The following is a 144,179-nucleotide window of genomic DNA, read 5'->3' as shown; positions in this document are numbered from 1 at the left end:
TTGTATGGTTTGCTGTTGGCGACTGTAAAATCGGCCATAATTGAAGTACGAGCAATCAGATTTTCATGAATATCAAACTTGGACATATATATATATTGATGGTACAACTATCGTATATTCTTATACACCATATATGATTAAAATGCATACTTCTTTCACAAATTTATTATCCGGAAACAAAAATGGGTCATAATCATGATAATGGTCAGACTTTCATGACTATCAAAGTTAACCTGCACATTGATGAATGTACCTACATGTATGTATTAAATATGATTCAAATGTGTCAATTCTCAAAAGTTATTATGCATAAACAAAATGTGTGACATATGGGACGGACATGGCAGACACTTCATATAAGAACATACAAGAAAGTTATTAATCCATACACATGTATATCATCTGATCTTATTCAAATTCAAAGTAATATTAATGAATTTAACTATAAACTAGCTAGATCACCAGTAATACACAAGTGAGAACATGTATTCTGAAATACGGTAGCTTATATTGATAACATATGATAAGTTATTGTAAGCTAGTATTTTTAAGCTACATACCCTCCAGCAGATTCTTCTGAAGAAGTTTAAGAAGCAAGCAGAGGTAAGCTTGATGGGTACTGAATCAAATTCAAAGCAGCTGGCGTTGAGGTATATGATGGACCTGGAATTGGACCAGGTGTTGATTGAGAAGAAGGACCTGGATGTATGCTTGGTGTTGAGGGCAACTGAATTGTAACTAGTGTTGCTGTGCTTGTTTGTGGCAGGGCATCAACTTCAACTTCTTGAACTTCATTTTGTTTGTAGCAACTATGACATCAATGGATTATAATTAATTCTATTTCCAGGCAATTCAATAAAGCATACATTCTGTATAATACATATATACTGGTAAATGTATAAATTTAAGCAGAAATATTTCTGTTTTTATATAAATTCAATGGCATTTGCATAAAAATAAACATAAAAACTATCGGCAATGTTGCCCCCTTCGGGGCCCCATTGTTTAACGTTATTCCCTCATCATACACTATAAAATGTAGTTATGAGATATTCAACTGTAGATATCATGCTTGAAGTCCGGACGAGTTATCCTATCTTGACGGTCCTCACCAGCCCCCGGACCTGCTCAGACGGATGAAATTTGTAAAATCTGTTTTCAGTAACAGTTATATATACCAATCCGCCCTGTAGTGGATGAGATGTGTAAAATATATTTCTTTAGCAGTTATATATACCATTGTGGTCTGTAGTGGATGAGATTTGTAATATTTATACTTTCAGTAACAGTTATATATACCAGTCTGCCCTGTTGTGGATGATATGTGTAAAATACACTATTAGTAACAGTTATATATATCAATCTGCCCTGTAGCGGATGAGATGTGTGAAACTTATTTCCTGTAGCAGTTATATATATTAATATGCCCTGTAGTAGATGAGATGTGTAAAATCTGTTTTCAGTAACAGTTATATATACCAATCTGCCCTGTAGTGGATGAGATGATAAAGCTGTTGCCTTTGAATAAAATCAAGATTTCGTCATATTTGGAAATAAAATAATCATGAACTACTTCAATTATGTTCATTGCTTACAAGTATACTTATACGGCTGTATTTTCACACATTACTCGTACTGATTGAATGAATACATTGATATGTTTCAGATTAAGAAGGCGACAGACAGTCACAACATCAGCTAAGTCTTCATCCTTTGTTAATCTATTTGAGTAAGTATATATAATGCATACAATATAAATATAATCTAATTATGCTGAATTTGAATAACTCAAAATAGAGGATATCTAATTGGCAGCACATTTGTATTAATGGCAATCCACCAAATTCAGTAGTTTTTCAGAACTATGATAAATCAAAATTGCATGCATAGGATGTATGATTACATATAAATATAGTACATTTCACCCAAGCATAGAAGTGTGTTTTTTTCCAAATTACTAAACTGTCCATGTTGTTTACAATGTTGCATGTGTTGTTGGGGAAACTATTTTGTCACTTATTTTGTTTGCAAACTATCACAGGTCAGTATCTCTTTTCTTTAAAATCAGTGTAACCATAGATATTACTGAAGATTTGGATGATGAAGGATATGATGCTAGTTTTAACCTCACAATTGGGTTTATCTATTAGTCAAAATACTTCATTTTCATTACAAGTGCTTAATTTTCTTATTGTAATCTGTTCCTTTGCAAAAAGACAAATATTTTTGTAAACAAGTAATTTTTCTTTTGCAATACTGTTGAATATTTCACCGATATTGTGACAATTTTGGAATAATAGTATATGAATTAAAACCAAACTGTTTTCAGTGTGAGATAATTTAAACAAAATGATCAGTTTCTAGAAAGATGTCTTTTCCAATTTTGAGGTGGTTGATTTACCCTTTTACCATTTGTCCTCAGACCAAATGATGTTATTGACATGGATGATGTTGCGGCAGCAGACATAGTATTTGATGAGTCTGAAAGTGATGATATCGATTACGAGGAGAATTCTGATGAAGATGAAACTGGAGGTTCTGGCATGAGAAAAATATTGAATGTCACACCATCTATTTAATGATGAATCTGCGCTCGTCTATGTTGAACAATTACAGCTATTTGCCAGAAAAAGAGTAGAAAGTTCATGTAAAGTGAAAGGATGTGGCAAGCCTGTTGACATAGATACATCATTCATTGGGTCTGCAATGTATTTGAAGTGGGTATGTACAAAATCTTTTAACAATATTCATGTACTTATTCATCTATTTACTCTCAAAATCTTCAGATTATCTCTGTAAGTTGTCATGTATCTCTCATATTGCAACATTTATAACCAAAGTAATAAAAATTGTATAAGGTAAGTTGTTTAGTGAGACAGTACATATATTTATTTAGTAAGACATTGCAGCTGGAAAAATAGTTTATTTTTTGGTGATAAACACGTTTTCACAAGGTTATGGCAAACAGGTTTGGTGTGAAGACCTATTCTAGGTCTCGTTTAAAATAAATAATGAACACCAAAAAGTATATAAATCTTAGCAGAATTAATTAAATAACTATTTTTTTATTTGCATTACAACTATGTCCTGGTGGTCACATGGCCTTTCATTGGTGTTCGCAACCAGTTCTAAACAAAAGACTAAATGGAGGTGACCTCATGATTGCGTCTGCCATTCTGTTATCAAGAAACCAATACAGTAAAGTGAAATTAATTGCAACTTTTCTGAATCTACATTTTATTGACAACACATTCACCAGAATTCAGAGGATCTATCTCACGCCCTGTGTTGATGGACTATGGAAGGAACAGCAAGCAACATTGATAAATGAATTCCGAGATAAGGATGTCATTCTATTAGGTAATGAAAATGGTTATCTAATTCTTTACTTATTTTATTTAGATTTACAAACTCTCTTTGGACAGGTAAATAATTCTTCTTGTGTTATATGCACTGCAGATATATATTGAATATCCTTTGAAATTGGTGTGACTGTGAGTTTTTGCGTAAATTATTGTCATATATCATGTCTTCTTAGCACTAGTATTATAGTTTTGTTTGCTTATTTTCTTAAGGTGATGGAAGAATGGACAGTCCAGGCCATTGTGCACAGTATTGTACATATACAATGCTGGAAAATGATACCAAAAAAAGTTCCATTTCCATATAGATTGTGTCTGCATATACAAGACAGATATAACACTTTGACAGTTCCTTTCTTTTCATAGATCATTGTGAACAGGAAAAACTTTATTTTTACTATTACTTCCACAGAGAAACAGTTTCCCAATATAAACCATTCACACGATATATGGCATGCTGCAAAGAACCTTGGCAAGAGGATAATTGCTGTTAGCGTTCATAGTAAGAGATTATTGATTACAAATTTAAATGTAGTGTTGACATGCAAGTAATTTGGACTAATCCTACTTTAGCTTTGCTTTGTCATGAAACATGTACATTTGTCTGAAAATTTTCTTGTAACCACTACTATAATCAGTAAGTATTATGCTCATATGAAATGTAAATAATACAACTGTGTTCTTTACAGGACTGTGCAGTACTTTTACAGTACATTTTTATCTTAACACCTTTTGCTTTTGTAATGAAAATCTTACTGTAATTTATAGTGCTACTACACTTATTATCCTGCTTCAAGAAAGACATATGTATGATACTGCTTCAAATATGATTCAACATTGTCACTTCAAGCTGGAAAAATACACATCATTGCAGAAATTGAGTCAAGATATTACTAACCACTTTTGGCACAGCTGTAAAATGGCAAGCACTTATGAGGAATTCCTGGTAATTAAAAACTTTCGTCATTGCCCTTTATAACAATCCCCTAGAACAAAGCTCATGTTCTTTATATACAGATTGATATCACCTAGACAAAATTCATGAATGGTCTTTATAATTAGTCACTTGAACATTAAAAAAATGTGCTTTATATGGAAGCCGTTTCAGAAAAAAATTATTTACATGGGTAATGAGTATATTACCTTTATATTATTTCAGAAAATATGGGGTAGAGTGCTACACCATGTCATAGATGAACATCAGTACGAAATGTCATATAATGCTATTGCTTTTGGTGAATGTTCCCATGGTAACCTTAATGATGCCAGAGACGACAAAGAATGGTTGGAAGCAGGAGGTCCAGCGGATACAGCCCTAAGAAAACTTGTCCTTAACAAAAGACTTCTGAACTGTGTACCTTACTACCTAATTTTTTGGTAGGAACTAATCGCATATTTTTTAACTTTTCCATACACTTTTGCAGCTTATCATTTTAATTCACAGTATTGTCATATTATAAACTGTTGTAACTACTAGATGCGGGTGTGTTAAAAATGCGTTGAAGTTTCATAGTTTAATAGATTTCATAAATAAATGTGAGTTTGTTGTTAAATTGATTGCCAGCATAATGTCATCTTTTATATAGTTCATTTATAATACATAAATGTGTTTTGCTTTGCCTGAGGAATGAGTATAACATTGAATAGCACTGAAATTCACCATTTGTTTCCCCTATCACAAGCACACATTGTTAGTCTATTTTGACCAAATTTCAAAGGTGCACTTTTTAAAACAAATCCTGTTCATTGTACAACATAAACTTTCCACATTTTCAAATGCTTCTCCAAAAATATTCTTGTAAACAGAAAGTGACAGATCTTACAAGTTTCATTTTAAGCATTCTGATGCTGAACTACATATTTGAGATTGTTTCATTTGTGACCATTGGGCCATCAATAGAGCCATTCTATGGGAACAAAGTTTATAAGGCTATTGATTATTTGTTGATGATTTCATATTTATTCTTGAGAATTGAAAGTGACAAGGCTTTATTTTATCTTCAACAATAGGAGCACTGCTGAACTGGAAAATTTCCAAAATCACATACTGATGTATGCTGCCAACATGCAGAAGGATATCGATTTTGTTTTGTGAAGATAACCAAGTTCACAATTTCTTGTACATATTATTGAAGTTGTTAAAATGTTTACTGTTGAATATGACATCAGATTTACAACATACATTTTTGAACAGATACAGAAGAACATACAATAAAAAATATGGCAGGTGGATTAATCTATACCTTACTCTTAACTAAAAATGAATGCTAAAACAATCACATTTAACTATTCTATGGACAAACAGGTTCCTATAACAAGTTTTACGCCAACAGACTGGCATAACATACAAATTAAAAATATTGAAATAATGCAACAACACTTACATCTTAGCTAACTATGTAGCGGGTTGGAAGTTGTCGAAAATAAGACAAAGCCGCTGGGTTTGGTTCTATCGCATTTTAATGCTTATAAATAGAAACGTTAACACGTATCGTGCATTAACGTCACAAGGCAGAAAACGCATGACCTAATGACTAAACCGTCGTCGTCTCACATAATGAATATGTACGAACGAAAATAGACCTGTTAATATCAAATTGAATCTTCCGACCTGTTCTCCTTTCAAATCAATTTCAAAAAGTGACCGGAAGTCAAAACAAACCTCCACGAATACAAACTTTCGACCAACCAAATAACTTCGTCAAAGTTCGTCAAGTCCATCACGTGTCTTACCTGTCACTGACCACAACTCACAAACCAAACGCCACAATACATACATATATACGTACACACAAAGCGCCGCGCCTGCACGAATATATACCGCTCGGAGCGTAAAGATAAGACGTTACGTCTTGCGTCGTGAATTATATAAACACGGACATTATTACAAATATGCCATTCATGAATTAATATGTATGACTAAATATACTATATAGTATGATTACAACATATTACAAACAATACATTCATACATATCTTGTATTATATGAATACTTTTAATTAAGCTAATAAATCGACCCCGTTACAACTACATAGGAGAACAACAATATTCATATGATCATGGGGAAGAATAGTATTTGTTTAAACATTTGTAACAACAATGTTGAAGAATAATGTTCCTGTAATCATTGGGAACAACAATGTTGAAGAAGAATAATGTCACTGTAATAATGGGGAACAACAATGTTCCTGAAATAATGGAGAACACTGTTGAAGATTAAAGTTCCTTTAATAATAGGGAACAACAATGTTCCTGTAATAATGGGGAACACTGTTTAAGAACAAAGTTACTGTTATCATTGGGAACAATGTTTAAGAACAAAGTTACTGTAATAATGTGGAACAAAAATGTTCCTAAAATCATATGGAACAACAATGGTTCTGTAATGATGGGGAACAACAATGTTACTGTAATAAGGGTAACAACAAAGTTACTTTAATCATGGGGAACAACAATGATCTGTAATAATCGGTAACAACAATTTTTCTGTAATCATGTAAATTATAGTTATGATAAAACCAAGCACCAACTGTCATTCAACCAAGGTGCCTACAGACTGGCATTACATCTAAAGCTAATTACATTCGGGAAAAACATAAATAATGCTACACGTTTCAATAAACCTTTTCAAATGTGAGTAATACATAAAACTGATTTCACGAACAACCTTTACCATGATAGTTTCATTATTTAAATTAAAACACATACTGGTGCACTGCTTGGTATACAATAAATATGAATTTTTAAGTACTGAATGTGAAAGGTATGTTTTTTCAGGGAAAATATCAGGGCTTTTAAAACAAGTCCAGATTGAAATCAAAAGTTTATTGCTCTTCTACTCAAGTCTGGATGAAACAAACCCAACATACTGTCCATACTGATCTGGGTTCTTGTCCCATATAGCCCAGACACAACAACTCGGAATAACAGACCGAACACCGGCCCCAAGACGTCCATGTCACCACAATACAAACTGTCTATAGGCTGCATGTCTGTTACCCCTGTTGTAGTCATTGTCATTAGGAATGGCTAAAACATCCTGTCTGTATAGCCTTGCTACTGCCAACACAATTCCATGGAGTACTATCACTCTGAAGTTCTGGAAAAAAAGTTAACGAGTATAAGACGTATGCATGTAATGTTTACATGAAAATAATTTAGTTAAAATATTTCCGTTGGTTTTGTGTATTCTGAAGGAATCTGAATGTCATTATAAAGTTGACGTGAGAGATATTTTTAGACATAGACTTTGTCTTCCTATGCATTATATTTACATTTGCATGGCATTGTCACTATATAGCCTCTTTGAAAGCTGTGTCGTTGATGGGACTTTAATTACCATGCAACACGAGACACAATTCTTAATACAACATTGAGCGGAATACAATATCCAATGTAATTAAACATGACGGCTGCTGAAGTATCGCTAGGCATTGTGAGACTTGACAAAGCCATTGTAAATTTATGTGCAAAATAAAAAATAAAATAAAAAGTACTTTTATTACAACAAAAACAAGACCTTGGTCTGCAATATCCTACAAAATGCACATCGGTTGCAATTACCAATGCCGGCAATGGAAACAATTTTAACACTCATGCAATTTATCAGAAAAATCGTCTGTTACACTGCACTGATCAACAGGTGTTCGTTACAAATGTCTGAAATACACATATTCTATAGACCTACTGACACATATGTTACAGACCTACTGATATGAGTCACAGCACACATAAACACTTCAGACATTTGTAACGAACCTCTGTGCTCCGTCGCAAGATCACTCACTTCAAACGATATCAGTTTCACGCGTCTCGCAGCCACGGTTTCCCCCAGTTTCTGATCATGACATGTCAAATAACGAGGCTGTTATAGAATACCGACTGTAGTTAGATTCCCCCATACAATCAACAAATAAATTCACGTCTGGATTCTTCACAAAATGAGCAAAGAGAAACTTTCGAATTAACTTTAAAAAAATAACTCCCCCGTGGAGGTAAAGGTCGGAATCACGTTGTTCACTGTATTTATCCATGCGCGAAATTTGTTCCGGGGAAAAATCGGAACAATTCAAGATCTAACTTTCAGCTCAGATTTCTATTGATAAACTTAAATCACCCTATAGACACATCATACACAATTGTATTGATACTGAATTGTGGAATAAAATAAAAATCAGCACGCGACAATACGCTGTTCAAATTATTGAACGAAATTGTTTGGACTGTCGATAAGGCGGGCATTTTAAATATAAACTATAAGTTGAAAAAGAACATCAGAGAAGGAGAAAACGTAATAGCGCGCATTATGTTGTTTGCTTGCAAAGCTGTGTCGTTCAAACAAATCATAAATACCATACAAAAACAGTTCAATGCTTAAATATATGACTGGTGAATAACATAAAAATGCATAAAATCCATATGCATGACATGGCACATTAACTTGTAACTGTTATAACTTTCAACGGTAAATTTGTTTTCAAAAACAAAATATTGTGTTGTAGCTAGATCATGATTTTGGGTTAAAGTGGGTTTTTTTAGATTTTTTTTTTTTTAGATATTTTATTTATTATAGTCCATCACATGTTGTAAGTTTGTGTTCTACAGTATAAAACCTCGGAGGAATTGTAATTAAAAACTGAGTATATTAACCTTTCATCGTTGACATTGATAAGTTATGAGCGTCATATTCACAACATTGACATTTGTCATTATTTATGACACAGATTTGATATTAAGATGTTATATTATGTATGAATATTACAGTACGTTTAAACTGGAGAACATTTTGGTTACTCACGGGCAGTAATGTAGTACATAGTTCTGATTAACGCCCACAACAGCGCCTCTCTACTTCTGTTGGCATATCACGGCAATTGCCACAGGAACACCTGTTTGGTGCTACACTACCTAGTGGGGGATGATGACCTCTCATGCCCGCGACGTCGTTTATATCAAAATGATGCTGGGAAACTTTACCGCAGTTTCAATGAGCAAATGTTGGGCTTCTGTTTCGCTCATCTGGTTGACTCTCATCTACAATTGACAAAAAAAGCTATAAATATTGTTATTTAAAATGTTCCATAATATACAAATTCAAATTGGAGAAAGTCAACAGTAAGATGTTACCGTAGAAGGCTGTCATGTATTGGATTTTTACAAAAATCTATAGTATTGAGAAATATGAATTTTTGCATGAGGTTTAACTTATACTTATTTGTATAAAACATACAAATCTTTAAAATATAAACATGCATGTACCTCAAATGACCTTCTTCGTTCTTCTTGTTCTTGCCTAGCCAACTCTGCACTGGTTGGTGCTGGGGCTCTATGTTGTCCTCGACCACGCCCCGACCACGCCCCCGACCTCGAACTCCACGTCCAGGACCTCGTCGCCTTGATGGCCTCCCCTCTTGCCCGTGTATCCCTAACCCGCCCCATTGGTCTTGAGCTCTCATCACTCTCTTCAAAATCACCAACATCATCGTTGTTACTAGACTAATATAAAAAGAAAATTTTATCATCATAAAATATAAATATGCGCAATACATATACAAGTTCATCGATAATTTGAAAAGGAGAAAGAAGATCATATTTCTTATAGTACCATATTGACCTTTTTTAACTTTTGTGGTACATTTTACAATGTTGCAGAACTAGCTACAACTTAGTACAAGGCCAAAACACAGTAATAATGCTTTAAAGTCAGCATTACATAAATATTTTGTAGTTTGAATGACTTGGCAAGATTAATAGTGTAGCACAAGACAATTGACATTCAAAAACACAACAGTGACTGGTTGGCTTCACCATCTGCAAAAAAATGGACAATATATATCTTTAAAAGGTTTTAGTGATCATAATCATGATCTGCCTGCTTACAGAATTTCAAATTTGTCAGACAGATATATATATATATATATATATATTATAAAAAGACAAAACAACGAGTCTTTAGTACTTTCATCTCTTCTATGGGATTCTTCAGACTATATACCAGATGGTGCTGCCTTACTGATATATCAATCCAAAGACGCCTAGAAGTGATACACCAATCTGTCATATTATACTGACACTGAGTCGAGCAGCCCTTGTACTAACCAGCTAATTCTGAGCACCTGGCAGGAAAGCCACATAATCAATCCTTATTCTGTACATACAATGTACATGTACATGTATTTTCAAAACATTACCGCAAATATCATGATTTACTTGTAATTCAATCGAGAAATAAAAATGGTAATGGAAGATTGAAATATTCGAAACAATAGTTAGATGATTTATTTTTTACTTGAATCAGTCTGGGTGTGTTTTCCTTACTAGTTGGCAGAATCTATTTATATTTATGTGCATGATTTTCTTCGGCAATGACAACATGTCTTGGTTTGCAAACTGGGTTTTTTTCATTTACCACAACATCTTCAAAATCAGGTAATTTGCAAAACATATATCGGTATATACATATTTCTAAATTGTCTTATATAAAGATCATGTTGTTTACAAAAAGAAAACTTCCTAATGATCAGCTCAGTTTTGACCAAATTGGAAAATGATGATCATCTAAGTCACGTACTTCCATTATTACGTAGTTCTCATATTGCATACTTCCTTATTACTAGATAGGTGCTTTAGTATTTTTTCTTATTTTGTTGATGCATTTTTTCCAATGGAAATATCGTCGTAATTGATCAAATCCACCGACTTCAATAATCCCTTTCGGGGGCCCCCCGTTTTTCAACGATTACGACTGAAGTGTCTCCACTAACAAGTTAGGCTTGCAACAGGCACATTTTCTATTCAAAATGCATACCCACATATAAATGCATTGTAACATGCTAAACAAGTCGTCAGGAATAACATAAACATGCTTAAATACCGATTTTAAAATCGTAAACAAAACCACATGTGTCTATGGTGGCTGATATATGACATTTCGTCTTTTCGCTTTGTCGCCCGCGAAATAACGCCAAGCGAAATAACGAAATAACAAAATAACGCCAAAGAGCCAAAGCGAAAAGACGAAATAACGCCAAACCGCCAAAGCTAAATAATGAAAAGACGAAAACCCGCCAAAGCGAAATAACGAAATAACGCCAAAAGGAGGGAGAAAAGACTGCATTTTATCTCTTCGCTTTGACGTTATTTTCACTTCGGTTTGGCGTTACTTCGTTATTTAGCTTTGGCGCTTTGGCGTTATTTCGTCTTTTCGCTTTGGCGCTTTGGCGTTATTTCGTTAATTCGTTATTTCGCTTGGCGTTATTTCGCGGGCGACAAAGCGAAAAGACGAAATGTCATATATCAGCCACCATGTATATCAGCCACCATATGTTTCTTACCCCGCTATCCATTTTTGCTGTGTTCCGAATTATCACTTGACTCGTTTTCGGAAACTTCTGTTGAATATTCAAATTTACATTTATTATGAGGACATATTTCTATGGTTTGGTGGCAAGACGATTCGACAACCTTGGTTGGATATTCTAATTATATATTGATTTAAAGGTATATCAATTTTTCTGTCAATCTGTGAAAGATGTAAAAGAGCGTTTCGGGCGTCATGTGTCTCTTTAATTGAGGAAATACGTAGAACTCCGACTTATAAGAATGGTTATATATGCCGCATAGTCTATAACTATTACTGTTAGCGTGTACGGTCCTGAGCGGGAACATCATGCTCAGGAAATCTGATTGTGATTTATTTCCGTAGATGTTTAATGAATAAATCAAGTTTGCAAAGTTCACGGTCAAGAGGTGCCCTTATTATTTTCAAATTGAAAATAAATTACATCAATGATGAAATACTTTATACATAATTCTTACAGCATACACGGTCTTGGGCTCTTGCTCATGAAATAACACATATTTTTCCATTTAAGCATTGAACTGGGTTTCTATGGTATTTATGATCTATTTGAATGAGCACTAGCGCTAACGCATTATGATTTGTTTGCTTGCAAAGCTGTGTCATTCAAATAGATCATAAATACCATACAAAACATTTCAATACTTATATTTACGTTTTCTCTGCCTCTTATGTTCTTTTTAACTTATAATTTATATTTAAAAATAAAAATGTCCGCCTTATCGACAATCCACACAATTTCGTTCAATAGTTTGAAAAGAGTATTGTCGGGTGCTGATTGGCAAACAAAGTAGTACTTTGAAATTTTAACAAACACTTCAATTTTATTCCACAATTCAGGATCAATACAATTGCGTATGAAATGTCTATAGGGTGATTTAAGTTTATCAATTGAACTCTGCGCTGAAAGTTACTTTTGAAATTGTTTCGATTTTTCCCCGGAACAAATTTCGCGCATGGACAAATACAGTGAACACCGTAAATCCGACCTTGCCCTCCACGAGGGAGTTATTTTTGGAAGTTAATTCGAACTTTTCTATTTGCTCATTTTGTGAAGAATCCAGGCGGGAATGTATATATTGATTGTATGGGAACCTGAAAACAGTCGGTAGATTCTATAACAGACTCGTTATTTGACATGTCGTGATCAGAAACTGAGGAATGGTGGATACGAGACGCGTGAAACTGATACAGTAGCGTTTGAAGTGAGTGATCTTGCGACGTAGCACAGGTTCGTTACAAATGTCTGAAATGTTTATGTGTAATGTGACTCATAGCAGTAGGTCTGTAACATATGTGTCAGTAGGTCTATAGAATATGTGTATTTCAGACATTTGTAACGAACCCCTGTTGATCAGTGCAGTGTAACAGACGATATTTTTGATAACTGATGTACATTTTGTACGATATTGCAGACATTGGTCTTGTTTTCGTTTAAAAAAGTGTTTTTTTTTATTTTATTTTTTATTTTGCACATACATTTACAATGGTATTGTAAAATCTCACAATGCCCAGCGATATTTCAGCAGCCATCATGTTTATTCATATTGGATATTGTAGTTCCAGTCAGTGTTGTATAAATACGCTAAGAATTGTGTCTCGTGATGCATGGTAATTAAAGTCCCATCAACGACACAGCTTTCAAAGAGGCTATATAGTGATAATGCCATGCAAATGTAAATATAAATATATGTTTCCATTTATAATGTCAATGTAGATAGCAATGTGTATATGGTCATTAGAGTTGTATCAATAGGGGAAACATAATCCCGACATATAAGAAGGGGTATATGCCGTAAAATCTTTTAATATAGCTGTTAGCGTATACGATCCTGAGTGAGGACATCCTGATCAGGAAATCAATTGCTCATCATATTCGTATATATTGATCAAATACATTCAGGTGACATTGCGTACAGTCGAGAGAGGAATAGAGGAAAAGTTCACGGACAAGAGAGGTCTCCTAATAATTTTGAATAGGAAAATACATTACATCAACGATAAAATACTTTATACATACTTCTGATATATGTCCTGCATAAGAATTGAGATCAGAATGGTTTTGCAATTGCAGTTTACAACAATGAATCTTATTTTGATAATGCCTGTAGTTCCTTTAACTCCAAAGAACATCAGAGTACTTACTAACTCCCAAGTTCAACTATTTAATGTTTATTTAGGATAGTCCAATACTTTATTAGTTTACTCCAGTGTGTAGTCATTCAAGGGAATTGGACTAATATCAAGTCATCAGATAAAATACTGTCCAGTTTCTGGTTATAAGGGTGATTAACGCCCCTGCGGTGCAGCTAATGGCCCTGCTGAGATTGTGATTTTATTACAAATCTTATCCACATTGGCCAGTCTTCAGAATCAGACATCCAAGTGATTAAAATTGTTTAAGTCTAATTTCTACATAATTAAATACTGGGGAACTAGTCTAAACATCAGATATAAAAATGATCAAAGGGCCTGTTTCCAGTAATGTTAATTTTCCATAGGAGCCTGCCCCCGTATAATTTATTATCTAGCTCAACTACTGTTTTTTTCTTTTCCGAAGAATAATTTTACACCTTTCCGACACCCAGATTTCATAATTTCAGTGAAAATGTATTTTTATAAAGTTGTCAACTTCAGGATCAAAGACATAAGTTCGTAAATAACAGGTTATCCCGAAATTGTAATTCGCAACATAGTATAAATTTCTTTTGATAAATATTTCCAAAACATCGTGTTTATACATAAAACATAAAAAAAAAATTATCGGATGAAAATGCACTTGCAGAGACACAATAATGAAGAAAAATACCATAAAATTGCAATTTTCTCCCGTTATATAGTTTTGGATGCAAATTTCCATCAGAAAATCGGATAGAGCTTTACTTGTTTCATATGTGTACCAAAAATCAGCTAATTCCATGTGGTGGAACGTTCTCATATCGCCGCCTGAATGTGGTTGTAAATTGAAAGAAAAGGGGAAATGAGTAACAACCTTGTCTGAAACCCTATTATATAGCTTATTATATACAAACTTTTATATTGAATATCAGAGCGGATATTTTCATGACAGTTTTATGATGTGTAACGACTAAATAAACAGTATCGATATAAAGATTTACACTGAGGACACCCTGATACATGAATACTGTTCTATCTCAAGTTGTCCTCTTCTGAATTTTCTGATCGTGTGGCCTTGTACATTTATCCGTATCTTCTTGTCTTTGTCTATACGTTTACGGAATCATTGACTCGACGCTAGCTATTCTTGTCTCACTTTCCTTGTTTTATTGTCCCATCTCCAAAGCGTTGTGGCTCTGTCAGGGTTGGGACCCTGACTTGTCTCACTTTCTTTGTGCCTGCCGACCACGCCACATCGAATAGATAGATTATCCATATGAAATACTTTATTTTGTTCTAAGTAATCAATCAATTCTGCGCTTCTTGGAGGTATTGAATGTGATTTATTATATTGTCTTGTTATTTTGTGTAATTAGTTGTTCGTTATTTATCACACATTTTCGCATAATTGTACCAAACTACTAAGTATTAGCTGTTTACAGCAATCATCGGTGGCTTGCTATTTTGTTACTTTATCGACGCTTCATAAACCAATCGTTATTGTTTCAAGATGGAGGGTAAATGTGTTGGAGAAGGGTGTCAAGTATACTTCAAGAAACGTAGTGGCAATAAGAACAGAAGTGCACGCAATGTAAATAGTCCACAATATAAATGGCTCCTAGATACGCTGGTGCAACAAGGATTGATGTCAGCAAAGGAACAAGCACTTATTTGCCAGAAGTGCTACATGAAGTATCTTCGGAACAAAAATCAGCCTGAACCTGAACCCGAGCAGAACCAGGAAATAGAGGAAGAAGACGACTCCCCGTCCCATATCCTGCCGTTGCTGACCCTTCATGATCTTTTGAATGGATCATCTTCACACAAAAAATGCTGTCTCTGTCTTGTTACCTTTGCAAGAAATGGAACAAAATCATCAGTCTTACCAAAACGTGCAAGACATCACCTGATCTATTCACACAAACTGTGGTGTCCCACCTCATCCCGCGTCTGCTCCATTCACCTTATTGGTAACGACTTAGATCCGTCTACAGAGGTTGTCCTTGATGGTAGAGGTTCCTTGGAATCTCAGTTACCATCAAAATCGTCCGAAATCATTAATGACCTCCTAGAGGTGTCGCACGTCCTTTCACAGAACCAGTCTGCGTTTACAATAAGCTTTTCTTCTCTTGATGACTCGGCATGCATGGCCTGGACAGGTTGGTCCAAAGATCAGTTCCTCGAAATCCACTCGCACTGTTCCCCATATCTTTCATCTGGTATATATACCAAGACTACACACGATGCTCTATTACTGTTCTGGGTAAAACTGAAAACCGACATTTCCTGGAGTCAGTGTTCTTCTCTTTTTGGAATTTCCAAGTCAAGTGTGTCCAAAACTTTCCACTCCATAGTACAGGCATTAGACACATCGATAGTCCCACAATTTCTAGGTCCGGATCACTTGACAAGAGAACAGTTGCTCGGGCACAATACTGTCTTTTCAGAAGCATTTTTTGGAGATAAAGCCACTGCCATATTAGATGGCACCTATATTTATATCCAGAAAAGCTCCGACCACAAGCTCCAGAGAATGTCCTACTGTGGCCAGAAGAAGAGAAACTATCTCAAATTCATGAGCATCGCCTTACCAGATGGCTACATTCTGGACACAGTAGGACCATTCACTGGCAGCGAAAATGATGCTACAATTACAAAAAAAGTCATGGACAAGCTAGTTACTTGGCTACAACCAGACGACAACGTTGTCGTTGACCGAGGTTTTAGAGATGTCCTACCAGTTCTCGAAGCCTCTGGCCTCAATGCTAGCATGCCGTCATACCTGAAACCCGGTCAAAGTCAACATTCTGACGTCCAAGCAAATCTTGACAGAACTATCACCAAATCGAGGTGGATTGTGGAATCCTATCATGGTCGTCTGAAACACTGGACGTTCTTCCGAACGCAATTGGTGTCTAACAGCTTTATCAATGTCATCGAGGCTTTGCTTCGAACCGTCACAGCCTGTCTGAATGGTATTAGAGGACCGATCTACCAGAGATCTCCAGAGAGAGATGCCAAAGATAGGCTAATGGCTGAACGTATGAAGGACCGTTTGACAACACCGAATGGTTTAGCTCAGAGAGTCAAGACAGATCCGGATCTATCTAGACGGGCAAGGTCCGAGTTTGTCAAGATGGATGCATCTTCCGTACTGTTTCCCCGTCTCGATCTTGATTACTTGAGAACCATTACGTGTGGAACGTATCAGATATCTCTGGCTCCTGGTTACATCGCCGAACATTTAAGTGATGACGGAGACTATGAGGTGTGGCTTTACCAGCACTCCCCAGACCTTCTCCGATGTCAAATACATTCTCGACACAAAAGCCAAACGAAATATAACGTTTGGATACGGTTCACCGTTTCACCCGATGTTGAGGCCCCAATAAAGGACTACTACTGCCAGTGCCCAGTTGGAGAGAGAACGATGGGAATGTGTGCGCACATCTCCAGTATCTTGTACTACCTTGGGTATTACAGGACGCTGGAAAACCCTCGACCATTACAACCACAGGTAAAGAAATTCCGACAAAACTTGAAATAGTTTTCCATGCGGCAACGGAGTGCATATGTCGAAAGTATGTTTGGGGCTCGATATGAAAGATCCCCGTTACCATGTGACTAACCAAACTTATAAATATAGGTATTATACAATCGCCCGTAGCTATGAACACTCCCGTAAATGCGAAAACCAACCAAAATCATAAGGAACACGTTTTGTTTGTTGTTCTGTCTATTTGTCAGCCAATGTCTTCAACCACGGGGACTTGTGAAGTAGCCATCTTGGATTTTTTTTATGAAAAAGTGTTTCTCTCACTTTTTTTCATATCTGTGTACATATTCTCAACATACCGAGCAAATACTCTCGTTTTTTTGTTAATTATCTAAAGAAAGTCGAAAATCGGCAATTCAACCATAGGCTAATTCAACCCAACATTTGAAAATGTTCCACCACTTACATTTTGATGATTTTTCCTCTCATCAATAGCATATTACGTACTGTTTAATAGGATAAAAATTGGTTTGCATCCAACGCCCATAAAAGGGTGTATTCTCTAAAAAACACAGTTTTTGTGTCTAAAATGTTATCATCGAAAATGGCATTTTTGAGATTGTTTCTTCCATAAAACAGCCAAATGGCGCGATGGAAACATGATTTTTTGTCACAATCATGCCATGAATGTATTCTTTACGGTGACCATCATTTGATTAGATTTTCATTAATATTTTACATAACATGCACATTTTATCAACACTTAGACAGCTTCTGAAAGGTACAACTTTGAGGAGCCATAAAAAACAAACCAAGTGACCTAAATCTTTATACTTTATAGATTTGTGACCACAACGGCATGGGCAATGCACCACCAACAGGAAATTTGAATCAGAGAAGGGGCCGTTTTGGGAACCGGCCCTTTGTAAGAGACTCATTCCTGAAGAGTTAAATATTCTAGAGACGGGGCCAGTCTACTTAAAAAACATGTAATGTTATGTAACTTCCAAAAATGATTTTATAGTGAAGGGATTTTGAATTTTGTTTCCGAAGATGCACGTAGATGACTTGCTCGTGTGGGTGGATATTGCTAAAATCTTACAAAATGTGTTGAATAATGTATACACTTCCGTTTAATCCTGAAGCCATACTGTAAATGTGAGAGAGAGAAAACGAAAACAATTATTTTTCGGAAAGATTGAAATAATACGTTGATAGGATTATGGTTATATTATGGTCAGAAAGTGAATGCTTCAAATCAATTTTACAGATTTAGGAGGTGTTGTTTTTTTAAGATTCGAACAAGTCTTAAAATACTCAGAATATAATTATTATTGTTCTTCAAAGGCATCACATGCACTGTTTATGTAAAATCCCACACGCGCAGTAGTGTTATTGTCTTTACTTATTTTCCCCATCAGTTTCCATAGGAATCGCGTACTATAGAATCGGTAATATTCCTTCTGGAGATGCTAACATACATATCTCTTGTAAAGATGTGTAAGATAATTCGAGGGTAAAATATCAAAATATTCCAAATGTCTGATAATTGTGTACTTATATCATTGTTATGCATTTAGTAGCTGTTTAATTGCTCAATGTGTACAAATGATTAGCTATGCATTGTATAAGCCTTAGCTCTTGGTCAGTGTCAGAGTTCTACTTGAAGATAAAGTCTAGGTTGGTGGGTGGGTGGGGGTCTAGCCTGTGACGTAATGTGTTTGCCTCCGCAGCCGGCTGATGCTGACCGTGGGATCAAATTTAGCAGGATTTATGACAGTTTAACATAGTCGTGTAGGGGTCAATTTAGCAGAATTTTTATATTTTATAACTTATGAACATTTTTAACGTAACAGGACAAATAATAAGGTAATTAAGAGTCGGAGTTGAAGAGTTTCCCAAAGAGAGAAGGACCGAGTTGAGAGGTCTTGAGACATAGATGAGAGTTAGAAAGTTGGAGAATTATGAAGTTAGTAAGACTAGTAGTTTTAGCTGTAGATTTAGGTCTGCGTAGTTTTACAGATGATAGTAGGAGATTAGCTTGGAGTGGAGAGATTGCGTTCACAATGGTGAACACTTGTAAATCTATGACGGATTAAAACAATTGTGTTGTAAATAAAGTGTAAATATCAATGTACTTATTGTTTTGTTCAATAAGTTAAACTGGTGGTAGCGGCGGAATTATTACAAAACGCAACACTGGCGGCAGTGTGGGGATTACATAGAAACGTAACACTGGCGGCAGTGTGGGGATTACATAGAAACGTAACACTGGCGGCAGTGTGGGGATTACACAGAAACGTAACATCATTTAACAAAAGAACTGAAATTGTAAATTTGCATGGAACTTTACTTTTGCTAGGCTTTATGTGCTGTGCTGTGATAAAATAATGGATTACAGAATTATGGGAAAGAAATGTACTTAGGTATCAGTATAATCCTTACGAATTTCTCCAAAATCATCATATTTTTTTCCAAAACCATTCCACTGAGACTATTTTAAAAGTTTTGACATCTAAAACTATTACTCGCAGCAAATTATTTTGCTAATACTCCTCCTGATAACACTTAATTCATACATCATACAAGTATTGGAGCTGACAGTACTGTTTGCTTTCTCGACTATGAAGAATAGAGCGCCGCGTGTATAAATACACTACGTTTACTGTAAATCCAAGCTTCAGTGCAGCACTGAGGCAAGATACTGTATCAATATAATTTTATCATTACATGTCACTGGTGTCAACAGTTTAATTGGCTATTTCATGCCTTTACTATTTCCCTTGTTATTTATGTGCTTCTACCTTATCTTGAAGATACTTTAGGTGGAGTTTTAATCATGACTGGAACATTTAATGGTCAATAAATCCTAGAGGCGTTTTATTGTAACGTATGTGTGGTGTCAAGTAGAATATGAATTAATGAATAAGGCACTGAGTGTGCCCTACTTACTATTTACCTGTAATTATTGTTTAAAAAATATATTTTTCATGTTAAATAGATGTTTTTTTCAGAAACACATAACTACCTGAATTAAGTCAAATCTAAATACTTTATTTTATGGAAAAAATATTTTTATAATCTTAGCAAGGAAACATTCTAACTAATTTCAATTACTTATCACAATGAGGAACATATGTTTACGTATGAAATACAGAAGAAATAAAACGACGTTTAGCATTATGTCATAAAGCGTTTTATTAACATCTTATACATTTTAGTTTTCCAAAACGTACATTTGCTTAAATGTATTAAAAGGTAGGATCAACGCTTATGGAGATTTAACATTAGCGTCGGCCCCTGCTTGGAATTTCAAAACAAGATAAATTCAAAAAGGTATGGGTATAGGAAGCTTAAATCAGGGACAGTTAGTTTCAGAAATCATTTTATGATAAATAGGAACTCTTTGACTTACACCTGTGTGGGTGTTAAAGGTGCGGTAATACAATTCTTACTAGATCATTTAAATGACACAATTATTATAAATCGTGTGCAACATATTCCAACTGTTATTTTGATACCAAATATTACATTATGTCAAGAATAAAATGTTCATTTTATTGAAGATTTAAGTAAATAAGTCATTACTAATGAGAAAATTTCCATTTTTGACACGTTGATTTACATAGTTCTAAAATGAGTCTATTTTTCATACTTGCTTAAAAGTTGGCTGCTAACAATATCTTTCAACATCAGTAATTTCAAAAACATTGGCAACCAGTAAATTTGTCATATAACACTTTCGATAAAAAAAAAAGGAAACCACTTTCTTTCCACTTTTCCTTCAACTTTTGTTTCTTCATGACCAAATATCCTTGGGTCTTGATATTTGGTAATTAGGTTGTTCATGTGAATTGATTTAAGTTTAAGGTCACAAAAATCAAATTTGCTAAAACATGTTCGTATGTGGAGTCAAGGATATCTTTCCTTGCTTTATTTTTTAAGAGTTAACGATATAAAATAATGTAGTATTCCTTCATATTTTATTTAATAAATAGGCAATAGGCAAAATAAAATGATAACTAGAACTGTTCGCCAAAGGTTATCTTATCCCGCCCGCTCCTATATAAACCAGAACTGTAAGCTAAAGGCTAACTAAGGCAAATCATTGCAAAGCATCTCCCATCAATAATAACTTAAATAAATAGGTCACTGACATAATTCCTGTACTACCTCCCCATACCAAAACATTCTTGCATACCGATTCTTGTCAGCCCAGATGAACAAGTTTTCCTGAAATCGTCCTAGTAGTAAAGAAAGAGTTGTCAAGACAAAGATTTTTAACAAAGGGCCATAACTCTTTAAAAATGGTTGAAATGAAAACATACTACTCTGATGCACGACATCAGGGGGTAATTACCATATCTGTAAACTTTCATTGAAATCTGCCCAGTAGTTTATGAGGAAGACAAAGATTTTTTAACAAAGGGCCGTAACTACAACTTGGATGCACAATGTCAGGTGGCAGTTACCATATCCGTTGAAATTGGCGCCATAGTTTTGGAGGAGTTGTCTGAACAAACATTTGTCAACAAAGGGCAATTTCTCTGTAAAAAAAAAAAGGTCAGATTGAAAACAAAATACCTGGATGCACAACACTGAGTAGTAGTTATTATATCTGAAAACTTAAGTTGAAACTTACCCGCTTAGTTTTGGAGGACATGTCCGGACAATGATTTTTCAACAAAGGGCCATAACTTTGTAAAATAAGGGTCAGAACGAAAAAAATATACCTGGATACACAATTTCATGTGGTAGCTATCATGCCTGGCAACTTTCGTTGAAATTGGTTCATTACTTTAGAAAGAGTTGTCCGGAAAATTTCCGACACCCTCCATAAATGTCAACCCCAAGCACTGATCCCCTCCCCATGTGTTGATAATGTCGATGATATATCAAATTTTTTGTTGTTAGAAGGAACGTCAGACATTAACAATCTGCTTGTCTTAGCATTTAAAAATTGTAGATGAGTGACGCAATTTACTGAGCTCGACTATGAAAGGAAGGTCATTCAGTAGGGCATGATGTAATTGTACTAAAAGTGTGGACCACTGTGAGGCTCTGATTAAATTTGGTTCTTCGTTTTTGGACAAGGGTGCACGATTTTGCGTAACTTTACTGGAACCATTAATGCCGACAACTCAAGAGAAAGATGATAAAAGTTCGTGTTCCGAGTATCAGACTTGTATCAGTATTGTGACAAACCTATATTAATTCGTCTTTATGTTATATAAAATGTCAATCAAGTAGTTATTTCTGTTTTTCTTTTCATCATATTAACGACAACATCACCAGAAGAGGAAGTCTCTCTTATTTCAAAGCAAAATCCACAAATTGTACAAACATTGTCTTGTAGATAGACACGGCGTGGTCATTTGACACCTCTCGGTCTTTTATCATAGCAAGTGTGTTCCGAAATCATTACATCATCTCTTACAGAAAAGCGTAAGCTCTCATCTGATTGGTTAATGCAAAGGTCGCCTGAACATGACCCTCTACGGGATGTTGTTAGATCTTCAACGCGACATATCAGTAAACGGGAGCGATGTGAAGATATAATTTTAATTAGATTGAATAACAACATATATATTTACCATTTGAATTCCTGATCAGGATGTCCCCGCTCAGGACCGTGTATGTTATACGATGTGTGTATATAGTATTTCGTCGTTTATGTTACCTATTATGCATTTAAAAATCATAAGGACACATCGTTTGACTGTATTAATTACTAAATATACTTATGTGATGAATAACAACAGATGTATTAACCATGTGATCTCCTTATCAGGATGTCCCCGCTCAGGACCGTGTATGCTAACAGATGTATAAAAATGTTGTTGTTTTTATCCTTGATATAATGTATATATCCATTTAGAAAACGTTATGATGCATCATTTGATCATGTTCAGTACTAGATTTACTTATGTGATGAATTACAACGCATAAACTTAACATTTGATTTCCTGATCAGGTCGTCCCCGCTCAGGACCGTGAAGGTGTTATAAGATGTATATAGTGTTTCGTCATTCATGTTACCTATTTTGCATCTTAATTTATTAGGACACATCTTTTGACTGTATTCAATGTTCACTTTTCCTTTATGACGAAAAAGAACGGATACATTTATCATTTTAATTCCTGATCATGATGTTCCCGTGTCATACTAGGTACTAGGTGTTATACTCTTCAGTAGATTTACCATTTGGAATTCAATATGACACCTCCCTTGATCTTTCACATTCATTAGTGTATGTATTAGATAAAAATGACTAACCGGAATAACTTCCATTTGATTTCCAGATTAGGATGTCCCCGCTCAGGACTGTATACTAGTCCGAATTATTCTGACGTTTTATCGACTTTTTTCATATCGATCTGTCGTCGATTAACGTCAGAACTCCGTCCCTCTATAATATGCGGGAAATATGCGACCCGCGCCCGGAGCGCACTTCAAACTGATATTTTAGAAACAAATCGTCACTTTCACACACATGTCGCACATGGATCACAAGTCAATACAACAACCTTAAAACAAAGACATTTTAGAAAATACATAAAATATGAAAAAGAACGGATATGTGGCAATGGCATGAAGACATCACAAAATCACCCAAGAAGCTTAAGGCTTTAACCAAAATAACAGGATATGGGGTAAATGTTCATAACACAAACCACTTATATTTATCTTCATGCGAATAGTACATAATAGAATGTCCAGACGCTTCAACTGCCATTTCACATGAAGGTTGATATGATTATTTTATTTCATAAATCCCAAAAGAAGTCAAAATAATCTTATTCCGTCATTGCAGTGCTTTCTGGAAGTGCGTAAAAGCATATTTTCTTTTTCTTATTTCAGATATCAGAGTTAGAGGCTAGACTTTTTGAGAAGAAAACAGTAGGCCAAGCTGACATTAAGAAATGGTTTGAGGCAAGACGATGGCGGTTAACTGCCTCCAGATTTGGGGAAGTCTGTAGGATTACACCAAAGAGAAATATTCAGGAGTTATGACAGTCTTTAGTCAATCACAAGCAGGTCAACACCCAATTCAACATGGGAAAATGTATGAACGGAAAGCAATTGCTGTTTGAGAAGCTTTTTAATTTTAAAACGGAGCAATGTGGGCTATTCGTTTTGCCAAGTAGATCTTATGCTGGGGCATCTCCTGATGCCATTGTTAACACCACTGGCATAGATCACACCAAGCGAACACTTCCGGTTTTTGGAATTAGATGAGTGCCATAACATGATTTTGAAGAAGACAAGCTGTTATTACGACCAGGTTCAGTGACAACTTTATATTGCACAGAAAGAATGTTGTTACTTTGTTGTTTACACATTTGTTGACTTATTTGTTTAGAAAATTGACAGAGAGTACTGTGAAACTTGTATTTTTCCTTAGATCGAATTGTTTTAATCTAAGCATTTAAGGCCATATATCAGTTCTTTATTGTAAGACAAATGTGCAAACAGTAACACTCCTGGAATTCTTGATAGTCTCAACCAAATTCAAATTCATTGATACAGAACTTTATAGCTTTTAGAAAATCTAAGAATGTCATTCCATGAAAAATAAAATGAGGAAACGATGTTATGTACAAAAACAAGAAAATGAAGCTATATAAAACGGCAGAATAAGTTTATTGTGGTAAACAGTTTAAATTTTTTAATGCAGCTTAAATCATTTAATTTCTTTAATCCTGGAGTTTTTTGATATACCTGGTATCATGCCGATTTTTTACAAAATGCTGTAATGTGATGTATTTGCCACGAAATAACTCTTAGGTTGAGCTATTGGATTAGATTAGATATTTTGCCATTCATTTTTGTGTTGGTGCTTGGGTAATGATATTTAGTTGTCTGTTCATGATTCGCCAACAGCCAATACCACTTTTGATTGCTAATCAGTTTTGTTAGAAAGACATCGTATGGCAAATAAAGCATTTGTTAGAGTTTACTGTATATTCAGAATTTTTTGTGAGGATTTATTATTTTGATTTTGCCATGACCAGCTGACAGACCGAAATAGCAATTATTTTTTGGGATATTAGTAAAAGCCGTATTTGCGGCCGTATAATGGTATGGCGATGTCGTCGTCGTCGTCGTCTAAAGACATTTGGTTTCCAGACAATAACTTGAGTATAAGTGTATGGATCTCTACGAAATTGTACCACAAGGTTATATACAATAAAATAAGGTTGGGATTGATTTTGGGGGTTATGGCCCTGATCGTTTAGGAGTAAGGGGCCAAAAAACAAGGATTTTCTTGTTTCCGGACAATAACTTGAGTATAAGTCTATGGATCCCTATGAAATTGTACCACAATGTTCCATACCAAAAAAGGTATGTTGGGATTGATTTTCGGGGTTATGGCCCTTATCGTTTAGGGGGCCAAAAAGGCCCCACACCCCCACCCCTCCATTTTATGACGGGGGCATAAAAAAACTAAAATACACATCTGCTATACATACGCGTGCTGTAGCACATATAAATATGTGTATTGTTCACGTACGATTATCCGTGTTTTCAAACACGTTTCCAAGAGAGTAACATATCGGCTGTCATAAGGAACCGTCGATATACCCTCTCTTTTAGTGTTGTTTTTCTACATAAATATTTCGCCTGTTGGAATTTTGTTTAACCGAATTTTCCCGGTTTTTAACCGATTTTTTTTCTGCAAAAATTCATGATGGCGATGGCGAAGTGTTGATTCGTCCAACATTTTCACCGGACATTTGCTTCACCAGTCGAATACATGCGTTTGTCATATGTTGCTTCAGTGTTGGTTAGGCCACCTTGAAAGGGGTTTTTTAACGCGTTTCATGAGTCATGACATCATATTCTACACCTGATTCATCAGTTTTAAATTCAAAAGACTCCCTTGAAAGTTGATGATGGCACTCTAATCCACGTGTTACAAAGTGCATGGCGATGTTGTACCACACCCATTGCCTTAAAATGAAAGGGGAGAATTGTGCCTGCTCGAAATACGCTGATATTTTTGACAGGTCACCAAGTTCAATGATTTCTTTGTGTTTAGTTGATTTTGATTGCCCTGTTGCCATCCTTTCTTTCAACATGCCGTCGAGCAGCTTATTAGTTTTTCTAAATTATCCTGAATTCACAATATCAATATTGCGGGCAAGGTCCTGCAGGTGTCTGTTTGTCGCAGCTTGTATGTTTTTAAGAGTGTTTTTGTCGACTGTCTGGTTGGAGTTTGGATTTTGTTTTGGTCGAGCCTCACAATAGAAACGTTCCAATTTCTTGCTCAGTTCCTCAGCTTTTACAGTCTTCCTGTCCATTTGGGAATGATAATTTTCAACAAGCCATTCTGTAAGAGGAAAGTGTACTATTAGTTATAATGTATCTCCAATAAAAAAAGATCACTATTAATTACTACATGTAGCTGTAACAGCGTCCCCAGGCACTGCATAGGCTCCATATTTTTAGGTAATATAATTATATTTGAGTCTTTTGTGTGATTATGACCTATTCTGACATCTTGAAATTTGTGTTTGTATTTGCCCAAAATCAGTTTTAAAAATTGAATCTATGGTATCGTACCCAAAAGTAGATAACAGTGTTACTTCCTTTTAGTTTGATATTGTTTCATGTTTCAATAATTGGTAATTACCTTGATAGATCTTCATCCCCCACTTTGTGTTGTTTTTGTGGACTGGGATTGATTTAATGCCTCGAACTTTTCCAGTTTCTCTTCGGACACCCTTTTGAATATTTCAGATCCGCTAGATGATGAAGGCAATTCTGGTTGCCCAATATCGTCTAGTCATATGTTTCCGCGCGTTATGTATTTCCGCGCAGCCATTTTATCAAGCTTTATCTCGTAACTACGTGACCTGCTGGACACAACACAAGAATATTTTAGACGTTTAGCCATCGTCTGTAAACTGACGCAAAAATTACCGGAAGTTCGTCCGGAAAGCAGTTTTGCTTAATACACCTTTTAGCTTGCTCAAAATGAACCCATACCTGAAAAAACGGTGATATATATCATTCATGAACCGGTCTTTTTTGTAGTCTGACAAACGTACGAAAATGTCGTATGCAAATGAGGTCACATCTCCTCTCCGATTCTTTTCCACTTCCGAAGAGCGAAAGAGACATTCTTATATCGATAAACAGTGTTTGCAATGAAATGTAAACCTTGTAATGCAATGAACTTCCAATTTTCACCAATTTTTAACAGAACAAAATAAGAAATAACTTACCATCAACCAAAACCGATATAAGACTATGTAAAAAAAATACAGAATATATCATAACTAAATAAATAAAATTTATAAAATTACATGAATTCGTGCAAGTTGACATATTGAAAAATCAAAAAAAATGTGAAATTTTCAAAAAATTGTTTTGATAATTAATTTGACGATCAAACTTGCAGGTCACTGTCGAGAATTTCCTTTTAGTGTATTCCAGTTATCTTTCTTTGAACACTAAATGAAAATAGACACACGGAAAATTATGACGGCTACTTTCGACGGGAGAAATTTGTTAAATAATGCTTGTTCTGGGGGTTTTTAAATACTGTTTTATGTTGCTAGTTTTTTGTTTCTATTAGTAGATTGTGTATATGTTTATGACAGTCATCCGTAATTTCAACAGTTTTCTGCCGATATGAGTACGAAATCGCGGCTGCTTAATAGTGCGCGGAAACCGGTAACACGAGGATACCATCCAGAGCTGCCATCGACAGCTCACTTTCTATTTTGTCTGGGAAAGGTGGGTCTTTGTTAATGATGCCATTTGGTCACTGATTATTCCCCTGACTTTTTCTTCTTCTGTTACGCTTACATGTTCAACTTCAAGAAGCATGTCCAGGAGTAGTTCTGTGTCAGAATAACTAAGAGGGTTGTCACTTTCTTGAGACTTTGGGACTATTCGACAGTGAACTGGCCATATTTGTTTGCCATGGTTGCAGCAGACGACAGCATTCACAAGATCTCGTGTTGATGTGAAAATATACTTGAATGACTAAAAATGACCATAATGCTACAAAAAAATATATATATATATATTTGAAATATTATGTACATTATTTCCCTTGGTTTTTTTTCGAAATAATATAAATCTCATACCAGTGGTATCTTCTTTCTGTACAAGTTGTGCTAAAAAAATGTCAATAGTTATCTCCCTTTGCATAATCTCAAAATATGTATTCCTACGCACAGGCAATGTTAATCTGGTGAAATTCATGGGCAAATGAAACAGGTAACATTTGGTAGTTGCATTGAGTCGAAATATTGCCAAATAAAATTAACAGTGCGTTTCCTGTTCCATAACATTTTGAGTGCAGATATGTAGTTGTCAAAAGATTTTTTACCAAATATTTAAAGTCATTATCATGAACAAAATGAAATATTCATTGAATAGATTCATTATATTTGTTCTATTTCAGCATTTTAATTTTTTCGTGATAATCGTTACACTTCAAAATGCAATTTTGATAAATTTGCATCTAACAATTACGATAAAAACAAGCTAAAATATTATCAAAACCTATGCCAATTTCGTAAAATTTTTTAAAGAAGACAGGCGGTATTGGTAAGCATAAAAAATATGGGGTTCCCGATGATAATTTGGCGATTCTGCTCACTTGAAGTTAGAACTCTGTCCTCCATCCCAATTTTATCTTTTCATGGTTTAATGAGTAAAAGGCAATACTATGTGTTGTTATCAGGTCGGGATATTTAGCCAGTTTCTCTCTGACAAAGAGTGCTACAATTAAATTTTGCGAACAGAAACGACACTGACTTCCTTAATTATTCGAAACTTCATGGGTAAAACGTGTTAAAACAGTCGAGCATTGCTCCTTAAGAGGTCCATGGTCAAGATAATCCCCTTCAAGGTCATAGCAGTCAAATATGTTCAAATATTCAGGAGACTTTTTCTATAGATTGACAAGTTTTATAGAAACAAATGTTTTTTTCTTCTTCGGTTTAGATTTTAACAAATGTCATACATTTATTTAAAAGTAATGACGTGTTAAAATCTTTAAAGAACACGTATAGAGATCTAGAGTATGTTTTTATTTCGTTTAGCGTCCTACAAACAGCTTATGTCATTTAAGGACGTGTATTCTAGAGTATGCTATTTATCTGGTAGCTTTCTGGTTTTAAGGGCTATCAACTTTGTCCGAACTTATGACTGTGACCAATATTGGTAACCGTGACCAAATGTGTGATCAAGCTTAACCAACTTTTTCTAGAGGTCCTTAAAGATTAAGCATGCACTCTATTACAGCACATTTGCTTGCTAAAATTAAGTTATCTTGACCAATTTTAAAAGGTCCATGAGTAGATAATGTTAACATTTTCCGACAGTCATTCGTCAGCTGTAGAGTCATGTTACTTAAGCTGTAGTGTAAGCTTTCTTGCTATTAATTGGGTTAAATGAATTTGACCTTAACATACCTTCACGGTTACAAATGAAAAAAGTGTGTGCGATCAGCGCATTGAGCAATAGGTAAGGAATGCAGGCCAAGCAGACCTCTTGCATATAAAACGCTATCAAAGAGTTATAACGCGTACATTTCAATTACATGAACTAGAAAAAACAAACTCTTCTGAGAAAATGTTTTAAATGTGATCATGTTTTCTGTTAAACGTTAATTAAGAAATGTTTTAAAGAGACATTTATAAAATATTTGAAAGTGAATTGAACAAGTTGACAGAGTTCCTCGATTCACAGCGAACTTTAAATGACGTTTTTTACATATCAAAACGAGTATCATATCCAGTTTCGAATATCTCTGATATGTTCCCAATGATATAAAAAAAACAAATTTTGTATGAATTATTGAATAAACCGATTTTTGTTTTGTATTATTGAAAAATGTAATCAACAACACTAATTGTCTTAACCAACAGGTAATGTGAATTAAGCTACTAGAGGTCACACATACACACACCGGCCAGCCGACCGGTTAGGCAGGCGCTACTTCTTCTTCTTTTCTTTCTTTTCTTCTTCTCTTCCTCTTCTGTTTAAAATAGGATTTAATCAACTGGTTACCAAAATCAAACACCTCCATTGCGTTTAAATTTTCCAGTAGCCTCGTTTTTGCCACTCAAGCTTAAAATGTAACAGGAGAAGAAAAAAATCAAGGCCAGACCAGGATTCGAACCCAGGACCGTCGAAATCTAGATAGACGCTCTTACCAATTGAGCTACCTGGTAACCGGCGATCGACCCAATAAAATTCAACTACCAATCTATACTTTTTACTCGTTAATATTAATAATTCGTAGCGTTTTGAATTCTGATTTATTCTCCAAAATTATTCTCAATATATCTAGGGTTTGCTCTCCTTTCTCCCACTTTTTTCAGATAAAAGGAATTATATAAACACTGGAAAACAATAGATGTGTCATTATAGTCTGTTCTGGTATAGTACAGGTAGATTATTTACCTGTATTACCTGTTCACCAATAGGAAATACTGTGTTGGTTATAGGAATATTTAACAAATATATTTCCTGATTTTCGTAATATTTACTGGAATTATAAGTTAATATATACAAGATTCCAGTTTTTACTTAATAAAAACACATCAAAATACATTAATTGAAAACCTGCTTTTATCAAGTTCATATTAAATCAATTTTATACATTTTTACTACACATTTACATGTATGTTATATATATATATTTCATAAAATAGAACTAGATTTAGCAAGCAATTTATAACAAATATAATCAGTACAGATAGAGGTCATGTATACTGTATGCAAAAACAGATGCAAAGCTGGGAATGAAAGTAAATAAAACAAAATTAATTACATGTACACATGGAACACTAAACATTGATTGATCAAATCAATCTTATTCATAAATTGCACACATGCACAAAGATACATGATACTGTTTTGTATGTTTTGTATAGATGAAAATGGTATATGATATGAAAAAAATGAATAAAAATTATGAAAATAGACTTTATCAAAGCTACATGTATATGACAGTACTGTATAATTAAATGATACAGGTAATGTGGTAGAACACAGGTAAAAACCAGGTAAAATATATATGAAACAATAATAAACTATAACTGCTATCACAACATTACTGCCTCTATGGGGGTTTTTAAAAGTGGGAGAAAGGAGAACACACCATATCTAGAACACATATCTTCAGAGGAAAAATTGACAATATTCACTGTCACCTGCAAATGAATGTCATATCTATTTTGTTACACCAAAAGTCTTTGTAGCTCAGAAACGGCAGCAAACCTCGATAATGACATCTTGTTTGTTGATAGTCTGCTGTTTACAATCGCTATCGCACCGGCGCTTGATAAAATTGGCTGTTGCCGTCAAACGTTATTGTGACCATCACGGTGGGGAAACGAAGCGGTGAACGCACATTTCTCGCGAATGTGATATTTTTCACTGTCTCATGGCAATATCACCTGCGCCCCTTACAACCAATGTATTTTCGGAGTGTGACAGAGATTTTTGTTTAATTTTCTCCCAACCAATCAAATAGCTAGAAATTCACTTGAGGTGTAACAAAGAATTTTGATCCAGGCGTGATAGCCTGGGTCACTGCGTCTACCGAAACATTGGTAGACCCCTTCGGAATCACTCGGGCATTTTGCCATCTGGTGTGTATTTTTCTGAGGGAAATAATCGAGTAATTTTCCGATTGACGCGGTACCTGATATTCATTTACAGTGCAATTCACTTTGTTTAATAAGGAACAACGTCATAGAAACTCGAGATGTTATCGCAAGAAGACAACTTAAAAATAAGTTACCCTACACTGATATAAATTTCTGAAGAATTTGTGTACATTTTCTTTCTAGTTTCTCAAATGTTTGAAATATCTGACATGTTCGTTAAATTATATGATCGACATTATATGTTTGTTTAATTAATGCATGTAAGCTTCAAATTGATGCTCTCTCAAAAATTGGAGTTACACGAGAAAAACTAATCATTACGTTTTATGTAAATCATATGTCCCTTACATCTGAAGGTAGATGATGCTTATGCTTGTCAACAGGGGACAATTGAGATAAATTATCTCAGGACAGTAAAGACAGGTCAATACAGGACAGCACCATGTAGGTCATGTCAAAATAGGATCGCTAGGACATACCAGCAAATTATAGCTTGGACATGTCAACACTGGACAGCTAGGATATATTTTATCACAGGACATTTACATATAGGACATGTAAAGACAGCATAGCTAGGATAAGTAATCACAGGACATTTAGGACATGTTAAGACAGCAAAGCTAGGATAAGTCAGCACAGGACAATTAGGACATGTCAATACAGGACAGTTAGGACATGTAATCACAGGACACATGGGACATGCCACCACGTGACAGCTAGGACATGGTAACACAGGACAGCTAGAACATGTCATTACGGGACAGCTAGGACATGTCAACACAGGACAGTTAGGGTATGTCAACACAGAACACATGGAACATGTCTTCACAGGACACATGGGACATGGCAACACAGGTTAGCTAGGACATGGAAACACAGGACAGCTAGAACATGCCATTATGGGACAGCTAGATTATGTCAACACAGGACAGCTAGAACATGTCATTACGGGACAGTTAGGACATGGCAACACAGGACAGCTAGGGCATGTCATTACGGGACAGCTAGATTATGTCAACACAGGACAGTTAGGACATTGCAACACAGGACAGCTAGAACATGGAAACACAGGACAGCTAGGACATGAAAACACAGGACAGCTAGGACATGGAAACACAGTCAGCTATGACATGTCATTACGGGACAGCTAGGTTATGTCAACACAGGAGCTAGAACATGTCATTACAGGGAACAGCTAGGGTATGTCAGCACAGGACAGCTAGGACATGGAAACACAGGACAGTTAGGACATGTCATTACGGGACAGCTAGGTTATGTCAACACAGGACAGCTAGAACATGTCATTACGGAACAGCTAGGACATGTCATTGCGGAACAGCTAGGGTATGTCATTACGGGACAGCTAGGGTATGTCATTACGGGACAGCTAGGGTATGTCATTACGGGACAGCTAGGACATGTCATTACGGAACAGCTAGGGTATGTCAACAGCTAGGGTATGTCATTACGGGACAGCTAGGGTATGCAGTTAGGACATCTCATCAAAAGACACATGGGACATGGCAACACAGGACAGTAAGAACATGCAAACACAGGACAACTAGGACCTGTCATTACGAGACAGCTAGGGTATGTCAGCACGGGACAGTTAGGACATCTCATCACAAGACACATGGGACATGGCAACACAGGACAACTAGGACATGGCAACACAGGACATATGGGACATGACAACACAGGACAGCTAGGCCATGGCAACACAGGACAGCTATAACATGCAAACACAGGACAGCTAGAACATGTCATTACGGGACAGCTAGGGTATGTCATTACGGGACAGCTAGGTTATGTCAACACATGACAGTTAGGACATGGCAACACAGGACAACTAGGGCATGGAAACACAGGACAGCTAGAACATGTCATTACGGGACAGCTAGATTATGTCAACACAGAACAGCTAGGACATGGCAACACAGGACAGCTAGAACATGGAAACCAAGACAGGTAGGACATGGAAACACAGGACAGCTAGAACAGGAAAACACAGGACCGCTAGGACATGCAAACACAGGACAGCTAGGACATGAAAACACAGGACAGTTAGGACATGAAAACACAGGACAGCTAGGACATGCAAACACAGGACAGATAGGACATGCAAACACAGGACAGCTAGGACATGGAAACACAGGACAGCTAGGACATGTCATTACGGGACAGCTAGGTTTTGTCAACACAGGACAGCTAGGACATGGCAACACAGGACAGCTAGAACATCAAAACCAAGACAGCTAGGACATGGCAACACAGGACAGCTAGAACATCAAAACCAAGACAGCTAGGACATGGCAACACAGGACAGCTAGAACATCAAAACCAAGACAGCTAGGACATGGCAACACAGGACAGCTAGGACATGTCATTACGGGACAGCTAGGGTTAGGGCATGTCAACACAGGACGGCTAGAACAGGAAAACACAGGACCGCTAGGACATCCAAACACAGGACAGCTAGGACATGCAAACACAGGACAGCTAGAACAGGAAAACACAGGACCGCTAGGACATGCAAACACAAGACAGTTAGAACAGGAAAACACAGGACCGCTAGGACATACAAACACAGGACAGTTAGAACAGGAAAACACAGGACCGCTAGGACATACAAACACAGGACAGTTAGAACAGGAAAACACAGGAACGCTAGGACATGGCAACACAGGACAGCTAGAACATGGAAACCCAGGACAGCTAGGACATGGAAACACAGGACAGCTAGAACAGGAAAACACAGGACCGCTAGGACATGCAAACACAGGACAGTTAGAACAGGAAAACACAGGACCGCTAGGACATGGCAACACAGGACAGCTAGAACATGGAAACCAAGACAGCTCGGACATGGAAACACAGGACAGCTAGAACAGGAAAACACAGGGCCGCTAGGACATGCAAACACAGGACAGTTAGAACAGGTAGAACATGTCATTACGGAACAGCTAGGGTATGTCAACACAGGACAGCTAGGACATGGCAACACAGGACAGGACATGGCAACACAGGACAACTAGGGCATGGAAACACAGGACAGCTAGAACATGTCATTATGGGACAGCTAGGTTATGTCAACACAGGACAGCTAGAACATGGAAACCAAGACAGCTAGGACCTGGAAACACAGGACAGCTAGAACAGGAAAACACAGGACCGCTAGGACATACAAACACAGGACAGTTAGAACAGGAAAACACAGGACCGCTAGGACATACAAACACAGGACAGTTAGAACAGGAAAACACAGGAACGCTAGGACATGGCAACACAGGACAGCTAGGGCATGGAAACACCGGACGGCTAGGACATGGAAACACAGTCAGCTATGACCTGGCATTACGGGACAGATAGGTTATTTACACACAGGACAGCTAGAACAAGGAAACACAGGACAGTTAGGACATTGCAACACAGGACAGCTAGGACATGGAAACACCGGACGGCTAGGACATGGAAACACAGTCAGCTATGACCTGTCATTACGGGACAGATAGGTTATTTGCACACAGGACAGCTAGAACATGGAAACACCGGACAGCTAGGACATGTCATTACGGGACAGCTAGGTTATGTAAACACAGGACAGCTAGGACATGGCAACACATGACAGTTAGGGCATGTCAACACAGGACAGCTAGGACATGGAAACACAGGACGGCTAGAACATGGAAACACAGGACAGCTAGGACATGGAAACACAGGACAGCTAGGACATGTCACTACGGGACAGCTAGGTTATGTCAACACAGGACAGCTAGGACATGGAAACACAGTCAGCTATGACATGTCATTACGGGACAGATAGGTTATTTACACACAGGACAGCTAGAACATGGAAACACAGGACAGTTAGGACATTGCAACACAGGACAGCTAGGACATGGAAACACAGGACAGCTAGGACATGGAAACACAGGACGACTAGGACATGGAAACACAGGACAGCTAGGACATGGAAACACAGTCAGCTATGACATGTCATTACAGGACAGCTAGGTTATGTCAACACAGGACAGCTAGGACATGGAAACACAGGAAAGCTAGAACATGGAAACACTGGACAGCTAGAACATGTCATTACGGGACAGCTAGGGTATGTAAACACAGGACAGCTAGGACACGGCAACACAGGAAAGCTAGAACATGGAAACACTGGACAGCTAGAACATGCAAACACAGGACAGCTAGAACATGCAAATACAGGACAGCTAGAACATGCAAACACAGGACTGCTAGGACATGTCATCACAGGACAGCTAGGACACGGCAACACAGGACGGCTAGGACATGTCATTACGGGACAGCTAGGTTATGTCAACACAGGACAGCTAGGACATGGCAACACAGGACAGTTAGGGTATGTCAACACAGGACACATGGGACATGTCACCACGTGACAGCTAGGACATTGCAATACAGGACAGTTAGGACATGTCATCACAGGACCGCTAGGACACGGCAACACAGGACAGCTAGAACATGGAAACACAGGACAGCTAGGACATGGAAACACAGGACAGCTAGTTTATGTCAACACAGGGCAGCTAGGACAAGGCAACACAGGACAGCTAGAACATGGAACACAGGACAGCTAGAACATGTCATTACGGGACAGCTAGGTTATGTCAACACAGGGCAGCTAGGACAAGGCAACACAGGACAGCTAGAACATGGAACACAGGACAGCTAGAACATGTCATTACGGGACAGCTAGGGTATGTAAACACAGGGCAGCTAGGACACGGCAACACAGGAAAGCTAGAACATGGAAACACTGGACAGCTAGAACATGCAAACACAGGACAGCTAGAACAGGCAAACACAGGACTGCTAGGACATGTCATTACGGGACAGCTAGGTTATGTCAACACAGGACAGCTAGGACATGGAAACACAGGACAGCTAGTTTATGTCAACACAGGGCAGCTAGGACACGGCAACACAGGACAGCTAGAACATGTCATTACGGGACAGCTAGGTTATGTCAACACAGCACAGCTAGGACATGGAAACACAGGACAGCTAGATTATGTCAACACAGGGCAGTTAGGACACGGCAACACAGGACAGCTAGGACATGGCAACACAGGACAGCTAGAACATGTCATTACGGGACAGCTAGATTATGTCAACACAGGGCAGCTAGGACACGGCAACACAGGGCAGCTAGAACATGGAAACACAGGAAAGCTAGGACATCGAAATACAGGACCGCTAGGAAATGCAAACACAGGTTAGCTAGGACATGGAAACACAGGACAGCTAGGACATGGAAACACAGGACAGCTATAACATGCAAACACAGGACAGCTATAACATGCAAACACAGGACAGCTAGGACATGTCATTACGGGACAGCTAAGTTATGTCAACACAGGACTGTTAGGACATGTCATCACAGGACACATGGGACATGGCAACCCAGGACGGCTTGGACATGTCATTACGGGACAGCTAGGGCATGGCAACACAGGACAGTTAGGACATGTCATCACAGGACAGTTAGGACATGTCATCACAGGACATATGGGACATGGCAACACAGGACGGCTAGGACATGTCATTACGGGACAGCTAGGTTATGTCAACACAGGACAGCTAGGTTATGTCAATACAGGACAGCTAGGGTATGTCAACACAGGACAGTTAGGACATCTCATCACAACACACATGGGACATGGCAACACAGGACAACTAGGACATATCAACACAGGACAACTAGGACATGCTGACAAGGAGGACATCCTGTTATCAATCAGTATGCATAACTTAGAAATGTAAGAGCAAAAATAGGAGGGGGGATGTCGGTTACACTTTTTATTAAAATTACGGTCACTGTCATAGTTATATTAATACATTGAAATCAGTAACATTTTGTTACACCGTAGAAAATTAAGATATTTTTTTAAAGGCGCTGGTCGGGGAAAAAAATACAAAATAAATGGGTTTAAATGCGTTCTCTGGCCTTCCAAAAGTTATACCACGGCAATATGATGGTCGAGTTCATGTCCAGTTTTGACCGGGGAAGCCCCGCGTAAATTTAGTGCAGATCTAGTTATAATATGTCACGTGGTTGTTTCGAAAGTGAGGCAGTGAAGATAACAACAATAGCACGCCGTCATGTGCCATGTCGGACTCAACTAGCGGACAAGACAGCAATACTATAAAAGTAAATAGTTGTTTTCAAAGGTCATGTATGATGCAAGTGTAGTATTCCTACCTATATGTTGTTGTTATGTATAACGATATTGATACCTCGTGTCTGTCACGACTTTTGCATGCATCTTTTTCTTTCGCCGCGATGTTTACATTTGGCCTTGTTAATAATGCGCGTGTGGTAAAATTACATCACTGACCTGGGTCAATTGAGAGTTTTAGACTGTCAGGTGACGATTTAGGATTTCTTTAATATAATCATAATTTTTACTCTTAGGGAGTCAATTTCAGCAAAATTTTAATCGGTATATTTCACAAGAAGGTATTTTAAACATGTGTATGCCATTTTAGCAAATATGACATTTTTTCCCCGACCAGCCCCTTTAATAATTTCTAAAGTATACTGTCATTGGTATATTTCCTTGCAATTATTTCTTTCTTCCGGTGGAAAAGTTATTCTTTTTGAAGCAATCAAATCCGTCGATCTGACTGTTTACTTGCATGCGTTATTGCTTGGACATTGTACAATACAAATTTCACATACTCAGCGTCGAGAGATGTATCAAGTGAACCCCTGATATACCGATATGATTATATATAATCTTAGTTTAGACGCTTCCCCCGCCTCCGCCTCCTACTCCCGAACTATACTTACTCTATATACAGCTGATACATACGTCGGATCCCCCTACCTGAAAATCGGCTAGGTCAAAAGGTCAAGTATGCACGGAGGGGGTATCTTACAGTAACCACACAAGTGTTATCACGTAGATCCTATTTATGAACAGGCACACTTTGTCAATTATGGATCATTATCTGTACATAGATGCAATTCAAAGAGGCCTAAGGCCACTGAAACTGCAGAACCTACAATGTACCTTGCTTATGTTGAAGTGGTCCTAACAACTTAATTGGGTTTAAATTATCGTGTACTGATGAAGATCTAAACTGTCGTGATTTTGTAAAACCATATACATGGTAGGGCCTATCATTTGATGATCTAAGAAAGAACTAATCCCCGTGTATGCATGAGATAAACTAATGCGGGCCCTACCACCATGATCTTCGTACCGCTGCGAAAAACTCGAACAACTGGAGACTGCTTTTTTTCCGGTACAACTTTAATTGAAAAATGATGAAGATGAAATAAACAAAATATAATAATCAGCGGCACTAGACCAGGATCCGAACCCAGGACTTCAGTTTGTTATAATATCGCTCTAACCAAATTACCTAGCTGTTAACCTGAAGTGTTCAGGCCCAACTGTGCAAATCAAAATTAAGGGGAGTTTACTTTAAAAACAGAAAAATCACAGTGAAATGGAATAGGTAGACTGGCTACCAGCCCCTAAGTTTGTATGAATAATTTCTCAACTGCATTTAACTACTTATCTCCCCTTAGTTTAGAACTTAGGAACTAAAGAATCAGACATCCAAGTGATCAAAACTATGAGAGTTAATTTGTTTTCTAAATAATTTAATATATATATAATATTCTAGAGACGGGGGCCAGTCTATGAAATAGGGATCCTTGATTTGAATACGTTCTGCAAATATTAATTCCGTCGATACTTACTAGCATTAAAAATCGCGAATTCAAGTATTTGCTAATAAAACTCAGAGTATATGCTGAAGTGTACGTAAGATCTTTAGATACACTTAAGGATGCCCGTCCAACTGCAATGTGTTTTTTTCCTATATACAGTAACCTCCCCTTAACTTCCGTTTGGATTATAACTGTTGCACAGTTTCTGTTGACAAGGAACATTTGTAGCTTAACAGTTAGAGCGATAGTACATCAATCTGAAGTCAATGGTTCGAATCCCAGTCTAGCCCCGCTGATTTCCTTATAACTAAACAAGAACTTATTATAAACTGGAGTAGGATATACATGTATAATACAGGTACGTACCATCGACCTTACCGGTATATCTATATGAAGGAACTATCGTATGCTGTACATAGATGCAGTTTAATTACGACAGGTAGTTCATATATTAAACCTTTGGATCAATAGCACTGAATCACAAGTGACGAAGAAGATCTGACCTCGCCTACTTAATACAAAAAGGTTTCGATGTTGCAGCGGTCAACAGCCCAGTACTCCTGACATAATAATAGTGCATCAAGTCTTTATTGATATTCCAAATACTTGGGTATGCGTGTATGATGTAGCCTGTATGCTCTCAATCTACCGATTCAGCGAGACAAACAGAAATGCATAATTATATATAACGGCAAGGTCTACCGATAATTGTCCACACAGTGTGCGTTGTTGTTCTCCTTCCTGCTTCCATCTCGCTGTAACATGGCGAGTCTGCGATGTACCGATAACATCTGTTCCTGTGGCTTTAAGATGACTGTTTTATCTATTTCTTGTTTTCCCAGTCAATTGAAAAGAAGATTTACCCTCAGTGTTACGCCGATATTTGTTAGGATTCATTCCAAAGGCATGATAAGAGAAACGTGCACACGTCTGTTTTTAGTCTTCACCGAATTCCTTAAGACTTTTGTAATAGGTACGGTTTTTAAATCACCCACTCGTTATTAGAAGTGTTTCCCATCTGATTGAGTTTAAGTTTTAATTTTCTTCTATGTGGAAAGTTAATCATTTTTCGAGAGTTCCTTTTTCGAGTTATTTTCTGGGGAGAACGAAGTTTGCGAACGGAAATATATCAAACGTATTCATACACATAAAACATGGTAATTAGATTTTCTTTTGCGAAAAAAGTTGATCAGAACATTAACAAGAGAAAACAAGTACTCATGAAAATTTGTTGATTTCCTGTCATCTTTGTTATAATTTATTAAGTAAGAAAATACATACTCACGAAAATTAAATGATTTGCAGTATTCTTATTTATATTTACTACTTAACAATGTATTTTTATAGCACAATATTGATTCTCCAGGAAATATCTTTCCGAGACTCTTAATATCCAAGTGATAGCATACATACATGTACACGTATTCATTTAACACACTCAGGAGAGTAGAAGAACAGTCTTACTAAAGCGGATCTTACCACGTGATCCCATTAAGCACTTCTGTACCTCGAAATGTGTGCGGATACGCGCGTGCTAAAGGTTGTGAGGTTGATCTGCTTGTTATGGGCCGTATTTCAAATAACTCATTTATAAAACCATACCAATCGAAAATTGTATCACAGAAAATCAAAATAACTAACCAAGACCATATTGTTCTTTGTGGGTGGTCGGGTGGTGCAGTGGATAGCGCACTCACCTTTCACCAAGGCAGCCGGGGTTCGATTCTTCGATCGCACGTGAAAGGTATAGGGTCACCTACCCGTCTACCTCGGTCGTCTCCGGGTTCTCCGGTTTCCTACCACATGAAGACACCCACTATAACCACGGATAATAATTTGTGAACTGCTTTGAGACGACCTTTACGAACTTGGTTGTGATAAAGCGGTGTATAAGAACCTTGAATTATTATTATTAAAGGCATGAGACCTGATTTCATTGCGCGACAATCCGCCTCCCTAAGATACGTAAGTGTAGCAAGTTTACTGAAAGCATCTGAAATAACAAATGCGTTTTCCTCGGGACAGCCTTTGATATCAAATATGAACAAAGGCCCAGAACTCTTTATCTAACGTGCATGAGGCCAGAGTTTAGTGAACAAAGGTGAAACATCAAGGAAACTTATGCTCCAGACAAATTTTTGAATAGAAAATGAACAAATATTATTGTTATTGGATTCAAATCACAAAAGAGGTCATAAGGTAAATAAAAAAAGAAATGACATCAAACCAATCAAACGTTAAAAACAAACGTAAATTTAAACAATATTTTAGTCAGCAAAAATAGCAAAAATCATACAATAATACATAGTGAAATAGGGATTTGACAGCAAGCTTACAGCTCATATAAGTCATCTTCCTTTTAATTTGAAATGTAAAAGTATATGACTCGGTATAAAATCGAACATGAGACCTGATTTTCTTACCTAATACCCCACATTCAAAAGATAGATAAGTATATCAAGTTTAGTTAATGTACGTGATATAGCAAGAAAGTTATGTTCCGAACAAATGTTAAAATGTAAAATGAACAAAGGGTCTTAACTCTTTATTTAAGTGGACGCGAGACCTTATTTCACTACGCAACAACTTGTCTTCTCAAGAAATGTAAATGGAGTAAGCTTGATGAATGTAGGTGAAATATTGTAAGTAAGATATTTCGGGACAAACATTGGTATTAGAAATAAATGCAGGGTCACCAATCTGTGTATAGTGAGACCAGGGACCTAATTTCAGAACGAACACTTCGATTTTCTGAGATACAAAAATATTGCAAGTTTGGTGAACGCAGACTTAATGCCAGAACATTCCCAAGTTAAGGTTAAAGAAATAAACATATTTTTAAGGATGAGAAACCCCCATAACAAAGTAATAAAGAGACATTACTCTGCTAGCCAATGACTTGATTACGTGACACTTTGTCCTCCTCCGATATATGAGCATATAGAATTTGGTGAAAGTAGATGGAACAAAGCAATGACGTTCTGCTCGAGACAAACTTTGATAACAAAGGGGCCATCAATCCGTATATAGTGTGCAAGAGGTCAGACATATAATACATTGTATATGAAGCAAGTTTGATGAGCTTTGGTGAAATAGTAAAGAAGTTATACTACGGACAAATTGATACAAAAGAAAATATAAAAGGGGTCGAAACTCATAAATGATACATAAAATTCTAAAAATGAGGATTCGTCCGAGCTGTATCTGCAAGTAATATGTGTGCCAAGTTTCATCAAGGTATGTATTTAGATTGAGGCAGGTTGTCCATTGATGAAAACAAAAGTTATCGGACGGATGGACGGACGGACGGACGACCATCACAGCATATGCAATAGATCCACTATAGTCGTTGACGGACGCCTAAAAGTAGATACATAAAATTTGCTTTCCAAGCCTTTTTTGAACATCATTTGTCGGCGCATTTAGTAAATCATACTGTGTGTATTATGTATCACTAAGGTATCAAGAAAGGCAAATGAGTATGACTTTGGCATGGATGACAAATGCCACCGAATGCATTGCATAGGTTGCTCTGAGAAAAGAAAAAGACGAGAGGACGACCATGCAAAGAGACAGCAAATTGACGATTTAAAAGAGGTAACAGACGTTAACCATGATTTAAGAAAACATTAACAAACAAACATGTCAACAGCAGTAGAACTCTTTTGGAATCTTTGTATACTCGTTTAGGAACTGATTTGGTTGTTTGTTTGTTTGTCTGTTTTCGCAACAGATAAGGTCATGTGATCGCGGTTTACCGTCCTCGCATCAGCCAGGGTCATATGTAGACGGGAAGGTCATATGTAGACGGGAAGGTCATAAGTAGACTGGTGCCTCCGGGGACACAACCGAAAGGAAAGAGTAGGTAAGAAGCAGAAGAAAAGAAATATCCTTAATGTTGCAATAGAGGCAGAAGACTAATTTGGGTTTCTTCAATGAAACCCCCGATTCTGCAAGCTTGCAATACCATCAAGTAATTACAAGTTCGATACAAAGCAATTCCACATTTGAGTGGGTACTCGTTATGCACGAATTCATGTACCCACGGAAAGGTGTTTTGTCGGGAAACAACGAAATTTCCCAAAGTTTAGCAATGGAGGAAGCAGGCCAATTTGGGTCTCTTCAATGAAACCCCAAATTCTGCAAGGGGATCCCACATAAGTCGCCTCTTACAGTATATGTAGTGGTATAGAGCAGGTCTTTTCTTTCACTACACCTGCACATTGTATTTAAGAAGGTAAACGCATACCACAAACTGGACAGACATGACCCTAGTCACGCGCAGAGCACTTAATATGACTAACTTCTCATATTTCGGAAATATGCAGCCGTCGCCGACTTCCTTCATACCTTTGTACAGTCATGGTCTACATGTGGGCGATACTACTGATGTACTACCCATTTGGCTCTGGCGGGCATCCGTATTTACAGTCTGTCCTGGTACTAGTTCATTTTCCCCTTTTTTCCACCTCTCCAGAAGTCCATTCTAACATCATGCACAAATTCGCCGGAAAAGTGCCAACGGTATTATAACAGTGTACGGCATATAAGCTTCTGTGTTAGTTTGTATCGGTGTGTCTCGTCTGCTAGACAGTGCATGTTCTTAGCCTTCACTGTAGGTTCCTCGGTTATACTCGTGTCAAAGGTCATACACTAACTGTCTAGGTTCGATAGATATATACATATGTATCTGTTTGTCGGCACGTGATATACTGTGACGTCATGGATTAAACCTTATATCACTATATCGGTAGAAAGTGTTCACTTGGGTCTGAAAATTCAAAGTACTCACAGGTCACATTTCTACTCCGATTATTATTTAAGGTTATTTAAAGAATTGTTAAAAATTGACATTCTATCAAATATTATTGTGTTTCACATACATTATTTCTCTTCGTTAAAATAAATAGCTAACGTACAAAATACTGATCCCAGTTGCTCAAAGGTCGGTTAAATTTAACCAGTGGTAGGTAAAACATTCAAACTGTTGCTGAAAATGAAGCAGATTTATAGCAAAATTTATCCTCAAAACACATCAAGTCGTTAGTGAAAAATTGAAACTGTTGCCAATACGACGCGAGACCGTCCGTATATAACCCTGGCTGTTGTGAGGACGTTTAAACCCATAACAAACAAACACTCGACGCGAAACCTTTCAAAGTAAATGCAATCTTCAAAACACATCAATCTACTTTGTCAAGTAAAAGTATATAAGATGTGATTTTCTTGAATTCATGTCTTTTAATTCCCCTTAACCACTCGTTAGCATTAACCAAGCTTCGAGCCACCGGGGTCACAGTACACAGGATCATTTCAATATATTATCAGCACTGTATTTGATATCTTCAGGGTCAAATGTTTTATTTATTTTTTCAAACCATGTGTTTGAACATATAAAAAAAAACATGCGCTTGGTGACATTTCGCCTATCGAGGAATTAAAGGGAAATCTTAAATTTTGCTGCAATACTGTGAAATCACTAATTTTCGCGAGGTGATTTCGTGGGTAATTTTCATACAAGAAATTGATAGGTCTACCAAGTTATTACAAGCTTGATATATAATATAAAGCCATTCTCCATTTGATTTGGTACCTGTAATCCACGAATTCATGTACCCATGAAATAGTGTTTTGTCGGGAAACCACGAAATTTTGACTCTCCGAAAATATATGATATCAAAGTTGTAATAATGCATATAATGCGATATATATTATAGTAATCGGATGGGGTAATGAGAATGCAGTAATTGTTGAACATTACAGATCTGTACAAGTCACTGTTGGCTTGTCTTTAATTTCGTCCGTGACGAACGCACATTACAAAACTATCTTAAACGGTTATATTGCAGAAAACTCGCTATTTTTGTTTTATTTCATGTCATGTATAGTTAGCCTTAGTCTATCTCTTTTATATCTTAACAAATAAAAGTGTTGTTTTGAAAATTCGACCTCATGTTATATATTTCCTCATCTTAATCATCTTCACCATCATCACCCTCATCATAAAAGCACGCGCACACTGCAGGATTCGCGATAACAGCGATGTTTGTACATACTTATGATACTAGCTTCGATAATGACGAGCATTCCAGACGAGTGCTTCAATGCCATGTTGTTCTATAAATAGACCAACTTTCAATCAGAGCTCGTGCACGTCCGTGCATACTTCACTCAGCGTTCTGTAACACAATACCTAGAGCGATACGGACACTGTGCGCCAGCAGCCTACTAACAACCCCTTGTGGATACGCAGCAGGGAATCTAGTGGGATTGCTAGCATTTTTTATTCAACAATTTAATATAATCTTGAACTGCTTACGGACGACCAGCTGCCAAGGAAATATTCAGACTGCTTTTGTTTAAATGTTTATTTTTTTGGTCGGTAGTTTTTTTCTCCGAGTACTGCTGTTTTCCTCCACCACACAAACCTGGCTCGTTCTTTGGTGACCATAGCTGTTAATAGGACGTAAAGCACATACTAAACCAACTCAAATCGTATCTCTTATCATGTATTTACAGATGGAATTTTTTTTTCGTTAGTTTCCACCCTAATACACCCACTTATATCATCTGATATCATTATAACGCATTTTGTTTTGTACTCCAGCGATATGGGAGATATCTTATAACATGTCATAAATAGGTATTTATTGCCCAAATCTAAATTATCAAGAAGTTTTGGGATTCAGTTTGAAGTATTTAAGTTTGTGTTTTGCTCGTGACTGTGTTTGATATAAACAGCAAATAGAGCGTAAATAAATATTTTAAAAAAACATTTCGAAATCATTGCAAAGATTATTTCAATTTATTGACAATCTAGAAATTTAGCAATCTAATATATTTCTAACAGATTTTGGCGGACGATATTTCGCAAGCTTGTTTTAAGTTCTTTTGCACATTTGACTAACTCTGATGTGTTCGAAGAAAATTACAAGTCATAATATCAATTATTTGTTAAAATGTCCAAGACATAACCTACATAGTACACCGATTTGTTTAGAAATTAAGGCCACATATCTCTTAAATTGAATATACACAAAATAATTCATTCAAAAAATATGTTTTTTATCATTAAAGTTGTCAATAAAACTGATTAATATAATATTTCTTAAAAAAATAAATATCAGCTTTAATGACACTTACAATTTGAATTGGGGTGGGTTTTTCTCCCTTTTTTTAAACGAAAAAGCGTTATTATTTAATTGACATCGTCGAGTTATCGGGTGGTAAAAATATTTCTAAGATGCAAACCAGTATTAACATATAAATTTAGAAGTTTCAGGAATTTATTCGAAACCGGTACGGATATAACTGTCTGTAAACATCAATACGAAACCCGTACGGATATAACTGTCTGTAAACATCAATACGAAACCCGTACAGATATAACTGTCTGTAAAAATAAATAAAAAACGGCTTTCGTTGTTCAAAAGGTTTTAATTAATTGTAAACTCAGTCCGATACCAAAGGACACGTTCGGAAGAAATATGATGGTTTCCGAATGTTTGGCGTTTTCTTAAAAGGAACATATACTTTCAGTAAGATTTTCCTCCCCATCATTATTCAATGAACATATTAGAACACTGATATTTTACCACGGCTATCGTTATTCAAAAGTTCTAAGTAAACTGAGTCCGATACCAAAGGACATGTTCGGAAACAATATGATGGTTTCCGATTGTATACTTTCAGTAAGATTTTGATCCCAATCTTAATTCAATAAACATTTTAGAACACTATGAAATGTTACCATGGTGAGGAATTATTTCTGTCATGAACCCAATCACAAACGTTAGGGGCACATGAAATAAAATGACGACATGTAAAAGTCACTGAAGTGGGAACTGGTGTGTGAATAATATTTTTTTCCATCTAGGTATATTAATGTTTCTTTTATGTAAAAATATCATTCTAGATGCCATTATGTAATTGTTAATGGAAAAGGACGTTTTTTAAGTTGTTATAACTTGTGTCCAATTCCTTTTGAATTATTCAAATGCAATATGTAACAACTAAACTAAAATGATGACAAGAAGCGTGTCGACAACAGAGGTGGACCTTTGGAACGCTTGTCATGCGCATTGGTACTCGTTAGACAAATCGTTCTGCAAATTACTCAATCATAGCACACCTAACCGAATTGAAGCAGTGATCAAAACGAAGAAATACCGTAAGAAATGTTCATCTAGGAATGGTTGAAGGCATGCCTGGTATTGAAGTAATCCCATAGGTAATGAACGAGTTCATATTCTTGTTACTCTTACTTATATCTGTAAATAAAAATGTAAAATGTGGTATTGATTTTGACGAAACAGTGTGCTATTAACTTCTAATCGGAGCTGTATGTATCTATTCCGTCTTTGCGTATTGCAGAGTTATCTTCTCTTGGGAGCAGGTATTGATTGTTACGTGATTGGCCTGTGTAAGAAAATTACGTCGTTTTCTCAAAAATTGATGACGTTATTCTCACAAACTAGTGATGTAACAATCAATACCTGCTCCCAAGAGAAGATAACTCTGCAATACGCAAAGACGGAATAGCTGTTGTCAATAATGGTTTGCTGTTATACTACTAAGAGTTTCTCTCCCAAATTGAGATTTTCCATCAATATTGCAATGGTTAAAATTATGTAAAATGGGGCGTAATTCATAATGCTTTTCTGTTTTTATGTATAATTTGAAGGATTGGAATTGAAGACATTGACATTGTTTTTTTGCAGGACAAGGAAACACTCGGGGTTTCTAAATTGGTGTTAAACTCTGTTCCGCCAGGAGGACCCCCAACTAAACAAGATTATCCTTATCGTAAATGATCATTAGCAGCAACACCCGATGTCCAAGTTCGATGTTCATGTAATGAACGCTATGTTACATTTGCATCACCCATTTTCTTACTTAATAGGATTTGTAAATTATGTCAAAACGGAGTATATCAAAAAATAAAAATATGTCTTTGTGAGATATGGGCCCTTATTCAGATCGTTCCGATGCTCAAGCAAGGTTTCTGTGCTCAAACCAACTTTCTTGTAACTTGCGTAAAACAGTGCACAAGTGCAATCTAGACAGAAAGCGATATCGGCTGTAAGTTTCTCCAACATTTATCAAATCATTGACAGAATGCGAATATTTATTACTCTATCAACAGGGCAAGAAACTTGGCACATAATCTCAATTTGAGCATAAAAACGGTTTCATGATTAATAACATGTTTAATTAATCCCCTTGAGAGAAGCTTCCGTACAATGCCTATTATATAAGGCATGTCAGTCATGATTTGTTATTGCCTACATGTAATTTAAATTGTTGTGGTTTTGTTCAGCCATTTCCTATTTAATTATAAAATCAATGTTTATCCCCTAAGATGGTGATTTTTATATCAAAATATATTTCGTTCATATAAACTCGTGTGATTATCTGCTTTATTTAATAATTCTGCCAATAAAGATTTCCCGAGATTAACCTTGTAATCTTCTGTATAGGAATGAATTACCTACAAATACGTTTGTAATGTCTATGGCATTTTATACCAAGTTTTAACCGTCCTGGAATGTTTTCCAAATTATTTAGAATTCTGATTCATAGAACTCAACATTCTTGCTGTAATGTTTTCTGGTTCTATACCCTGCTAAGATGCTGTCTACAAGTCCACAGCGTTTAAAATAAAAACAAAAAGCATACCACTTGTTCACCTCAACAATCACTTCCGTTTAACCGCATACACAGTAATACAATGTATGTATACCCTTGTCAATAAGAAATCCAATAGTTATATAGCTAAATAGTTTCAGGTAAAATACTAAACAAACATATGTAAAACCCATATATAAGAGAAATACTCGAGAAAACCGCAGTTACATGTAATTAATGGAAGTTTTAAATGTAAGATAGAAGAAGAATCGAATTTGAGGCAAGTGGAATAATATGAGTATCTCATATGTGATTTGTTTTCCCTTTCCAAACCGCTCAGCACTCGCCCAACGACCAACACATCGGTGCCTACCATCATCATAACATACAAGGGAGGAGCGAGAAACAGTTTGTAAAGTTTCGAAAGCCTAACTGGTGAAGTCTCAGGTTTCGGTACAGTTCTCGCTATCTCGCCACTACTGTTGGGCCTACTGCGGTTGTCTATAAAAGGTAAGCGGTGCTAAGGTCGATCAGGAAAGCGAGAACTTTCGGGATTTGTATGTGTCTCGTCCACTCGTTCTGTGAATACAAGGCTCTGAGGTTAGCGCAGCAAGAGAGAGAAGGATTTCCTCATCGCAGTGGTACGTACTATAGCCGGTTTTCTTGCCTTTATTTCCAGGTTTTCTCTTTAAATTGTTGCTTTTGCTTTGCTTTAAGTCATTTTGTTTGAGCTTCAGGTTTTTTTTATGTTACATTTTAACAGATTTCTATGATATATCGTTATTTACGTTTGAAATAAGCAATACGGCTTTCAGAAGTTTTATATATATTTCTCGTTCCAAAATCGTATTATACATGTACAATCACTGTCTTACGAATTAATGTGGCCGTTGAGATTATTCACGACCGGCAGTTAAGTGGAATTCGTTTCATTTATTTGATGGTTATGGTTTTTGTATGCGGAAAAATGGCTCCCTATGCCAAAGTTGATTATTTTCGTTTCTTTTTATCCCATCATTTCATGTTTTACATACTGACATGTACGTTTAACTATTTTCTAATAAATCAATTGACATTAGACATTTTTCAATTATTTAAACTATTTTAGGAATATCAAAATACAAATAACCCCATCAATAAAAGTTAACGTAGTGTGTTTGTTATGCCACAGACATGTATCGTGAAGAAAAAGAATAGAATCTAAGGGAAATAAAATCATACATTTATGCATTTTTCTGTAATTTCTGATGTAAGTCTCTGACGATATATGCAACGCTGTGTTTTGGCAAGTTGCTTTGGAATGCGGAAGTCACTTGGGGGTGAAGGCTAGTGTCTACTGATGATCACTACAGTACATTGTGGTATGACGGTTAATGAACATTTGGTTATAATCAGACTAAACCAGAGACACTGCGCTATGTAAATACGTCAATTAGCGTCTACTTGTAACATTTTGTTGCATGTCGCCAGCCAAATTATGATATATCGACTTGGTACCACTTCGTTTTATTGCCAATTACAAACGTCATTCGGCAGACAATGTACTGGTTGCAATACGAGGAGCAATATCACAGTGTAGTATGACTTTGTTATATATGGTTATATGACTATTTTATATGATATTAAGAAAAATATGTACTATCATCATGAAAAGGACTAGATTGTAAGATAGTTTCAAACTTGCAATCTAATAGGTCACCTTTTGCAATTACATTTTTTTGAGGATATCCATGAAAATACTTCATGCAAATTAACAGCATTTATTTTTCAGAAATTTTGCTTTATTGTGACTGTTTTTTTCTTCCCAACAACGAAACCTGTTTACGGTGGAAACCTGTTTATAACAAAACTTTTATGCAAACTGGAATTTTATCACGGATATTTTACTTATGCTTGAAAAAATCCTCTATGACCATATTAATCTTTATTAGCTGAAACGATCACAAACCGGACAAGAATTGACTGTAGAAACAATTCAAAAAATATTCAAAGTTGTAGAATGTTTCCACTGTCAACATGTTCATTAGAGAAGGGATTACTTTTCAGCTTATTCCACGGAGATTTAGCTTTCCCACGAGCTAATTAATACTTTCAAACCTCGTTATACTGCCATCTTTTGTCGAGCTAATTTTAACGTTTTCACATTTGAAAACGTTTTGTCGATATATCGAAGAAGACAAAGAAAAACGGTACATCAAAATAAGAAAAATGGGGGCTTTAAGATTTATTGGCAATAAGTGCGGTAGCAGATGCATCGAGGGGCATTATATCGAGGTTGTACTATATAACTGTCTTAAAATTTCATATATACACATACTTGTTCAGCCTGGCATGTGGTGATGAGTGTGTGTTATTGTACCTGCTGATGCTGCAGTGTGCACTTGGCGATGCCCATCATTTTAGTTAAGATGGCATCTGTGTTATGTGTTAAATACTCCATACCTGTCAGTTTGTGTTATGGACATCTTGTTGTTGTAGCAGCTTTTTATCATACAGAAGTATTGACAGCTTAACGCTTCATCTCAACACAAAATACATATTTGTTGAAATATTTGTTATACTAACGAATCGTTTACATAGATGTGAAATTGATATAATATACTCATATAAATTTAGTTTTTATTAATTATATATATGTATATATATATTATTATTATTCATGATTTATAATATGTTACCATTATAATTTATTATTTAATCTTGTTGTTTTAGTTGGTAGTGCCTTATAACGTAAGGATATGTACTGGTTACCTTACTGTGGAATGTATCTTCTTTCCTAAAATCGCAACACACTCAGAAATCTAAAAATAACAGCAAGGAATTATAAGAATGCAGATGATGAATTGATGAAACTTTTGAAAAATGCAGAAGAAAGCATTCATTAATTATAACAAGGCGAATCTAACTTATAAGGTAGTGCTATTGCAAACGTGCTTGTATTAGCGGTTATAATATTTTAACACTTTCGCACCAATCCTGAAAAAACATAATTCGAAGGCACTAAATTATCAAAATTACTAAACATAAAAATACTATATTTTCTTATCGTTGCCGAGAAGTAGAAATATGAGGTCACTAATAGAGTTATGTGAACAGTATATAAAACTTAATAAGGAGAAACATTTAGTTCAAATAAAAATTAGAGATATTATTTGTGAATAAACAAATGCCAGCCTGAAATCCTTTTCATTTTTTATTTTTTTTAAATTAAAGATAAAAAAATAAATGAATTAAAATATTACTCTTCAGTGCTTATGAAAACAGCATGACTTACACATTGAGTTAAATTGTTATGCACAGGGTTTGAAGATGCGAGCTTCCTTAACACAAAGCGTAAGAACATTGGCTAGAATACTATAATCCTAATCAAATCATTTACCTTAGATATAAACACGTGTGCTCAATGTCAACATCGGCAGTCTGTGGCAGGTGCGTTGTGTTGGGGATAATTGGCGTGTGACCTTTCTATACGGAAATGCATGTGATGGATCAGAGACCTCAGTGGCGTATTTGTACTAGTCAGAGCATGCTCATGCAGAGTGTTTCTATTTGGATGGAGATATTTCTTATTTGTTAAGAACTTATGTCTGTTATCTGCATCTGTTTTTTGTGGTATTTAATTCAATTGTTGATGCAATTCATTAACTTTAATTTTTGATTTTAGTGTCAAATATTTCAAACTCCTAATTGTATCCGTTATCTTTTAAGATCAGTCTATAGTGTAATTAATTTCAATAACAGATTTTGCGTGCTGAATTGAAATATCACTCACTTTTGGTGAACGTTTCGATATTTGTATTAAGAATTATAAATGAGAGAATGCATGTAGCTCTTAGATACCAAATATACATTGAATATCTTATATATTTTAATCCAAGATTCGCGAAACGTTATCTATGTATGAAGTGTGGTTCCATGATAGTAAACGGCTGGTCCTTTTCACTTCGATGACTCATAAATACAAAAATAGATTTTAAAGTGTTGTTTTATATACTCTTATGTAATAGTTTTACTCTTGCACCCAAAGTATCTGCACGTAGATATTCAAATTACAATAAATCATTTTAAGCTTTGGTGTTTTTGGCGTATGTATTTCCTGATACCGCACGCTCAGCATCCTTGATGCAGTGTCTGTGGAAAATTGTTTGAAGTATCTGGGTAAAGCCCTGAGACATATGTTATAAATAAAGCCAAAATATTCTGAAAGCGTTAACGATAATGCTTCCCGATTAAACATACACCCTTTGTCATACGGTATACAGATTCTATCGCCTAATTGTTAAAAACATTGATTTATAAAGACATACAGGCATTATTTCATTAACATTGATAACAGTCCACACCCAAAACAAAACCCATATTGAAAAATTCTTAATAATTAATCATTATAACCAGCTTTTTAAACGATGGACTCGTAAATGGAAAGTTGAAATCATTGATAACATCTAAAACGTCTACAATAATAAATAATATGTCTGCACTTATGCGGAGTTTAACTTTTCACCTATCAGTGTGAAGTGTCAAATATTTATATTTTGAAAATATGACATACATGAATCGATTAAGATATCCCAACTGCGATCTAACGACAAATATCTGAATGCTTATAAACATTTGAAATTAAAAAGAAATAAAAAGAAAATGTTGAACGATTTGTGAATTCAAAATATTGGTCAAGCAAGATAGGATATATTTCAGGAAAGAATTGTTTTACAAATCAGAACATAAATAACATTAGTAGCAACATTCTGGAGATGTTATATACTAAATAATTCCAGTTAGAATATATACTTGATAATTCTAGTAACAACTTATTAGACAATTTCAATTACAAAATATCATAATTACATCAGCAATTTTGTAGTAACAACATACTGTATAAATCAAGTACAAATGTAACAACAATCTGGAAAGGAAATATATCAAACAATTCCAATAAAAATATACCGGATAATTCTAGTAACAACATATTAGACAATTCAGTAACAAAATATCATAATTACATCTGCAATTTTGTAATAACAACATACTGAATAAATCCAGCATATAAGATAAAACAGTAACAACGTAATAGATAGTTCCATTAACAACACACTAGATAAAATAGGTAACAACGTATAAGATTATTCCAGTAACAAAATACGGGTTAATCCAGTAACAAGATATCAGACAATTCTAGTAAAACGTTACTGGATTGCTCTAGTTACAACATACTGAAACCATCCAGTAACAAAGTAATAACATAATGATATACCTCCAGTTACAACATTGTGGATAATCTAGTAACAAAATAATAACATAATGTAAAACTCCAGTAATAACGTTGTGGATAATCTAGTAACAAAGTAATAACATAATGTAAAACTCCGGTAACAACGTTGTGGATAATCTAGGAAAAAAGTAATAACATAATGATATACCTCCAGTTACAACATTGTGGATAATCTAGTAACAAAATAATAACATAATGTAAAACTCCAGTAACAACGTTGTGGATAATCTAGTAACAACGTAATAACATAATGATATACCTCCAGTAACACCATTGTGGATAATCCAGTAACAAAATAACAACATAATGATATACCTCCAGTTACAACATTGTGAATAATCTAGTAACAAAATAATAACATAATGTAAAACTCCAGTAACAACATTGTGGATAATCTAGTAACAAAATAATAACATAATGTAAAACTCCAGTTACAACATTGTGGATAATCTTGTAACAAAGTAATAACACAATGTATAACTCCGGTAACAACGTTGTGGATAATCTAATAACAAAGTAGTAACATAATGTACAACTCCAGTAACACCATTGTGGATAATCTAGTAACAAAGTAATAACATAATGTATAACTTCAGTAACACCATTGTGGATAATCTAGTAACAACGTAATAACATAATGATATACCTCCAGTAACACCATTGTGGATAATCCAGTAACAAAATAACAACATAATGATATACCGCCAGTAACAACATGCAGGTAAAACCAGTAACAGCGTACTAGATATTTCCAGTAACAACATGCTTGATAATGTTCTCATTAGTATACTTCTGTACGTATAATGCAATCAAAATGTGATTTCCCCTTTTTACGTGATATTATTATGTAGCCTCTCAGACACATTACAAAACCCATAAAATGAAACAATACTTTTATTGTCAAATTTGAAACTTGCCAAAAACACATTTCATTGAAATTTCAAGAATGGAATCTGAATGGCCTGTATGAATATATGTATATGTTTTCATTATATATATATATATATATATATGTTCAGTATATATGACTCATCCCGCGCGCAATGCAAGCGAAAACACGTATGTATGCCAAGTTCGAATGTAAATATGGCAAAGCAGAAGTGCTGAAGAGGAAAGGTATATATCTACTTCTCGGCTCTCTCCCTTTCTCCCTTCTGTCATGTTCCGCGCTATCTATGATTAGAATATCGCCGATGCTGCTGCCGTTTGGCTTGAGAAGTTAATTGCTTGTGAGAGTCTATTACCTACGTGGGAACAAGTAACGTTGTAGGATCCTTGAGATTGAGGATGATGTTTCTATAGACGGTGTGTTTTATTAGTCGGATGTCTGACGCAGTGTGTATAATGTAACTGGTCAGTTCTATCACTTTAATCTTATAACCAGATCCGACTACTTTGCTTCCACGGTGCAGATGATGAACATTTTGATTGTCTCGATAATTATGTAATCATTATACCTTTCTTTGTATCTATTACATGGTCTTATTTGCTGACAAGGCACCTACTTAGTTCGTACACATACCTTCGCAAAGTATGGCCTGTGAGCAACAAGTGTAGGGCCTGCTACTTACCATACTCTCACGCCGCTAAAACAACTGTGGGCAAAGGTCTTCAGTGCCTGATACTGCACATAACCACACCGGTAAAACAACTGTGAGCAAAAGTCTTAGGGCCTGCTGCTTAACATACCCTCACGCCGCTAAAACAACTGTGGGCAAAGGTCTTCAGTGCCTGATACTGCACATAACCACACCGGTAAAACAACTGTGGGCAAAGGTATTGCGGACCTGGTACTGAACATAACCACATCGCTAAAACAACTATGGGCAAAAGTCTTTAGGGCCCGGTACTTAAAATACCCTCACGCCGCTAAAACAACTGTGGGCAAAAGTCTTCAGTGCCTGATACTGAACATAACCACACCGGTAAAACAACTGTGGGCAAAGGTATTGCGGACCTGGTACTGAACATACCCACATCGCTAAAACACCTGTGGGCAAAAGTCTTCAATGCCTGATACTGAACATAACCACATCGCTGAAACAACTATGGGCAAAAGTCTTTAGGGCCCGGTACTTAACATACCCTCACGCCGCTAAAACAACTGTGGGCAAAATTATTTAGGGTCTGCTTCTTGGGGAAAATGTTTGAAAAGGGCCTGCACTTACACACAACTTAACACAGGACAAACAACTGTACGCGAAATGTCTACATGATCTGATACTAACAAAATCGTTTATACAGCTCATCAAAGAACCATTAGTAAAATAAATGCAAGTGTCTGTTATTGGCCTACTTTTCATTTTGATCCTGTTAAAGTGCGAATTTCGGCGTTGATTTTTACAATCGTGAATCAATCTAAAAATAATTCGATTATGAATAAAGGAATGAAAATACTTTTTTTTTAAATCTCAAATAAAACTCTAATTCATTTTACGCAAGGGTTTATCTTATCACAAAAACTATGTACATGTATTTCAATATAAAAAGGGCATCGAAAACCTCTAGATATTGTTAAAACAAGATTTGATATCTTTTTATATTTAAAAAACCCACCAAGAAAACATTAGGACATTCGTAGCGATATTTTCACTTCTTAATTATAATAACTTTTCATCCAGGTTTTCCCTTAGAATGCTTTAACAGCTGTATTAGTTTTCTTTTACAGTGATAAGTGGTTATGTACAAACCATAAAAAAGCACAGTTTCTAAATTAACGTTCCCTCGCAGTTGCTGACTTGCATTCCAAGGATGTTTTCGTTCCGTTGTGCTCGCTAGACACAAAATGGAATACTACCAAATATGAAAAGTGATGGTATCATAACATTTGGTTCTTCTTAATTGTTTAAATCATCAAGTACATTCGAGTGTTTAAGTTATCTATGCAGTAGTAAAGGTTCATTATTGTGTATGAGAAGCTTAATCATTTTTCTCATTTTTGTCTAAGAGAGTAAGCTGCCAATTCTTTCTGAAGATCAAACAGGAGATGTGATATTTTTAAAGAGAATTCTTGAGATGCATAAAGTTTGTTGTGTTAACTGCACTTGTTGTTAATCCAACCCTTAGATAGATTTTTCAGCTCTTTTTATAAATGGTATCTTATAACATCTGTAACCAAGGCACATTTTTGCTATTTTTATCAATATATTGCACAAATAAAAAATAATAATAATCTTTTCGTGTTAGCATCCAACTTTCCATTGTAGAGTTTCTTATTTTTTGTATTTTGTTTATTGGGGTATATCATTGGTTAAATTGTTTTCCTCGAGGAAAAAAATGCTTTTGTAAATGTTCTTTAGTATTTGATAGATAGAATTTTGATCAAATATTTTTGTTATGAAAGTAGATAACATTCTTTTATATAGAAATCGATATACACCTTCTCCTCCGCTCCCGTTTCTTACCACACATGGTATTGGATGCACAGCTGAATCGTTAAAATCTTTGACTTTGGTGCTGTTTCTACAGCCTAAGTACATGAGATATGATAAAACGCAGTGGAAACATCTCTTACTTACAGATAACAAACACATGTTAAGTGTGGATACAGAGAGGATAAACATTTCCTTGTATTAGTTATAGAGACGCTTACTAGGGAGGTACTAGGATACTCGTGCCATTTTAGCATGTATATGCGATAATTATTATTGATTTTTTTAAAAAGATTTTTCTTTTAAAATATGTCTTGGTTATAGATGATACAATATTATGTATGTATAAATATATAAATGATTTTTGTCGTTTGGCAAATAAGGTATTAAAAACAACATACAAAAGTAAATATTTGCTAAATTCATTATACTACCACAGTATCATTCAGGATAACTTCATTTGTTTATAAAATTGAAGGAAAAAGAATAAAGACGAAACGTGGAATTTACATAGCGACTTCGTTAATTTTACTTTTAAACCATGTGTTTCAGCTTAATATGTATAAAAGATTGCATTTTTGAAAATACTGTCAAAGTCTCATTACATTTTTTAATAGTTTCATATGTAATGGAATAGGGAAAAGGCTGCGAACTAATATGATTATTGTCATTTGTTATCAATGTTCATCAATGTGACTAATAGATATAAATATATTTGTTAAACAAGTCTGCTGAAGAACCTATGAAAACATGCCTAGAGACGATTCCATTGTTTTTGTAATATATTTGATTAACTAATTCCTACATAAGCCTTAATATACGCATGATGTTATTGGTATTGATTAATCGCTTTCAATTTTTCGTAAATAAAGAATTAATGAAAATATATCTATATTCTTAAAAGCTGTAATTATTTTCTACCTTATGATTATGTCATTTTAACCAAACAACCATCTGTTGAATAAATTTGAAAGATTTTTAACCGAGGGACTTGCTAAACAGGGGATATATGCCATCATTCAGCTATATTAACGTCCATTAAAAATGAATGTGTATGTAGCAGAAAGGTGGCATATATCCTGATGGTAACAGTTATTTACACATGTGTTAATTTTCTCCACAATAACAAGATTCTGGCAGAAAACCTACACTACCCTGATACAAAAATTGCTTAGCTGACTTTCCTGCAGATAAAAGCAAAATGAAAGAAACACTTTACATGGGTGTATCGGGGAACCTATTAACAAAATTGGCTGTTGTCTACAGTCGCGATAAAAGCGCTTTGGTACAAGATTCATGAAAAAGTAACATAACAATGGAATTTACGTAGTTTCTTTGTAGTATATCGTAACCTATTCCATAAGGCGCATCCAGCGGTTCCTTTGATATAACGATAAAAGAAAAAGAAAACAACGTGCTACTTGGATTGTTCTGTAGCAGGTCTTGTAACACTATTATCATCTCCGATACCAAAGTTATATATTTTTATTCAAAGACAGGCTGATATTTAACTTTATATTTGTTTAGTTATTCAGACAACATTTTTGGGAAGTGGTCATTTTTATGTTAAACAAACCAATATATATATATATATATATATGTTATGGTTTTTCAATATATTAGGGATAGCCGATTTATCGGTTTAAGTAACACTGACCCACTGCACCATGTTTTTTTAGTATATACAGTAACCTCTCATTAATTCCATTAGATACATGTGAAGCAAATGTGGTCAATGACACCAGTTAGCTCAGTCAATTAGTGAATTACATGTAGTGTAACAATCTGAAGTCTAGCGTTCGAACCCATGGGTAGCCTTGCTGAGTGTTTACCCTCAGAACACTATTATTGATATTTTTTTGTTTTTAGTTTGCTACTATTTTCATAAAAGTCCCGAAAGTCAACACTTCATAGCAGTCTCGTAAGGTATTCTTTTCTTTTTCCAGAAATAACTATAGCTATAGTAGTACCCGATAAATCAGTTTCTATTACATAGTTTCAGTATTTAGCAGTGGTTAGGGGATCCTTAATAAAGAAGGTTATTGAATAGATAAAGTAAGGAAAATTTTATTGTAGATGCATACAATTATTATGTGAAATAGCATAAAAATGGACGGGATGCATATTGTAAACCAATGCAGTTTGAAATTTGAATGTTTGAAAATAAAAATAATAATAATAAAGAAACAAAACAAGAAACCTACACTTTACTAAAGTTGAAAAATGTCCCTTTTGGTTGCTTCAAGTCATCAAATCTCTGAAAGGAACTCTTTTTCGAAATGAAAACTGATACAGTGGTACCCTTCACCCTAAAACTTATCATGTATTAGGTCCGTTGTCCATGCATTTACGGGCTGGCTAGTGTGTTCTAAACTATGCATAATTAAGTCTGCATAACTTTTCTTCTTTCTTCCATACAAAATATGCTTCAAAGGAAGGGATCTTGGTGAGATGTTGCGAAGTATGTATGACAATGCCAATATTATTTTATGGTCAGTAATTGATGGTTACAGAAATAACCATACCTTGTCTATATTTTGGAAAATATCCAGGAAAATGTGTCTTAAATCATTACGTTAGTCAGTTTACAACACCAGGCGCCTTTGTCGAGAGAGGCTTGGGGATTCTCCAGGGAAGTCGGTAGACTCCATTTCACCCCCTTTTATCAGAAAACACATGTTACATTATCACATACGAAAGTTTAATGTTCACATATTTAAAAAGAAACATTTAGTTTATGTTCTTTATTTTTTTCGTTATTATTTACCCTTCGTCATTTCAAAAAGTGTTTTGAACGAACGATTAATCGTGAAATTCGGTCACTAGAAAGTTATCTTGATAGTCTAGCAGGGATCGTTTAACCACAAAGTCTTAAAATAACGTAGAAAAGAGAACATCACAAAGGAAAGTCTAATAGGAAACGCTAAACATGAAAGTCTAACAGGAAACGCTAAACATGAAAGTCTAACAAGTTAAGTCTAACAGAAAATGTCTGAAAGGAAAGTTTAACAGAAAACTCTAAACGCGAAAGTCTAACAAGTAAAGACTAATAGAACACGTCTGAAAGGAAAGTTTAACAGGAGACGCTAAATATGAAAGTTCAACAAGTAAAGTCTAACAGAGAACGTCTGAAAGGAAGTCTAACAGGGAACGTTTAAAATCATAACCCACCATGGAACGTCAAACAAAGAACATCTAATAGGGAATTTACAAGAAAGAAAGTTTAACAATGAACATCTTACAGAGAACATCTATCAGGAAACAACCGTTAGGGGATGTCTAACATGTTTTTTAAACAGAGACATTAAACACAGAATTTCTGACAAAGTACATCTTACAGGAATCGCTTAACACACAACTTTTTATATGGAACGTCCAACAGGAAACGTATTTCAGAAAAATAATTAACAGAGGAATGTTTATCAGGAAACGCTAAACATGGATATCTAACAGAGAACATCTGACAGGAAACGTCTATTAGGGAATGTCTTACAGGGAACCTTTACCAGAGAACATGTATAAATTAGAACGTCTACCGGAGAACGTTTAACAAACTATCTTAAACAGGGAACGTCTAATAGGAAATACTTAATGAGAAATAGTCAATAGCAAAGCGTTTAACAGGAAACGTTTGTGAGAAACGACTTAAAAAGAAAATGTTAGAGAATGTGTCTAACAAGAAACGTCAATCAGGAATTGTCTTACAACAAAATGTTAGAAGAAGCGAGAAACGTGCAACGGGGATGTCGCATAAAGACCCTCTAACAGGAAAAGCTGGTTTAGGTAGGCCGAGTTGATTTGATTAGTGACGTATATGTTACGGTCTAGTTAGACCCGAACATGTTTGATTAATGACGTATGTCTTTACCGTGTACAAAAGGCCGGATCCTATTCGATTAATGGCGTACATATTTTATGTGTAGCTAGATAGAAACATGATTGATTAATGACGTATGCGTTAACAGTGTACAAAAGGCCAAAACGAATTCGATAAGTGACGTAGAAAGGAAGGCCGTATAGTGATCAAATGATGTTAAACAATTACTTCAATCAAAGCAAAAACATATGGAGTAAACAAATCAAGTTCGTTCTCCGACGTGCTGTAAGCTCGAATATATTGAATATGACTAAAAGCCATGGCACGCGCACGCGTACAGATAGTATGATTCTTCATCCGCGTGAATAAAACCATGCGCACTCTACCAACAACAGACGATATTGTGTATATCCTTAGCTGCACGTACACGCTCCCTAACGTTGACGTATCGCTTGCGCATGCAGAAACCGGGAGATAATTTCTTTGAGCCGCCAGTGTTACTAGTTGGAAGCCTCATTCTTGGATGAGTATCGCTATTCTCTGCAACGTTAGTTTCATATCCCATCACACACCCGATCACTGATAATGGAGTCGTGAGAAGGCTCGCATCTTAGAACAAATATACTGCCGTAGTTGATCTACTTTACAAGTTATGACCTGTGGAGCCTCTAACTATACTACCATACTTTATCTACAATATTTCATGTATTAGTCCTATTGAGACTCTCATACTTGTAGATGTCATATCTTACCTACTATCATCTAGAGATATTGCCCATGAACAAGATACACTTTTCTTTTCTTGTTCAAAACTACTTCAACATAATATCTGTAGTTCCGTCGATGTAAGTTAACAACTGAATATCTGTTGTTCCGTCGATGTAAGTAAACAACTGAATATTTGTTGTTCCGTCGATGTACGTTTACAACTGAATAGCTGTTGTTCCATCGATGTAAGTTAACAACTGAATATCTGTTGTTCCGTCGATGTACGTTTACAACTGAATATCTGTTGTTCCGTCGATGTAAGTTAACAACTGAATATCTGTTGTTCCGTCGATGTACGTTTACAACTGAATATCTGATGTTCCGTCGATGAACGTTAACAACTGAATATATGTTGTTCCGTCGATGTAAGTTAACAACTGAATATCTGTTGTTCCGTCGATGTACGTTTACAACTGAATATCTGTTGTTCCGTCGATTTACGTTAACAACTGAATATCTGTTGTTGCTTTTTTAATAACGTTCGTTTTTTGTAACCGTCAGAACGAAAAAACGCGTCGACATCAAATCTAATATGTATATTTTTGAGGGTTTTATCTAAATATAACACGTAAAAGCTATTTCTATAGTTCTGTATTAATTAGCTATTCAGCTAAGTCAAAGGATAAGAAACATCACTATCAATTAAATAACTGCATTGATAAGAGCGAAAATTTCGAGAATTTAGCTCACTGGTAAGCTTTTGGTAATGAAAGCTGTGTACTAGCGTCAGCATGTCAGTACTTAGTCTATTTGTGTACATGATTGTATTAAATGATGTATTCGTTTATGTCCAGGTTATATTTATGTCGATTACTCGTGGTTGTCTCCATTTTCAGTTTCTTTTCACTCCAACCATCAAAGCAATACAACATACAGTATTAAAACATAATATCAAAAACAAGAAAAGCAAATTGAAAAACTATATGTACATCAAGGACAAAACAACAAATAGTATAAGTGATTGAAGTTAATATATCAGGGTTGAATTCAAAACAATATATTTACATTTGCTATGCATCCTTCCATTGCAATGCATTGAGAAGGCAAATTTTGTTATGAGACAATAACAACATTTGCTATTGAAACGTCATCAATCTCTATTGTGTCGTCATCAAGTTCATTGTTGCCAATAATTAATTTGCTGTTCAAAAACTGTTCGAAATAAACAAAGCATGACTACTCTATGAAAATGTAAACATAAGTAATGAATATTTTAGCCAATGTTGTTATGGTCCTATAACATTTGCTAAAACATTCATTGCTTAAAAACAGCATGTAGTATTTAAATATAATATGAAATAACACACAGAAATGCAAAATGAATCCTGTACTTGAAAGACATAACAGCACATTATATTGGTGAGAAAAGTAAATATATCGGAAAAACCCATAATTTTATAAGTCCCTACCCAGAACCATCCATCAGAGGAAAACAGACATTTGTCTGTAAACATATATCTATTTTGGAACTCTTCTCTGTGTCGATATCGACAGTGGAACTTTTCTCTGTGTCGATAACGTCAGCAGATTCACTCTGCCTACTGATGACTCATTCAGGAGGGTCTAACACTAGGAAACAAGGTTGTGGACAATTGAGCGCTGTTTTGTAAACATGTTTACATGTCTGGTCTATTTTTAGATATGCACGTACATGTTTTTACTGCTTTCTACTGATATCGTTGAGTCATGCAAATACCTTATCGACACATTTCCAACATATATGCACAGGCAGTACAAGTACAGTGTAGGTTTCTGGATCACTTGTGTTTTAGATATTCCTTTACAACAGGTTTTGTATTGAGTTTAACGGAATTTCGATCAACTTCTAGATTATATCTTTATATCCGTAGCCAATATGTTATCTTTTCATGAACGATTTTCTTTTACTTAAGGAGAAAATTGATATATTTGAATGCCAATATGCAGATATTAATGACAAAAGAAAAATAAATTGTGATAATTTGCCCCAACATAATAGTTTGAACGGTTCGTTTTAAGTAATAAAGCATCATCATCGAAAATAGGCAAATGACAAAATAATTCAAGCATGAAATAATAGCATGAAAATTCATTTCAATTTGCGTAAGTATGGTTTCATCAATACTTTGCTTTGTAAACTAATTTCATGCTGCTGGTTCTATACGAGGCTGACGTCAAAGAATCGACTCATTGAGTAAATTCTCTTGTCATTTTAATATTGCCTCTCTGAGTTAATTGTCCTGAATTTTATTATTATTTCTGTGGGTTTATTCTCCTTGAAATTATAGTAATGCTTATTAGAGTGAATTATCCCGTAAGTGCAGTATTAACTATTTCAATCAGTTATCTTGTCATTTAAGTATTTCCTGTTTGACGTTATTATTAAAAATCCTGAGCGTTTCCTTACTGAATTATCATCCCCTTTCGTCCTAAACAGATTATTCATTATTGATTAAAGTAGGATAATACCAATCACATAAATCAAAACTATATTGAAGATATACCAGGAGTATTGCAAGATTGTTTACATATATTGTTTATAACTAATATCATAACTCTATTTGAAGATACCTATGAAATTATTTAAAAGAATATATATATACAATACAAAAAAAACACATCCAAAGCCCTATATATATCAATTTATATTATGGTTCAATATAATAGATGTTCACCAGGGTAATTTGATATTGAATTAAATATAAAGTAACAATACATATACTTACAAAAAATGTGAGAGATAAAGACTAAAACATAATAAAATGTTTTATTGGTTACTGACAATCCACGTATTTACAGGTGTTGACAGGTGTGTCAGTTTTCGATTTTCTGCATCAGCAATTGATTACACCCTACCCTCAAGATGAGCACGAGAGCAACAAAATCTGGAGCCGCTTGGTCCAATGAAAAGAAAATGGAGGAAGTAAGCTTACAATTTGTTATTGTGGTGTTTCCATTTTCTTTATACAGGATAAGAACAAGATAAAACCGTCAAGATGTCCTCACGAGCCAAAAAATCCGGTGTAGCGTATGACATTGAACGGAAGATGGAGGAAGTAAGATCAGATTTGTATTTATGATACGCTTGGAAATTCGGCTGATAAGTGTTCTTCTGTTCAAAAGTAGTGTTTCATCAAGAAAAAAAGCAATAGTGAATTATGTTATCTTGGTTTTATTAAAATCGTTATTTCGTTAGTTAATCATGGGAGAGAGAAAAGCAAATTATGTTGTCATGGTTTTATTAACATTATTCTAATTAGTAAATCATGAGTAGTTAGTTAAATACTATAATGTTGTTTCTTAATAAATCCTACTTTCGCATCAACCATATATTGTAAATTGAATAAACACTTCTTTTGTGGAAGAACATTAATCACGTATAATGGCATCAGTTTTACAATTATGAACGCTTTTTGATATTTGATATTGGTCTTGCATTGTATATATGTATTCCAATTGAATTATCTGCTAAAGGCGTATCTTATCTGATAAAAATAATTATGAATATCAGACTGAATTTTACATGAGGAACATTTATATGATATTGTTAGCACATATCACGCTAGCAATATTATCAGGACTTTTTAAGCAAACGACTTTTAGCAAAATGAATATTCATTCCGTAACAGCGATTTCGTGACAGGATGTCGTTTTGTATTTAAATCATAACGTGGAGAAATAGCCTCAAACATATCACAAAGCGTTCATAACTGTTATAAACTGATTTTTTTGTAGTGACTGCTCGACCTCGATCACGGATGACTGCCAATCACTAGCGATGCACGTGTTTGTCATCCCCAAAATCACCCATGTGTAACGCTTTTGTCACGTGTCTCTGTTCACAGTAAACCCATTCCCTACTGTCTCATCTTCCAATCATCGCCATCAGCGTCCGCTATCAAGATGTCTTTTAGATCAAATAAAGCGGGCTTTGGTTATGAAGTTCAAAGAAAAATGGAGGCTGTAAGGAAAACTCTCAAGTACTATAAAGTTGTTTCTAAGACATGCATAATCAGACAAATTCAAATGAGAATATATCATAGAAGATTAGCATGAGTTATAGTTATTTCATTCTGTAGTGTCTTTTTAGATAACATATTGTAGATACCATCTCTTTATTAATTTAGAAAATGAACCTTTCGAATTCGTAGCAAATAATATGTTCTTTTAAAAAAAATCTTGTTTTCTGCCTCTTTATTCGAGCAATTTTTTATCTGTATTTTGATATATATAAGAAATCCCTATTTGGGACAGCATTTGACATCACATCCACAAAAGATCAAAACCATTGAATTAAAAACATGCGTATATTTATCAACGAAATAACAAAATTGATTATGTTGTTTTTGCAATTAAGACACTGTTTCCACAAATTAATTAACGCTTGTTTTTAAAAGATCCTAATTATTGGAAAAGGGAGATGACCCTCATATTTAGAAACGATATTCCTTATGTTACCTTTTAAAAAACTTACATAGAATCCAAATGCAAAATAACGTAAAGTGAAAGACTTCAGGCACGTCACTGTATATTCCTAAACAATATCATTGAACACGTTATTTGCTATTTCATATCCATGAAAAGAGATGGTTTTGCAAGACATTACTTCGCTTAGCTATCTTTTTCTTTACAATTATAAATGGAGTGATATGCATGATAGACACATTAGACGTTAGCAACAGCACATATGTATGAAGTAGACGTATTTGTGAGGACAATAGCAAGGGGTACTTTAACAAGACATGTATTTATAGACAGAAACATATGCTTGGGATTTGATATAAACAACATGTGTATACTTTAACAACTCGCCTGGAAACCTCTTAATTGTTCTGTCTTTAATACCCGTTGCAGTTTAGAGTATGTAGCTATTTGTCTTTTCTCTTGTTTTTCTCTCCAACTCGATATTTCACTCTACATTTGCATAATTATGTCTACCAGTTTAAATAATCCTGCTTAGTACCTAAGCAGATTATATGAAATCAATGATCGTTTTAATTATATCCACTTTCCTTTCGCTAGTCTTTATCAAAATTATTGACATTCTTCGCCTGCCAATTTTTGCTCTCATCACTTTGTCAATCAAATCTCCTTTTATTTGCATGCGCGTTCGCGGGATGTCATGTTACACGCGACTCCTTATAACTGCTGAATATATCTTCGGTCACCTGACAGATGTATTCTATTTTTAGCATATGCTTCAGTTCATCATTTACTCATGCAACAATAAAATCTACACAGTCATTTCAAATATTGCTCTTGCATTTTATGAAACAGAATATACCTGCTATGCTTGCGCGTTCATCTGTCACATCACATTTTTGATATGCAATATATCATCTGTTCCACTGTCCATTTATCACCAAGTCATATACAACTTTTCTATATAAATTGTGGTTGTTCAATCAACTAGAACCTGTCTTAAATGGTCCATTTATAATCCGAAACCTTTGTCAACCAATGCTTTAACTGACTGTATAAAATTGTTTGCTTATCGAAATATCAGCAATACAACATTCTGCTAATTATTCCTGAATAGCTATTCCCTATTGTGTTGAGTTCAAAATCACGCCACTATGAAAGAATGAAATCAAAAGGCGGAAATGTATTTTTAGTTAAACATCTTTCCAACAAAAAAGTCCGATCTACGTAAAAGTAGAAAAATGATGTTGCATATCGAGAAACTCTCGCCCTTTCAAGCCCTTTCAAACTCTCGCCCTGTCAAAATTTCGCCCATTCAAACTTTCGCCCAGTTTAGCTTTCGCCTTTCACATTTGATTTGATGTTTATTTTGTTATTCACTAATGTCCGTTATAATGATCAAATTGACCTTATTACAGAAAGCAACAAAAAGGCAAACCTGGACTGCGGCGAAATTTTCCTAATATGCAGTACATCCGTCTACAAAAAGCTAGAGAATTGCTGTTAACTTATTATATTATTGATGTTTAACAAAACAGTTGTTGACAACGTTTTCGGCTCATAACGTTTTCGTTTTGCACCTACTGTAAAATCATAAATTTTCGTGGGACATTAAATTTCGTTTATTTTGTGAATAACAAAAATCCACAAAATTAAATCCCCACGAAATCATAAATTTGGTATGATATAGATAGGGGAAAATCGAAATCAGCCTTGAATAGTGTGCTTGAAAAAGCCTTTTATATGAAAACCACGAAATTTTAACCCCACGAAAATAAATGATTCTACAGTATTTGCGTTCACCAAGGCAACTGTAGACCTCAACCTTAAGTAGAAAGCTAGAACTTTTTTCTGTGATACTATACACAACGTGGATATCCCACTGTGTCTTGCGCTCATTCAACTCACTTTATGTTATTGCCATGGTCTGTATATCACTGTACCATATACTTAGTCCAACATAATCATCCCACTGTGTTTTGTGATCATATCATATTAACCGTCTAGTACTCCTAATACATCATTTATAATTATAGGAAATATTAATTATATTTTTATTTAGATATGAAGGGTATTTGGTACACTGCATACAATTCATTTTCTCGGATAGCAACACATCCTTTCGTTGCAAAGTCAGTTTTCTTATTTAGATTCTGATGGACCAGAAATTTGACTGAAGGGGGATAACTTTTGCTTCTGAACTTATGGAATACCATTACAATATATATTTTCTTCTAAATGAGTGGATACATTTTACGAAATATGTTGTAATACGAAAAAATGAATTTTTTGCAGTTAGTTATTTTGATATAAAAATACCCAAGGTAGTCAATCTTGTTTTTTTATTGCTGTGTTTGATCGTTTTAATCAAATTTATTATATCATATCCATAACTTGGACTTTTACCATATGACTTTCGATATATTTCATTTTATTTCAACAACATATGAATTTTTCATAAAAATAACCATATGCTAATTTTACATTTTGTATTTACATGTCAATAACATGAACTCTTATTACTTTCGTTATCTTGTGTGCATTATACTAGGAAAAATAATTTTGATTGTGTTTTATTATTTTCAGTATATATTTTAAATAAAATATTTCAATTCGTCATCATATATCATCACGTTTATTAAACAGATTTATATTTGTCATATGAAAATTGAAAAAACAAATATGTATCATGTTATTGGATATTGTTCTTGCCATAAACTGTATCGGCAGAAAACAATTATATGTACACTTATACGATATAGGTGTTTCATTGAGCCAAATGTTGACGATTGATATAAAAGAATATATTCGTTGGAAATCGATTGACTGATGTTAAATTAAATTCACTAATGCAAAGGTTATTTTTGTCTCATTTTTTTCCATGAAAGTAACCTCCTCTGTGAATTTAACTTTGAGTAAAATTGTGTTACTACTACGAACATTGTAAAATGGATATTTGCAGCGAAAAACAACACCTGTTTGGTAATTTATCTGAGCGGATTCTCCGGAAATTTGACAATACCATACTTACTGCACTGTTCGAACTATTTCTTTGTCCTATAAAACCCATTTCAAGTAACTTGTATCAAATATGGGAATTCCTCGATCGGACGCGAAAAAGGTATGGGGTCACCTGTCCGTTGGTTTTCTCCTGGTAATTCGGTTTTCTGTCACAATAAGATCCCCTGTGCGCTAACATTCAGGCCAACAAGAGTGATTATATAAGTTGAAATAACTTGTTTCATAATTGTTGTAAAATAAATAAAGTTTATATATGGGAATTAACATTTTTTACCCATATCTGTAAGAGGAGAAACGGTATGCATATGTAATCTTTCTTGTACAGAATTATGATAGAGAAGACGCGCAAGGAACACCAAAACACATCATCAATTGGATAAACAGTGTCATGAGCGGCGAAAAAGACTACGTGGAATGTGTAAGTATGCACTCGTCGTGTTAGGAACATCTACAAGGATAACAATTATTAATTTGTAAGATTTGTTTTCCTATTTACTTATGTAGACTGGATTACATGCCTTAGTACCATTTGTCTCCGCTAGACTGCGCTTCTTTGTCTCGTTGTCAAACTATCGGTAGCCGTCAACACTTTCTGTAAAATAAGAAAATGCTACCGATGTATTTTCTCGTTTACGGAAATTGCAGACGGTTTTCGATTGATTTTTAAAGTGAAGAATGGAGGAGAGTACAAAAACTACGGCAGGCAACCCAGTTTATTTACTGTTTTTGTCAATTTATTCATAAGTCATTAGTTGAATCTGAAAACGTTTGAACACCAAGAAAAGAAATACTTAACAACTTTAAATAGTTTCTACAAACATTTCCTACATTGTACAATATTCCCTTACTTGTGCTTTTGCAATGTGTATGTTTGTATACATCAGTCCTCAACTGTGTCACACATCTAGTAAATCTTGCTATAATTATACAGCCAATATCAAAAGTCACTAGAACAAAATATGTTGTGGTATTGCCCAAGTAGTTTAAACTCTTCTACGGCTGAAACATAACGGTCGTTTTCCTTAAATGAAATATTCTCCGACATTTTACACTGTTAGCGATACATTATTATTTCGTCTTCTTATTCTTTGCGAGGACGTTTGTATTTATTCGTCCGCACATTAACTAATGAGTTTTTGACGTCGTAATTAAGCACTTGTTCGGCATTACTTAATAAATCAGAATCCATTAAGCTTGAATCTGTTCTTCTTCATCATCATTAAAATTCAAAATAGTTGATTAAATTCAAGTCATGTGGTTAAGTCGTAAAACAAGAAAATAAAACCCCTATCTCTACACTTTTAAATTAAAACGTTATTTGTCTAACCATTTAATTTAGCTAATTTCTCTTCAAATAGAGTTATGTTTTCTTTGACTTATTGAATTATAATTATCTTACAGGCAAAAGCCAAATGTGAATATTCAATTAAAAAGAAACTTTTCTTCTAACGTTTATGCTTATCTGTATGACAATCTACAATCTATCCACAGAATCATTTTTATAACGGAGAAACTTGAGCGCCAGTAGTGCTGATATACAGGTATTCATGGTTTGATAAAACCGTCAACAGAGTGCATTTTCGAACACCACCATTATCCATTTATTATATCTCCACATGATAACCCAAATCTCCATCCAGCGTAGATGCTTGCAGGACCAAATGGTACGCCACTGATGATTTAATGAAAATTGCACGAACTTTTTTATCCTTCCTTTACTTTAGTAATAAGCTCAAATATAATCCATATAATTTAAACAGTACATTGATTTTATTTTTGAAACCTTTATATTTGCAACGAAGTAAATCAGAAATTTTACGCATGTTTATTCTTTGAGACATTGAAATATATAATGTAATATTATCGTTCGTATTATTTTTCATTTAACACAATGGCGTACCATTGCATTCCATTTTCCTTCCAGAAACATCCTCCAAATCCATGACAGTAGGAAAGATACCTACCTTTTGTCTACCTAACCTGTGAACAACACATCTTGTTATGAACTATTTTCTATAGATAATCTCATGTGTGCCTCATTCTCGAAAACGTTTAAACAGAATTACCATTTTGATTTCTGGTTACAGTCATTTTGAGCAGCATATTATAAAAACATATTTTGATTTCTACAAAATTATTCAATGACAAAAACAGATTGTGTATAGATTTAGCCCTTTACAACCATAGCATGGTTTCAACAACAGTAGTCTATGACAAAAGACTATGATAAAATATAATATCAATTTGTGGACTTCTGTGTGTTTATATATATGTAATTGGCCCGTCACACATGCATTTTGTCACTTTACCATTCACAGACATTTTGTATGTTTTGTTTTTGAGTGTTCTCTGTGGATTCCTTTTTTCAGTGAAAACATATCATTATCACGGTAGTATGCATCCTATAATGCTACCCGTTTATACAAATGCTGGAACTGGAAGCTAAATGCCTGTTTAATTTAGAAAGAAATTAGTACTTAATAGGAATCATATTGTGCAAAAACAAATATTCGAATTAGAATATATGGTTTTCCGACTTTCGTGTGCGACTACGTCCACAAGAACGTATCCTTAGAATAAATCAGAAAACATATTATATACCAAAGCAACAAGAAAAGAAACAAAATCAGAAAACTAAGTTTCGAAATATTGATAAATAGCTGTTGGTTCAAATAAATGCTGTATTTCTGATGTTTCAAATTGATCATCTAAATCTCACCCATATATTATTCTTGATGCAATATTAATAAATTAAGTATATCAATTCAGCAAATATTTCCTGACGAAATAAACCATTCTACACAAAGACTAAATCAGGCATATAACTTCCTCTTTCAGCTTATTTTACTCTTGTTTATATTGGTACAAATTGGTGTGAAACCTTTGCCCCTATACTTTGTATAAATCCGAATATATATACCATCCATAATTATTAACCGCTTGAACAGCCCACCCTTCCTCACCTTATATCCTTTGCTCTTTTTCATTTTAGAAAGATACTGACTGGAAAAGCTTGTGTACCTTTTTAAGAGACGGTGTAATACTATGCAAGTAAGTCTGATATCATCTGAGATCATTTACAGTGTGGGGTCTCGCTCTCTATCATTTGATAAGCATGCCTTCTTTAATATTGGACTCCTAACTAACGCTTTTCCATGTTCGAATCCCTCATGAAAAGACACAGCTCTTGTATAACAAAATTATGGGTTGCATGACATAGTTGGTAGTGCGCCGTCCTGTCTACCCCAATGTCATAGGTTTGGGATTCAATGAGGGTAGGAGGTAGTTGTGGCACTAAGCCACACTATTTATCATTGTTTCTTAATTTCACCTGCATAGATGGTCGGAAATATCCCATTATAGGAATTTGGTATCTTTTACCTTCAATGGTATCCATGTATATTTACAAACTCCACGTGCAGGGCATGCTAGTATTTTTACAATGAAAATAAATATTCAAATAACCACTGAAAGAAATGTTAGCCTTATTTATGTATCATGTAATTTGTTCATTGTTTGGCAATGTTCAGACTCTACCTTTTTGTTGTTTTCTATTTGAGTAGTCAATGACGTAGATGTATAACTTGGAAACATTATGATTCATACCCACATAAAGTGTTAGCATTACATTGGCCAGACACTCCAGGCAAACTGAAAAATAAATCCTGTCAATCATAACTGCTTGTGTGTGGTAACTTGCTCGCCAAAAAGACTGACTCTCTTTTATCTGCCGTTGGAAGTTCGTATTCCAGCTTGCATCGTTATTTCATTGAATTAAAAATCCCCGTTAATATTGTATAAAGTATTTTAATCGTTATCATTTGCCAATCTTCATCTAGATATCTCGTTACATGCTCAAACATTTATTCTCTTGTAATGCCATCAAATTAGATTTTTTCATCCTATCATGATACATACTTGCACATTGTTCTATATTTAAATTGCTTAGCACGCTGAATCGAGATAACAACTTGATGTGTGAATCATTAAATATAATGTAATACTCAGTTTTTAGATATAAACATATAAATCATACAATTACATCTTTACGATATCATATATATTTTGACACAAACTATCAATTTGCATGGGTTTGTTTTAGGTTTATCAATATCTTATTGGCAAAAGAGGAAAAACCCAAAGTTCTGTTCAGTAAGAAATGCGCAAACAGCTTCGCCGCCATGACAAACATCGAAAACTTCAACAAAGGCTGCGAAACATACGGTCTTGCCAAGGAGTTCTCCTTCCAGAGCGGAGACTTATGGGAACTGCGCAAAGGGCCATTCTACAACGTCATTAACTGCCTACACAGCTTAGGATTCACGGTAAAGTTAGAATTCAAGGTTTAGTCAGAATTCACGGTAAAGGCAGGGTTCACGGTTTCGTTAAGATTTATGGTAAATTCAGGATTCACGGTAAAGTTAGAGTTCATAGTTAGATTAGGATTCAGTGTTAAATGAGGACACATGGTAGAGTTAGAATTCATGGTTAAGCCAGGATTCACGGTAAATGAAGGATTCGTTGTTTAGTTAAGTTTCAATGTAAATTCAGGATTCACGGTAAAGTTAGAATTCACGGTTTAGTCAGAAATCACGGTAAAGGCAGGGTTCACGGTTCCGTTAAGATTCATGGTAAATTCAGGATTCACGGTAGAGTTCATAGTTAGATTAGGATTCAGTGTTAAATGAGGATTTATGGTTAAGTCAGAATTCATGGTGAAGGTAGAATTCATGGTTAAGTAAAGTAAAGTAAAGTTAGGAACACGGTAAAATTTTATTTCACAGTTAAATTAGTATCCACGGTAAACTCGGTAAAGGTAGGATTCATGGATAATGTTTTAGAATTAGGGATCCCCGCGCGTACCACTGCCAAAAAACCTCTTAGTAGGTATTGGATGACTTTAGTTTTAATATATCATAACTGAAAAGATAGGTATACCTGCGGCACTTTTATGAATTAATCATATAGATTTAATAAAACAAAACAACACAAAAAAAAACATCAGCAACAGTATTCAAAGTATAAAAAATACAACTGCACCTAACCAGGATTCGATCTTTAGACCTCAGATCATTATTTATGTACTATCGCCCTAACCAACTTAACCCTTTCACCACTGTAGACCATAATGGACTCATCCAGATCAATGTATAGTAGAGTCTACTAAAGTTACATAGGGGTGAAAGGGTTAACTTGTCAACGGGAGTTCTCTGGTCCAGTCCTGCTACAATTATATCAAAAACGAAATTAAGAGCAGGTAAATGTTTTTTTACAAAATAACTACAGCGGTATCCTTTCTTGTAAATTGCCTGCGGTGAGACAGGGATCATCCGGGTTACATTGTTGTGTTTGGGGATTCCGGGTGGAAAGTGATGAGAATTAGTATTGACATTACCCGTCCGTCTCGTTAAAAGCTCTTAAAAACCAAAAACCAATCAGAAAAAGATATTTCTATATAAATGTCATTTACATGATATATTTGTACGTTATTTTCGCATCAATTTTTATTTTTTGAACATATATTTAAAGTATTCGAAAACATGCGATGTTTGTAGAAATCCATCCATTAACGCTTTTCAACTAAATCCTCGATCATTACCCAAAATGTTCTTTTCTCAATTGTACCACACTAACTTCTTGCTTTGTTTATTCCAGGCCAATTCTAAAAGCTATATTCCAGCATACGCTGGAGAAATAACCAAGTACGCTGACAGGGATTAAACGGGAGGATTAGCAACATGACGTCACCAATTACTGCCATATCTTTAGATAATTTGTAATTCCAACTATTTACGTGTAAATAAAAGCAAATTAAAGTATCAGTTCTTATTCTGAAATGAACAAGAGTATCGTGTTACAGCGACATCGGGAACCTGTGACAAACGGAGATGGCAGCTTGAGGTCACGTCATTGTATAATGTCCATCTACTGCTATACATGTGTACTTCTGTTTATTATTTTTTTATTTTCTGTTCACTTGGCTTTTTTGTCTGTGTCGATGTAGGGCAGAAGGATATACACGATTATTGTTGTAAATAACTGTCGGGGGAAGCACGTCTCCGATGGGAAAGCATTGTGAAATCTTTAATGAACAGACAAGAGAAATGGGTCTACATCCAAATAACACGATTATCAGTTCAGAATTGTGATAGATTGTCTGAGTATCTCATTTGGATCACGTGGTCCAAAAATATGTTTACATAAAAGGTTTTGGAACATGAATATCGGATCTAGGTCAAAACGACGATTATTGGAATTAAATCTGATCAGTATGGACAGTTATCGACATTACGAGCTAATTGGATTACAATCCCGATGCCAAGTAACAGGACCTTTAGCATCTAAAGCAGAATTGAGAATGATTTGGGGGGTGCTGTTTCGTAACTCTTGGTTCCACTGACTGTTTTACCTAAAGGTCGTTTTAGAGATAATCTACATGTTACAAAGTTCAAATATCAAATCCATCATAATCAATAGATTAGACAATGGAAATCGTCTATATCATTATTTATACAATGAAATTTGCTTATGAAAATAAATATATCATTGTTGTTTGTAACTTCGTTTGTACTTTGTGAAATAATCAGGGATGTTACTACCAAGAAAAGTAATCTTCACGATCGGAAATCAAAATGTCACTTACTGCTGGGTAGTAATTCGCGAAATACTGACCAGTGAAAACGTCCTGTTCATTGTTAACGAAAAGTAGTAAGAGGCATCCGACTATTACAGTATGTTTAGACCACTCCTGATGTGAAGGTGATATTACACAAACCATACCATTAGTATGCATCCTTAGGATATTTCATTCTTTTCAGAGCACATTTATACCCCTTAAATGTTTATTATGACTCGCTACAAATCAACAGAGGTCGACACATACTTTGAACACATCAAGATAATTTTTAAGTGTCAACAAGCCATTATACCGTTATTTCAACTCAAAATGGACCAAACTAGTGCAAAGTATGAACAACGTATAGGTTTACATGGACACCCCTGAAAAAATACCAGGAAAATGAAATCGAAGAAATGTCACGTCCTTAAAGCGAGAATCGGGGTAGTGACAACGAAACAACAAGGCATACCTATGGGCAAAATCAATAACATCTCAACTTTGATATCACACGAAAACTAGCATATTTTCCAATGAGATCATGATGGTAACTATAAAACCAATAGTCCATCAGCCTGCATCTTTGGCAAACCCTGTGTTGGACGTTTTTTTCCTCTGTAGCAGTGGACATCAATGATGGATATATAACGATACTTCGATACTGAATTATATGCGACATGTAAAATGCCTATGTTTTGAAAGCAGGGACGTTACTCTCAAGAAAGAGAAAGGAAAATCAAAATCGTCTCAATTATCTTATAACTTAGAATTAAGTTGCCCTGGTGGTCATTTTGCAAGATTAAGGAAATCAGCTGAAGAAGTAAACTTAATCTGTGGAATTTTTGTTCATAAGAGAATATCCGATCGACGTTGTTTATAAATTTCTTTTTATTCAAAGATAGCACATCGTCGGTGTATCTGAAGTGAAATTGGAGTAACTGACAATGTTTTTGCTACCAGTCTAATAAGCTCTTCAATAAATTCAGCCTCATATGAAAAAGGACAAGACGTTCAGGAGAGACCACATTATGTCAACAACACGACAAAGGCCGAAATAAACATACTGGAAATGAAATTGTAGAAATACGTGAGCTTGTCATAGGAAATGGTTTTGTTTTGAGTTCCCTGTTTTTTTAGTTTTATGAGGCGTTCCCGAGAACAAACCGTATTCCCTCTTCTTGGTTTTGTATTCATATGAGGCTGATTTTATTGAAGAGCTTATCAGGTCTGGAAACAAAAACCTATCCCAAGTCCTTCAATTCACATCGAGATATATTGACGATGCGGCGACTTTAAATAACAATAAATGTATTGGCCATATCGGTTGTAATCCCATCATGGTCTTAAAATGAAGAATCCTACAGATTCTTTCACTTCGGCTGCTTATTTTGATATGACCAATATGAATGACTTACTACAAAACCTTGTTATTAGCGGCGGGACGATTCGACTTTCCGATTATGAACTTTCTCTTTCTTAATAGTGAATTCAATCTCATATCGCAGCCTCCCAAAACACACACGCATACACTACACGCATGCATCTTGCATTACCATAGCTGTTGAAGGGACCTTAAACAAAACTGAACCAATCGGTATTCAATCCGAGTATCATAACTACCGTGATGGATGTCGACTGCTGATGGACAAACTCACAGCACTGCTAGTTAAATGTCGCCACCATAATGATATACTATTTCTTTGTAAGATATGAACTTCAACGATTTGATTTGTTGTTACTACCCGAGTTCTCGGTGAGAGGATGTGATATTTCTAGAATCTGACCCAGATTTACATGGCGTGATCATGTGTCGTCGATGAACCAGAAGACGCTTATTATTCGGGAACACCAAGTTTTATTCTCCTTGTAATATGTCAAGGGTATTCATGTAAATCGTTCCTTTGCTTATATTTTGTCCTATTTCTGTCGATTTTAAGTTCGAATGATGGTTTTCCGAATCATTGCAAATTATATAGGCAGGGAATTCTTGGTCATCAAGCAAGCATCTGGGTCTTGAGAAGAAGATTTTTGAAATTTTAGTCAATTTGACCCTTTTTGGCCCCGTCCCTCAGGCCCCTGGGGGCTGGGGAAAAAACTAAACCGGCAACTATTTTTGTTGACCTTTAGCCATGGAAGGTTTCTGCAAAATTTCATTGAAATTGGTTCAGCGGTTTTGGAGAATTGTTTACGGACGGACGATGGATGACGCCAGACAAAAGGCGATTGCAATAGGTCACTTGAGACTTTGTCTCAGGTGACCTAAAAATGTAGGAGAAAATCTCCCGACAAATTATCAAATACTGTAAGGAACAAAGGGCAATCACTTTTTCAAAACTCGTCGAATCAAAATCCTTTTAAAGGGAGACACAGCTTCATATCATGATGATAATGTATACCAAGTTTCAAAGAGATCTGTTGAAAAAAGTAGGAGAAGATTGCCGGACAAAAATCAAATACTGAAATAAACAAAGGGCAATAACTTTTGCAAAAATTGTCGAATCAAAATTCTTTTCAAGGCAACACAACAACATATCATGATTATTTAGCCTACTAAGTTTCAAAGAAATCCGTCAAAAGATTTAGGAGGAGATTGCCGGTTCAAATACTGAAATGAACAAAGGGCAATAACTTTTGGAACAATTGTCAAATCAAAACTCTTTTAAGGGGGACACAACTTCATGATTATAATGTAAACCGAGTTTCAAAGAGTTTGGTCGAAAAATGTAGGAGAAAATTGCCGGACAAACAAAAGTTTACATTGGACGGACAAACCCATACCATAATACTCCCGTCAAATTTGACGGGCGTGTAAAAACAAAGCTGATTCATTTTCTGATTTATTTATTTCTCTATATGCAATATTCATCAACATTAACAATATCAACAAAGATTTGAGTTTCTACTCAAGTTTTACTCAAGTAAACTTCCAAATGTTTCCTCTTTCATTAGTCCATGAAACAATTCACCAGCTTAATATTACACAAGCATATAATTTTTTGTCTAATTTCACTATATCCAGAATCAATCTGTTGCAACAAACCAAATATTGACAAATTTAAAAGTAATCCTCTAACTCGTTTAATAACAATATTTTTAATAGGCCCAGCGGTCCTGAATCGCCCACATGGATATATATATAAGCAAACAAGGAAAATATTCTTGTTAAAACTATTTTCTTTACATTAACATTTATTTCCCCCATTTTAGGTTTCGTCTCATACCGATGCTTCATAGTGAATCTGGCTCAGATTATTAAACAGGCACATGTTGATCAAATAGAAATAGATTAGTATGATTTTGATCAATTTCAATGCTATGCATGCACCGATTTCATAAACTTCAAAGTTATGTACGACTATTGTGTACTTTACTGTAAAATCAAAGTACAGGACCGCCCTACTTTACACGATCACCTGTATCCCTGCATAGAAATTTCAATGCGACAGATATAGCTTACAACCCATTGAAATAGGGAGCATGTATCAAAATATTATAAAATTGCTACTTAGGTATTTTTCATTTAGTCATGATCATGATGCTTTTAAGAATACTAAAGTAAGCAGAATATTACATTTCAGCCATGGTTTTCAGCCATTCACCTTGTGGTTTTATTATTGGTCCAGTATTTCTATAAATGGACCTTGAACCATTATTGACCTAATGATTCTTGTACTGTAGAGTCACATCTATCCAAGTTTCTACCCGACAAGACATCGTCAATAACGCGAGGCAGTCTCTCTTGTTTATGGCTATTGGCCGCGTCGACCAACCAGTCTAAAGCACAAAAAGGTTCATTCGGCATCTCTTTCATGATATATATCAGATGTTTAAGTCTTACTCTGCTACAGGAGGAGTTAAGATACACCAGGATATCCTTCACTGTTTGGTCTTCTTGTTCTGCCAGGGAAGTAAACTGAAAAAGAAAGAGAAAGACACACACTGATTATACCCAAATTACACACTTCAAACTAACCTATTAACCCATTCACCCCTAAAGTCACATTTGAACCTTACCAAATCAAAGTCCAGATGAAAAATGTTGGGGTGAATGCCCTAATGGAGAGGTGCCCAGTCCTGAGGAAGCTGATGGTAATTCTACAGTACCTGTATTCTTCCTATCCCCCAGCCTAGAAAAATATAATTTGTGTGGAGGGTCACCTCCCAGGCCAGGACCACTGACTGTCTGCTCCCTAACAATGTACCGTGTACTTTTTTACTATCCTCATCAAAAGCCAGTGACACATGCTTACTAAACATAATACTGGTGATTTTTATAAGCTGTATAGTGTAATTTAGTCAGAAAACCAACCTTGATAGTATCAAAACATTCATCGCAGTGAATTTCAAACACACGTTAATTTACAAAACAAATTCTGAATAATAGGATTCATCAGTTTGGTATGAAAAATAAAGACTATGTTTGTTTTGATTATAAATGTGAATTGAAAACTTATTTTGCAAGGTTTCGAAAATAAGGGGCGGAATGGGTAAACATGTTACCCGTTCCTCTGACTGCCTGCAGTATTAGAGTGCAATTGGGCAAAATGTCTCTATATTTTCGACAGCTGCCTTTACTGATTCGGCCCACTATGGCTTACATCTTTATTAGTGAGTGTTTTTTTAGCGATTTAGAGTCCAGACGCCACTCCTTGTTTGACAAAGGAAACAGACATTTTCGAAAGCTTGAAAAATAAGTTTTCAACTCTTATTTGTGTTCAAAACAAACTTGGCCTTTATAAATTCGAAATACCACTCATACATTTCTAGACACAGACCAAAAATACAAAAGACCTACAGAAACGGAAAATCAAGAAGTTTCAGTGATTAAAATTACAACCTACCACATCATAGAGGAACCCTTTAACGATGTTGTAGAGCACTGAAAGCTTGTTGGCCGAAGCCTCACTGTCCTTTTTTGCAGAGTCAACAGTTTGAGATGAAGATTGAGGTTTTTGATGAGTGTCCTGGGACCCCCCTGCTTCACTAGAGGAATCCCCACATCTTGTGCTATTATCACCATTTTGATGTAGATTTTGTGAGGCATTTAGTCCACTTGTTTTGGTCTGTGATGAAGTAAATGAAGACGAGGGTGACTGAGAACATTCTGATGAGTCCCGAAGGGAACAAGACAACCTTGACATCTGTACCAGTGGTGATAGAACTTCAAGGATTTTTACAAATATTCTTATCAACTTCTCATCTGAAAACAAAAACAGCTTTGTTATCATCTTTCATATGTACAATGAGCATTTAAAACTTAACAAGAGGCCCAGTGGGCCTGTTTAGCTCACAGAGATACTTAACAATCATGGTAAATTAATCTCATTCAAAGTAGTTTTCCAAATATTCCCACATTATCTAGCCCCAATCGGCTATCTGACCAAGCGTCGGGGCCAGCTCTGGAGACATAATCATAGTTTCAATTTTATGTTTTAAGTATAATCTTTATAATATGAATAAAATAATATCCGATGTGCTTTTTTTTTTATAATTGCTTGGTGTTTTTTTTATTTAAAACAAAGTGCATCATTGTTGCATTGACAAATCTGGTGTATTACAAATGTTGTTCGAACTCCTTTCTCCCAAATCTGATTTTCTGAAAGTTGACAGGTATGGCTACTACATTATATAAATATTACATTCATTAGAGTGTGACAAATGGAGTGTCTGATCACAGGCGAGTAAAACACAGTAGCAAATGGAGTGTCTGATCACAGGCGAGTAAACCACAGTAGCGAATTGAGTGTCTGATCACAGGCGAGTAAAACACAGTAGCGAATGGAGTGCCTGATCACAGGCGAGTAAAACACAGTAGCAGATGGAGTGTCTGATCACAGGCGAGAAAAACACAGTAGCAAATGGAGTGTCTGATCACAGGAGAGTAAAACACAGCAGCAAATGGAGTGTCTGATCACAGGCAAGAAAAACACAGTAGCAAATGGAGTGTCTGATCACAGGAGAGTAAAACACAGTAGCAGATGGAGTGTCTGATCACAGGCAAGAAAAACACAGTAGCAAATGGAATGTCTGATCACAGGAGAGTAAAACACAGTACCGTATGGAGTGGCTGATCACAGGCGAGTAAAACTCAGTAGCAGATGGAGTGTCTGATCACGGGCGAGTAAACCACAGTACCAACTGGAGTATCTGATCACAGGCGAGTAAACCCCAGCAGCAAATGGAGTGTCTGATCACAGGCGAGTAAAGCACAGTAGCAGATGGAGTGTCTGATCACAGGCGAGTAAAACACAGTAGCAGATGGAGTGTCTGATCACGGGCGAGTAAACCACAGTACCAAATGGAGTATCTGATCACAGGCGAGTAAAACACAGCAGCAAATGGAGTGTCTGATCACAGGCGAGTAAAACACAGCAGCAGATGGAGTGTCTGATCACAGGCGAGTAAAACACAGTAGCGAATGGAGTGCCTGCAGACCTACATGCACAATAAATTGCAATAAAAAACATGGCGCTGAAATGAACCATACGCACATCTTCTTTGCGTGGTCACTATTTTGCACTGTGACACACACTGTCACTCATTGCTCTATTGCTAGCTAGGGTGTTGGGAAGCACCCTTCAATTGGCTCAATGTTAAAGCGAATGTGAAAGTGTGAAATGAACAATTTGTCTTGACCATTCAGGCTACAGGATTTTCACTAGAGGTATTATAAAGTTATTTACCATAGGAAGACTTGTAACTGACTACTTATAGCAGGTGATTGCCAGGTGGTTGTTAGACAGCTTTTACTGTGGATCAGGTTGTCCTTGGTTTAGCGCTTTTGTACTGTGAATTAATATACAAATTCTTACAGCATATTATACTGCAGGCATAAGCCTTTTAACAATCTGTATGAACTTTCTTTAAAACTATCACCAGATGAAATCATTATTTTTATGTTGAATCTTACTTGTGAGGAGTTTATCGTGGACAGAATCGTCTGACAGGAAGAGAATGTTGAGTACGGACAGTGCAGAGGCGAGACATGAATCTCCTCCATCTAGATCCACAATCTCATCCTCGCAAAGCATGTCAAGGTGCTTCATCAGCGGCACTTCCAGGGCAGCACTACATGTCACTGAAATGAAACAGTTCTTTATTTATCACACTTACAGTTATCTGTAATTCCCAACTTTCTTTTTTAGACAGGCTAAATATAAATATAGATTATGATATGATGCTGAACTGAAACAATATCTTCTCAATACAGTATAATATCACAACTTCGAAAGATCGGAAATAAACAAAAACATCCTAGTTATCAGTGTTTTCTCCAGGTTTGAAAAAATTGGGGGCATTGGTATTGTGATATAAGCAGAATATAGAAATTGATCGGGGGGTGGGAGAAGGGGGAGATGTCACCACCCACCACCCCACCCCCTTCTGGAGAAAACACGTGAGTATTGCATTGAGTCAAGGAATAAAATTGTAATATAACTTTAAGTGTGATGTACAATGCTTGCCTCTATGCTATCTCATACCTGACATCTCTCTTAATCTGTCAGTTTTAGTCATGTCAGAGCAATGCCTGGTTGCACTGTCCTTACTAATATGATGGTATGAAACCCAGTTGCTTATGAACATATTTTTATGATGCTGGACAACAGAAATGTAAATATCAGACAGTATTTTTAAAATCTAACTGCTTCAAGTTGGTTGTTTCACATACCTAATGTTTCAACCCCTTTCTCTGTGGTGGAAAAAATCTGGAATATGTGGAAGTAAATCTCCAGGGCTTCACTGTGATGACACCTGCCAAGGAAAAGTGACATGCAAATGACAGGATGATAGATACAATAAGGATTTACCAATGCTGTGATTTTCATCTGTGAATTTGGGGCCTTAAAAAGTTACATGTATATATTATTACATTCTTTTCCAAATGACAGGACATGTCTCTCAGCCATGTGCTGTTATGATGCATGAACAGGTGACTCTGCATGGTTCCAATGGAAATGGAGCTCAACACAATGCTTTACCAAAGAAATGAAATTTAAATAAACGAAGTCAGTGGAATGAAAATATAAGGCCACAGTGACCTACATTTGATATATTAGTGTATTACTCCTAAAGATATTTCATATTTGTCGCTGATGACAACTGCTTTCAGTGGAAATGGAGCTAAACACATTGATTTACCAAAGAAAGGGAATTAAAAGTCAGTGGAATGAAAAATATAGGCCACAGTGACCTACATTTGATATATTGGTGTACATATATATAGTACTCCTAAAAATATATTTTGAAGTTGATGACTGCTAAAGGTGGGGTCAATATTTGGCCCCCTCTTTGATTTCTTTTATTCTTCTGCCATATGTAGATACGTAAAAATTATCAATAACTGCATAAATGATTATTCATAATTACAACTGATAACCGTAGACACCAGGTTAAGTGACCCCGGGGGGGTATAATGGAAACAGCTTGTCTGTCTGTCCGTAGAAAAAGTTTGTCCGGTCAACTCCTTCTAAGGTAATGGACCAATTTCAACGAAAGTTCCAAGATATAATAACGGACGTCTGAAGTTGTGCATCCAGGTATTATTTTTTTCATTTTGACCCTTGTTTTACAAAGTTATGGCCCTTTGTTGAAACATCCTTGTACGGACATGCCCTCCAAAACCAAGGGGTCAATTTCAACGAAAGTTTTCAGATATGATAACTACTACCTGGTGTTGTGCATACAGGCATTGTTTTTTCAATCTGACCCTTTTGTACATAGAAATGACCTTTTGTTGAAAAACACTTGTCCAGACAACTCCTCCAAAACTGTGGCGCCAATTTCAACGGAAGTTTATAGATATGGTAACTGCCCCCTGACATTGTACATCCAAAGTAGTGCGTTTTCATTCCGACCCTTTAAGAGGAGTTATGGCCCTTTGTTGAAAAAATAACTTTGTCTGCCTCATAAACTACTGGGTCAATTTCAATGAAAGTTAACAGATATGGTAATTACCCCCTGATGTCATGCACAAGGGTAGTAATTTTTCATTTCGACTATTTTTAAGGAATTATGGCCCTTTGTTAAAAATATTTGTCTTGACAGCTCTTTCTTAACTACTAGGTCGATTTCAGCAAAACTGGTTCATCTGGGCTAACAAGATTTGGTATGTAAGAATGTTTGGCATTGGGAGGGAGTACAGGAAGTATGTCAGTGACCTATATACTTAAATAATTACTGATGGGTGACTATGGCCATCTTCACTAGCCAAGTGTTCATTTTGTATACACTCCACTTACCCTTGGCGGATATAGCCATGTTTACCGAGCCTTCAAATTTTCGTGCGTTGTCTATCGCTCGCATCCAATGAAAGTCTTACATATAGTGCTGTTGACGAAGGAAAACAGTAATGGTGACGCCCTGTACCACGGAAGCACGTTGTCGTTTATGTCAGGGTGTTTTGCCCCCAAAAAATAGGCGCACGGTCTTTTGGGAAACTTCCGGAGTTTTAAATCAGTTGGTGGAAATCCTTGACTACATGCCACATGTAAATGATGACCTGGGAAAATATGTGTGCTGCCTTTGGATTGTTTTCATATTGCTCTGTCATTTATACTCCACCTTGACATACACATGCTTTTGTCGACAAGCCGATGGAGTGTGTATGTAATGGTCATTCTGATTGGTTAAAAAAATTTTGGGAGCAGAGCGATAACTCGGTATATCCGCTAGGCGGCAGTGGAGGGAATTATGAAAGGGTAAGTGGAATGTATACGAAGCGAACACTTGGCTAGCGAATATGGACTATGGATTGCTTTGCAATGCTTTGTCTTATATAGTTAGCCCTTTGCTTACAGTTCACGTTTTTATAGGAGCGGGAGGTATTAGTTAACCTTTGGCTTACAGTTCTAGTAATTATTTTATTTTGCCTATTGTCCATTCATTAAACAAAATATGAAGGAATATTACATTAATTTTTATCGTTAACTCTTAACAAATAAAGTAAGGAAAGATATCCTTGTCCGACTCCCAATACAAACATTTTATTTTAGCAAATTTGATTTAGTGACCTTAATCAAAGGTCAAGGTCATCAATGTTTACAAAATTTAAATCCATTCACATGAACAACCTACTTGCCAAATATCAAGACCCAATGACCTATGGTCATGAAGAAACACAACTTAAAGGAAAAGTGGAAAGAAAGCTATGTTTTTCTTTTATTTGAATCAAAAGTGTTATATGACATATTTACTGGTTGTCAACTTTTTTGAAATTCCTGATGTTGAAAGTTGATATTGGTAGCCAACTTTCAAGCAAGTATGAAAAATAGACTCATTTAAGAACTGTGTTAATTATCTAGTCAAAAAAGGAAATTTTCTCATTTATTATAATAGTAATGAAATGGTGTAATATTTGGTATCAACATAACAGTTGGAATATGTTGCACACGATGATGATAAAATTTTATAGTAATTATGTCATTTAAATGCTCTAGGAGGAATTGTATTACCGCACCTTTAACACCCACACAGGTGTAAGTCAATGAGGTCCCATTTATCATAAAATAAACTGTGAAAATAACTGTTCCTGATTTAATCTTCCTATACCGATACCTTTTTGTATTTATCTTGTTTTGAAATTCCAAGCAGGGGTTGACGCTAATGTTAAATCTCCATAGACAATGACCCTACCTTTGTAGCACTTTGCTTGTCTAAACCAAAACAAACAAGAAGGGAAAGATTGATAGACAGACGAAAAAGGCATACGCCCCACTCTAAATATGAAATTGGACATCCCTGCAGTCAATGTAAGAAATAAGAAAAGAAATACAATAATATGTGTTCACTTACCACAACCTACTATCAATATTTGACAATAGAAATGTACTGGTAAACTGAAACAAACTGTTAGTTTTGTGTGGCCTTACCCTAGTTGTTTGATGGCCTCCATCAATGCAGTGACAAACTCAGGTGTGGCCCAGGCATCACACATGTCCTCCCGTTGGTCAAGTAGGATATCTATCACCTCCCCGGCATTCTTCAGCAGATCACCTTTAATAATATTGTACAAATCAAAGTCACACAGCAGGACGTCTTTTGGGCACAAGTTTTGAAATAAATAGCAGTTTCAGTGTGTTAACCTCTAGAGTACTTTGCTGTGATTTTTAAAAAAAACTGCAAGATATTATTTGACTAGAAAATGTTTATAAAACAAACATATGTCCCCGCATTTTCTTTGAAGGAATTGAGCCAAACAGGAAGTGCTAAGCAAAGAAACAGATCTAAATAAAATGTCTAACCAAAGTCGGTGAAGTGGACAATAAAGGTCACAGTGACCTACATTTGAAGTACTTCTAAAGATGTTTCCACATTATTATGTAGTTTTACAGAAAGTAATTGAAACACAACAAAGATTTTTTTGCACACAAACGGAAAAGGCAAAAGCTAAAAGCCCCTCCATTTTATTGTGGGCCATGGAGAGGGGGGGCATAAAAATGATGCAAGATCGAGTCAAATTTTCAATAAGGGTACACAGTACAGTATGTAGGACATCTGAATTTTATAATAGAAAAAATCTTTAAGTCACAGTTTGTATTAGATTTTGATAAAGATCTGTCAATGTATGAATATAGTATTGAATAGTAAGCCCGAAACATACAGTTAGTTGAGCTGTTCAGGATAAAGATGAGATTGTTGAGGATGTCCTCAGACTCTGACACAGCTGATATCCAGGGTCCACTCGTGGAGGGCTTCGATAAACTTGTGTACAACAACCTGGGGAACAATCAATGACACATTTTATACACAGAATTTTCGTGGGATAGAGAAAACATATAATTAAAACTGGTGTTTCAGTATGCATGGCATTCACTCAACCTATAAATTAAAAATGCAACTGACATCACCATTTTCTGTTACCAAATTAAACCTATTAATGAAATTCCTGAGTTTTTCCTAACTACAGACAAATTTTACTCGAATATGAGTTTAGCCCTTGCCTTAGTGTAGTGAAAAAATTAACCAAGTTTCATCAGGATCTGGTCATTTTCAAATGCCAGGAAAGGGTAAGCTTTTTAATATGCACAAATTTTACTCAAATTTGAATTTAACTTTAGCCTCGATATATTGATGAAGCTTAACAAGGTTTATCAAAACTGAAGGCTGCTCAGGCAAGGTATCTTGAAGAAATCAAAGTGTGAACAGATAGACTCCTCAATAAGATAACATGTCCAAAGGTTTTGACAGACATTAAATCTATTCTTACCTTGTAGATTCTACTAAAGTTGGTGGGTCTCTATTTTCCAGTAGCATGATAATCAAACTTCTGAAAAAGAAAAGAGAAACATTGATCTATTTCTTCCGACAGATTTTATCTTTCTGACAACTGGATACATGCAATATCACAAGGCTGACACTGAACATATAGCTATATATTCAATGGCAATATGACACTAGCAATCTTTTGTCCAAATCACTTGCTTTTCTTGAACTTTAATGTCCATAAAATTCACAATTGGATTTTTCTCTCACTATTTATGAAGTAGATCTAACTTGATATGTAACAACTGTTCAAAACTGTTTTACCTAATTACTAGATAGAGGGTTGGGCAAAGGAAAATGTAATGCATGTTTATCGTTACTTTTTTCCATTAAAATATTGACAGAATTAATAAGATTCCTCTCCAATCGTTATGCTCAGTTTGTCATTTAATATAACAGTGTAAGTGAGAAACATATCAGCTGACCCACTACTGAACTGCAATACAAGGTAAGAGTGAAGAAAACTGTAGGTCTAGTAACTAGATAACAATATTATGAGGAACATTTGTTAAAGGACATTCAAAATTGAATCAGATTTCTTGAAATACACTTTTATAAAAAGCAAAATACTGTATTTGCCCTAATTAACACACTGCTCTTAATGAAGCATAAAACAGGGGTGAAGTGAAAAATTACGCATAAGAAACAACTGTTAACCATATACACACATCAATCAACTTTGTGACTTGGAAATGGAATTTTTCTATCAATGACTCAATCATAATCAAACCATAAGATATTGTTTTCGAAACTAAGCGGAAGGTGCTTGTCATTAATAAGTCAATACAGTATTATATATCCATAAATATAACTTACATGAGTTGTGAATTTTCAGACATCACCTGACTGATTTCTTCATCGCATGCCATGTTGCCAAGGATACCAACACATATTTCCTGTAACAATGATCCCCAGTACATATATCTAATCAACAAATACTTTCTCTGTAGCCTAAATCTAAGTGATAGAATATCAATATGACACAAATCAATGACGGTCTGTGTGTCTTATTTAATGGCCAATCAACATATATGGTCATGCAGTCAGTGACCAAGGGAGGCCATTCAGAAAAGAAAGCAGTATAGGGTATAACAGAAATATAGACCAATTTAGGAGCCTCTAATCAGGGCTAGACATTATGAAGGGTAGCCTGATATTCTGAGACCAGCGAAATGTTAAGCTGGACTAGTGGTTCTAAAAACTGATATTGCTTATCCTGTTGAATTATTTTGGTGAGTGTTATTTGTATGGGGACTAGCACAAATTGGAAAAAAATGATTTATAGTCCTGCTCTTATGTAATCCATAATAATGATTTTGTTGAGCTCACAGGGGCAACTATCGAGAGATTATTTTAAAGAAAAGGCTTTATAATGAACTCTTGATCAATACACTACCAAGCAAAGCTGATGAGTTTAATATGAAGATGTAACAAATATATTTCAGAACAGAACTTCACATTGTGTTCTTCATAGCCATGTAATTATAAGGTACATCCCATGGCCATATGACTGCTTATTACGCAAGACATTTCAAAATTTTGAAATATAGGTACATCAAAGTAACAGACTATCCAAAACAAATATCGGAAAAGGAATTAACTTGAGGGTTTTATTTATCAAATGCCCTCATTTTGGCTTTTGCTGCAAATCCATGACTTATTGCATTTGTTTACTTATAATCTGATTGATTTATCACACCACATAATAGCTTTACTTTATGATAAAATTGATATTTTTTGTCCTCAAGTCTTTTAAGCTTTTGATAACTAGGTCATTTCATGTCCTTACCGTAACTCTTGGTGCCTTCGACTTCCCAATGACACTTACGAAAATGTCTAATGCTTTGAATTCTTGCAAGAATTTTGCAACATCCTGCAAATCATAAAAAATAAAGCATATTAAATAAAGTGTTATTAAACACATAACGCAAGTGTTTATTCAAGCATTTTTGTTACTATAAAAAATTCGGAAGAAAGTGCAAAAACATTGCACTGATACTTTTCCTTTTATGTTTTAGACAAAAAAAAAATAGAAATATGATTAGGGTTGTTGCTACCAAAATTGATTGAATTATAATGCTTTTAGAATGTTTCCTTTAACTTTATATGTGCACAAAGTCCTTCTTCAAAATCCAATTTGGACCTGGTAAGCTGTAAATTAAACATATGTTATTTTGTCTCATTAACTTCCTCATTGCACCTGTCTTATGCAAGATCTTTTTTATCCATAGGTATTATTAATATTGAATTAATTTAAGATATCTGCACTTATTTTTCATATATCATATTTGCCTACTTATAAGGCATGTTGAAAAAATAAAAAGAATAGAAATCAAGGCTGAATATTGACAGGCTTCGAAAAAATATCAAACCATTGATTCAATACATTACCATATTCATGGAGATATCCCAGAGCTTGCACAGCTCATTCTGTAGTTCCTCATCAACATCCAGTCCAAATTCAGCATCCTCATCTCCTGGCTCCGGATCTTTTTCTACCTCCTGCCCATTGCAACAATATCAAAAAGTTACAGATTTCTAAATAAATTTTGACTTGTCTTCTTATCATGTCATATCAAGCTAGCCCTCTATACCCAATATATTATTCTCGACTTCATATCAATTGTTAATAGTTCTTGATCTACATTTGTATGACACATCAAGTTCAATTTTCAATTCATGATATTTTGATAATTTAGTAACAAAATACTTGGAAATTGGCAGTCATTTTTGTTAAAATGGATCTTTCATGGAAAACCAGGACTTCTAATTGTGGTCCGGGATCTGCTAAGAAGCAAAACTGAAGAATCTTTTTCTTTCTTTCTTATCATTTCATTTGTGAAGAAAAAGGTTTTTGAATCTAATATTGACATGAATATATATCATAAATATTGTCGTGTCAGTGGTCCAAAATACAACCTTCAGACAATATATACAAATGCTTATATTCTTGCAGACATTTAAAACTAAAATGGAATAAGAAAATTGACTTCCCCATGTCATTTACCAACTGAAACCTAGCTTTATAATACATATTACTGGATCAAGCAGAATCTAAAGTCAGTCATGTATAGAGATGACAAAATTCTTCGACTTGGTTTTCTGTTTTGTGTACCTCAATAAGTTTCATGAGTGTGGAAAATAACCAGTGTTTACTGAAGGTTGTGTTACTTATGGCGTCTGCCTCTAGCAAATCTGTGTTACTGCGTAGTTCTGGAGGCGGAGACGGGTTACGGGTTGGTTCTGGAGAATCAACATGGACGATTTCTGAAAGATCAAATGATGTATATCTATAATATAGTAGCATTGCATGAGAAAGTTAAAAGGCCTACCGTGTTTGCCCTCAAAGACCCCATTATATTGGCAATATTCAAACCAAATGAGAATGATTGCATTAATCATTTTGTGTGCCAAGTTTCATCTGGTCCTTGTAAAGACATTTTGACAGATTAGAAATGTACATGATGGACTACATTAATTGTTAAACTTTAAAAGCTGAACACATATATATGTATACGAATGTAAATTTTTGTCACTATGTTTGCTTTTTGGGGTTTTTTTAAGCAGTTATGTTTTCCCCCGATTAATATCTGTAAACATGGTTATACTGGTTTTACAATGACAAATCTGTAGGCCTAGAGCAGTATTAGTGGCCACAAAATGAAGTCATCGATTATGCAGGGGCCCCATATTGGTACCTGTCAATCAAAATTGGGATGATTATGTGAAGAAGAATTACAATGTTATAATTTATTCAAGTACCTGCAAAAATAACAATGCAAGAAGAATATCGACGTCTCGGACCTAAAATTAACATTAGAAAAATTAGGACCGAATTGTCTTAATAACACGCACGAGGTAACGTCCACACAAACGTAATCGAAGATTTTATAACTCACCATCAGCCATGTTGCATGAACCTTAATTTTTCTTGCAAAATGTTAACTATGGTATGCATGCAGACATGATATAATGAAGGAATAATGAACAGATTGCCACTGTTGCAAAAATCAACACTTCCCGCTAACCGACTGACCCGTGGGATATCCCTTTCGACTACCTCAATTTTGATTGGTTGAAACGGGGATTCCGGATGTTGTCAAATCATGGCCAAACGACAGCCGTACATCTTTTTAACATTCCGGAAAAACGTGTTTTTGGCAAAGACTTGAAAGAGGTCTGCATTACCATTTGCAGTAGTCCGAAATCACTGACAATCTCCTATTTTTCATAACGCTAATGAGGGTGTATACAAAATAGATCGCTTGCTCAACACAGAGACAAGTCCGAAATAACTGCCTAGACTATTTTCCTTTCAATTTTTATTGATCTTAATTAGGACTAACAGAAGATGTATGTCTCTGCACGGAATTAGAGTATCTAAGTCCGTGGTCTCTGGTCCACATAAACGCGAACGGGTCTCTAATGATAAGTCATTAACGATATCAACCTTTAAAAGTGAAACATCGTATTATTCATAATTTTAGATAAAAGAATCGAAGATCGCATTAAGATCGTAAGGTAAAGTCTACGTCTATCGATATTTTTCATTTAAAGTACAAATATTTGGATAAATTGCAACAATCAAAAGTTTAAAATCAAACTTAAGTGTTTTATCTGAAAGGTTGTGATTACTTTGTTTAGTATTTGGTATATAAACATTTCTAAAACTAATTGATGTAGATAACGATCCAATTTGTATATGGTTACAGATGAAGTTACAAAATCTTATTCAACTGCTATATATAGATTTTAGGGTAAATCGTAGGTGACTGTACATGTACGCGGGTTAAAAAGCCCAACTTTCTTTGCACAAGCTTAAACATTCAGCATCTGCAATATGACTAAAATCATATCTAGACCACTGAGACCACTTCATGATATAATTACCTCACAGCGAGATAGCTACATGTAGGTACAGTTTATATAATTTTGTAACGAAGCAGTACCTTCTATCACGGAATTAAATTATCTAAGTCCGTGCTTCTATATATATAACCTATTTAATTTGCGACCATATTTACAAGACCTGTGATACGTTTATTAAAGGATTTTGGCAAAGATTTTTTTACATCTTGTAAAAATAAGCGAAACCTGTAATATACTTCTAAAAATAGATACCGAATCATCCACCAACACTTGTTCAGGCGTTTCCCGTTACCACAGTTCCCCTGAAAAGTACGAATATCTAGAGATATTTTTATCAGATATGTCATAAACAGACAGAGGATTCCTAAAGCCAAAATACCCATGCAGATATATACGAGGCTCTAGGCTTAACAGTTGTATGGGGCGAAACTTATGGAGTTCGGTACACCAACGGAAGTACTGGAATTCAAGAGTTTGGCTAGCCAGCTGTTTTGGACAGTGTGTCATGACTTTCCAAACATGTTTCTATCCATCTCTATCCCCTTGTTCTCTTTATCAGAACGTTTCAGTTCTGATCTTTCTAACACGTCTTTATAGGAAATATTTGGCTAAAGAAAAACAAAATAATCTCTGCGACGTGTTTTTGGAAAGTTTCTAATTTGTGTCCCAAAAGTATGGAACACACTGTGAGAGTTTCCCAGGTCAGAGACATATAAAGCCATGTTGTATATATGTCTCTGCCCAGGTAGATCTGCTTGTTTGACCCCTTGAAGATTCTGACACTGTCAATATTATCCAATTTTCTATCTTTGATGAACTTCCTGCCGAGGTACGAGAATCCATTGATTTCCTCAACTTAAGTTATATTGATGCTGATTTGATTTCCAACCTTGTGGTGCTTTTTAATTACTCTTTGATAAGGTTGGTTTGTTGTCTTGGTATAATTGTAGTATATATTTTAACATCAAATAATGTTTAAAAATAAGTAATTTAATACGACTTTGTACGCAACGTAGAAAATTAAAACGAATAATTTTGATAACTCAGAATCCACGACAAAAACAACAACATAATACCGAAACGTCAACAAAAGCGTTATCGGTACTGGAGTTGAAATATAAAGTAATGAAAAGTTTCCACCGAGACAATTGAAAATACAATAAGATTAAGACCAAATATTGTGGAATGGTAAACACCATTGTCAGCTACAATAGCTAAATTTTATGCGAAAACCTACTGGCAATATTGCGTATTGTTTATGTCCTTTTATGTGAAGAGCTACGTCCCTTTGATAATTTTTTCCATCCCGAAGTGAGTGAGGTAACACAGGAGGAATGTATATGCATTGTTCCCAAACACTTATGTTCACTTAATGTGAGGTTTTCCCATAGGTTCCTATATAGATCATGTGTTAACAGAAAAAATCACAAGAAGATGTACGTCGGCAATTTACGTAAAATTTCACGAATAATATTTGTTCGTTCTTGAAATGGTCGAAGAGCATATTGGTAAGTTTTTAACATTTTAGAGAATATCAGATGTTTACTAAACATATCAGAGAATATCAGATGTTTACTAAACATATTAGAGAATATCAGATGTTTACTAAACATATTAGATAGGCTAAAGCCACATACGATACACATGTTGTTGAAAATAACCTAGACAAGAAACTTTGGAAATTTATTCGGGAAGTTGTCCGAAAAAAGTCTTCCTCCATTTTAAATGTTGGTGAGGAGACAATTTTTGATAAGAAAAAAAAAATAGCAAATCATTTCAATGATTCCTTTTCGGAAATGGCCGGAAAGCTTTCATCTTCCTCAAGTGATCAAATATCAAACTTTGATCACTTAACAATCTTTCTAAAAACAAATCTGTCACCAGACCTAATATTACGTGGATCAGATGGGGAAGATGACCGGGGTTGAAATATGGAGGATGGAGCCCTTCCGGATATCATTCCAGCTAAGATCCGTGTATGATACGCTACCATCTCCTGTTAACCTGCATCAGTGGAGATTTACGGAGGATCCTTGCTGCAAACTATGCGGAGGAAGAGGAACAATGGCTCATATCTTGTCTGGTTGCAAAGAAGCACTAAGACAGGGTAGATACCGATAGAGGCACGACAACGTCTTGCGGGTCCGAGCAGATATCCTTGAAGTGGAGAGAAGGAAGGAAAGAACTGGTGTAAGAACAAACCAGGCTGGTATCAAGTTTGTGAAACCAGGGGAGAAAGCCACAGTGTAGCCTCGAAGCACCTCATCCATCTTGGAACGGGTGTCAACATGGGAGATGAAGGTTGACCTTGACAGGAAGCTTGTGTTTCCATGAATAGTGGAAACAACACTGAGGCCTGACATGGTAATATGGACAGAGCAATCCAGACACCTCATCGCCATAGAGCTCACCGTACCATGGGAGGAAGGCTGCGAGGAAGCCCACGAGAGGAAGAAAGCCAAGTATGATGAGCTAATGGTGGCTATGGCATAAACGAGAAGAGCCGATGTGGAAGCCGACATAGACGAGTAGTGGTTTGGCCACCACTACTGACCCACCAGCCGGAGGATGTAGTGATTAAGGGTCGAAACATCTGAAGAGGACTGGCCATCACCTGATGACGTCAAAGGAGGCTTCGCGACAAGAATGACAGCAGTGACGGACTTCAAGTCAAGGATGTCACAAAATGAAATACCATCATCTGTAAGCAATCATCACTGTTGATTTTACCCAAAAATATCGTGTTCACTTGATGTAAATAAAGCAGTAGGATTAGATGACATAAGTCCAAGGCTCCCTAGATAAGCTGGGGCCAAGATTGCTCAATCACTCACCTACATAATGAACATGAGCATCAAAAGTGGTAAATTTCCAACATACTGGAAGCTCGCTAAAGTCATGCCATTACACAAAAGTGGTAAGGCCTCAGAGTTGTCCAATTATATAGGCTTATTTCTATTTTACCTGTTATTTCCAAAATATTGAAAAGGCATGTTCGCAGCACTTTTAATAATTATCTAAATACCCAAGATCTCCTCCTCTCATCACAATCTGGTTTCCGGCAAAATTATTCATGTGAAACCGCCCTTTTAAATATTGTTAATAATTGGGCACATGAAATTGATCATGGAAATATAAACGTTGTTGTCTTCCTAGATTTTAGGAAGGCTTTTGACCTAGTTGACCATACTGTATCAATAGAAAAATTGAAAATGTACCAATGTGATGTCACTGCTGTATTTTGGTTCAAATCTTATTTAAGTGATAGGTATCAAAAAGTCTCTATTTCAGGAAATCTATCTCAGGCCAAGAGGATAACCCATGGGTTACCTCAGGGCTCAATCCTTGGTCCTTTTAAGGTTTTTAGTATTTATCAATGATTTACAGTTGATAACTGCTTGCAGGACGGACATGTACGCAGACGACTCTACACTGTCTGCTTCTGGTAAAACAGTTGAATTTGTCAGAGCGAAATTAGAACATGATTTATAGAGTGAAAGACTGGTGTTCTGACAATAAAATGATTGTTAATGCAGATAAGACAAAATGTACGTTTTTAATAACTAAACAGAGGCGCTGAAAGTCAAGTGAAATTATTTATTTTTTTTGTAATGGTTTTATCTTTCCAAGTTTTTCATTACATATACATACATAAACAGGACATTCACACATTCTCACATATACACACACGGACATGAATTTAGCATTATCACAATCATTTTCATTGTCATCATAATATCATCATCATCAACATCAGAATCATCAGCATCAGCATCAACAATATCATCATCATCATTCATCTTTATCATCGTCATCATCCTCTTTCATATATAATTATTCAATCATCACCATTGCCATCATCCATCATCATCATCATCATCATTATCATTATCATCATTGTCATTTAATCTTTATCATCATCATTCAATCGTCATTCCATACGTATCTTCATCAACATAACATCATCATCATCCTCATCATCATCATCATCATCATCATCATCATCGTCGTCGTCGTCATCATCATCATCATACAATCATCATCATACAATCGTCATCATACAAGCATTAGCATCGTCATAATCAGTTTCATCATCATCATCATCATCATCATCATCATCATCATCATTAATTCATAATGATATCATCATCATTCCAGATTTACAAACATTTTACGCACATTTAAAATCCCTCACTTAGCTGTTGTATACATCAATTCACATGTACATACACAGCTTCAAAGTGAGTTATTCCATGTCCTTAATCAAATTACCAATAAAAAAATATACTCAGGCATTCGCTCAAGCCTACACTCACCCATACACACACACACACACACACACACACACAATACACAAATGATAGTCATTTGAATTAAGAAATATGAAAAGATGAGAGAGAGAGAGAGAGAGAGAGAGAGAGAGAGAGAGAGAGAGAGAGAGAGAGAGGGGGGGGGAGGTGAGAGGATGGAGATTGTATACAGAAGAACAATTTATCACATTAACCTGTCTATCGTACAGTAACAGTTGTATTATATCAGCTCAATATACTTAGAGTATTCCTATCTATTACTGTTACCCCTTAATTGGTTTTCTACATATAAATCATGAAATTGAGGGTTTTATGGGATATTAAGAAGGTTTTGCCACTTTTCCCAGACTTTTTGGAAGGTATGTCTATGTTTTTCATCTTTCCCGTTCACAATGTATTTCTGTATATCATAAGTCTCTTTTATACAGTTTATAAGGCCATTTACTGATAGGGCTTTTTCTAGGCATCTTGCTTTATGAATATAATATTTTATAATAAGAATAATTTGGTTATCTACCATGTATCCAGTTCTGGTTTGATCACATATACCAAAGATAAATGTTTCCTTATTGAAAGCAAAAGGAATAAACAAAACATCTAATAAAAACTCAAAGTTTGTTAATAAATTCTGAACTTGATTGCACTCCCATAGTGCATGCTCTATTGTTTCAATGTCTGATTTACAAAAATAACAATGAGGATTATTTACTATTCCAACCCCTGTACAGATATGAGTTTGTGGTTAAGATGTGTTGATTAACTCTATACTGAAACCATTGTAGTTTTGTGTTTTTGGTTACTTGAAATGGTATTTTGTAGATATTTCTCCATGTATTATCATTATAATCAAAATAGTTACTCCATTTCTTTCTACCAGTTGACAGTGTGTCATTTTTACAAAGCAAACTATAAAAGTCTTTTGTACCTTTCCTATTTCTTAGAAATATTTGTATATTACTAGGTATATAAGGATGAATTATACAGTTTATTTCATGTTGTTGAGAGAGATGTCTTTTAATTGTAGATAGCAGACCTTGGTACTGAAGAAAATTTGTTTCAATTTTAAAAATTTGTCTGACTTCTTGTAAAGTATAAAACAATTTTGAATTATTATCCTTAAGTAGGTCATTCACTATAACTACACCTTTAGTGAACCACTTTCTATAAAAAAAATACTCTTATTATTTATTTTAAACAATTTATTATACCAGATCGGCATTTTGGAAAAGGAGTCATCTCCCTTGCATTGATTATCTCTTACTATTACTAACTTTTTCCATGCATTAAACACGTCTTTCCAAAAAAGATTTTTACTCGTCATTTCACATTTAACAATGTATTCCGTCCCACAGTTTGCTTAAATATTTAAATCAATACTACAAGTTTTTAAAATGTTGTAAATAGTCTCCTTATCCATGTTAATTTTAAGGATTCTATAAAAGACATCACATGCATCATTTTCAATCCACCATCAATATAGTCTCTAAGAACAATGTCTCTTTTGGTTTTGTCAACTTTGCTTTTCCATAAGAAGTTAAATAGTTCGGTGTTTAATTTTTTAATAAAACATTCATTTGGGTTTGGTAATCCAATAAATAAGTGATTGAGTTGTGAGATGAGTATTGATTTGATGATATAAATTCTACCAATTGGTGTTATTATTCTCCTATTCCATGTACTTATAAGTGCCTTTATTTTTACTAACTTTTTATCATAATTTAGGCTAGTAATTTTAGTGAAAATGAGCTTAATTTGATTTTTAAAAGAGAGAAAATACAACAGGTAGAGACTGACAATATAATGAACAAGTTAAATAATTACAAAAACGTGCAGCACGCCTATTTTTAGATGTTCCATTTGAAACCCCTTCAAAAGAAATGTTTTCTGTGTCTATAAATTTGTATATAAATTATAGAAAGTCTGTAATGACCTTTAAATGTGTACACGGACTTTCTCCCGAATATCTATGTTCTTGTTTTAAACATGTTAACAGTGTCCACTCCAGAGCTACACGACGGGCTGAACAGAATATGTTGTACATTCCTAAGCACAGGACAACCTTCTATTCTAGTCACTTTGTTTTATCAAGATGTAAGACTTGGAATGCACTTCCAAATGATGTAAGGTTATCACCATCTTTTAACACTTTTAAGAATAGAGCAATAAAGCACTACTGTGATTCATACTTTTAGATAAAGAAATTAGTTTTTAATTTATGCCATATTAGCGTATATCAAGGCAATTGTTATACTTTGCTATATTAGCATGTATGTATGTAAGGCTCCGGTCATTTAACTATTATCAGACCTTCAAAGCATGAGATTTATGCTTTCTGTGAAATTTGATGTATTGTGCTATTTAATTGCATGTAATATTTTCAGCAATCTCATAACTGATATTTTAGATGTCATTTATGTTTAATTTATATTACTATATTTTAAGAAATACTATGTAAAACTAACACATTTTACTAATATAGAGGACCATGAGGGAGAATAGCCTTTGGCTAAATCAGGTTTTTAATCCTCAATAAATAAAGTTCATTATTATTATTATTATTATTATGTTAAGTAAACACAGCAAAAAAATCGGGAACTGTCGGCACTTTCCGTAAACGAGTTTATTTCTCGCTTATAGAGATTGTCGACGGTTTCTGATTGCACAACAAACGACAGTGCCGCCATCCTTTACTTATCAAAATTAACAAAATACAAATGATAATGTATCTCATAGGTAGGGCATAAATGGAAATCTTAAGGCTTGTAATAATGTTGTAATAAAAATGTCATTAATTGATATTGGACGAGTGCGCACGCTTAAGTTAGTAACTATACATTGTCTGGACGTTTGAACTGTCGCACACCTCATTCACATCGATATGTTAAAATGATGGATACAATTTGAAGTGAAGGTCTATCCAATGAGCATTCAGCTTACTCTTAAAGCTGTTTAGACTTTCAGCATTCACCACTTCAGCAGATAAGTTCTTCCAGTAAAGCCAACCCGGCACGGCTGGTGAAAATGTTCTTTGGTGTGCTTAAACGGCATTGCTTCTTGTAAAGCTTCATGTAGTGACCACATGAACTTGATAATTTGTTACAGCTATATTTACCTATAAACTAAGGTGCTGTGAGTAAATTTTCACGTTTTAGTGGTCTTATTCAACTTTCGGTAAATATGCCACCCCAATGATGACAAATATATACCATGTGGTAGAGACCTCTTGTTGCTGCATATGTGAATTCCCTGAATAGTTTGTTCTTTTCCGCATCACCAGCGCCATTTATGATCTTGTACACTTATACCATGTCAGTCGTGAGTCATCTGTATTCAGTTTAATCGAACTGGGCACGGCAAGTATCTGTTTAGTTGCCATTCGTTATATGTTTTCAGGCATGGATTGTATGTCTTTCTTGAGCAGAGGTGTGTAGCAGTTCTCAACGTGAAGTCTGACAAGCGACTTGTATATAATTTGTAAAGTGAAAAGAATCAACGCGAAAATTGCGCAAAATAAATCACTTATTGTATCATATGTCATATATTATATATTATAATGATTCAAGTATTAGAACATATCTGATAACAAAATGTTTTAAAGGGAATGCGATTGCGATAGCAGGCACTCAGCTTAACGAAAACCTCAAGTATAATTCATTTTTTCTTTGAAGATTCATCGCAGAAAGCGATTTGAACCATTAACTAATGTCGTCTCGTTTACACTTCCTACCCATGTTGTGAGGAACCACACAACCTGTCCTGGTGTGTGGCACCACATGCGGTGTCGGGATCGCCTCCTTGTCCCACTTCCATTGAACGTGTTCCTGTCTCCATGTTAGAGATGGCAGCTCGGTCCTGAGGAAAGGAAGACGACATAATGGGGTTTTATAAGATAATGGAAATGGTTATTCTTCAAATGAAGTTCCGTTCAACAAAGACATGAATGCATGCATATATATATATGTAACTTAATATAACCTGTTATTACGACGTTGTGTATCAAATAGTTGTTTTTTCTGAAACATTAATCAAATATAATATGAATACAATTATATATTCCCAGCCAAAGCAGCTGCATCGTCTGAGAGTATCATTCCCACGGCTGATTTCGCTTCGTTTCTCAAACATGAATGAGTAGCGAAGCGAAATCAGTCGTAGGCATCCGATGATGAAGAACTTGCTGCGGCGCAAGAAACGACTAAAGTTCTTCTTACCGTGTCAATGCTGAACAATGCAGCGCTATACACGAAATTGGTTCCAGCCACTTGAACCAGGTGAGCCATCAGAGAGTCTAAGTATGGGAATGAGCGTACAAGAGTTGCACCAGGGTCAGAGGGGCAAAAACACCGTACCGGGGATGTGCACACCTCCCGTAGGACCTCTCCGATGACTGTCAAATAACCACAAACGACTGTCGCCTTCGGCCCTCCTGATTGCCATGGAGAATTCTCCGATAGTCAGCACCATATTAACTGCTGCTGTATCAATCTTTGTGAATGTATTAGCCATGAAGGCAGGAAACTCCGGGGCCACAGCCGACATTGCGTCGGCAGTTTCTCTATTCTTGTACTCGTAACATCCGTCTACGCCTGACAAATGGGAGACCTTGGCACCACGCCTCGCGATATTTCCCGCTATTGATCCCACAATGTCTTCGGACGAACAAAACATAGGAAGAGTTCGTACCTTTTAGGTGCTTGGTTACTGGTACACTCCCACTTTGCCATCTAAGTGTGTACTGAGTATATCCACAAACCGGAACTGACTTTGTTGTCGGTGTCCAGGACGAAGGATGGTATCAATATCCCGAGATGTCCATGTCTCCGGAAGTCCTCGGGAGGCTTGGTAAATCAAAGCTTCGTATGCCATTGTGGTACATTGACGGTTGGTGACAAATGGTCCTATGCTGCCTTGTGCCATCGTCCCCCGGACAATAACGTCTACAAAAAAGTACAAGAGGTAACAGTCGGCTCTTTCTTACTACAAATGCTGCTTCTTAAAGCAAAAACAAGAACATACTTTAGTTTTATTAGATCACATTTCTTGATTTAAACACCTCCATTTGAAAACTGTACTTTAGATGCAGGGATTATCTAAACTAAAGCTATGGAAAATCAAGAAATCTGAACCAGGTAACTTACCCTTGATGGACCCCAAAACGTGATAGCAGGCGACGGAAGGGAGATAACTCCATGGATTTGCTGAAGTTGTCTTGTTCCAATCCGACAAGCTGTGGTCGAATCACAGCGCAAACGGAGGCGAGGTTGATCCCAGAAATAGCCTTGATGCCGTCAACAGAATCGGCTGTGCTGGAAAGGACGTTTCTGTGGACCCAAAACAATTAATCTCTTTACTTCGTAAATCCTGTAAAACCACCTACCCTATACCGCGGAAAGGCGCGGAGAGTTTAAATTGAAGGTTCAGTCAGATCAAAATACCACTACATTATTAACCATATGCTACATTGTATTCGGTAAAGATGAACACAGTTTTCCGTACATAGAATGCGAGTGTTTCAGTTATAAGGGAGCATGCGTACTGGCGGTACCGTTACCATTTGATGACTTTTCCTGAAGAATTGTACGATGATAAAAACACATTTACAGACTATACTGTGGAATATGAAATATTCGTGGATACTTTCCTTCGTGGTTTCATATTTGGCACACTGTATGTTGTACAAAATTCTATAGGTGCAATTTTGATGCTATGAAGATCGTTTGGTGGTACAAATGTTCTCAGGATATACAAACAGCAGTCAATTATATAATCGGGGTCTTATGTAATTTAGAGTCGTTGTTTATCTTTGGCTTTCATAGCATTCACGATATTTAAACACAGCGAACAGTCCATGCTATACGGGTGTCTTGGTTTGTATGTGTTGCTTTGTTTCTTGAGGTTCTTCTAAATGTAGTCCACTCCGGATCCGCTTCCAATTGCATTTTGAGTAGACATACTCAGTACTAGTGACATTTAATGTAATAAGTAAATTGCCTACTAGTTCCGTTTAAAATAGGAGTGTACAATTTGTTAAATATTTCACAGGCCTGTATTATTCACAAGTACCAGAACGAATGCATATAATACAGTGTGTATAGTGTAAACACTCTAAGATACTATAGCGGAACTGAACTGGATCGATCGTCGGCGACCAGTTGTTTTAGCGTGTCACTCACTGCATCTGGCTCGTCGATTGGTCGATATAACGTTTGACATGTTGTTTGCGTGCATTGTCAACTTAAGATTACGCATACACGTATATGGAAATGTAAAATTTACATTGCATGTACATGTTTCAAACCATGTGTCATTACTTAAATGTTTCTTTAAATGTGTACTTATCCACATTTTTGTGGACTGTAATGGTATTTCTGATTACAAGAGGGCAAACTGAAGAATATTATACATGCTTGAAAGCTGTCCACACCGGCCGCTGAACTGAAAACTAATATCATAGAACATGCCTTTGTTTGATCTCTGTTGTTATTTTCTTTGTTTTGCTTATTTTAAGTAGCTCTTCGTTTGTGATCTTTTTTGGCCAAAATATCTTGTGTATTCTTCTCAGACAGCTGTTGTGAAAAGCTTCAACCTTTTGTAGATCAGTAACTATACTATTCTCCAGCATTCAGAACCGTACAGAAGAACAGATTTAACATTGCTGTTATAGATTCTTAGTTTGGTCTTAAGACTGTATTGGCTAGACTTCCATATGTGCTGAAGTCGTGCAAAAGTGCCTCGTGCTTTTGCAAGTCTGGCTTTGATATCCGTTGTCCTTACTTATTGCACTGCAAAGGTGAATGAAATCCTCAGAACTCTCAATTGGTGTATTGTTGATAAGAATGGATGTTTGGTTGTTGGAGTTGATGGTCATAACTTTTGTCTTCTAAGCATTTATGTTTAAGCCGACTTGTTTTGCATAGTTGTTTAGTGTGGTGTTTTTTTCCTTAAGGATGGTTAGATGTAGTTGATAATTCGGCAATATCATCAGCAAAGTCCAGATCTTCCAGCTGATTAAACATGTTCCACTGGATACCCCTACCTCTGTCTGCTGTTGCCAGTCGTTGTATCCAGTCGATGGCCAGTAAAAACAGTATGGGCGACAAGATGCATCCTTGCCTTACTCCTGATCTTGCTTCAAAGGAGTTGGAGATGGAATTTCCATGGATTATGCTGCATTCAAAGTTGGTGTAGAATGCTTTTATCATGTTCAATATTTTCTCTGGAATACCATATGATCTGACCATTTTCCAAAGTGTGTCTCTATGTATGCTATCGAAAGCTTTCCGAAAAACAATGAAATTTATGAACAGTGGTGTATTCCATTCAATGCAATGCTCGATGATGTTTCGGAGCGTGAACATTTGATCTATGCAGCCTCTGCCTCTCCTAAAACCAGCTTGCTCATCTCTTAGTTTTGCGTCTAGACTTTTCTCTATTCTGTTTAATAAGATCTTACTTGTGATGGACAATAGTGTTATGCTTCTCCAGTTGTCACAATTTCGTAAATCCCCTTTCTATGGTAGTTTAACTATAAAGCCTTTACTATCCAGTCAGATGGAATGCTGTCTTCTTCCCAGATCTTGCTAAAAAGGTTATGAATTACTTTTGAAGCTGTGTCCAGGTCTGCTTTCAACATTTCTGCATGGATGGAGTCAATGCCTGGTGCCTTACCAGTCTGAAGGCTTTTAATAGCTTTGATGACTAGTTGGTGCTTCTGTGTTGATGCTGATGTCATCCGCTGATGGATCTGGATTTGCCATGACTTCTGGTGCAGGACAGTTTAGTTTCTGTGAAATGTTCAACCCATCTGTTTGCTTGTTCTTGTTCTGTTCTTATCGGATTACTATGTTTGTCATTTACTACAGCTGTCTGGGCACTGCTTTTACCACAAAGTTGTTTTATAATTCTGTAGACCTTGCTTCGTTCACCACGGTTTGCTGCTTGTTCAGCTTCTCCTGCCAAAAAATGTCTATGTACTTTCTCCGATCTTTTCTTGCACTTCTTTTCACCTCTTTGTCTTTAGCTTTATATACATCATGTAGTTGGTCTTGAACACTTTCTGGTTTTGTGTTGACTATTTTTTGTTTGATGGTTTTCCTTTCCCCAATCTTTTGCCATGTCCCTGCTGTGAGCCACTCTTTGTTCTTTCGAGTTACATGGCCTACTGTTTTTTCTGCTGTTTCAGTGTAGATGTGCTTGATGGTGTCCCATTCCTCCTGTGCAGTGTCTCCTTTGTCTCTCGGATTTTGTAGGGCATTGAAGCGGGTTTTAAGTTCAATGCAGAAGGCGTTATTGACATCAGGTAGTTTTAATTTGTCAATGTCTATTCTTTTCTTGAATTTGTTCTGTTGTTGTGCTTTTCTGAGTTTTAGTTAATGACGCCTCTCAATAGATAGCTTAGATGGGTATGATCAATTTTAAGGAAACAGATACTATGTTGTACACTGCTTCTGAAATCAAGGACGACACCGACCTCAAATGTTCTATCGACCAATTGACGAGCCATATGCAGTGAGTGACACGCTGAAACAACCGTTCGGTTTGTGGGCGTGTTCTTTTTGAACACGGCTTGTTGACGCCATGACGATTTTGATTGTAAGTTATTTAAGTGAATGAGTTGTCGAATCTTACACCGTTCTAGTATATTACTTTTCAGTGCAGCGGCCGGTATGGACAGCTTTCAAGCATTTGTAATATTCTTCATTTTGCCCTCTTGTAATCAGAAATATCATTATAGTTCACGAAAATGTGGATAAGTACACATTTAACGAAACATTTAAGTAATGACACATGGTTTGAAACATGTACATGCAATGTAAATTTTACATTTCCATATACATGCATGCATAATCTTAAGTTGACAATGCGTGCAAACAAGTCTCCGAAAAAAATCAAGGACGACATCGACTTCAAACGTTCTATCGACCAATCGACGAACTAGATGCAGTGAGTGACACGCTGAAACAACCGTTAGGTTTGGGGGCGTGTTCTTTTTGAACACGGCTTGTTGACGCCGTGACGATTTTGATTGCGTAATATAAAATTAGGTAAAACTAAATTATAAATTAAACCATCCTTCGTTTGTTAGCTTCAATAATAAATTTACCTAACAAATTCAGTTTTGACAGGTAAAGACAGGTAAGCTGTCTCTAATTAATGTGTCATGCTGCTATACTGATAACTAGTCAAGATTATGCCATTCGATAAAGAAGTAACACTCGTCGCTCAAATATGTTTTATTTGTATGTTTTGCAGACGTGTTAAACCGTAAACTATCGACCGGAAGTGACAGCTGATGGGAACATGGTCAGCTTATCATCTTGTTAATAGGTAAGTAGGTTTCTTACTGAGCTGAACACTACACTATAATATACAAAAATATTCCACGCTTTATCAAAGATATGATTGAAATAAAGGTAACTGATTATAATTGCAGACAAGAAAATACAGCTGTATTAACTAGGGTCAACACTACAAGGTATGGACTCAAATCTTTCTCCTGCGAGCAGTCTCCCCAATCAACTCAGAAAAGTAGACAGATACAATGAATTTAGGAGACTGGTCCAGACCTGGGATGGCCCCATTTGCTCTTGTAGTGTCTGCCGCGGTGTGTAGTACATGTGACTAGTCCGCTTTGTAATGTCTGCCGCAGTGTGTAGTACATGTACAGGTGGCTAGTCCGCTTTGCTTCGTGTTTAATTATGTGTGTGTTTTATGCTGTTTCTTGGATTTGTGCGAATGTTTGTTCTTCTTCTTCTTATTTTTTCATTTAATTTATTTTATTACTATGTTCCGTTTGTTTTACATGTTGTAAATGTGTTTTATATATATTGCTGATAGTGGAAAATTGTAGTTCATAATGTCTGCCTTTATGTGTATGTGCTTTGCTTCAATGTTTTATGCTAATATGTATTTTATGGTAAACATTACTGACATGCTATATGTATGCATGTATATATATTTAGCTTATAACTTTGCATGGAGACTTATGTTTTAACACTTTCTGTTTCATAATGTTTTATATACGTAATTTCTTGAATAGATGCTTTTTACTTATGTTTGTCGGAATAATAGCTTTTAATAGCTAATATTAAATGTTTTTAAATATCTGACGTTAAATAAAGTTTATTGTATTGTATGATATTGAAGCTGCCCACTTGACTGCATCATTGGATGTTGGCCCGTCTTCTGTCCTAAAGCAATTCAAGTTATCGCTATTTCTCAGGAATTGGTTGATCTTTCTCTAATATTTGATATGAAGGTTCCCAATGGTCCTTAGATGGGTATGATCAGTTTTAAGAAAAATAAAAATAAAAGGCCGCCATACAGCCAGTACTTGATAGACCTTTTTTCAAATTTAAAATGTAGGTATTATTTTGAGATTTGAATGCTTTCTTCCCGATGTTACATTGGACGACGGCAGAAATATTTCTCATGAGTTCGGGGCCTCTTCCAGGACATAAACATATCCACGTGCGAGTAAGACTATGTTTTTGAACAACAGAATTGTATTTTGGGAAAGAGAATATAGTATTTTAACTGATGCTCAATTTGGATTCTGATCGGGTTTATCAACTGTTGATGCTATTTTTGTTTTACAAACGCTTATAAATAAGACCCTTCAAAACAAAAAAAGACTCTATTGTTGTTTTTGTCTCGCCGCGACGGAGGAGCGAAAGCGACCAGCGAGACTAAGGTGTTGCTTTTACCGACGACGGCGACGGCGTCAAACATTGCGTTTAGCTCAACGTTAAGTTTTCGTTATCTGCTTCTTAGTCAGTTAATAATGGCATTACGGTGTTGAAATTTTGCATGAAGGTTCTTTTGGAGTCTACCTTTTATATTATGAAGTCAAAGTGGGGATTGTTTTCATTATTTTCATTGTTTTTACATATTTTGGGTGATTTTGAATATTAGACATTCTTTAATAATTGTTAGATTAACTTCAAATTTTATACACTTAGTATACATAATACGGGTTTTTTGCTGAGATGAACACAACATTTTTTTTGGCAGAAAACATAGAATTTCGGGTGATTTTGAGAATTGGACATATCTTCTTTAATAATTGTCAAATTTACTTCCAATTTTTACAAACCTTCAGTATACACAGTACTTCAACATATAATAAGGGTTTTGTTTTGCTCAAATGACCACAACAATTACTAGTATTGGGGGATTTTTTGTGTTTTTGGCTAGCTAATGTTAAATTTTTGTTTTTTGCTCAGTAGGTAATGCGGTAATGCGGTGTACAACTCATTGCGGGTCAGAAACAGAGATTTGAAATGCTTGGCTCCATTTGTATTGCGGGTCAGAAACAGAGATTTGAAATGCTTGGCTCCATTTGTATTGCGGGTCAGAAACAGAGATTTGAAATGCTTGGCTCCATTTGTATTGCGGGTCAGAAACAGAGATTTGAAATGCTTGGCTCCATTTGTATTGCGGGTCAGAAACAGAGATTTGAAATGCTTGGCTCCATTTGTATTGCGGGTCAGAAACAGAGATTTGAAATGCTTGGCTCCATTTGTATTGCGGGTCAGAAACAGAGATTTGAAATGCTTGGCTCCATTTGTATTGCGGGTCAGAAACAGAGATTTGAAATGCTTGGCTCCATTTGTATTGCGGGTCAGAAACAGAGATTTGAAATGCTTGGCTCCATTTGTATTGCGGGTCAGAAACAGAGATTTGAAATGCTTGGCTCCATTTGTATTGCGGGTCAGAAACAGAGATTTGAAATGCTTGGCTCCATTTGTATTGCGGGTCAGAAACAGAGATTTGAAATGCTTGGCTCCATTTGTATTGCGGGTCAGAAACAGAGATTTGAAATGCTTGGCTCCATTTGTATTGCGGGTCAGAAACAGAGATTTGAAATGCTTGGCTCCATTTGTATTGCGGGTCAGAAACAGAGATTTGAAATGCTTGGCTCCATTTGTATTGCGGGTCAGAAACAGAGATTTGAAATGCTTGGCTCCATTTGTATTGCGGGTCAGAAACAGAGATTTGAAATGCTTGGCTCCATTTGTATTGCGGGTCAGAAACAGAGATTTGAAATGCTTGGCTCCATTTGTATTGCGGGTCAGAAACAGAGATTTGAAATGCTTGGCTCCATTTGTATTGCGGGTCAGAAACAGAGATTTGAAATGCTTGGCTCCATTTGTATTGCGGGTCAGAAACAGAGATTTGAAATGCTTGGCTCCATTTGTATTGCGGGTCAGAAACAGAGATTTGAAATGCTTGGCTCCATTTGTATTGCGGGTCAGAAACAGAGATTTGAAATGCTTGGCTCCATTTGTATTGCGGGTCAGAAACAGAGATTTGAAATGCTTGGCTCCATTTGTATTGCGGGTCAGAAACAGAGATTTGAAATGCTTGGCTCCATTTGTATTGCGGGTCAGAAACAGAGATTTGAAATGCTTGGCTCCATTTGTATTGCGGGTCAGAAACAGAGATTTGAAATGCTTGGCTCCATTTGTATTGCGGGTCAGAAACAGAGATTTGAAATGCTTGGCTCCATTTGTATTGCGGGTCAGAAACAGAGATTTGAAATGCTTGGCTCCATTTGTATTGCGGGTCAGAAACAGAGATTTGAAATGCTTGGCTCCATTTGTATTGCGGGTCAGAAACAGAGATTTGAAATGCTTGGCTCCATTTGTATTGCGGGTCAGAAACAGAGATTTGAAATGCTTGGCTCCATTTGTATTGCGGGTCAGAAACAGAGATTTGAAATGCTTGGCTCCATTTGTATTGCGGGTCAGAAACAGAGATTTGAAATGCTTGGCTCCATTTGTATTGCGGGTCAGAAACAGAGATTTGAAATGCTTGGCTCCATTTGTATTGCGGGTCAGAAACAGAGATTTGAAATGCTTGGCTCCATTTGTATTGCGGGTCAGAAACAGAGATTTGAAATGCTTGGCTCCATTTGTATTGCGGGTCAGAAACAGAGATTTGAAATGCTTGGCTCCATTTGTATTGCGGGTCAGAAACAGAGATTTGAAATGCTTGGCTCCATTTGTATTGCGGGTCAGAAACAGAGATTTGAAATGCTTGGCTCCATTTGTATTGCGGGTCAGAAACAGAGATTTGAAATGCTTGGCTCCATTTGTATTGCGGGTCAGAAACAGAGATTTGAAATGCTTGGCTCCATTTGTATTGCGGGTCAGAAACAGAGATTTGAAATGCTTGGCTCCATTTGTATTGCGGGTCAGAAACAGAGATTTGAAATGCTTGGCTCCATTTGTATTGCGGGTCAGAAACAGAGATTTGAAATGCTTGGCTCCATTTGTATTGCGGGTCAGAAACAGAGATTTGAAATGCTTGGCTCCATTTGTATTGCGGGTCAGAAACAGAGATTTGAAATGCTTGGCTCCATTTGTATTGCGGGTCAGAAACAGAGATTTGAAATGCTTGGCTCCATTTGTGTTGCCGGTCAGAAACAGAGATATGAAATGCTTGGCTCCATTTGTATTGCGGGACAGAAACAGATTTGAAATGCTTGGCTCTATTTGTATTGCTGGTCAGAAACAGAGATTTGAAATGCTTGGCTCCATTTGTGTTGCCGGTTAGAAACAGAGATTTGAAATGCTCTGCTCCATTTGTATTGCGGGTCAGAAACAGAGATTTGAAATGCTTTGATCCATTTGCATTGCGGGTCAGAAACAGAGATTTGAAATGCTTGGCTCCATTTGTGTTACCGGTCAGAAACAGAGATTTGAAATGCTTCGCTCCATTTGTATTGCTGGTCAGAAACAGAGATTTGAAATGCTTCGCTCCATTTGCATTGCGGGTCAGAAACAGAGATTTGAAATGCTTGGCTCCATTTGTATTGCGGGTCAGAAACACTGGTTTGAAATGCTTCGCTCCATTTGTGTTGCCGGTCAGAAACAGAGATTTGAAATGCTTCGTTCCATTTGTATTACGGGTCAGAAACAGAGATTTGAAATGCTTCGCTCCATTTGTATTGCGGGTCAGAAACAGAGTTTTGGAATGCTTGGCTCCATTTGTGTTGCCGGTCAGAAACAGAGATTTGAAATGCTTGGCTCTATTTGTATTGCGGGTCAGAAACAGAGATTTGAAATGCTTGGCTCCATTTGTATTCCGGGTCAGAAACAGAGATTTGAAATGCTTGGCCCCATTTGTATTGCGGGTCAGAAACAGAGATATGAAATGCTTGGCCCCATTTGTATTGCGGGTCAGAAACAGAGATATGAAATGCTTGGCTCCATTTGTATTGTGGGTCAGAAACAGTGATTTGAACTGCTTGGCTCCATTTGTATTGCGGGTCAGAAACAGAGATTTAAAATGCTTGCCTCCATTTCTAGGGCAGAAAACTTAGATTTTTGGGTGATTTTTAGAATTGGACATAATTGTTTTAGTAGTTGTCAGATTTAGTTTGATTTTTATACACAGTATTTACAGTAATTAAACAAATTTACTTTCAGAAAAATTTCATTGCACATATTTACCAGTTCCTATTAGCTACACCCATGAATGCATCTATCACAGTTTTCATGTATGCATGTGATAAAAGCGGAATATAATTATGTACCGGTACCGCTTTATATTTTTGGAGAAAATGCTGTCTTACTCATTAAAACCAGTGGTAAAACCTGTATTCGCAGCCTACCACATGGTTATGAAGATTCTCCTCTCTGACGGAATTTATTTGAAAATGCTATAAACATAAATCATGTGTGAAAACACAAAGTGGGTAACAGCGAGACATATAATTACGTGTAATTCTTGTATAGATTTTCGTAAAGTTCTCGATTTTATTGACAGAAGCAAGTTGTGGGGCAAACTTATTAATATTGGAATCCGAGGTAAATTTCTACAAAAATTGACTTTTATATCGTAATGTTAAGTCATGTGTTAAGATTAATGGAGTTTTTAGTGAGCACTTCTGTCATAATTCCGTCTTTTACAGGAAGAAGCTCTGTCTCCGATTTTATCTTATTTGTACGTAAATGATTTTGAAATTTATTTTATAAACAATAATTGTCCAAGCCTTGAACTGCAACTGATTAATCTTTTTCCATTTATGTATGCCTACGATATGATTTTGATGTCCGAAGGCTTGCAATCAATGCTGAATTGTTTAAATAATTATACAAAGGAATGAAACTTAGAAGTTAATACTGACAAATCTTAAACAGTTGTTTTTAGAAATGGCGGGAGACTTAAAAATAGCGAAATGCGGTATGATAACGATCAACAGTTAGAGATAGTAGACGAATTTAATTATCTAGGTATGCTTTTCAACTACAATAGTGAATTTCTTAAAACACCAAAACATGTTGCAGATCAAGGTAGAAAAGCTCTGTCTTCCTCAGTGTCAACATTACGTAATCATTGTTTAAATGTTGAAACCCGGTGCTCTGTTTTTGACTCGTACGTTAATAGTGTTTTGTGTTGTGCTTCCGAGGTCTGGGGTTTTCACAAATCACCCGATGTAGAAAAAGTACATCTCAATGTTTATAAGAATGTGTTAGGAGTTCGGAAAAACACTTCCAATGATTTGGTTTATTGTGAGCTAGGTAGATTTCCCTCAAATAGTACAAAGAAAGTTAAGGACTTTTAGATACTGGCTTAAGGTGAAACAGAGTGACATTTGTATATTAAAATCATGCTATGATGAATGTGTTAATGTAAATGATGGCTGGATAGTTCATTTTAAGCATGAGTTGCCTATATTATTGGTTCGGAATACATGTTCGAAAACGATTTACCTGTTGATGTTGCTTTTAAGATTATACAACAAAGAATTTTAGATAATTGTAGACAGAAGATGATAGTAAACTTATCAAGGTCATCTAAAGGTTATTTATTCCAGCACCTTATTGATAACTTTTGTCTTCAATTTTACTTATGTAAATCTATAGAACCTAAGTACAAACGCCTTATTACATGTCTCATAATTTAAATATTGAAGTGGGTAGACGGAACAGTGTTGTTCGGCAAAATAGATCATGTACTCGCTGTGCCTCTGGTGATATAGAAGATGAATTTGACTTCATTCTAAAATGTCCATTATATCAAGACCTTAGATGTATATATATCGAGCGATTCTATCACAGAAGTCCTAATGTTTTTAAGTTAACGAAATTATTGTGCTACGAGAAAACGTAGAGAAATCAATGTCTGGTATGGAAAACTACTTGTGTACTTTGTAAGCGTACTCTCCACTTAATCAATTTAAATTTGTATAAAAATCTCTTCATATTCAACCTATGAGTCGGGTAGGGGAATCGTCTCCGTGGATAGACCTCATTATCTACTAGAGATGTGATTATGCTTTTTTATTTACATGTATATTATTCTCCTAAAAAAGTCTATTGTTTTCATTGAAAACATTCACAATTTCAGAATAAGTGCAGTAGACAATAACATATTATTATAACACATATGGATGATAAAAGAATTGGAAAGAGGGGGTGGGGGGTGGGGGGGTATATGCGCATCTGTCCATATATACAAAGCTTCACGTGAATGATACAGCATTACCTGAATTTTTTTAACATGCTAAAAACATGGGTTAGCAAAGTAAAGATTTCAGATCTGCTTAAACAGGCTGTTCTATTTGTTATGGTCGAAAATGTACACAAACAGACTTAAGGAATATCATACAGATCAATACGATACACGTATATGATTTATACCCAAACCGATATTCTTAAAATTACTCCCAATGGGAATCTAAGTCGATGACTGTTTAACGTTTTTCATAAAAGTTTCCGGCAGATTGTCCATTAAAAAAAAATAGTGTAACCAAATCGCCCCAACAAGTTGGTGATCAGATATGAATTTGTTATCATATGTAAACATGTAATCGTATACGTGTTTCATATTTCATATTTCCCCCAAATTGTTTTTTCTATTTTTTCTATAGCATATCTTCTACATTATTTCACCTGAAGTAACCAGATTTGGTATGCAAGTACATCTTGGGAAGGCGGAGTATCGTGTATAACAAAATGTAGGTCAGTGCGACCTATGGTGAGGCCACATGGCGATGGTACAAGTAATAAAAAGCCACGTGGCAACAATACAGTTAAAACAATCACGATTATGTACAGATATCTTGAAGAGAGCTTTCTAAGTTACAGACATTGTGGATATGTCCACTAATTCAGATTTCTAGTTAGTCTCGAAGTTTAATGATGACCGGAGTCCGGATTAAATATATCATTGCTAAAGTGTGTACTTAAGCGAGGTCGGGATTAAAGATGTCCCGTGCCAAAACCTGTACTAAGCTTACAGGGCCACAAATCTAGCAGGATTTCAAAGCCGATGTTTCCTATTTTAAAATTAATTACACGGATATAGAATTGAAGGCCGAGTTCAAAGAGCTTCGGCGGCAGTAATAAAGCTTAATTTAACTCCATGATATGCCTTTGTGTGGTACGTGTAAAGGCTATAGATGTTCCATATCAGGTCTCTGCAATGGCAATTACCTTAGAGTATTGGAGCCATTTTGATGCTTACGTCATTTATCTTTTCTGTAAGTTCCGACACAGAATGCGCTGAAGTAATATGTCGGTACTATCAGCTTAAGCTTTGCAATTGAACTTAGTTCAATATCATGTTTACAAAGGTTACAAGTTCATTTTACATCGAGACCCAGTTGATGTTCTGGTTATACAGGTTTTCTGATTACACAGGTTCAACGTGCATAAACAATTTCCATTTCATACATGATTTGGTTTAAAAAGTGTTCACCATGGGTAGGGCATGACATATATAGCTAATGATTTTCTCTCTCTTTTTATTTTCAGATACTACATGGTCTAGGGTTCGTGAAGTCATTCCGTCATGAAGTATAAACAGAGGTTGGTAACGGCGGTTGTCATGGTTGCTGTTCTCGTCTGCGTAGCGACACTTTACAAAGTGGCGGCACAACTTATAAATAGATCCGCCAAAGACCGCGATGCTCCATTTAATGGCGTCGTCGCCGACTTGGCACGCGGAAGATATTTAGGTGGCGCCTTTGGAACATGTCCCTCAGAAAAGACAACCGCGACTTACATGGTGGACGATTTTTACGACAAAGTTAGGTTTACAAAAAACTCGAGAAATGGTTTATACATTCTTAACGAAACAGAAACTGCCTTTGCAGATCCTCGGACGAAGAAAATCCTGAACCAGACAGAGCCCTTAACTGTAATTGTTGTTCCGCATTCTCATAACGACCCCGGCTGGCTTTGGACATTACAAACTTACTACGACGTCCGGACCAAACATATTCTTTCCAACGCTGTCAAATTCCTCCAGGAAACACCTGATTTTCGGATGATCTGGTCGGAGACCATATTTTTAAAAATGTGGTGGCAAAATGCCAACCCACAAGAAAGGTCACAACTCAAGTCCCTTTTGAATAATGGTCAGCTAGAAATACTGTCTGGGGCTGGGTGTCCGTAGACGAGGCGACGACTCACTACACAGCCGTCCTTGATCAGTTAATCGAAGGTCATCTGTGGATTAAGGACACTCTTGGAGTAACCGTAAATACAAGCTGGTCAATTGATCCGTTTGGGTATTCTTTAACACTGCCGTACCTGTGGAAGAAGGCAGGCATGTCTAACATGGCAATCTTACGTATACATGGTGCTGTTAAAGCTTACATGGGAAACCGACAACTTCTTACATACCAGTGGCGACAGCCCTGGGATGTCCCCGGAGTCCATGACATCACATGTCATGTGGAACCTTATACCCTGTATAACATTGAGTACAGCTGTGGTCCAAACATGGAGCTTTGTAAACGGAAGGACTTTGCACGTGAGCCAGATTTCCCTCCTGAAAATAGTCCCCCACACGCTAATCATAAACTTGGCATTGTGACGCAGGATTTTGAACAACTCGCGAAATCAATTGTCGAACAATATCGACTTAAGGCGACTCAATATAGCCACAATGTTATTTTAATGCCGCATGGAGACGATTTTCGGTACGTCAGCTATTACGAGTGGCAACGGCAGTATACGAACATGAAGCGTCTCATCACGTTTGTCAATTCTAAAAAGGAGTGGAATGTGAAAATGAAATTTGGCACTGTGGGTGAATATTTTGATATATTGAAAAAAGAAATAAAGAAAGCAGAAGAAAATGGAAAACCAGAGCCGGTGATAACCGGAGATTACTTCACATATACCGACCGTGATCACGAATACTGGAGTGGATATTACACCACAAGACCTTTTGACAAAAGGATGATTCGTTCGTTATTGGAATTACTTAAAGTCACCGAAATTGTGACATCATATACAACTGCTCATTCACAACAGTATGGTCATGTGTTTGTGGGACTTCCGGAAGTGCTCGGAGCCCTTCAAAATGCACGGCGAACACACGGACTTGTTCAGCACCATGACGCCATAACGGGAACGTCTGCTCACCCAACAGTGATGGATTTTGAAAAAAAGGTATTCGATGCTATTTCAAAATTACAGCAGGTTCTAGGCAAGAGTCTTCAACAGCTTCTACTGACAAAGTCAAATCATGGACTACCCATAAAGCCGCTGTATATTCAGTCATCTCCCGAAACCACGCTCAGCCCAAAAGTTCTACATCTTAGCGAGAGCGGCTCTAGTCTTGTTTTTATCAATGGCTACACACAAAGACGAAAGGAAGTACAGAGTATCATTGTGAATACTCCAGACGTTGAAATGTTTGACGAAGGTGGTCATTCTATTCCAGTTCAGGTTAGCCCATACATTGGTGAACATACAGCGAAATATGGTTATACAACGGGAAAATTTATTATACTAAAGTATTATCAAGTATACTTTGAACTTTCTATCGCTCCAGTGTCCTGTGTATCGTATATTATCCAAAAGTCGAAATCGCCCTCTACGATAACGCCTACTGTTTCCATCTATAACGGAAAACTTCAACAATCAGGACCTTCGTTCTTTGATATTCGAGAACTCCAAGGGAATATCAGCGGGGTATTGAAGATAGAGACCCCTCATCTTGTAACAGAATTTTCTTCTATCAATGGAACTCTTCAGCGAATGTGTGAAAACCGTGATAAGGGCGTGTGTGCCGACCTGAAACTGGACTGGGTCAGTTACCAGACTGGAAACAGTAATGCGTACACGTTTGGTACTTCCGTTAAAGCGATACAGAGCCTTCTTGGAGTAACACGCCCGATTATAGTGATATCTGGTAAACTGGTATCTCAAGTAAGAATCAGTCATGCCCACTTCCAGCACGTCGTTACGTTGTATCATAACGAAGGTGTTCAGGGTAAGGCTGTGCACATCGATAATGTTGCCACGCTAAACCCTAAAATGAATCCGGATGTGGAACTAATGATGAGGTTTGAGACGGATATCGTAAATGAACATGGTCGATATTTCACAGACTCGAACGGATTCCAATTAGTCAGTAGACTATATAGAAGCGAACTTCCTATTGGTGCTAATTTTTACCCAATCACGTCAATGATGGTACTTGAGGACAAGTCGCGCCGCCTGACTCTACACGCCGCCCAGCCTCATGGCGTAGCCAGTCTTGGGGATGGACACATCGACGTGATGATGGAACGTATACCAATGAGTAAAGGAAAGGGTCTAGAAGAAGCAGTTCTTGACCAGAAACCTGCCCCCAGTAAAATGCTTTTGTCGCTAGAACACGCTTCCTCTTCGAGACCTTCCCAACTTGGTAACAAAGACTTTGTCGAGTTCCCGTCTCTCACTGCACACCTACTAAACGACCACCTACAGAATCCTATACAGACTTTCATGATAGCCCGTGTACAGTCTTCCCTTAAACCCGTTCTCACCATGTTACACCATACCCTCCCGCCTGACGTCATCTTCTCCAACGTCAAGACAATGATGACGGATGGTCTGGCATTCTCTGGAACAGGAGTGACGCTTTACAGGAGAAAAAGCTCGTGTGTGTTCATGGATGGTGACGTCAGTAAAGCACCGATCAACCTTAAAACACTTTTTAAAAATGTGGACATCGACCAGCTGGATAAGATGGCCTTAACTCATGTGCATTTAGACAAACCGATGACAGGACAACAAAATATTCACCTCGAGCCAGGCGAAATGGATTCCTTTTACATCAGATGGAAATAAGACTAAAGTTAATTGAACGTGGTGGTCGTGCAAGATTCGTCAGTTATAAATATTGATGTATCGGGGTTTTACTTTATACCACAAACTTGTACCTATCAAGCGTGTCGCGACGTTTTAAGACCGACTGGTCCGTTGTGAAGTTATGACTTTAAAGTTTCGACACGTTTGATATGTACAGTGTTTGTGTATAAATTAAAACAGTTGTTGAGTCTATGTCTTCATGTTCAAGTTGTGAGGATATTACGTTATATTAACTACTGATCGTTGCTGAATACCAGTCAAGTTTTCTACACGGTTGTTATGTAGGGTTTCAAAGTCACCGGATCACCTGTTATGTTGTGACTAACAACGCCATTTTTCGCTCTCGTGGTTGAATATCGTGAGCTGAATATAAAATGTTCTCTATGGCAATTACATGTAAGTTGTAACAGTATGAAATTGAACTCTATTGCTCAAACCGTGTACAGGATAAATAAGGGATTGGAGTCGGATGAAACAATATTTAGTAGTAATTCTGATGATAAAACATGTATGACCCTTATGTTGTTGAACGTTGATTAAAATGTCCAACGACGAAGAATATGTATTCAGTAACTCCTCCCTAGTGATACACGTGTATTATAGGTCTTCCCTAGTGATACACATGTATTATAGGTCTTCCCTAGTGATGTACGTGTATTATAGGTCTTCCTTAGTGATGCACGTGTATTACAGGTCTTCCCTAGTGATACACGTGTAGTATAGGTCTTCCATGGTGATGCACACGTATTACAGGTCTTCCCTAGTGAAATACGCGTATAACATGTCTTCCCCAGTGATACACACGTATTACAGGTCTTCCCTAGTAATACACTCGTATTACAGGTCTTCCCTAGTGATACACGCGTATTACATGTCTTTACTAGTGATACACACACATTACAGGTTCCCTGGTGATACACGCGTATTGCAGGTCTTCCCTAGTGATACACGCGTATAACAGGTTCCCTAGTGATACATGCGTATTGCAGGTTTTCCCTAGTGATACACGCGTATTGCAGTTCTTCCCTAGTTATACATGCGTACTACAGGTCTTTCCTAGTGATACACGTGAATTACAGGTGTAAGGTGCGTCGCCCATCATAGTACACAACATGTAAAATACGTGATCAAAACCTGCGAAGTAAGTATGCATACATCTTTATTTTGAACAAAGCCTTTATAAGATACATATGCACATTCCATTATCTGTTCTGTTTAATTACGAAAAAATAGAGGAAAAATGGGTCTATAATCGCTTTAAATGTCACTCGATATTGATTTCATGATCACTGGGTTTCAAAAGGTTTCTGTTATGCTTGTTTCAGTTTTTTAATTGCGAGATAGTCAATTCGATTGCTTTCCCCGCGTTTATAACTCAGATCGATGATTTACCTACATTTGTTTAGGAAATAGCAATGAGCAGTGACCGAATATTGTCGAGGATACATTCCTGTGACCATAGGACGCCTTGTCCAGCAAGCACTCGGAGGACGCGGAGGGTGACTTGATACGAAATCCGATTACATATGTTTTCCGTACACGTATTTTGTATTGTGGAGAGCTATGAGTTGCTGGCTCTCCCTGCCTTGTTCTCGTATCCGTATATGTTTGAAAGTGTCACTTTGTTGTATATATTTGATTCGATAGATTGTTTTTATAAAGAGATTTTTTGTTATAAAAAAATATTTATAGATTTTATCCAGACTGTTAAATAAAATGATCTTTATAGTGTTATTATAGATTTATAGAGCCCGGTAAGTTAGGTGATGAAGTGAAGTGTTCATTATACAATTTGGTAGGCCTACACTAGGCTAGTCAAACTACGGTTTGGCCCTAAACTAATTGCAACAAAAAGAAACTCAACTGAATCACAAACATTATACATCCATTAACCTCCTACAAAAGTCGGGCAGCCAAAAAATTCGGGAAGTGACTTTTTAACCCGATTGAAAATTGCACTTTCTGTTGTAACTTTTATGGCATGTTTTGGCGTCCGTTGACTAGCCTGGTAGCCGTAGACCATAGAGAGTTACCAAAGAGAGATAATGTCACTATGCAGACGACGCTTTTCGCCGACATATTTTTAATATTGGTGAGTACACAACTGTTGTTTTTGGCTTATGATAACTACGTTTTGCTTAAAAATATATAGTTTGGTGTTTTCAACATGAATCAACATACATTGATACGTTATTATAGTATACCATCCGGACTTGCTCATAGCCAGCGGACTTGTTTACATTTTCTCGGATGTTTCAGAGTAATGAAAACGTATCGAGATTCTCCAGTACATTGATTAGCCTATACCTGTACATGTTTAATGATTTATAGAGAGTGTTTATAAATTGTATGTATTTATATGACGTGCAAATGAATCACCGTTTCTTTGCGCATCTTGGAGAATATGTTTGAACGGAACTGTGTTGCATACCCTCATAAATGTTTAAAAAAATGCATTTCAAACCTTATATTTACGTTCTATTACATCCACTTTTATTATTTGAAATTAATAAAAAATAAAAAATATAGAGTCTTTTTCACGATTAAAAGCAAAACACCGTCAGTAAAACAACATTTATTGAACAGGTTTTTTCGCGGGAAAGATGATGCGTTGTTAACGGTGACGAAATACACAGATTTAATTTATATCACCAGCATGTTAAACACGCATTGATTATCTTAAAAATTGACAGTAGATCTTAATTTAAAACAAAAATACCAGTAGTAGAATATTTTAGTTGCAAAAAGTCAGAAATTCATTCCGTGTTTACGGAGACAGCTGATAGTTAAAAAAACGGTTGTGCAGCGACTACGTATACGCTCATCATGCCCCGAAGCGAAGCGGTTGGACTTTCAACGAGATAGAAAGTGCATCACCAGATGACGATTGAAAAGATGTTGTTGGCTGAATTCTTGTGTCGATCGACTGTGTCAACAGGCCTAGGACTAGCTCATCGTTTGAGCATTCGGCACTGTTACTATCGTCGCTGAGGGGACTGGCCGACGAGCCGGGACGTTTTCACCTGCGCTAGTGTAGAGGACAGCGAATGATTTAGGATCTAATAGCAGACACGCTTCGGTGGCCCGACATCAACATAATGTGCATTGATTCAAAACCACAGTCATTCCGTATTCTATAGACACGTCCGCGACGTCGCTGTCAGACATAGTGGCTCGAGGTCAGGGGTTTGTTGACAAATGCCTGTGGCTGGAGTAAGCACACGACGTATTTTAGACGCTGAATACGCGAACTTAAAATTCTTTAAAAGAGTGATTTCTTGATAATATCGGTAACGGTACACGTAGTACTGTTAATGTATCTACACACTTGCTTTTATTGAATCATGCAAACATTTTGAGTTGGTACTGTTATCTAGAGGCACTGCAACACAAATGTAAAAATATGACGTTAAATGACGTTAAAATTAATCGCTATTGCGTGCACGTATATCGTGGTATTTTTATATGACGTGTAAATGAATCATTTTGACATGCGGGTGTATCGTGGTTTGTTTATATGACGTGTTCATCAATCACTATCACATGCAATTATATCGTGGTATGTTTCTTGGAAATGATAGTGAATCATTGCAACACACATGTACCGTGGTATGTTTCTATGACGTATATGACGTGTCAATCAATGATTACATACACGTGTATCGTGGTGTGTTTCTATGACGTATATGACGTGTAAATCAATGATTACATACACGTGTATCGTGGTATGTTTCTATGACGTATATGACGTGTCAATCAATGATTACATTCACGTGTATCGTGGTATGTTTCTATGACGTATATGACGTGTAAATCAATGATTACATGCACGTGTATCGTGGTATGTTTCTATGACCTGTAAATCAATGATTACATACATGTGTATCGTGGTATGTTTCTATGACGTATATGACGTGTAAATCAATGATAACATACACGTGTAACGTGGTATGTTTGTGTGACGTATATGACATGTAAATCAATGATTACATACACGTGTAACGTGGTATGTTTCTGTGACGTATATGACGTGTAAATCAATGATAACATACACGTGTAACGTGGTATGTTTCTATGACGTATATGACGTGTAAATCAATGATTACATGCACGTGTATCGTGGTATGTTTCTGTGACGTATATGACGTGTAAATCAATGATTACATACACGTGTATCGTGGTATGTTTCTATGACGTATATGACGTGTAAATCAATGATTACATGCACGTGTATCGTGGTATGTTTCTATGACCTGTAAATCAATGATTACATACATGTGTATCGTGGTATGTTTCTATGACGTATATGACGTGTAAATCAATGATAACATACACGTGTAACGTGGTATGTTTGTGTGACGTATATGACATGTAAATCAATGATTACATACACGTGTAACGTGGTATGTTTCTGTGACGTATATGACGTGTAAATCAATGATAACATACACGTGTAACGTGGTATGTTTCTATGACGTATATGACGTGTAAATCAATGATTACATGCACGTGTATCGTGGTATGTTTCTGTGACGTATATGACGTGTAAATCAATGATTACATACACGTGTATCGTGGTATGTTTCTATGACGTATATGACGTGTAAATCAATGATTACATGCACGTGTATCGTGGTATGTTTCTATGACGTATATGACGTGTAAATGATTACATGCACGTGTATCGTGGTATGTTTCTATGACGTATATGACGTGTCAATCAATGATTACATACACGTTTATCGTGGTATGTCGTGTAAATCAATGATTACATACACGTGGATTGTTTTACATTAACCTTGTTTTATCGCAGTTTCTAGTTTACTTTTTATTTTGTACTAAAACTTGTGTATTTCGTTTGGCCGGTCTTGCGGAAATATGGTTCTGTATTATAATTTAAATTCTGTTATAAACTGGTTCAACGGTTATTTTTATTATAAATATGATCCATGCGAATTGTAGAAGCTAAATTGCCTCCCAGCAATATATATTTACATCGCTTACACGTATGTTTGTCATTAATGTACGTAATACAATAACTCCAGTTTAAAAATATATATCTGCATTTTGCCTTAAGTAGGCAATGATGAATTGGTTACATGTCATGCACGGCTCACTTATTATGTAGAGTTGCAGCTGTGGTCTAATTTTGATCCACATGATTATTTGAAGGTTTTTTTATTTGTCATGAGGTCGACGTAAAAATCTTTTGTCAAATTCCAATTCAAATTAGTTTATTATAGTGTCGCATATAAAAGGTACAAGTATTACAATCTCTATAATATAAAAATAATTGACATTAAAAGACACATTACTACTTAATTATAGAGCAAGTTGCAACGTCGATTAAGAATATTAAAACAGGTTTTGGCACAGGACCTCGCCAATTAAGGGATGCTTAGAATTACAACTAACTTTTCAACTTTACTCATAGTGTAAAAATCACTTGTGATATTACTGGGCTCCTGCAACAGACCCGATCGGAGATCATCATACATTCGAAACACTTTCTTTCACTCAAAGGTATTCTCTCATACCGGCCTGTTTCGATGCGTATCGGTGCAACCCCACACCTAAACTTAGCTAGCGTACTACGACGGGATTTAGACATTACTAACATATCATAGTTTTCTACATCATAGTTAAACTTAAATAACATGTACGTACGTAGTTTGTTACCTCCAGAAACAAATTTTGGTTCCGGGACGATTAAGTTCCCTTTTCAAATTTTCAATAAACAATTCCAAGCCACGGACCTTAACGTCCTTAAGTATTTTTTTGTCATGTGAAATATGTGTAGGTCTTTATTCATTTTATCAACTGTTTATCGATGTAGTTATGGTACTACCTTCTCTGTTATCAGCAACGAGACAAGTACTACAGTTTATATACGATGTAACAGATACACTGATTAGTGTTTTAATTGATTCAAAACGATACAGTAAACAGTGCTTCGAATAATCGCTTTGAAATACGAAGTAAGAAAACATCAGCAATTCGAAATAAAATACCAAACAAATTGACTTCTGACTGCAACAAATAATGTATATCTTAACCTAGAATTACAAGGTTACGGCCAACCTCGGGGACTTGCACTCCTCCAGCAGCGTCGTCCATGTTGTGCCGTAATATGATAACTTTAATACGAAGAAAGAAGCGTATATATAAAATAATCAGTAAGTAGAATGAGGAAGTCATGCTAAGTAAACATTTAACTAGACTGTATGACCGTTACCTCTACTTAGGACTATGAGGGAGGAGGTGCCAACAAAACAATTAATAAAACAAACCCAACGTACAGCGTTTACCTTCAACAGATGAAATATAGGTAATGATATAGGTGCACTGAACACTTCGTGTAAAACATAGACCAACAGGTAATATATAGGTACAGTGAACACTTCGTGTAAAACATAGACCAACGGGTAATATATAGGTACAGTGAACACTTTGTGTAAAACATAGACCAACAGGTAATGATATAGGTACACTGAACACTTCGTGTAAAACATAGACCAACAGGTAATATATAGGTACAGTGAACACTTCGTGAAAACATAGACCAACAGGTAATATATAGGTACACTGAACATTTCGTGTAAAACATAGACCAACAGATAACATATAGGTAATGCATTAGGTACACTGAACACTTCGCGACAAACATAGACCAACAGATAATATATAGGTAATGTTATAGGTACATTGAACACTTTGTGTAAAACATGGACCAACAAATAGTATATAGGTAATGATGTAGGTACACTGAACACTTCGTGTGAAACATAGACCAACAGGTAATATATAGGTACACTGAACACTTCGTGTAAAACATAGACCAACAGATAACATATAGGTAATGAATTAGGTACACTGAACACTTCGTGTAAAACATGGACCAACATATAATATATAGGTAATGTTATAGGTACACTGAACATTTCGTGTAAAACATAGACCAACAGACAATATATAGGTACACTGAACATTTCGTGTAAAACATAGACCAACAGACAATATATAGGTACGCTGAACATTTCGTGTAAAACATAGACCAACAGGTAATGATATAGGTACACTGAACACTTCGTGAAAAACATAGACAAACAGATAACATATAGGTAATGAATTAGGTACCCTCAACACTTCGTGTAAAACATAGACCAACATATAATATATAGGTAATGTTATAGGTACACGAAATGTTCAGTGTACCTATAACATTACCTATATCTTATATGTTGGTCCATGTTTTACACGAAGTGTTTAGTGTACCTAATTCATTACCTATATATAGGTAATGAATTAGGTACACTGAACACTTCGTGTAAAACATAGACAAACAGATAACATATAGGTAATGAATTAGGTACACTGAACACTTAGTGTAAAACATAGACCAACAGATAATATATAGATACACTGAACACTTCGTATAAAACATAGACCAACAGATAATATATAGGTACACTGAACATTTCGTGTAAAACATAGACCAACAGATAATATATAGGTACACTGAATACTTCGTGTAAAACATAGACCAACAGATAACATATAGGTTATGAATTAGGTACACTGAACACTTCGTGTAAAACATAGACCAACAGATAATATATAGATACACTGAACACTTCGTATAAAACATAGACCAACAGATAATATATAGGTACACTGAACACTTCGTGTAAAACATAGACCAACAGATAATATATAGGTAATGATATAGGTACACTGAACACTTCGTGCAAAACATGGACCAACAGATGATATATAGGTAATGTTATAGGTACACTGAACACTTCGTGTAAAACATAGACCAACAGATAATATAAAGGTACACTGAACACTTTGTGTAAAACATAGACCAACAGATAATATATAGGTAATGATATAGGTACACTGAACACTTCGTGAAAAACAGCGATCGGCCGAGCAGTGCGAGCCGTTATGGCAACACATGTACGGAAAGTACGGGAAAATGAGAGTGCATTAGTTCTCTGCTATATAAAGGCTTCAAAAACTTTCGTCTTTCCGGTCGTATAGGCTCGCAAAAAACGGCAACATGCTCCGTGCTTGCATTGATGTTCTTTTTTTGCACAAACAATTAATTTGACATTTTCAATAAGAATGTTGTATTTTTGTCGTATCTTCGGCAGATTTTTATATTAAGAAACAATTCTACATTTTTTTACAAGTCGATTTTTACTGATGGAATCCTTCGCTGTCCTACATATTATTTTGATATTTTCAATTTTTTCGAACTAAAATTTGTTTCCATGTAGTACGTGCGCTTGGTTATTTGTCTTTAGCTTCAAAATAGCATCAGTTGATACTGATAAGTCCGTATATATACCAGGCATACTTATTTTGCATTGAAAAATGCCGAATTGACGTTCAATGCTTATATTCACATTTAAGGATTGGTTGTCATATTTTTGACATGCATTGGTGTGTAACATACATTGGCTTACCTACATAAAGCGCGCACCATGTTAAATATGTAGGTAAGCCAATGTATGTTACACACCAATGCATGTCAAAAATATGACAACCAATACTTATATTTACATTTAATGTTAATCAACTTACAGTTCACGCAGAAATAAAGACATAACATTAGTCTGAACACGTTTCAACGTCAGGGCAAATCCAGACAGAGAACAGCCACCAGTTGACAGTGGAGCAGTGCAATCTCCAACGTTACAGTTATGACGTCATAGAAACGTGTCAAGTCCCTGCGTACACAATAGCATGTGTAAATGCTCAACGAAACAGTCTAATATGGCAATTAATTGATATAGATATATATGTATGTGGTTTGAAACATTTACAAATATATTTAACACGTATACATTTGCATGTAAACGTTACAAAAGTCACACGAATTAGTTGTCGAATCTTGCACCGTTCTATGATATTAATTTTCAGTGCAGCGGCCGGTATGGACAGCTTTCAAGCATTTGTAATGTTCTTCATTTTGCCCTCTTGTAATCAGAAATACCATTATAGTTCACGAAAATGTGGATAAGTACACATTCAACGGAACATTTAAGTCATGACACATGGTTTGAAACATGTACATGCAATGCAAATTTTACATTTCCATATAATACATTTAAGTCATGACACATATTTTGAAACATGTACATGCAATGTAAATACATTTCCATATACATGTATGCGTAATCTTAAGTTGACAATGCGCGCAAACAACAAGTCTCCGAAAAAGATACAATGTTGTACACTGCTTCTGAAATCAAGGACGACACCGACCTCAAACGTTGTATCGACCAATCGACGAGCCAGATACAGTGAGTGACACGCTGAAACAACCGTTCGGTTTGTGGGCGTGTTCTTTTTGAACACGGCTTTTTGACGCCGTGACGATTTTGATTGTAGCTCAATTAGTGGTTGACGTCCGTCTAGAGTTCGGAAGGTCCCGGGTTAGAACCCCGGTCTGGCCGTGTATTTTTCCTCTCCTGTTACAATACTTACAGACCTAGCAATATAACATAGGCCTAGTTAAAAGTGTGGCAGTTTTTAATTGTACATAGGATTAAGGTCGCCTTCTAGCTTCGAGCTAGAGGGAATTTTCCTTTAGCTTAGTGATAGAGCGTCCGACTTGGAACCTGGAGATCGACGCTTCGATCCCAAGTGGAAGCACACTATTCTCTTTCCTGATACAAATGATGTCCGTGGCCCTCCCTGTGGTGACAGAGAGTAAGAACGTGGGTTGTGGTGTTCGAGGGCGAACACATTTAAAAAACGGGGGGAGTAGTGTGGCGTTTTTTAATTGTGCATAGGATTAAGGTCGCCTTCTAGCTTCGAGCTAGAGGGAATTTCCCCTTAGCTCAGTGGTAGAGTGTCCGACTAGGAACCAGCTGGAGATCGAGGGTTCGACTCCCGGTGGAAGCTCACTATTCTCTTTCCCGATTCAAATGTATAACGGATATTAAATGGTTTCACGGGTTTAAAAATATACTTATGTTTGCTAGTAGGTGAGGCTATTGTATATTTCCCAAGCTTCTACTATCTATCTATATGTTAAAGTCCACTGTGACAAAAATGGCTTTAATGCGGAAATGGATTATTTTGTTTATCAGATCGAGTTACTTCAATCAAAACAATTACCATGCATTATTATAAATATACTTTGATAAATATGGTGGTGAGTATTTCGGTGGTTCTCCTATCTTGGCCCGTAGGATATAGAAACCGTAAGAGAGAAGGACAGAAAACGTGTATCAACATAAACTTGGGATGGTTGTGATGTCATGCTCGGAACAGAAAAAAATGTGAAATATGTTCATTTTTTTTTTTCGACATAAACCTATTATGTTTCTTTATTACAAATACATGTATGTAGCCATTCGCGACAACCACACTCATTCCTTGGCGTTGTATTAGTGAAATCGTGATATCTTACCCGAGAGGAACACCAGGAGAATACAGTCTTAAGTCGCTGCTTCAAAGATTTACCCATTATCGAAGTATGTCAAAGATTAAGAGATTAATTATGAATGTTGCTGAATGCACACAAGTTAACATAAGTAATTAAGTGACGTATTGGTTTTGTGACGTCACAATTCATGCCGTGTGGGTAAGCACATGTCAGGAAAGGTATATTTTTGTGACGTCATAATAAGTCGCCTCTTTTAACATATGTTATGAATTGGACTTGAAAGTGGCTTTTGGAAGATCTGACATAACTAATGATCAATGAAAGAGACTTATTCATTGTTGGCCCTTAACGAAGCAACAGGAACCTAAGAATCCGTTCCAGAGCTCTATATATGGACCAAAACTAATGTGTTTACATGTTTTAGGGGTTTAGATCGACTTTCGGTGTAAATGACACCCCCACTGATTATGTATAACTATGTAAAGAATGTCTAAACATTGTAAAATTACTCTGAACATATTAGTGTATGACCAAATATAGCTGTAACTGATTGCCAGGTCCCGCTAAGCATCGAAATTGCAATTTACTATCGCTATGGTTTGCAAAAGTTGAAGAAATACGGTCAATTTAACAATGTACCAGTGCTAATTCGCGCGGAGGTCACTGACAACAAACGTTCTTTTTAAAGCAATATAGAAGTAGCAGGTAGACAGAGTTTCTGCACGGCCGCCATCCGTCTCGTGGATTCAACTTCTTCTGGTACAACATCAACTAAATGGCTTGTTCCCATTTTCGAAAAAAACACATTGTAGGATACTTCTTTATCTACAAACCGTTGTAGTTTAATACATGTACCCAAATTTCGACTATCTGAAAAATGTGACAGATCAACGTTCGAAAAGGGTGTGCTATTTTTTAAATGTAACTTGAAGTCCCAAAAATAAAGCAGTTTCGCCCTATGGAGGCTTCGGATAAGATTAGATCTATACTTGTTCCTAATTTCAGTAGATTTGACGTCGCAGACGATAAACAGTCCTGACAATTATATCACTGATATTTAATAATATGTATATACGTTTGTGAACTTGTATGAATGTCACGATTGTTGTCATTTTGTAAATAATGTATTATTCATGTACTATCATTGTATCATACTCTCCAATTTGGAGGGAAAAAAGATGATATATAGTGGACGAATCGTCTCATTGAAAACCGTCTGCCGTGCACGACATTTTTCCAAGTTTGAGTGAATGTCCACGAGTAATTGAATTCTCTGATATTTTTATATTGTCCAAGCTAACCTCCTCATAGCCGTGCATTATTTTAAACAGTTGGATCACATCGGCTCGATCGCGTCTGTAAAGTAGTGTTTTTTGTATGGTGTATCGCGAAGTCCAGTTACCATTTTCGAAGCGCGACGTTGTACTTGCTCTATAGCTAAAATATCCCTTTTGTATAAGGGTGACCATATAACACTCGCATACTCTAAATGGGGTCTGACAAAACTCGTATACAGAGGAAGGAATATGTCTTTGTCCAAACAAGTAAAGGTGTTTTTAATCATGCCTAATGCTTGATTAGCTTTTTTCACTTTCATTGCTATGTGATCGTTGAATTTTAACTCGTGATCAAATAGTACGCCAAGGTCCTTCTCTTGTTTTACACTCTCCAAAGGTGCTCCTTCCATCGAATATTGTGTTTGAACGTTGTTTTTGCCTAATTGCATACATTTGCGCTTTCCGGTATTAAATCGTAAAAGCCAAGTGTCTGACCATTCCATTAAGTTGTCTAGATCGTCTTGAATGCTGGCGCTGTCTGAAGGACTAGTTATTGACCTATATAGTTGGTATCGTCAGCATTTTTTTTACAATATTGGACACAACATCAGGTAGGTCGTTAATATATATTAAAAACAAAGTCGGACCGAGGACGCTTCCTTGGGGGATACCACTCCTTACAAACTCCTAACTTGACACTGAGGGTCCGATACGCACTTGTTGTTTTCGATACGACAAAAATGATGATATCCAATTTAAAATATGACCTCTTATGGGCATGTAGTTTGTTAATGAGACGCTGATGGGGTACTGTATCAAAAGCTTTAGCAAAGTCTAAGTAAATACAGTCAATACTGCCACCTTTCTCAAGAATTTCTGACCAATGGTCTACAATTTCCAGGAGTTGTGTAACACAAGAATGTTTAGAACGGAAATCATGTTGGTGAGTAGTAAATAATTGTTTTTTCTCCATATGTGACATAATAACATCCCTCACAAACGACTCGAGCATCTTGCATATAATAATAGTCAAGCTCACGGGTCGATAGTTGGAACATAAGTGCTTTTTCCCTTTTTTAAATAAAGGAATCACTTGCGCGAGTTTCCACTGTTCTGGTAATATTGCATTAGATATGGACATAGTAAACAAGACAGATAATATTTCACACAGCTCGGAACTACACTCTTTCAATAAAAGCGGATGTATCTGGTCTAGTCCGGGGGATTTCGAGGTTTTTAGCTGATTAAGTTTCTTCCTTACATTATCTTTAGTGACGGTTAAATCGTCCAATGTATTATTAAAGGTCCTTTCCTTCAATGAAGGTACTGAGGATAAATCCTCATCTGTAAATACACTAGCAAAAACGCATTCTGTAATTCAGCCTTTTGTCCGTCGGATGAACATAAAACCCCGTCATTGTCTTTCAGGTCACCGATTACAAAATGTGTCTTGGATTGTGAACGCACATAATTCCAAAATGATTTAGAAACAAATTCTATGTTTTCGGCTAATTTCCTTTCAAAATCCACTTAGGCTGATCTACAAGCACGTGTCGCCTTATTCCTCTTTTCCGCATAAATGAAAGGTTTTTTTTGGTTCTACACGTGTTGTATTTCTTCCAGGCTGTCCTTTTCGATTTAACTGCTTCTATAGAGTCTCTGTTCATCCAAGTTTTTTTCTTCATTAGTCCCAGTTTAAACTTCCATAGTTGAAGTCCCCAGTTATAAGAATATGAGTATCTCCAAGCTGTAATGCATTTGATAGTAAATCTAACAACAGTTTGTTATTATCTACACTAGATGATGGACTTCTGTAAATATTCCCTATCAGGAGACTATCACTTCCATGTAGTTTAACTCGGATCCAGATAGATTCCTCAAAGTTACTGTCTGATAAGTGATTATCGATATTCACAATCAAACACTCTTTAAAATATATAATAACTCCTCTACCTTCTATAGTGGAACGTATACTAAAATTTTAAATACTTTATGTTCAATAACCCACTATTAAGGTTGGAGTAAATTGTAGTTATAAAAGACTTACCGTCTTCACTGTTTACATTTTTAAACACTGAATCTTTGGTTACGATTATTATTAACCAGGAAAAGCTTGACCAGTGTTCACTTGGGAATCATCGGCTGACTCTTCGACCTGATGACCACTGGCGACTCCATTACCTGGGCGATCCTCTTTACCTTGGGCGCGGTTATCCTTATAACCAACCTTACGCTATCCTCTGTAAGATCGCGAACAATGATGACGTGTTTGAGATCCTCGTTGCTCCTTGGATGACAGAACTACCTTTAACGGAACATTCCGGTTTCCCGGTTCAGTTTTATTCATTAGTCTGAAGCACGTGTTAATGTCCAACTCTCCTTTGTCATGGCACACGGCACTGAACCGGGTGTCGTACCTTTTCCTTTCATCCGCTACAGTCGAGTCCAGGTGTTTTAGTTTAAACAACACAATGTTTGCTTCAGTCGAGTCCAGGGGTTTTAGTTTAAACAACACAATGTTTGCTTCAGTCGAGTCCAGGGTTTTTAGTTTAAACAACACAATGTTTGCTTCAGTCGAGTCCAGGGGTTTTAGTTTAAACAACACAATGTTCGAAGCTCTATTTTTACGATTATCCATCTCCTTCATCCTCGACTCCACAATTTTTTCAACTTGACTCGAGATATCGCTCGACACAGACTGGACTGCGGTTTCAACTTCCTTCAGTAGTTTTTACAGTTCTCCAAGTCTGTGAGCCTATCCTCGACTTTCCCTAGCCTTGTCTCGTTCGATTCCTTCAACTCCAATAAGGTTGAGCTAATTGTTTTTAAATTGGCCTTCATCGATTTATGTATATGTATCTAAACTCTTCCATATTGTTCCAAAAGAAAAAAACTACCACATTTTAGAAATTGAAATTTTATTCTATGTAAATAAAACAAAATAGTGTACACCTCTCCAAAGTTCAACGTCAAAGACTATATGGAACCAGAGACGTATAAATACATTATTATACGTCTCTGATGGAACTGAATTAACTGATACTTTTACTACCACTGTAGCGGAACTGGACTTGATCGATCACCAATCGGGAACCGTCGGCACATTAAAACTGTAAACGAGAAAATACCGATGATTCCCGAATGGATTGATCGACCCACTTTCAAGGAAGATTAACACAAATTTGGAGGGTCAAACACTGCATCCTATTGGGTTGAACTTGGCCCACTTTAAAGGCAGATCATTGCTCAAATCTAGTGGCTTTACCTAGATTTGCTGCGAATCTGCCGATAACGTAGCTTTCTGACGACCAGATATTTTGTATATATTGCGTCGTGCAGAGGAGGCCGGGTATTAATATTAGTACTATACCTAGGTCAGTAGGGTCGTATTTTACATGTAATATGACCTTCATCGACTTTCAAGAGTAAAAAAGAAAGAGAAATGTAACGGCCAGACCGGGATTCGATCCCGGGACCCTCCAGAGCTACATGTACACGACGATCGAGCCAGTTCTGCTACACAAAGATCAATGGGTTCTTCAGACAGATTGTGAATAACATAAGGGTGGGTCGGATCGTATTTGGCATGCAAACTACTGGATTTCAGAGATATCAAGTTTGTACATTGAATGATTTTGATCCACTTTCATAGGGCTTCTGGAGCGAAATGTGTAAGATAATAAATACAGAGAAATGTTTTCGTGGGGGATTTCCCGACCAAATCTCATTTTGTGGGTACATGAATTCGCAGATTACGAGTACCCATTCAAACGGAGTATTGCTTATTATCAAACTTGTTATAACTGCGTGGACCTATGAATTCGTGGATGAAGATAACCCACGAAATAAACGAAATTAAACAAGAGGCCCATGGGCCTTAACGGTCACCTGATATATTTATAGAGAGTTGATTTTGTTTTGAACACGAACAGAAATATTTTTCAAAGTGACAAAAAAACAATAAAACCACCTTATTCAATATCTAGCATACAGATTTAAGACTAAAAAGTATTTGAAACTAGCACTTCTGATTCTTAACAAGGAAAATTAAGAAATTTTAGCACATTCACTCCTTTGTGCCCCACCCTACAGCCCTTGGGGGTAGGGCTGGCTCAAATTTTCATAGTATCAAACTGTCAACTCTGGGTTATAATTCCAATCATGTTATTAACATGTAATATTCAAAGTATCATTTGCCATTATAAACCATAATAAACTTTGCCCCCCCCCCCCCATCCCTCCTTCCCCAGGGGGTAAACGTGAGACCCTTTAAGGGTCATAAACCTTAAGACCCTTCCATCTATGAAGAGTGTTTGATTCTACCATATCTGGGTCTTTGAGAAGAAGATTTTAGAAATTTCAGTCAATTCAACCCTTTTTGGCCCCGGCCATCAGACCCGGGGGTTCAGTCAGGGCTGATATGTGCATACCATCAAACTGCTATCCAATACTGATAATGCTAACCCAAATTGAATTACTTCCAATGGAAATTAAACAAATGTTGGTCCAACATGTTATTTCCCTATATAAACTATAGTAAAGTTTACCCCCTCCCCAGGGAGAAACGTGACACCCCAGGGTCATAAAATTCACAATGTTGGTAGAGCACCTTAAGACCCTTCCATCTATGAAGAGTGTTTCATTCTACCATATCTGGGTCTTGAGAAGAAGATTTTTGAAATTTCAGTCAATTTGATCCTTTTTGGCCACACCCATCAGCCCCGGGGGTTCAGTCAGGGCTCATATGTGCATACCATCAAACTGCTACCCAATACTGATAATGCTAACCTAAATCGAATTACCTCCAATGGAAATTAAACAAATGTAGGTCCAAAATGTGATTTCCCTATATAAACTATAGTAAAGTTTACCCCCTCCCCAGGGTCAAGAAATTCACAATTTTAGTAAAGCACCTCAAGACCCTTCCATCTATAAAGAGCTAGTCAATTTGACCCTTTTTGGCCCGCTCCTCAGGCCCCTGGGGGCTGGGGACCAAACCATGAGCATGATATGTCATTTGACACAATCTGCTTAATGATCATTGCAACAACATCTACTTACAAAATGTATACTGTCAATCGAGATTATAAGGTGGTTTGTGTGTGTGGGTGTGGGTGGGGGTGGGGGTCATGGTGCAAAATGTCGGGATAACACTATCGACATTCATATTCGTTAAACCGTTCTCATGCTCAAGCGGGGGTTACAAACAATCTTGTAACTTGCTACCATAAAATGACATGGTCAAAAAGTGAAGGGTAAATATTTAAAACAGTGGTGACTTTAACCTTCCAAAAATCCTCCCAATTAGACAAAATTACCGATGGAACCAGGAATTGGGCCATCTATATTATCACATTGATTTGATAAAGTGAATTATTACAAATGCAACAAAACGTATGCAGTCATATATTTTTTATTTTAAACACTGGATTTATTTCGTTCTTACAGTGAAAAGTTTTATCCGTTTACAAATCTCTGATAAGACGAAGATATTGTATCCCTCCTTTTACTGTAAATGTCTGCATTCCTTTTTTACTGCTTTCCTGTAATTATTGGTCAGCTTGTCTGACGTTGTTAGTTGAACTTTACAGGTCATTCGAGACCAAATAAACAAGTGCGAATTTTTAACGGTACGTGTGTAAATAGACGTAGGTTTCATATAGAGAGAGAACTGTTTTTGTCAAGTATAATGTGTGAGCAACAAGACTGATATACTGCCACAAACCATCAATGTGTAAATACAGACTTTTTATCATTTATGCACAACCGGTTGGACACTATATATAGGTAAAGGAAATAGAATCAAGACATCTCCAAAAGCTAAAAAGCTTACAACGATGTATTTTACAGCGAAAGATACAGCGAAAGTTGTACAAAACGTTTTATCAACCTTCGATGTGAATCATGTATATTTGACAAACACTGCAGAAAATGAGAAATTATTCGAGAATATAACCTTTATTATGAAATTGATTTTAATCAGAAACTTCAATGGTATTCCTTATTCTTTCAATTTCTTGTGTCACTTTTTCAACTGCACTTTTTACTTCAGCATCAGTAGTCCCTCTGACGATTACACCCATCTCCGACATAATGATTTTCAATTCGAGCCCAGTCTCTGATCTCATTCTATTAATGTTTTCTCCTCCTTTACCAATCAGCATTCCACAAATCTTGTGATGCATTTCTTCGTCATCGTCTGTTAAAACCTTTTCCATGAAGTCGTTTTCTATTTCTTGTTTTATTTTGTTGATATGCGGCGTTACTATTTCTACTGCTTTCTTCACAACTTCAGCATTTATACCAGACACCAGTACGTGATCACCATCCGTGGTATGAACATTAAATCTTATTCCCGATTTGTATATGAATTTCTTCAATTCTTTCCTTTTCTTACCGAGTAGCATTCCACAAATCCTATTGTGAACAAGGGCATCGCTATCTGTCAACACTTTCTCCGCGATATGACGCCGTGGAATTTTGATTACGCTTCCATAGCTTTGATCAGTAAATTGTCTTGATATATGCTGCTCGCAGGCGGGTTCCTGAAACGGCCAACTGGCTTTTCCAACGTTAACGGTGCTGACGCCTGCAATATAGTGACGAGGTGAAACCAATCGGACAAAACACGTTCTGATCATGGAGGCCGCCATTTTGGGTTGATACTAAATACAGCCCGCTAGTCCTGTACGGACCGGAACAGACGGATAGGATTAACTATTATATTAAAGACGGATAAATTATAATTTGTATAAATCTCCACATTATGGTAAAATAAGTGATGTCGATGTTGTCATGCTCGATAGAGTTAACTTATAATAATAATAATTTGAGGTTCTTATATACTGCCTTTATTAACAAGAGGCCCAAGGGCCTTAGTGGTCACCTGAGTTATATCATATAGGTAGGCCTACTGGTAGCTTTATTTTATTGTTTAGATGTGATGTGGAAATCAGCATGTAAACTAAGTGAAATACAATACTTGTCAGGAATTCCAAGTTTACAATGTGATACAGTCGTCCACCAAAGATGATTCTGACCAAGTAAAAATAATTTCCAACAGAAAATTGTCAAAATATACCCAAAAGTGTTGTTTCCCCATATAAACTATAGTAACCTTTCCCCCCTCCCCAAGGGAGAACGGATAGCTCGGGGGTCCTGAAATTTACAATTTAAATAAAGCCCCTGGTGATGTTTCCATCCATGCAGAGAAAATGACTGTAATACCTCTGAGTCTGGAGAAGAATTAGATTTTTGAAATATTGGTTAATTTTCCCTTTGGGGCCCCGGCCTGGCCCCTAGGGTTGGGATAGGAATCCCAATTTTACAATTTGGTAGCCTCATCTACCAAGGATGATCCTGACCAAGTTTGAAAAAATTCCATCCACTGGTTCTTGAGAAGAAGTTGATAATGTAAAAAGTTTACGCACGACGGACGAAGGACGACGACGGACGGAAAGTGATTGGAAAAACTATAGGGTCTCTCAAAGCAGTTTACATAATCATTGAACTGCTTTCAGTTGGCATTCATAGACAATATGAATGACAACTGGACAAAGGCAAATTCAATGAAGTACTAAACGCTTCATGTTGGGATTTGCCTTTGTCCAGTTGGAAATCATATTGCCTATGAATGCCAACTGAAAGTATAGTTGAATACTTATATTTACCATTTTTGGGAATCTGTTCATCTCAAAGAAAATATTCAATTACACCTATTATTATTCAGCATTTAGTTCAAATAATTTGTTCAATGAATAGAACAGACATTGCCCAGGGAGCGTCAGTGGTATCCAACGTAACAATTTTGACGTCAACTGCGGTCCATGGCATTCATAACCTACATGAATGCCAACTGAATTTGGTAAGGTTATATCTAAATTATCATTCGTGGTTATTTGGCCTTTGCAACCAGCCAATATATATTTTTTGCAACTCCTTAGGGCAGTGGCGGATCCAGAGACCTATCGGGGAGGGGGGNTTTAAGCACTACCCAACCATGCACATACTCATTTACAGCTAAGAAGACTGGAACAAGCAAAGTAAAGTATCTTGTTCAAAAATATAAAACACCGTGCATATGAAGGGACGCCAACCTGCGACCCTTCAGTCACGAGATGGGCATCATACCACTAGACTTCTGTGCCTTTAAACTTATGGTTAATTAAAATTAACGATGAAACTAATTACAGCCTTGTAAAAAGTTGGACAACTGAAGCAATGGCAAGAAATAAGCGATGATTAACAGAATCTTATGGCAAGCCAAGTTGTCATTTATTCATGGAGCAATGTTGATGATATATCATATCTTTTATAAGATGTGCCCCCCCTGGATCCGCCCTCTGGAGTGTAAGAAAATAATAATACAACATAATCTAAACAGGTGGAATAAGTATTTGTTTTTAATTGGAATGTAGTACAAAACAAGTAGAATGACAATGCTCTGATCGCTATAGTTTATAACTCTTGGATTAGAGGAAAAGAAATCTATACCACTGGTATATACTGGTATCCTGTCAAAGCAAGTAAAAGACTATTTTTTTAGAATGCAAGATTAAGAGTTCAAATCAATTCATATTTATTTTGATAATGAGCTTAATCAAATTACTTTGCACTTATGTCCTGGTGCTGTACAGGTTCGGCACATTATTCAAAACATAATGTCTCTTTGAGGTCGAATAATGACAGAGTTCAGATGTCATCATAAATTGCACGACTGTAATAAACTTGGATTTCTATAAATATTATGCCATAACATTATTCCTCTACACACACAATAATATACAAACTTTAAGTACAGGTACATGTATGAGCATTTTTGATGGTTGTATAATAATTATTGTAAGCTACCTTGGTTTCTCCCACAAATATAGAAACTTTTAACGTATGACCATGAAAAAAAAGCACACAGTAGATAATATATTTGGTCCTGTCCTGAAAGACAACCGTCTATAAAAAGGTCAAGGTCATGTATCTTTTTCATGAAAGGTCAAGGTCACACACGCTTCTCATGACGGATGAAAGTTACAAAATCCCCTCAGTACAGGTCAAGGTCACAAAATCTCTTCAGTACAGGTCAGGGTCACATGTTTATGCAGTGAAGGAATCAGGTGATAGTGATTCCCTCATCATTGATTTCAAACATAAAAGTACAAGAATGCAGTGATTTCACTTAAGTTTACCCCATATCAATAACAAAATTCAATTATCCTAGATGAAGGTCAGATACAAACTGATCCTAAGATTGTCGAGGACCAGACAATCATCTAACCATCACATTTACATTTTTTAGTTGTTCCATTATAACAGTTTCCCTACCTCTAAGTACAACAACGTTTTAGAAACAAATTAAGTCTGGTAAAACTACATAATTTTTTTCCTAAAATTATCAAATGGTGAAACCACCAGAAAAGTTTATATTTCTTTAACTCATTCACCCCTGAAGACACAATTGAACTCTTCCAATTCAAAGGACGAAATAGTTCATTATGAAATTTCAGGGGTGAATGAGCTAACAACTGTGGTACAACTGTCAGGAAAACACTAGTGACTTATGGTAGCCCTGGGGTGGTGTGAGAGTCATGTCATAGAAAACAGATATCTCAAGACCACTTCTACAGGTAATGTCAAACAAATCTCAAGGGTAAAATTTCTGATATATATATTTTCTAAACATCACAGCATTTCTGTTTCGATCATCGTCATCATCAGCAAGTTATAGACAGTTATGAAGACATTTTTTTTTTTAAACTGGTTTAAATTTTTATTAATTGGATTTCTGGAAAACCTGTACTTGGAACAAACATCATACCTTAAATCTACAATATATCACGAATCAAATAACTTACATATCATATTTACCTAGTACTTAAAAAATGCAGCAACTTGATAAACAACCTTTATACTCTTATCCCACAGACTTTGGAAATCATGATTACAAAACAAAAATTAAAACTACATGATTCTTTCTAAATCGAAACAATTAAAATCACATATGGGTACATCAGAGAACACAAAATAAGTCAAATGCCCCCCTCAATGCAGATGAGTCAATATGCCCTTCCCAACTCGAACGAGTCTAATGCCCCTCCCAACAATAATGAGTTTAATTCCTGTCCCCACTCGAAATGAGTGAAATGCTTCTCCCAACTCGAATGAGTCAATAATCAAATAAAGTCAGATAAGTCGATATTCCTCCTAATTTGGAGGAGTTTAATAACCCTTCTTACTTGAATGAGTCCATTAACCCTATTAAATGCAAGAGATATTAGAGGTCAACACTTAATACAATGTATCCTGTTTAACTTTTTGTTTGGACCAAGATAACATATTTTTACTGAACTGTCAAGAATTTGAAATTTAAATTTATCTGAAAAATTTGCTCCAGAAATAAGAAATGATCAGTATATATATATCATTGCTGTCGACCCTCCCTCACTTTGACAATGATATATATATAGTTTGTACCAATCTCCCTAGGAACTCTTTCATTCAAGTCCAAACTCACACAAACTCAAAATCCACATCCTGTGGTCAAATGATCTCCTAGTAACTGCAGGGTGTGATTAATGATCATAACGGGTGTGTCTGAATCAAACAAATGCTTTTTGGAGTTATTTTGATACATAAAAAGGGAAAGATAAATTGAGCAAAGCAGTTTTAGTTGCATTTATGCACTTTCTCCCTCATGGGAAATGTGGAATGAGGGAGATCTCAGAGGTTGACACCTATGATATATACAAAATAAAATATGATAAAAACAATTATAATCTTATACACACTTTAACACTTGCATTTGTTCATAGACTCACATCACAAATACTTTTTCAAGTTCATTTACATGGCATAACACATTTTGTTCATAGAATTTGTACACAAACATGCATAATTACTTTCAACATCAACACTTGTACACAGTTAAGCACATGTTCACAGACTTCCATTTACATATAACATTCAATTCCCTGCTACCAGTAATCTAAACAATGTCAATTTCATTAACATTTATCTATATCTTAAAAAGAACGAAAAAACTCACCATCCAGATGTAACCAAACGCTATTTTCCCTAGAACTGTAAACATACCCATTTTAGCAGTAATCAATTTTTTTTTAAATCGAAAAGCATTATATTATGATACTGTTATTACAAATATAAAATAGATAAAAAAACCACCACTAATTTTCTGCATGTTATGGATAACTAAATCAATTTGTGCATAGCTAGAACACTTTTGACAGTTCATGGTATTATGAATCTTCAAATAAAAGCATTTTTATAGTTTATGTTTATGAATAACTTATATATACATGTAGTACATTTATGTACCTCACCCACTCCTCCAAAATCAAGCTCAACAGTACTAAATATAAAATGCGAGACAATGAGGACAAAAAGTATAAGAAGTACATATGTAAGTAGTACTGTTCCGACAGCACTAACTACATGGTATACTGTATTTATCCAGTAATAAGCCCATGCCTGGTAATAAGCCCACTACCCATATCTATTGTAGTTCAGAAGAAATACCAACAAATGCTAATTCATTGTCCTGTAATAATCCCACTGCTTACTTTAACTCATTCACCCCTGAAATTTCATAATGAATTATTCCAACCTTTTAATTGGTAGAGTTCAGATGTGTCTTCTGGGGTGAATGATTTAAGTTATAGATTGCACAACGTTAGCCTACTGGGCTTATTGGAAAATAAATACCTTATATTATGATCAGAATCATGACACTGTAACCTCGCTCATCTTGGGTATGAAAATCTTGGGACTACATCATAATTACTTTTATCAATATTTCTATGGTGATAAATCTGCTATGTTCATTCCAGACCTTTTGTTTTTGGAAATTAGAGTGTCCAGGAATTTTGTTTTTTGTCCAGACATTTTTTTATTCATGAATCTCAAGTATCTAAACTTTAATTTTGCAAGTTTCCAGACTTTTATTTGAAAATCAAAATGTCAAGATTTTATAAAGAAAACCCAAAAGTTCAGTCTTCTGAAATCCAAATTTCTTGAGTTTTTTCCAGAAATGCATGTGCCCAGACATTCAATTTGGGAACCTAATTTTCCAGAATTTTTATAGAAAATCCAAATATCAAGACTTCAACTTTGGAAACCCAAGCATTGTTTTTGTAAACGAGAATCTTTCATATCCATGCACTACTGAGTATATATGTAACGAAGGAATTTAATGCAGGTTATTGTAAACAATAAAATAATAATGTTCGGCTCTGAATAATCACACACCACATATTGGTCTATCCTGTAGGAATGGTTCATCTTCTATTAAACAGTTAAATGATAATGTACAGCTCTGAATAATCACACGAGACATCATGGTCTATCTTGTAGAAATAATAACCTCCTAAATGGTCAGATGGTATGTATGACTTGTAGTTATCACACAAATTATAATACTGGGCATTCTTGTAGAAATAATGTCTTTTGAAGATTTTACAAGTCACTTTCCAATCTTCATCAACCAATGCTATCTTATAATCATCCTCGATACTCCAGGAGGTATGCTTACTTATGCTTATGCTTAAAATTTCTTTTTCCCAAAAAGGGTTGCTATGAAAGATATTTCTAATTCAAAATTGAATGCCCATGAAAATAAATTCAGAATTTGTACGATTCACTGACCATTAGAAATACAACAACAAACAGAATGAAGATGAGGATAGCCATAATGACGTCAGGTGTGATTATCCAGAGCAGTAACCGTCAAACGGTCTCCACTCCGCCGCCCGATCCGCTTGAAGTCTCGCTTGTCTCATTTTCTGCTGATGATGAAGTTGATTTTGGACGTCGACGAAATAATCTTTTCTGAGCAGCCTCAATCTGTCAACGATTAAGAATTTTCTATTAATAACAAAGAAATCGTTATAAAATTAAATTTCATTTTTAATATGAAAATATGTCTCATGATTATCATACTTAAACACAAATTTGTAGTCTATTGCTTCTCATGATATTATCTCTTACATAAATTATTCTTTAAATGAGATATTTTTGTTGCCGAGACATATACAGTGTACTCCGTCTGAACCGAAAACTCGCGGGACCACATGATTGGTATAGTTTACTGACTGATTTCAGATCTTATTTCCAACACTCAGACACATGAAAATGTGTAACATGAGGTACATGTACATGAATTCATATATTAAATTATGACAGGATGGACAGGTGCATGCATGTATATGAAGATACTGATATCTGTCAACTGATACATTGTTCAGTCTACTTTTTATACATACCTATATAAGACCAAATTTTATTATGCCAGTTCAGAAAATATTTCAAATTTGACAAATTTGACAAAGTCTGATCGAGACAGAAAGCACTCT

At 36.0% G+C, this 144,179-nt stretch overlaps 6 protein-coding genes across 9 annotated transcripts in view; 4 read left to right on the top strand and 2 right to left on the bottom strand.

The window, feature by feature from the left end:
• The first annotated feature begins 32,878 nt into the window (after nt 1-32,878).
• Nucleotides 32,879-34,865, top strand: LOC110450074 (uncharacterized PPE family protein PPE21-like). Its single transcript, XM_021497318.1, has 3 exons — nt 32,879-33,097; nt 33,805-33,947; nt 34,301-34,865. The coding sequence occupies exons 1-3, from the start codon at nt 32,879-32,881 to the stop codon at nt 34,863-34,865; spliced, it is 927 nt and encodes a 308-aa protein (XP_021352993.1).
• Nucleotides 34,866-36,572: 1,707 nt separating this feature from the next.
• LOC110450073 (uncharacterized PPE family protein PPE21-like) lies at nt 36,573-37,778 on the top strand. Its single transcript, XM_021497317.1, has 2 exons — nt 36,573-37,230; nt 37,375-37,778. The coding sequence occupies exons 1-2, from the start codon at nt 36,573-36,575 to the stop codon at nt 37,776-37,778; spliced, it is 1,062 nt and encodes a 353-aa protein (XP_021352992.1).
• A 12,071-nt stretch (nt 37,779-49,849) lies between these two features.
• Nucleotides 49,850-76,305, top strand: LOC110450052 (transgelin-3-like). Of its 3 annotated transcripts, none has more exons than XM_021497286.1 (6): nt 49,850-49,967; nt 66,379-66,496; nt 70,302-70,394; nt 72,969-73,027; nt 74,079-74,301; nt 75,632-76,305. In XM_021497286.1, exons 2-6 carry the CDS (start codon nt 66,437-66,439, stop codon nt 75,695-75,697), a joined length of 501 nt encoding a protein of 166 aa, XP_021352961.1. In that variant the 5' UTR covers nt 49,850-49,967; nt 66,379-66,436; the 3' UTR covers nt 75,698-76,305. The 3 variants fall into 3 exon arrangements, with proteins under 3 accessions (XP_021352961.1, XP_021352960.1, XP_021352959.1); XM_021497285.1 differs by lacking the exon at nt 66,379-66,496 and adding an exon at nt 65,504-65,589 and having other exon boundaries at nt 49,852-49,967; XM_021497284.1 differs by lacking the exon at nt 66,379-66,496 and adding an exon at nt 65,333-65,456 and having other exon boundaries at nt 49,855-49,967.
• Nucleotides 76,306-79,422: 3,117 nt separating this feature from the next.
• LOC110450051 (protein saal1-like) lies at nt 79,423-92,904 on the bottom strand. Its single transcript, XM_021497283.1, has 12 exons — nt 92,753-92,904; nt 91,969-92,120; nt 91,245-91,355; nt 90,643-90,726; nt 89,670-89,749; nt 88,798-88,857; nt 88,192-88,307; nt 87,461-87,584; nt 84,262-84,344; nt 83,503-83,670; nt 81,434-81,792; nt 79,423-80,505 (listed from the first exon to the last, which is right to left on the bottom strand). The coding sequence occupies exons 1-12, from the start codon at nt 92,760-92,762 to the stop codon at nt 80,242-80,244; spliced, it is 1,611 nt and encodes a 536-aa protein (XP_021352958.1). The 5' UTR covers nt 92,763-92,904; the 3' UTR covers nt 79,423-80,241.
• A 14,187-nt stretch (nt 92,905-107,091) lies between these two features.
• LOC110450072 (alpha-mannosidase 2x-like) lies at nt 107,092-121,610 on the top strand. The gene is made up of 5 exons (XM_021497316.1): nt 107,092-107,167; nt 107,285-107,359; nt 107,466-107,507; nt 115,801-116,440; nt 116,473-121,610. The coding sequence occupies exons 4-5, from the start codon at nt 115,838-115,840 to the stop codon at nt 119,113-119,115; spliced, it is 3,246 nt and encodes a 1,081-aa protein (XP_021352991.1). The 5' UTR covers nt 107,092-107,167; nt 107,285-107,359; nt 107,466-107,507; nt 115,801-115,837; the 3' UTR covers nt 119,116-121,610.
• Nucleotides 121,611-141,517: 19,907 nt separating this feature from the next.
• LOC110450047 (N-acetylglucosamine-1-phosphotransferase subunits alpha/beta-like) overlaps nt 141,518-144,179 on the bottom strand; it is a 37,680-nt gene continuing 35,018 nt past the window's right edge. For both annotated transcript variants that reach the window (XM_021497279.1, XM_021497280.1), the window contains one exon: nt 141,518-143,670. In XM_021497279.1, coding sequence (XP_021352954.1) covers nt 143,554-143,670 — 117 coding nt within the window. In that variant the 3' untranslated portion in view covers nt 141,518-143,553. The remainder of the gene's footprint in view (nt 143,671-144,179) is intronic.

The sequence above is a fragment of the Mizuhopecten yessoensis genome, unplaced genomic scaffold (assembly GCF_002113885.1).
Source record: "Mizuhopecten yessoensis strain PY_sf001 unplaced genomic scaffold, ASM211388v2 scaffold4947, whole genome shotgun sequence".
NCBI classification, from domain to species: Eukaryota; Metazoa; Mollusca; class Bivalvia; order Pectinida; family Pectinidae; genus Mizuhopecten; species Mizuhopecten yessoensis.
The sequence above is the reverse complement of the archived record's forward strand: the minus strand, read 5'-3'. Positions and strand labels throughout refer to the sequence as shown.

Bases quoted from the DNA above. Each gene is read 5' to 3' on its own strand.
- LOC110450051 (XM_021497283.1), bottom strand. The intron at 91,356-91,968 runs GTACACAAAACA...TGCAATGGGCAG, and splicing joins CACTCATGAAACTTATTGAG to GAGGTAGAAAAAGATCCGGA. The intron at 81,793-83,502 runs GTAAGATTCAAC...TTTTGTTTTCAG, and splicing joins CCACGATAAACTCCTCACAA to ATGAGAAGTTGATAAGAATA.
- LOC110450072 (XM_021497316.1), top strand. From the start codon at position 115,838: ATGAAGTATAAACAGAGGTTGGTAACGGCGGTTGTCATGGTTGCTGTT. The intron at 116,441-116,472 runs TAGACGAGGCGA...TACACAGCCGTC, and splicing joins TGTCTGGGGCTGGGTGTCCG to CTTGATCAGTTAATCGAAGG.
- LOC110450074 (XM_021497318.1), top strand. From the start codon at position 32,879: ATGGGACAGCTAGATTATGTCAACACAGGACAGCTAGAACATGTCATT. The intron at 33,098-33,804 runs GTCAGCTATGAC...AACACATGACAG, and splicing joins AGCTAGGACATGGAAACACA to TTAGGACATGGCAACACAGG. The intron at 33,948-34,300 runs GTAGGACATGGA...ATGGCAACACAG, and splicing joins GAACATGGAAACCAAGACAG to GACAGCTAGAACATCAAAAC.
- LOC110450052 (XM_021497286.1), top strand. From the start codon at position 66,437: ATGTCTTTTAGATCAAATAAAGCGGGCTTTGGTTATGAAGTTCAAAGA. The intron at 66,497-70,301 runs GTAAGGAAAACT...TTTCTTGTACAG, and splicing joins TTCAAAGAAAAATGGAGGCT to AATTATGATAGAGAAGACGC. The intron at 74,302-75,631 runs GTAAAGTTAGAA...TGTTTATTCCAG, and splicing joins TACACAGCTTAGGATTCACG to GCCAATTCTAAAAGCTATAT.
- LOC110450073 (XM_021497317.1), top strand. From the start codon at position 36,573: ATGGAACACAGGACAGCTAGAACATGTCATTACGGGACAGCTAGGTTA. The intron at 37,231-37,374 runs GTTAGCTAGGAC...ATGTCAACACAG, and splicing joins GCTAGGAAATGCAAACACAG to GACTGTTAGGACATGTCATC.